This window comes from Saimiri boliviensis, chromosome 16 (assembly GCF_048565385.1).
Source record: "Saimiri boliviensis isolate mSaiBol1 chromosome 16, mSaiBol1.pri, whole genome shotgun sequence".
NCBI lineage: Eukaryota > Metazoa > Chordata > Mammalia > Primates > Cebidae > Saimiri > Saimiri boliviensis.
In genome coordinates this window covers 38731901-38876079 of record NC_133464.1, presented here as the reverse complement: position 1 = coordinate 38876079, position 144179 = coordinate 38731901, and the positions used below count along the sequence as shown (strand labels likewise).

The following is a 144179-nucleotide window of genomic DNA, read 5'->3' as shown; positions in this document are numbered from 1 at the left end:
TACAAAATATTAACCTGGCGTGATGATGCGTGCCTGTAATCCCAACTACCTAGAGGCTAAGGCAGGAGAATTGCTTGAATCTAGGAGGCAGAGGTTGCAGTGACCTGAGATCGTGCCACTGCACTCCAGCCTGGGCAACAAGAGTGAAACTCTGTCTCAAAAAAAAAAAAGTTTTTTTTTTGTTTGTTTTGTTTTGTTTTTAGTTCCCCCTCTCATTTCACAAATGAGAATACAGAGGCCCAGAGGGGCTTAAACAATACACCCAACACAGCAAGACAGGGATCAGAGCCCATGTTTCTGGCTCTGAGTCCTGGATATTATTTGCTATTTTCTCCCCATGTGGTATTGTCTAGCTTAAATTCATAGATGTGACTATATTTGTTTGAACTTATATTTTACTTCATTTATTGTACCACATACAATTAGATACAATTGAACTTTGTTTGTTTGTTTGTTTGTTGAGACAGGGTTTTGCTCTGTTGCCCAGGCTGAAGTGCAATGGCACGATCTTGGCTCACTGCAACCTCCACCTCCTGTGTTCAAATAATTCTTTTCCCTCAGCCTCCTGAGTAGCTAGGACTACAGGCACGCACCACCATGCTTGGCTAATTTTTTTATTTTTTGGTGGAGAGGGGATTTCACCATGTTGCCCAGCCTGGTCTTGAACTCCTAACCTCAAGTGATCTTCCCGCCTCAGCTTCCCAGAGTGCTGGGATTAGAGGTATGAGCCACTACATGCCCGACTCCCTACTAATTTTTGTGTTTTTAGTAGAGACGAGGTTTTGCCATGTTGGCCAGGCTGGTCTCAAACTTCTGGCCTCAAGTGATCCGCCTGCCTTGGCATCCAAAGTGTTAGGATTACACATGGGAGCCACAATGCCTGGCCTGATACAAATGAATTTTGTTGAGATTGCACTGGAGTCATTGTTGTAAGGTTATTAGGCTTCTTCTAGCCCAGAACCCACATGGCCATCCCTAGAAGTTTTACCTTAGTGCATTTAGAAGCTAGCAAAGGATTTCTTAGAATGGTTTGTTAATATATAATACAAACTATTTATTTTTACTCTCACATCAGTAAGGAATGCTTTATGTTGCAACTATGCAAACCTAACTGGTTTAAGCAATAAAGAAGTTTAATTATCTCACTTACAAATAGGTGAGCAGGGTTGGGTGTGGTGGCTCATGTCTGTAATCCCAACACTTTGGGAGGCTGAGGTAGGTGGATCACGTGAGGTTAGGAGTTTGAGAGTAGCCTGGCCAATATGGTGAAACCCAGTCTCTACTAAAAATACAAAAGGTAGATGGGTGTGGTAGTGTACACCTGTAGTTCCAGCTACTCAGGAGGCCGAGGCAGGAGAATCACTTGAACCTGGGAGGCTGAGGATACAGTGAGCCAAGATTGCACCATTGCACTCTAGCTTAGGCAACAAAGCAAGACTCTATCTAAACAAAACAAAACAAACAAACAAAAGAGCAAATAGGTGAGCAGAAGTGCAACAATGTCTTCAAAGTCCAAGATTCTTTCATTTTGGTTTTTGGGTTTAGTTTTTTGAGACACGATATCACTCTGTCACCCAGACTAGAGTGCAGTGACATGATCACACTGTGCCTGGCTAATTAAAAAAACATTTTTTTTTTTTTTTTTTTTTTTTTTTTTTTTTTTTAGGGATAGGGGTCTCTCTTTGCTGATGAGCTGGTTTCTAAATCTTAGGCTCAAGCGATCCTCCCACCTCAGCCCCTCAAAGTGTTGGGATTACAGGCATAAGCCACCATGCTTGGCCAAAGTCCAAGATTCTTTGTGAATTTCTGTTCCACCATCCTCAGTGTATTGGCATACTGACTCATTGTCTCAAGACGGTTGCTTTCCACAATGAACATCCTACCGAATGGGCAAAAGCTGGAAGCATTCCCCTTGAAAACTGTAACAAGAGAAGAATGCCCCATTTCACCACTCCTATTCAACATAGCACTGGAGGTCCTAGCTGGAGCAATCAGCCAAGAGAAAGAAATAAAAGGCATCTAAATAGGAAGAGAGGAAGTCAAACTATCCCTGTTTGCAGATGATATGATTCTATTCTATACCTAGAAAACTCCGTAGTCTCTGTGCAAAAGCTTCTTGATCTGATAAACAACTTCAGCAAAGTTTCAGGATACCAAATCAATGTACAAAAATTGGTAGCATTTCTGTATCCTAGTAACATCTATGCTGAGAGCCAAATCAAGAACACAACCCCATTCACAATAGCCACAAGAAGAATAAAATAGCTAGAAATACAGCTAAATGAGGAGGTAAAAGATCCCTGCAATGAGAATCACAAAATACTGCTCAAGGAAATCAGAAATGACACGAACAAACGGAAAAACATTCTATGTTCATGGACAAGAAGACTCGATATTGTTAAAATGGCCATAGTTCCCAGAGCAATGTACGGATTCAATGCTATTTTTACCAAACTACCAACAAGATTTTTCACAGTACTAGAAAAAACTATTTTAAGACTCATTTGGAACCACAAAAGAGCCCTAAGCGATCAAAAAGAAAACAAAGCTGATGACGTTACCTTACCCAAATTCACACTATACTGTAGGGGGCTTACATGGAACTGAATACAAAAACAGACACATAGACCAGTGGAAAGAATAGAGATCCTGGAAATAAGACTGCATGCCTACAACCATAATCTTTGATAATGCTGACAAAAGCAAGCAATAAGGAATGGACTTCCCATCCCATAGGTGGTACCAGGATAACTGGCTAGTGATATGCAGAAGACCGAAACTGGACCCCTTCCTTATATCATATATAAAAGTCAACTCAAAAAGTATTAAAGACTTAAATGTGAAACTTAAAACTATAAAAACCCTGGAGAATAACCTAGGAAATACCATTCTGGACTTAGGACCTGGCAAAGATTTCATGCTGAGGTTACCAAAAGCAATTGCAACAAAAAGGAAAATTGACAAATGGGCCTTCATTAAACTAAAGAGCTTCTGCACAGCAAAAGAAACTATCAATAGAGTAAAGAGATGACCTGTGGAATGGGAGGAAGTATCTGCAAACTGTGCATCTGACAGTGGTCTAATACTCAGAATCTATAAGGAACGTAAACAAATTTACTAGCAAAACCCAAACAACTCCATTAAACAGTGGGCAAAAAACGTAAACAGACACTTTTCAAAAGAAGAAATACATGTGGCCAATAAGCATATGAAAAAAATCCTCAACATCACTAATCATTAGAGAAACGCAAATCGAAACCACAGTGAGATATGATCTCACACCAGTCAGAATGGCTATTATTAAAATGTCAAAAAATAACACTGCTGGCAAGGTTGTGAAGAAAAAGCAATGCTTATGCACTGCTGGTAGGAATGTAAATTAGTTCAGCCATTGTGGAAAGAAGTTTGGCAATTTCTCAAAGAACTTAAAATAGAATTACCATTCAACCCAGAAATCCCATGATTGGGTATATACCCAAAGGAATATAAATCATTCTACCGCAAAGATACATGCACACATATGTTCATTGCATTATTCATAATAGTGAAGACATGGGATCAAGCTAAATGCCCATTAATGGTAGACTGGATAAAAAAATGTGGTACATATGCAACGTGGAATACTATGCGGCCACAAAAAGGATTAAGATCATATCCTCTGCAGCAACATGGATCGAACTGGAGGCCATTAACCCACACAAACCAACACAGGAACAGAAAACCAAATACTGCATGTTTACACTTGCAAATGGTACCTAGACCTTTAGTACATATGGACATAAAGAAAGGAAGAACAGACACCAGGGCCTACTTGAGGGCAGTGGGAGAGGATCAAAACAACTACTTATCAAGTGCTATGCTAATATTACCAATGTGCCAGTTCATAATGATAGTAATACAGATTATGTTAATGCAGATTATTTTGTGACACGCAAGTTACCTATGTAACACACCTACACTTGTACCCCTGAACCTAAAAGTCAAGGGAAAAAGAAAAACAAAAGATGATTTCTTTGTTCCTGGGTATCACATCTGTATTCAAGGCAACAACAAGGGCAATGGGTCAGAACTAGTGACCTTGTTCCCCCAACTGTGTTTTGTTTTGTTTTGTTTTGAGATAGTCTTGCTCTGTTGCCCAGGCTAGAGTGCAGTGGCACAGTCTTTGTTCATTCCAACTTCCATCTCCCAGACTCAAGTGATTTCTTCTGCCTCAGCCTCCTGAGCAGCTGGGATTACAGGTGTATGCCAGCATGCCCAGCTAATTTTTGTATATTTTTAGAGATGGGGTTTCACCATGTTGGCCAGTGGTCTTGAACTCCTGACCTCAAGTAATCCACCCACCTTGGCTTCCCAAAGTGCTGGGATTACAGGCGTGAGCCACCACCCCGGCCCTAACCTTGTTCTCTTTTTATAAAGATAATAAATATTCTTTTGGAAGCTTGTTCACTCCCTTTAGACTTCCGCCTGCTTCTCATTGGTCAGATGTGGATCATATGGGTACTCTTGTCTTAAAGGGGACTGGAAAGAGTACACAGCTTTTTAACCTCTATATTAGATGCCAGCAAGAGAAGTATGCTGGTCATAAATATTGAGTTAGCTGTGCTCCAATATAAGGTTTCCCAGGAATAAGCATATACAACAACTATCTAATTCTGTTTCACTGCCTGGTCCATCTTCCCTGTTGAAGAAGTAAGAGGGAGGCTTCTATCTCTGGTTAGACTCAAGAAATTTACTGGCCTGTGGCAAATGTGTCCAAACTGAGGGACATGTCAATAGGCAGGCTAGGATCAAGATGTGGGTGAAAATGGGTCATCTAAAAGGGAGAAAGGGCGGTGCAGTGGCTCACACATGTAATCCTAGCACTTTAGGAGGCTGAGGTGGGAGGATTTCTTGAGGTCAAGAGTTCGAGACCAGCCTGGCCAACATGGTGAAGCCCCATCTCTACAAAAAATGCAAAAAAATTAGCTGAGTGTGGTGGCAGGTGCCTGCAATCCCAGCTACTCGGGAGGCTGAGGCAGGAGAATTGCTTGAACCTCGGAGGCAAGAGGTAGTGAGTTGAGACTGTGCCATTACACTCCAGTTTGGGCAACAGAACAAGACTCTCTCAAAATAAATAAATAAATCAATAAAATAAAATAAAAGGAGGGCTGTGGAGCCAGATTGTTCTAAGCGTTTCTGGCTCTGTCAATTCCTAAGTGACATCATCAAGTTATATAACCTCTCTAAGCCCCAGTTTCTTTGTGAGTTAGGTGAGGATAATAATACCTTATTCATTAGATAGCTGCGAGGAGATATACTTATGAGTCTTTGAGCATAGTCTCTGGGTCACAGTAAGTGTTCAATATCACCACCACCACCATCATCACCATTATCATCATCACCATCCTCATTATCATCTGGGTTATCATCAAAGCAGGAGGTGTTTGAAGTATAGGCATTAGGAATTGGTAGGCATTGATGTACAGCATAAATAAACACCAGAGCCTGAGGTAGGAGAGTAGGTTATGTGGAAAAGCAAGACAATAAATCAGGCTACAAATTCCCCACAGTGAGGGTGAGCTGCCTTTACTCAAAGGACTTCCTATTGCCAGAGTGTATGAGTGACTCACACGTGGGGGGTATATCTCTTGGTTTGAGGCTTAAACTTACCTCCTAGAAGGTGGCATACAGTAAAGGATCCCAGGGCATGGAAATGGATGGTGGAGGGGAGAGAGGCTGGCAATAGGGCTCCAAGGAGTGGGTGGGATTCTTCTGGTCATGTGTCTCCTGCTAGAAGTCTCACAGGTGTATGAGAACCATTTCCTACAGAAGCCTAGAGCATTAGCTTCTCCTTTGATCTTCTGTGACCTGCTTTGATTGCGTTTGTGTGTTCTATGAGTCACCAGGGATGCCCATTTGCAGTGCCCACTTACATAGCAGTAGCTTTAGATAGGGTGGCTATTTGGGTTTACTGGTATGCAGTGTGGTTCACAGGCTTGTGTGAGTTCACTTCCATCAGCGGCTGAAATTTAAGACCTGGTAAATATGCAAAATTTAAGTAGTTTTGACCCTCCTATGGGGCTGGACAATATCAGACTACCAAAAAGATGGTGTTCATCTATCAACAGTTGTGAGTAGTCCGTGATATGGCTTCTGCCCCTCCCAGAAAAGACTGGATGTGAATGTCAACATCAAACACACATGCTAGACACTGTTACTCATGTTAACTAACTGAATTCACAAGACAAGCCTTGGGAGATAGGGGCAATGATTCTCCCTATTTTTACAGACAAGGTAATGGAGGTCAAGAAACTTACAAATTCATAAAGGTGTCTGTTGCGTTGGAAAGGAGATGTGTCTAGTTCTAAACTTGTACGTCTTGACTTACGCTAACGCCTATGAGTTCAGAAAGGAAAGAAAAATTGGTCTGTGGTTATTCTTAGCTTGTTTCAGTCTAACTTTTGAATCAAGAAGTGGAGTTTGATACAGCATGGAACCAAACTCTTCCTTCTATGATAGAGACAGGAAAGGAAGGTGAACCCACGTCTGGGCTTTTCCTGACACGTGTCAGCCAATGACTAAGCAAGGCTCCTCTGTGCCCCAAAAGCACACACACAACAAGGGAACTGGCAGATGGGTAGATCTCTCCTTCAGTTTGTGGGGTGTCAATCCCAAAGTGCTGGGATTACAATTTTGAGACAGTCTCGCTCTTGTCGCCGACTCTGGAGTGCAGCGGCGTGATCTCAGCTCACTGCAGCCTCTGTCTCCCAGGTTCAAGTGATTCTTCTGCCTCAGCCTCCTGAGTAGCTGAGACTATCGGTGTGTACCACCACGCCTGACTAATTTGTATATTTAGTAGAGGTGGGATGTCGCCATGTTAGCCGAGGCTGGTTGTGACCTCAAGTGATCCACCCGTCTTGGCCTCCCAAAGTGCTGGGATTACAGGTTTAAGCCCCCATTCCTGGCCTTATTTTTCAATACGGGGTCTCAGCATGTTGCCCAGGATGGAGTGCAGTGGCGTGATTACAGCTCACTGCAGCTTCAAACTCCTGGGCTCCAGTGATTCTCCTTTCTCAGCCTCCCAAGTAGCTGGAACTTTAAGTCCGTGCCACTAAGTCCAACTTCTATTGCATCCCTTATTGCCTCAGTGTTTAACCTTTTGGATTTGATGCCTTTATAGTGCTCCTTATAAAGCCCCTGGTCTGAGCTGTCATTAGCTTTTGCCTTTTTTCACAACCTCTGAACTGGACTCATGGCTTTTATTCTTGAGACTATCCACACAGAGAAGCCAGAACACTGTCATGAGAGCAGAAATCTGATCTCATCCCTCACCTTCATAAAACCCTTCCATGGCTTCCATTCCGCTTAGATTAAAATCCAAATGTCTCTGCCCCCGACGATGTCCCGTGTGTTCCCACCCCTGTCAAGATCTCTGATCTTACCTCCTACCTTGCTCCTCTGTTCACAGTGCTCCATCCTCACTGGCTCCTGGCTATTCCTTGAACACTCAGTGTATTCCAGCCCCTGGACCTTTCCTTTTGCTGTTTCCTCTAATTGGAATGTTCTCTTCCAAGATTCCAACGTGGCTCTGCCTTCCCCCACCCAATGCCATTCAGATCTCAAATGTCTGCTCTTCCAGAGCCGTCCTCCAACAAGCTGTCCTGAAGGCACTCTACTACCTGAAATTAAACTTTTAATGGTTTATTTGTTTTTCGTTTCTTTTTGAGATGAAGTCTTGCTGTGTTGCCCAGGCTGGAGTGCAGTGGTGCAATCACGGCTCACTGTAGTTTCCACCTCCAGGGTCCCAGTGATCCTCCCACCTCAGCCTCCTGAGTAGCTGGAACTGTAGGCACATGCTACCATGCCTAGCTAGTTTTGTTTTGTTTCTTAGTAGAGAACGGGTTTTGCTGTGTTGCCTAGGCTGGCATCTTGTTTAGTGTGTGTATTGCTCATTAAAATGTAAGTTCCGTAAAGGGAATATTTTGCCTACTTGTTCATTGTGCTATCTCCAGCACCCAGAACACACTTGGACAGCAGCACACAGTAGGTATTCCTGAATGAATGGTGATTATTACTGGGACTTCCTTTACAACTTGGAAAGAAAGCTGTTTCATTATTCAAAAAACATCATCTCTACCTATAGATGCTTTCCTCGCTTATCACATTTCCACATTTGCCCCTTATGACTTCAGCAATTCCCATATAAATGACATCCATTGTAGGCATATGAACAGCAGTCTTCAAGTAGTAAAGTTCATTTCTGATTTGACTTCTTTTGGCTGCTGTGAATAGCTTTTCTCTGGTTGTTAGTAATTAAAACAAACAAGCAGAAGGACTCATATTATTCTATCTCATTGCCAAATTGGATATTGCTCAACTCAAAATTAAATGTACACACACCCAGAAAACTAACCAAACTGGCTATTACAATTACATAAAGTTCCTTGTGTTCATTAGCAGTGTTGCCTTTCATGGGTTTATCCTGTTTGGCATATACATCAAAGTAACAGTCATAAAGACTTCTACAAAAATTTGGAGCATGTAGATGTGGAAAAATTTTTAAGATTTTTTTTTTCCAGCTAAATTGCAACAAAAGCATACCTTGCTATTGTGATAAAAAGCTTAAGGCACAACATAGAAAAAAATTCAGTATTTTGTCAAAGCTTGGTACTCTAAGCCCACTGCCAGAGTCACCTGAAAATGGCAGGCATGCTTCAGTTTTGTATTCTGCATCTTGGGAATTAGTGTCAGAATACCAGCCCTGATCTCTTTAGTGAATGATTTATTCACTAACATGATTAACGATTCTGAGAACCAGCAATGTTGGCCACTGATATCAGATTTTTAGAAGCTGCCTAGATTTAATGGCATTGCGGGTATGTTCGTTTGGACTGGGGTGGGGTGGGAGGTCCTATGTCTGCTGTTCTGATTTTTAGTGGTTTTATTTGAACCCAGACAATGAACTTCTTATGATTTCCACAGCAGTACATGTTCTTATGGGTGGTTCCTGTTCATGAGAAAAATAAAATAATAACCAAGAGTTTAGAGGAATTAAGAATAAAAATGAGTGATGAAGCTTCACTCATAGATTCAGTTCATAGAGGTTTGGGGAGTGTGTTGAGTTAAAAAAAAATTAGCTTCGGTTCATTGATCCAAATATATATGGTTCTGTATCTTTCTAAACAAAAGGAATTCAGAAAAATTGGGGCAGAAGGTCAGATTGAGCTTGTTATATTATTATTTGTTTACATGTCGGTGTCTTTTTTTGTGTGCGGCAGGTAGGGGGGTGGTTCTAGTAAATACTGGAAAATTTGCTTGTCAAATTTTAAAAGACCTATAACACATATATGTTTGTTTCTTTAGAAAAAACTTATTCATTTATTTATTTATTTTTTTGTAGACACAGGGTCTCACGATGTTGCCCAGGCTGATCTTGAACTCCTGGCCTCAAGCAATCCTCCTGTCTCAGCCTCTCAAAGTGCTGGGATTAGAGCATGTGTGTTTCTAAGAGTAGACTGTGAGCTTCTTGGAGGCAGAACCTTATTCATCTTTCTTTCCCATTGTCTGGCGTGGCACCGTGTGTAGCTTGTAACAAAGATGGTTGTGATGACGCTGGTAATGGCTATTACTCAGCTTCCCGTATGCCAAGCACCGTGCTAACTGCTTTGCATACATTACCTTATTTAATTCTCATAACAATCCAGGTGGAAAGTAACAAACAATATATTATCTCCATATGTTGTGAGGAAACTGAGGCTTAAAAATATTCATGGACATGCCCATGGTCACACAGCTGGTAAAGTGTTGAACCTGGAATCTAAAACCATTTCTGTTCTTCGTCCCAAGCCCATGTTGTTAGTGACTATGCTCTATGTTTGTTGCCTGAATGAATGAGAGCGTGGTTAACCAAGGTCCCCTGTCCTACCCAGGCCCCATGATTCAATAAAGAGTTAAAATGTGACAGACAGAACAGGACAATGGTGATGTCCTAGAATGAAACAGTTTTATCCACCAGTAGGAGGAGAGAAACTTTCAGTGTGGCTAAAAAGAGCTTGAGGGATGACCCATGTCAATGGATAACTCCAAATGGGAAGAGAGTGGTTCGTTTTTGCCCCCCCCCCCGCCCCCCGCCCCGTATCATACTTTGTAGCCCAAACTCTCAAACCAGAGTGCAGTGGCAGGATCTCAGCTCACTGCAACCTTTGCCTCTGCGGCTCAAGCGATTCTCCTGCCTCAGCCTCCCAAGGAGCTGGGGCTAGAGGTGTGAGCCACCAAACCCAGTTAATTTTTTTGTTGTTGTTGTTGGTATTTTTAGTAGAGGCACGGTTTCACCATGTTGGTTAGGCTGGTCTCGAACTCCTGACCTCAGGTGATCCACCTCCTCGGCCTCTCAAAGTGCTAAGATTACAGGCTGAGCTACCTCGCCACAAGGGCAGTGGGTTTAAGAGAAAGGGGAGAAAAGAAAGTGCCATGAAAGGGAAACCTAAACAGAGAGGAAAGTAGAAAAAAAAATTTTTTTTGAGAGGAGGAGGTCATTTTTCATTCCCAGAAACTTCCGAAGTGATGCTTGTAACCCCACGTCTGGTTCAGATTCCTGCTCGAATGCTCAGAGGTAGAAGAACAAAGCAAGTGGAAAGGTTTGGGCATGCCTCTGAACGTGAAGCTGCCCCCTCCCCCCACGCCCGCACCCCTTCCCCCTGAGGAATATCTGCTTTGGAAGCAAATGATGGAAAGTTTTGTCCACGTTGCCTTCCCTCACTTTTGCGCGTGGGTGGGAGTTTGTGTACCGGATTCTACCGTGAGGAGTTCAGGTCGCCTTACCTGCTGTTGCGTCTCAACAGGGTGAGACATGTGCCCGCGGTTGCAGGCCTGTCCCGGGAGAACTTGTCCTACTGGCTATGGAAATCGTTAAAGCTAAGTGGGAGGCTAGGTTGTCTCATCTTCATGCCGATACTTGGGTCGCTTTGCCGAACTGAAGCCTGAGAGCGAGATGGGACGAGAAGCAAACCATTTGCATGGGTCACGCCTCCTGCAGTGCTGGAGCTGATGCCCAAAGTGCCGTTTTCACAGACAAAAGGCAGGAAAAAGAAACGTTCCCCATCAAAAAACAAAGGAAAAGAAATCACAGGTTTTCCCAGCTTCTTCTGTTTCCTGGCTCTGGGTCTTAGAATTCTAATGGCTCTTCAGCTTTTCAAAGTGTTTCTTTTCAGATTTTCTTCTTTCATTCTTGATTCTGTTAGAAGTGTACTCTGACTCTATTTGACCAATGGTTTTTGATAAGCTGACTTCAGCCTCTATATTGGCTTGCTACAGATTTGCTACCGGAAAAGGTAACTAACTTTCATGAGGCCAATATCAGCATCCACTAATGCAGGGTGTTTTTCCTAATGTGATTATGTAAGAATTAATGATGGGTAAACACCGATGTGAAGAGATTTAATTTGGATAAATATTATAAAGCTTGTCTCTGCTTAATCACAGTTTATCTCATCTTTTCTATTTTTTTCTTTCTTTTCTTCGTGCTGCAAATTTTCCAAGAACAGGTACCTGTGTACTATTCCACCTACTTCCTTGAACAGGGCAGATAGGAACATTGTGAGACCCGGCATTCTTGTGATACTTTAATAACTTTCACTTCAGGGGAAACAAAAGAGGATACAGAGGCATGCAAATGCAAAACCCAGCGAGATCCCAGCTGAGCTGACTTCACACGCTTCCTCCTGCCATGAAGGTGCTGGTGGGGAGAAGCAGTTCATTGGAGGAGTTGTGGTAATTATCCTCTCAATCTTGGCATGCTCTTGTCTAGCAGGGAGCAGTGGACCTGTGACAGCTTTTTGCTTTTGAGAGCTTTATCCAGAGGGTAGCCTTACTTATCATCCCTGACCTTCAACTCATAGGCCTTTCTCTCTTTCCTTTTTTCTCACTTCCCTCCCCTCCCCTCCCCTCCCCTCCGCTTCCCTCCCCTCTCCTACCCCCTTCCCTCCGCTTCCCTCCCCTACCCCCTCCCCTCCCCCTCCCCTCCGCTCCCCTCCCCTCCCCCCTCCCCTCCGCTTCCCTTCCCTCCCCTCCCCTCCCCCCTCCCCTCCGCTTCCCTTCCCTCCCCTCCCCTCCCCCCTCCCCTCCGCTTCCCTTCCCTCCCCTCCCCTCCCCCCTCCCCTCCGCTTCCCTTCCCTCCCCTCCCCTCCCCCCTCCCCTCCGCTTCCCTCCCCTCCCCTCCTCCTCCCCTCTCCTCCCCTTTCCTTTCTCGCTCTCCTTCTTTCCCTTCCTTCTCCTTCCTTCTTTCCTTCCTTCCTTCTTTCTTTCTTTTTCTTTCTTTTTGACAGAGTCTCGCTCTGTGGCCCAGGCTGGCGTGCAGTGGCATGATCTCAGCTCACTGCAACCTTCGCCTCCCTGGTTTAAGTGATTCTCCTGCCTCGGCCTCCCGAGTAGCTGGGACCACAGACACCCACCATCACTCCCAGCTAATTTTAAAATTTTTAGTAGAGATGGGGTTTCACTGTGTTGGCCAGGCTGGTCTCCAACTCCTGACCTCAGGTGATCCACCCACCTTCGCCTCCCAAAGTGCTGGGATTACAGGTGTAAGCCACCGCACTGGGCCTCACAGACCTTTCTGAATCCATTTTTTTATTTCCTGAAATGCATACGGTTCAAAAATAATACATATCAAATGCATATCTAATTTATAGGTGTCTTCTATAAGGAGAATGATTAGCAAAGAAATAATCATTGTTCCTAGCCTCCCAATGTGATGATTTGTTTCTAGGACAGAATCTGATTTCTCAAATCTCTTCTGTTTACTGATTGGCAGTCTACCGTCCTAGACTTGGTTTCTCCATTTTACGCTTCTGTACCTATGAAAAGAGCTTGAAGGCCAAAGATGAGCAGCCAGAGAAAATGGGCTTTTGGGGAGGAGAATCGCTTGTTATTTCTTTGTTTGCTAACTGGAGGGAATGCTTTTTAAACAGTATGTTCTCCATTGGAACAATTGGAAGAACAGTGACATTCATTTTATAGTTTCTGCCTGTTGGTTACTTATTCCTTTCGAAAAGAAAGGAAATTCCATACTCCAGGAGTCCATCTGTTGTTACATTTCATGAGAACTAAATGCACTGGAAAATATAGCTAAACACACTTTGTTCACATTTTCGCCACCTTTGAACTGATACCAGTCATAAAACTCCATCTTGTATAGATAATCTGTTAAAATAAGTTACTAAGAAACCCAAGCAGGTATAAAGGTCACTCTCAGTGTGAAGAGGATTTAAAAAAATTTTTTTTTTTTGCGGTGGTTATGATCACCAAACTCGCTCTGAATTGGTATTTTATAGTCGGTATTTTAAACTGTAAACCATGTTATATGACTGTGGAACCGCACCCAGCAGCGTCAGTTTTCCTGTTTCGGAACTCTCATGCGATACAGCACATCGGTCCTGCTTATTCGTCCTGTTCTCACTTTGTTCAGGGCCTCAGAGTTTACAAACTGGTTACTCCACTGCGTTTTAAACATGTCATCTCTCCCAAGGTGTCTTTTAAGAAATATGCGTGCAATCAAAAGGAAGCCAAATGTGTCTTTAGTATAAGAGACAGAAGATGTTAGCAAACTGGAAGGAATTCTACTTCTGGAAAGTCTGAGGAAAAGTTATCAAATTATAGGAATGGTTCTAGATTTGAAGGCAAAAACAAGTACATTAAAGGGAAGAGGCTGCTCTTCTCTCTCTACTGTTTTCTTTTTCTTTTTTTTTTTTTTTTTTTTTTTTTTTTTTCTGAGATGGAGTTTCGCTCTTGTTACCCAGGCTGGAGTGCAATGGCGCGATCTCAGCTCACCGCAACCTCCGCCTCCTGGGTTCAGGCAATTCTCCTGCCTCAGCCTCCTGAGTAGCTGGGATTACAGGCACACGCCACCATGCCCAGCTAATTTTTTGTATTTTTTAGTAGAGACGGGGTTTCACCATGTTGACCAGGATGGTCTCTATCTCTTGACTTGTGATCTGCCCGCCTCGGCCTCCCAAAGTGCTGGGATTACAGGCGTGAGCCACCGCGCCCGGCTCTCTACTGTTTTCTAAGCATCTATTATTTACCAGGCATTTTATTAAGCATTCCACTTACATGTTCTCGTGTCATACGTGGTCAATCTCTAATAAATATCAAGAAAATGGCTTAACAAAGGTGAATGACTTGCTCAAGTTCACACAGTGAAGAATTCGATGACGTAGAATATTCCAGAGGGTGGTTTAGCCTCACCCAGCCCTCATGCTGGGCCACCTACTGGATGGAGCCCTCTTTGCGGCAGGTTCCTACATCCCTGTTCCCACGACTGCTGTTGCAAGGGTAGAACAGATGCATCTCTTTGGATTTGGCCTGACTTTTCAAAGATAAGGTAAAGAAGGGCTGGTAATAAGGCTGGGAATTGAGATGTGCCTGGTTGGCTCAGCCGAACTGAAGAGTTTCTATTCTCATCTGGATAGACAGGAAGCAATGTGCGACATACAGACAGCTTGTTTCTCTCTAAATCTGAGCAATGGTGAGTCATTACTTTTATTAAAGTTAGAGATGATCCTTTCTTTTTCTGTGCAGAAAAATCTATTGTTTTTCACACAACCCACTCCTACTTTTAAATAAATCAGTTAAATTGCCTATATTTTAAATAAAACTTTTTTAGACTCCTTTACCTACCAGCCTAGAGGCAGGAATGTTTCTTTTCTCCTTCAACCTTGCCTAAGGAAAAATGATTTTTTTTTTTTTTTTTTTTTCCAGACAAAAGTCTCACTCTGTTGCCCAGGTTGGGAGTGGCACGATCTCTGCCTCCTGGGTTCAAGCAATTCTCCTCCTGCTTCAGGCTTCCAAGTAGCTGAGATCACGAGTGTGCACCGCAGGTGTCACCATGTTGGCCAGCCTGGTCTCAAACTCCTGACCCCAAGTGATCCACCCGCCTCAGCCTCCCAAAGTGCTGGGATTACAGGCGTGAGCCGCAGCACCTGGCCTTCTGTGGTGTTCTAGGCCTGGGTAGAGAGAACAAAACAAATGCTGGGAAGACCTCTAGCAGGCCACCAGGAAGACGTGGGAGGAGGATGCACTTCCTTCATTTTTTTCTACTTTCCACATCATTTTTTGTTTAGACACAGTTCACTCGCTCTTTTTGCCCAGACTGGAGTGTGATGGCACGATCTCGCTCACCACAACCTTCGCCTCTGGGTTCAAGCCATTATTCTGCCTCAGCCTCCCGAGTAGCTGGGATTACAGGCGTGCACCACCACGCCCAGCTATTTCTGTATTTTTAGTAGAGATGGGGTTTCTCCATGTTGGTCAGACTGGTCTCAAACCCCCGACCTCAGGTGATCTGCCTGCCTCAGCCTCCCAAAGTGCTGGGCTTACGGGTGTGAGCCACCAAGCCCAGCTTCCTTTCCACATCTTAACGCCAGGCATGAGTCTTTCTTAGCACTGCTGTTGCTAAGAGAATAAGCAGCTGAATAAAGTGGCACGTGTTATAAGGACAAAATAGCTCAAATGAAGACCCCATGGAGTAGCCTCAACACTGTTGACATTTTGGGCTGGATATTTTGTTATAGGGATGGGAACTGTTCTGCACATGGTAGGGTGTTTAGCAGCACCCCTGCATACCCACTCGATGACAGTAGCAATACCACCCCCCAATCCTACCACTACCCCAAATTGGGAAATCCAAAAATGCCTCCAGACATTGCCCGTTTTTTCTGTGGGGGGCAAAATCATCTCCAGTTGAGACCTGCCACTTTATAGTAGATAGCATGACCTGGTAGCAGGCATGGTTTCTTTATGCCTGGAAACTTGCTGGGCCAGGGTGAAGATTTATGACCTGAGAACAGGCAACCACAGCAGGTGTGGAGCTTGAAAAAGGATGGTGTCTCTGCCCTGAAAAGACCTCAGGGTCAGAAATATGTCTGCTCGTCTTTGAATCCGCTCCCTAGGGCCTAGCACAGGTCCTCAAATGTAGGAAACGGTTGACAAATGTTTGTTGGATAAATGGGATGTTTGCTTAGAGCCCCTGAGTTTGTCTCCTGTGCTCGGAGAAAAAAAAAATCAAAGGGACAACAGTTATTTATCTGTAGCTGTAGCCACTTACTGGCTTATTGTGTTCTATTTGAGGGCCTCTTGAATATTACAGAAGTAACCAAGGATACCAGAATGATCACATGCAGCAAACACATGGGGAAAAGAATAGAGCAATGAATGTCACAAGGCCTGTTTTTCAGGTTTATTGCCAGAGAGCGTAGGGTTTGAAAGAGAGAGAGCATAGAGGGAATAGGACGAGAGGCTTCCTTCTACTGAAGATCATTTATAGTCCTCATCTGTGCAAATTATTCGTTTGACAACCTCTCTTGCCCTTGGATTTTGCATCTTGTCTTAACCAGAGGTTGACATATCTTCCTTCCTGGGGAGCAGGTCAGCATTGCTGACGTCTGAATTGTGGAACTTCTGCTTTGTTAGAAAGACTTGGCCAGTGAGGAGTGAGGGGAGGCACAGTGGTGAGGCCGGGATGGGAGGCGAGCTTGGTGTGGCGAAGACGTGGACGTCCAGCCTCTATCTGACCACATGATGACGAAGAAAAGAATGAAGACAGCAGCTCAGTTTTCCTCCTTTCAGGACTCTTTTATTTCCCTTTTCCTGCATATCTTTTTTTTTTTTTTTTTTTTTGAGACAGAGTTTCGCTCTTGTTACCCAGGCTGGAGTGCAATGGCGCGATCTTGGCTCACCGCAACCTCCGCCTCCTGGGTTCAGGCAATTCTCCTGCCTCAGCCTCCTGAGTAGCTGGGATTACAGGCACGTGCCACCATGCCCAGCTAATTTTTTTTTTGTATTTTTAGTAGAGATGGGGTTTCACCATGTTGACCAGGATGGTCTCGATCTCTTGACCTCGTGATCCACCCGCCTCGGCCTCCCAAAGTGCTGGGATTACAGGCTTGAGCCACCGCGCCCGGCCTTTTTTTTTTTTTTTTTTTTTTGAGTAACGCATTATTTTGTATTCGACATATTTTTCTTGACTAACCACTAGTCTCAAAACATTCAGGGTGAGGATTTAAGGGAACTTCTCTTTGGAAGTCCTTTATACCAAAGGCCTCTGACTGAGTATCCTCCAGGGCAGGCAGCTTTTGCTGATCCCTCCAGCGTGGGCCAGGGCAGGCAGCCCGTTTTCATCCCATGATACTCCATCAAATCAGTATCTCCTGTATTCCAGACTCATGTACTCAAGAGCCTAGTTGATATCTCTACTTGGGTACCTTGGAGATATCTCAAACATAGCGTATCCAAGATGAGTGATTTCCTGCTTCTTCTCAAAACCCGTCTGTTTAAAGGCAATTACATCCTTCCAGTGGCTCGGGTCGAAACCCTGGGAGTCTTTCTTGACTTCTCCCTTTGTCTCATGCCCCATTATCCCACCTCAGCAAATCTTGTTGGCTTTACTTCCAAAGCATATCTAGGATCTTAGCATTTCTCACCGTCTGCATTGCTGCCATTCTGGTCTGAGCTACCATAAATTCAACACGGTAGCTGGAATGACATTTTGAAATTGTAGGTCAGATCTTGTTACTCTTTTGCCTCCAATGTCTCCTTATCTCATAGTAAAAAACAAATTCTAACACGGTTTTACAAAAGCCTCCTGACTCCATTAACTTTCACACTTTTCTCTGCCTATTCTCTTTATCACTTCTTTCCCAGCTCACCTCCCTCTTGCTGGATCTTAAGCACATGCCAATTCCTGTGCCTGGACCCTTCTTCCCCCAGATACCCTTGTGGTTCCATTTGACTCTTTCAAATCTTTGCTGAAATATCACCTCACAATGAGATCTTTCCTGATTACGCTACTTAAAACTATTGTCTGTGCTCCATATCTCCCTCTTATCCTTTAGGACTTTTTTTTTTTTTTTTTGAAACGGAGTAGTCTTGCTCTGTTGCCCAGGCTGGAGTGCAGCAGGGCAATCTTGGCTCACTGCAACCTCCGTCTTTCGGGTTCAAGCAATTCCCCTGCCTCAGCCTCCTGAGTAGCTGGAACTACAGGTGTAGTTCATCACACCCAGCTAAACTTTGGTATGTTAGTAAAGACCGGGTTTCACTATAATGGCCAGGATGGTCTCCATCTCCTGATCTCGTGGTCCTCCTGCCTCAGCCTCCCAAAGTGCTGGGATTACAGGCATGAGCCACCGCGCCCAGTTCCTTTAGTACTTCTTAAAAACTGTGCTTGTTAGCCTCTAATACTATACCATTTATTTATTCACTACATTAAAAACAAACAAACAAACAAACAAACAAACAAACAGAAAACCTCTCATGCTAGAATGTAAACCTCACAAGGGCAGGGATCTTTGTTTATTCCAAGCACCTAAGACAATGTCTCGTACATAGTGTGCTTGCATAAATATTTGAGGTTGAACGAATATGTCTTTCCAAGCACGTATTAGCTGTTTGCTCAGTCTGTCTTCCTGCACAGACTGTAAGCCCCTTGGGAAAAATGATAAATAAAATGCATTGCATTGCAGCGGTTAACGTTCTTTTTCTTGAATTTTGTTCCTCAAATTGTATGAGTTTCATGCTCCACAAAACCTGACCTGCCCCTGATTTACTATGAGAATGAAAAAAAATCATATATTCTAGAACTTAGAAAAGCATCTGGCACTTTAAGGATAAAGACTGTTCTGTTTGCCATGCCTTTCCTCTCCCATTGTATTTAGCTCAGTGGCTGGAACAGAGTAGAAGGCAAAAGGAACATCTTTATTAATAAACACATCATCTGAATGAATGAATGAATGAATGAATGAATATATTTCCATGTGCTAATTTGACAATCTGCTTAAATTTTGACTTCTAAGTGCCACCTTTCTCCCTTTTTAAAATTAGATATCTATGGGCCGGGTGTGGTGGCTCACTTGTATGATCCCAGCACTTTGGGAGGCCAAGGTGGGCAGATCACTTGAGGTCAGGAGTTCGAGACCAGCCTGACCAATATGGCGAAACCACAGCTCTACTAAAAATACAAAAATTAGCTGGGCATGGTGGCGGGTACCTGTAGTCCCAGAACCTCTGGAGGCTAAGGCAGGAGAATTGCTTGAACCGGAGAGGCCAAAGAGGCTGCAGTGAGCCAAGATCGCGTCACTGCATTCAAGCCTGGGGGACAGAGCAAGACTCTGTCTCAAAAATAAAATAAAATAAAATAATAAAATAAAATAAAATAAAATAAGGTATCTATGTTCAGGGGTTTGTCAAAAGAGTTATAGAAAAATATCCATGTATGGAATTGCTTACATTTTATTATGTACTGATCAAGATTGTATCAGAAAGAGAGCCAGGTACGTGGTACATGCCTGTAGTCCCAGCCGCTTGGAAGGCTGAAACAGGAGGATTGCCTGAGCCCACGAGTTAGAATCTATAGTATGTAGTGATGTTGGCTGTGAATAGGCACTGCACTCCAGCCTGGACAACAGAGTGAGATTCTGCCTAAAAAAAAAAAAAAAAAAAAAAAATTATATCAGAAATCAGAATGACATGGCATTCATTACAATTTGAATCTGTAAGACTGAAGCTCAGAATCATCTGTTATTGTCTCAGCAGTCCTTAACATTATGTGGGGCTAAAACACATGGTGAACATAAACACATGATAAATGCAATGAGGTTGAAATGAGACTTTGTTCCAATGGCCCGTTTCTTAGTTTGCTATGTGCCTATGTTAACATTATTTGTATTTTTCTAATGTTCTTGCTTTCAGCCTTATCTCTTCCATTGTATTGATGTACCTGTGGTGTTTATATTTAACACACTGGCTACATAAATATATTTTAAATATCTGCCTGTGATGGTTTTTTTTTTTTTTTTTTTTCAAAGGAAAGCAAACTCTCTGAATTAAATCTCATAGAAAGAAGTAGTTGAGCCAGGCACGGTGGCTCATGCCTGTAATCCCATCACTTTGGGAGGCTGAGGTGGGCAGATCACTTGAGGTCAGGAGTTCGACACCAGCCTGGCCAGCCAACATGCTGAAACCTTGTCTCTACTAAAAATGCAAAAATAGCCAGGCTTGGTGGTGGGTGCCTGTAATCCTAGCTACTTGGGAGGCTGAGGTGCGAGAATCGCTTGAGCCTGGGAGGCAGAGGTTGCAGTGAGCTGAGATTGTGCCACTGCACTCTAGCCTGGGTGACAAAATAAATAAATAAATAAAATAAAAGTAGTTGAAACAAGGGCTTAGAATTGAGCATTGAATTTTTACTTTCTTACTTTCCATTTACCTCTCAATACGATATAATTTGTCTTCTGACTTTGCCATGTACTGACCACAAATGTTCTCTTAATGGTCTATAGCTAGCTCTTAACTGTCAGATTCCCTTCCGACGAGTCCTCATTCTACCTGGTGTCTGCAGTATTCCAAACTGCTGACTATCTTCTTAAAACAACCTCTGAATTTGGATCTCTGGCAAGGTTTGTCCTCTTTTTCTTCTTAGTATCCTACATGGGCTTCTTATTGTTCTCCAAAGACGTATCTTTGGCTATCTTCTTGCTTTATGTACTTTTGCCACAGGCTAAGTTCAGATTTAATCTACATTTGAGTGGTTCCAAAGTCTGTATGTTCAAATTTAATGTGAACTTCAGACCCAAATTTCCAACAGCCTCCTAGAAATGTTTGCAAAGGATATCTTTGCAGGTATCTCAAACTCAGCATGTCCCCAAGTATAGCACACTGTTCTCTACCTCTAGCCCAAGATTTCCTGTCTCTGTGTTCTCTATCTCAGTTAACAGCATCACCATTCACCAGGTATCCTAAGCTAGAAACATCGGAGTTGTCTTTGAGTTCACTCTCTCGGCTCCTCTCCTTTCCGATACATCTCTGCACAGTTGCTCTTTAACTCAAAACCACCAAAATCGTCTCCTGTTTAATAACCTTCACGGTCTTTCCATGAAAGGACATTTTAAGCACCTTTGGAGGGTTTGGTAGTGAAAAAGTTCTGGTAGAAGACAACCAAAGGCAGGTAGGCATGGTGACTCATGCCTGCAATCCCAGCACTTTGAGAGGCCAAGGCAGGGCGATCCCTTGAGGCCAAGACCAGCCTGGGCAATGTGGCAGGTTTCACAGAGTGAAACTCTGTCTCTAAAAGTAGCATAAAATAACCAAAGGGAAGACGACAAAACTTTTCCAAAGGTAGAAAAAGAACGGCTTCTGAATAGGGAGTGATGAGATTTAGAAAAATATTTCTAGAATATCATGTTTATTCCCTCAGACTGAGAATGAGCATAAACTCTCTTTAGATTTTGACCTTGTAGCCTAGAGACTTAAACAACAACAACAAAAAACTCCTTTCTTTTATTTCCTTGGTTATGTGCAAGAGGATTTGAAACAAAGAACACCTGTAAAAAATGTTTTGTTTTCTTGTTATTTTTACTTTCCTCCAAGCTACGAACACCTGTTGGTCCTCTGTGGGCTGTATCTGCAGCAGTATTTGCCAGATAGAACTTTCCTGCAGTTTAATAAACACCTCAATTCTTCACTTCAGATCCTTAGAGAGGGGAAGATGAGCGAGGGGTTAGAAAGAAAGGAGCTGGACGGATTGACCACACCGGGGAAGGGGCAAGAGAGAACCAGGGGAAGGGTGGTACAATGTAGCTTTGCTGGTATATACCGTGTGTTACCACATCAGAGTAAAAGGTGAGCGATCCAGTTCACTGCCAGGGAATGCTGAATTTCCATTTATTTGGTAACTTACGACATCATGTGAGGCAAACATAAGACCACAGAATTTTCCCATGTTACATATGTTGTGTAGAAAAGACTTTGTTCACCATGATATTCTAGATCAAGTGATCACTCTGAGTGATTTAGCATAGAGAGAATGCAACCTCTTTCAAAATTCATGCACCATGGAAGAAAGACTCTTTCACCTTAACTGATTATTCAGTGTGCTGTGGATTTTCTGATCCACATCTTGACCGGCACAAAACTAAAAAAAAAAAAAAGAAAAAGTGATGCATCTGTCTTTTCCACCTGTGGGGTTAGCTTGTAGAGCCCTATTCTATATAAAGGCGGTTCTATTATTCAGGGGTACAGAACTTGCTAATGTCATTCCTGATTTGTGTTTTGCTATCAAATGGACTAGGTACCTCACTTATTTTGTTCTTAAATACTGAATGTACTCATTCTAGTCTTCATAAATCTTGACCCTCTAGAAAGTTAAAAGAAAAGATATCTACAAGTTTTAACCTTTCTATAGAGTAGGAGAATGTTTTCACATCATTTAAGGTATATATATAGTAGAACAGGCCAGGTGTGGTGGCTCACGCTGTAATCCCAGCACTTTGGGAGGCCAAGGTGGGTGAATCACCCAAGGTCAGGAGTTGGAGACCAGCCTGGCCAACATGGTGAAACCCCATCTCTACTAAAAATATAAAAAGTTAGCCGGGCATGGTGGTGCTCACCTGTAATCCCAGCTACTAAGGAGGCTGAGGCAGGAGAATCACTTGAACCCAGGATATAGAGGTTGCAGTGAACCTAGATCATGCCACTGCACTCCAGGCTGGGTGACAGAGCAAGACTTTGTCTCAAATAATAATAATAATAATAATAATAATAATAAAGTATATCTATAGTAGAACTGAGCGTGAAATGCAGGTTGGATGGCATGTATTTGTGAAGTTGTCCTAAATCCTTTCTGGAGCAAGGCAGTTATACATAAATGAATGGTATAAAAGAGGACATACTGAAAATCCCTGACATGAAGTCTTGTTTATTCATCGACTGCAGTGGATAACAGTGTGTTAGCTTATAACCTTATATCCAAGAGTTAGTAAAATAAATTTTTATAGTGAAAACTAGGTTCCTCCTGCGATGTGGGAGGTTGAATATTTTATATACTTATGCTGTTAAGACATTATTATCCAGTGTTATCTACTAGTGACTTCAGTAGAGCCCAAATATCCATTAAATTTTTAAAAATCCATTAAGTACCTACTATGTACTAGACAATGTTTTAAGTGCTGGCAATTGAGCTGTGAACAAAACAAAACAAAAAACCTTGCTTACATTAGGGATGACTAACACATAGTACTTACGATTTGTCAGGAACTGATTTAACCTCTTTATGTGTATTAACTTTTTTTCGAGACGGAGTCATCTTCTGTTGCCCAAGCTAGAGTGCAGTAGTACGGTCTCAGCTCACTGCAACCTCCACCTCCCGGGCTCAAGAGATTCTTCTGGCTCAGCTCCCCACGTAGCTGGGATTACAAGTGTGCGCCACCACACCTGGGTAATTTTTGTATTTTTAGTAGAGACGGGATTTCGCCATGTTGGCCAGGCTGGTCTTGAACTCCTGACCTCAAGTGATCTGCCTGCCTTGGCTCCCAAACTGGTGGGATTACAGGCATAAGCCACCCTGCCATACTGATGATCTTACACATCATCTGTTATTTTAGATTAGGAAGATACATTGAAGCTTTAAAAAATGCTCAAGTGGGGGCCAAGTGCGGGGGCTCACGTATGTAATCCTAGCACTTTGGGAGGCTGAGGCAGGCAGCTTGCTTAAGCTCAAGAATTTGAGGTTTGAGACCAACCTGGGCAACACGGTGAAACCCTGTCTCTACAAAGAAAAAAAAATAAAAAAATAATATTCAAGGGGAATGATAATGTTTACATTTATACCATAACAAACATATTATTTTGTCACTGTATCGTGTAGAATGCCCATGACATCTGGCTAGGTTTCTTTTTTATAGAGACCAGGGTCTCACTGCATTGCCTAGGCTGGTCTCGAACTCCTGGGTTCAAGTGATTCTTCCGCCTTGATCTTCCAAAGTGCTGGTATTACAGGCGTGAACACTCCACCCATCCTGCCTAGTATCTTCAGTTATAGTAAAATGAAACTTGTCATGGCTTGATTGAATTTTAGACCAGCATGTGGAAACTCAGTGACCTGACAGACCACTGGGGAATGCTTCAAAAAAACAGCTCTTGTTAATAATGTTCACAGTGAACTCCTTTAAAGGAAATATGTCACTTGTGTTATACATTGAAAGTGCTTTCAAATGAAAGTCAATTTTGCATGTAGCCTTAAGGAGAACACAATTTAATTCATGACCAAATAGCTCAGTCAGTAAGAGGACAGAGCAGGTGAGGTCACATACGGGCCAGTCAACTTTACGCTATGGCCTGACACCACACCCCTGAGCCAGGCCAACCAGGAAAATGAATATGACCAGTGAAAATCCATTGCTCTACTAGAAAAACAAATCAAATACACGTTTTAGTGATGAATAAAGTTCTTCTTTTTTCTTTTTTTTGAGACAAAGTCTCGCTCTATCACCCAGGCTGGAGCACAGTGGCGTGATCATGGCTCACTGCAGCCTTGACCTCTAGGCTCAAGCGATTCTCCCACTTCAGCCTCCTGAGTTGCTGGGACTACAGGCAGGCGACGGCATGTCTAGCTAATTTTTGAAAATTTGTGTGTAGCAATAGAGTCTCAATGTGTTGCTCAGTCTGGTTTGGAACTCCTGGGCTCAAGCAATCCTCCTGGAGCCTCGGCCTCTCAAAGTGCTGGGATTACAAGTGTGAGCCACTGTGCCTGGCCAAAGATTTTTCTAAGTGGAAGAAATTTTATATTGTACCAGAAAGCTTAGAATTCTTTAATATATGTGGGGTTTCTAAAGAAAAAAACTCTTTTTGATGCACCTTCAAGATAGTTCCTTGGCTTAGTTTTATTAAGGTCAGATAAGTAGATTTAATGGATTGTAACTACAAGCATGATAAATTTCAACAAAATGTCATAAGTGTGATTCTTAAACGTCAGATACTATACCATTTCAGGCTACAAGGCTATTAGGATCGACAAACTAAGGTTAGAATTGTTCTAAAATCAGCCCCTCCCTCATTCTAGGCCTAACTGGTCAGTCTTTTAGGTGGAGGCCAAAGTGTGTGTGTGCATGTGTGTGTGTGTGTGTGTGTGTGTGTGTGTGTGTGTGTATGCACATATGTATGTGTGTAGTTGTGAAGCCTCCTATTAATGGTATCAGGAAATAGGGAATACGAGATTTGTATCCAGTAAAGAATTTCATGGTTGTGTTAATGTAGTATTGTGGGTTGGATTTGTGTCCCTCAAAAAGGTATACTTATTGGCAGTTTTCAGACAGGGGGAACAAAGTATGTCTAATATTTAACTTCTGGTACCTGTGGCTGTGACCTTATTTCAAAATAAGACTGTGAAGATGTAATCAAGTTAAGATGAGGTCATTTTGGAGGCGGGGCACAGTGACTCACACCTGTAATCCTGGCACTTAGGGAGGCTGAGGTAGGAGGATTGCTTAAGCTCGGGAGTTCGAGACTAGCCTGGACAATATAGTGAGAACCTGTCTCTAAAAAATAGGAAAGAAAGAAAAAAAAAGAGAGATCATATTGGAGTAGAGTGGGCCTTAAATCCAATTATGACTGGTGTCCTTTTGAGGGAAAGAGGCCTTAGATACACATAGAGAGAATATAATGCGATGAGGTGTGTGCATCCGCCCCTGCCCGCCCCGCCCCACACACACATACACACACAGGAGGCGGCCACTTGATAACTGAGGATGCTACAACTGTAAGTCAAGGAGTACCAGTGTTTGCTGTAACCACCAGAAATTAGGAAGAGGCCAAGCAAGAACCTCCCCTAGAGCCTTCATAGAAAGCTTGGCCCTGCAGACAGCACACGTGTGGCTGTCTAGCCTCCAGAACTGTGAAAGAATACATGCCTGTTGTTTAAAGTGGCCTAGTTTGTGCTGCTTGTAATTATTATTTTTTAAAACAGGGTCTTACTCTGTCACCCAGGCTGGAGTGCACTGGTGCAATCATGGCTCACTGCACTGTTGACGTCCCAGGCTTGATCCTCCTGCTTCAGCCTCCTGAGAAGGTTAAACTCAAGGACTACCAGTGCCTGCCACCACGCCTGGCTAGTTTTTTATTTTTATTTTTTGTAGAGATGGGGTCTCACTATGTTACCTAGACTGGTCTTGAGCTCCTAGGCTCAAGCCATGGGCCCACCCTTGGCCTCCCAATGTGCTGGGATTACAGGCATGAGCCATAGCTCCAGGTTGTGCTCCTTCGTTATGGCAGCCCTAGGAAATGGGTGTAATTATCACGTCTCAGTGAGGCAGCTCAGATCAGAATAGGAAAATGGGAAGCTATCAGCATGAATCCTACAATGCAAACTAATGATAATGTTTTAAGGGCACTGAGCTTGCCGCGAGAGTATGGGTCTACCAGAAGTCCTGCTTGCGCAGCCTCTCTTTTATTTGGAATCAGTTCTGAGTTTGCATGACGGACCTTCTGAAGTGGGAGGAAGATCACTCTGACCCCTGTTCTGGCTCGTCACTCTCCCAGGGGACCATTTCGGCATTTGATGCTATCAGGTAGAGCATGGGCTTACTTGCAGAGGGTGGGGGTGGGGAATTGTTGCAGGAGTCTGGGCCACCTAGGTGTAGTTGGGAGTGATAATGCATTGTGCAGCGGTTTGATAGACTAAAGAAAGAAGGCTTACTGGCTAATGATCTCTGTAATCTCAAGAGATCTTCTCACTTTTGGCAGGGATGAGTGGTGTGTATGTTAGAAAGAGAGCCAAATGGTTTCTTCCACTCAATGCATTTTTTTTTTTCTGGGACTTTAGAACCAGTTACTATGCTTATCATGCCGCCTTTTGATGAAGTGGCGTTGCTGCCCAGGGTTTCTGGAAACAGCCACTGAGATAAAGTTTAGTGCACAAGATGTTTATCAGGAATTCACACTTGAGGAAGAAAAGTGGAAAAAACAGAAACGGGCAGAGGAAGAGGTCAAACTACAGCTGTGGGCTGCATAATGACATCTTGGTTAACACTGGCCACATATGCAATGGTGGTCCTGTAAGATTACAATGAAGCTGAAAAAGTCCTATCACTGTAGCCGTTCCAATGCCACAGCATAGCGCATTACTCATGTGTTTGTGTTTGATGCTGATATAAACAGACCTACGGCTCTGCCAGGCACATGAGAGTGTGGCTCACAAAATTATGTACAGTACATAATACTTGATAATCATAAATAAATGACTATGTTACTGGTTTACATATTTACTATATTATGTTTTTTATTATCATTTTAGAGTGTACTCCTTCTACTTATGAAAAAAAGTTAACTGTAAAACAGCCTTTGACCAGGCTTTCAGGAGGTATTCCAGAAGAAGGCATTGCTGTTATAGGAGATGACAGCTCCATGGGTTTATCTAAAGACCTTCCCGTGGGACAAGATGTGGAGGTGGAAGACAATGATGTTGACGATCCTGGCCCTATATAGACCTGGGCTAATGTGTGTTTTTGTGTCTTATTTTTTTTAGTTTTTGGGACAGAGTCTTACTCTATTGCCCAGGGTGAAGTGCCGTGGTGTGATCTCAGCTCACTGCAACCTCTGCCTCCGGGGTTCAAGAGATCCTCTCATGCCTTAGCCTCCTAAGTAGCTGGGATTACAGGTGCACACCACCATGCCCAGCTAATTTTTTGTATTTTTAGTAGAGAGGGGGCTTCTCTATGTTGACCAGCCCGGTCTTGAACTCCTGGCCTCAAGTGATCTACCCACCTAAGCCTCCCAAAGTGCTGGGATTACAGGTGTGAGCCACCACGCATGACCAGTGTCTGAGTTTTTAACAAAAATGTTTAAAAAGTAAAAAGAAAAAAAAAGTTTTAAATAGAAAAAGGGTTATACAATAAAGCTATAAAGAAAAAAATCAGGCAGGGTCCAGACATGAGAGCTTTATGTACTGTTTCAAGGGGTGTGGACTCCTACAGGCAAAGGACATCTTTGCAGGCCTTAAGCAGGAAAGTAATATGAACAAATCTGTGTTTTAGAAGGGTCATTCTGGTAACAGAATGGAGAATGAATAGGAAGGAGGCATGACTTGAGATGGGAAGAACAACAGTATTTAAGCAGAGCAGAGTGAAGTGGGCAGCACTGAGCTGGAATCAGCAATTGGTGATAGACGGGATTGGGAGGTCAAGGATGGATGTGGTTTCGGGTAGAGGGGCCTGGGTAAAATAAGCTCCTCGAGCATTTGTGAACTTTACATTTGGTTTCATCCTCTTTATCCATGGCCATATGCTTCCTAAAGGGATGATAATAATCACAATTATTAGAAAAGTTTTTTCAATTCTTCCTTTTGGACTGAAGCAAATGTAGAAGTAGAGTTCAAAGTTAGAAGATCTCGATGACATGGGCAATTCAATTGCCTTGGAGCCTCAGTTTCCTCTTTGATAATATGGAGATAATGCTGCTTACATCACTGAACTAGCATCACAGTTAATTGAAATAATGTATTAATGAACCAGACGACATGGCTCACGCCTGTAATCCCAACACTTTGGGAGGCTGAGGCGGACAGATCACGAGGTCAGGAGATCGAGACCATCTTGGCCAACATGGTGAAACCCCGTCTCTATAAAAATAAAATAAAAAAGAAATAACGTATTAATATATAGAAAAGCTTTTATCAGTACCTGATATAGAGTTGGCATTTAGACTTCCATTCGTTCAATGTATTGTGCAAGAGAGAAGTTTATTTAAACAACGTAGTCTTTTAAAATATATGTATTTTGGTGTGGTGGCTCATGCCTGTAATCCCAGAACTTTGGGAGGCAAGGTGGGAGGATCACTTGAGGCCAGGAGTTTGAGACCAGCCTGGCCAACATGGTGAAACACTGTCTCTACCAAAAATACAAAAATTAGCTGGCATGGAGGTGCATGCCTGTAATCTGAGCTACTCGGGAGGCTGAGCCACAAGAATTGCTTAAACCGAGGAAGCACAGGTTGCAGTGAGCTGAGATTGTGCCACTGCACTCCAGCCTGGGCAAGAGTGAGACTCTGTCCTCCCTTCCCACCCCCAAAACACGTGCACACACACTTATATATGCATATATATATATATTTAATATTCACACAAATATATATACACAAACACATACACACACACACACACACATATAACATTGTATTACAAACCAGAATTTATTTTCATTTTTATTATTATTTTTTTGGGGGGATGGAGTTTCGCTCTTGTTACCCAGGCTGGAGTGCAATGGCGCAATCTTGGCTCACCGCAACCTCCGCCTCCTGGGTTCAGGCAATTCTCCTGCCTCAGCCTCCTAAGTAGCTGGGATTACAGGCACGTGCCACTATGCCAGCTAATGTTTTGTATTTTTAGTAGAGACGGGGTTTCACCATGTTGACCAGGATGGTCTCGATCTCTTGACCTCGTGATCCACCCGCCTTGGCCTCCCAAAGTGCTGGGATTACAGGCTTGAGCCACCGTGCCCAGCCTCAGAATTTATTAAAGAATTACAATCTATAAGGCACCATGAAGAATAAATAAATTTAAGACATTGTTTCTGTTCTTCAGGATTTTTGCAGTCTGAGAGAGATAGGATTTGTATGTGGGAAAAGTGTAAAATCAGTAAAATATTTAACCTTTATTTTTATTTTTATTTTGAAAGGAGTCTCATTCTGTCACCCAGGCTGGAGTGCAATGATGCCATCTTAGCTCACTACAACCTTCGCCTCCCAGGTTCAAGTGATTCTTCTGCCTCAGCCTCTCAAGTAGGTGGGATTCCAGGCGACTGCCACCACTCCCAGCTAATTTTTTTGTATTTCTAGTAGGGACAGGGTTTCACCATGTTGGCCAGGCTGGCCTAACCTTGTTTCAGAAGCCAGGGAACAATAGAGAATATGAAACAGGTAATAATGAGAGTTATCAGATGCATTTATCAGAGGTGTCACTTCACCCTAGAGTACTTCCAGAAGGCTGTAGGGAAGAGGTTGAATTTGACCTAGATTTTGAAGATGAGTTAGAATTTATAATGTAGGTGTTGGCAATCTACTGCCCAGTATAATTTCTGTTTTAATATGGCCTGTGAGCTAAGAATGGTCTTTAAATCATGGAGAAAAGTGTTTTAAAATAATAATATTTTGTGACACATAAAAATTATATGAAATTCAAGTTTAGTGCCAATAAACAGAGTTTTATTGAAACCCAGTCACACCCATCCTTTTAGTGTTGTCTGTGCTCAGATGCATTTGAGATATAACAGAGAAGAGCACTGTAGCAATACCCTATGGCCTGCGAAGTCTAAAGTGCTTACCATCTGGTCCTTTTCAGAAAGCTTACTGAGCCCTGGAGTGGAGGATGCAGCGACATTCCAGGTGCATAAAAAGCCAAGATTAAGAATGGCTCCATGGCCGGGCGCGGTGGCTCACGCCTGTAATCTCAGCACTTTGGGAGGCCGAGGCGGGTGGATCACGAGGTCAAGAGATCGAGACCATCCTGGTCAACATGGTGAAACCCCGTCTCTACTAAAAATACAAAAAATCAGCTGAGCATGGTGGCGCGTGCCTGTAATCCCAGCTACTCAGGAGGCTGAGGCAGGAGACTTGCCTGAACCCAGGAGGCGGAGGTTGTGGTGAGCCGAGATCGTGCCATTGCACTCCAGCCTGGGTAACAAGAGTGAAACTCCGTCTCATAAAAAAAAAAAAAAAGAATGGCTCCATTGAAGGAAACAGAAAATGGTCACAAAGAGAGAAGGAGTGTGCAGGCTTTTCCTGGCAGCCACAGAAGGGAGAGAGAGTATCTCAGGCGGTAAGGAGTGTCCGTAGCACAAAGTGGTACCAAGAGAGAACACAGAAATGCAACCGAGGAGAGGATCCAGGCTTTTGCCTTCAGCCATCACTCTTGAGTTTTGAATCCCGTGGCAGGAGAGAGGCAGAAGGAGAGTAGGAGGTGAAGAAGCAGAGGCAGAGCTTAAGAAATTGGGTGCAATCAATCAGAAAGGCTTTAGTAGAGAAACCCTCATGTTGTTTAAGTTTAGTATGAAATAGAATAGACCTATGTGTATTCGTATGCAGAGAGATAGTAAAGCAACTAGAGAGGGAGGTTTTGGAGAGGTTATGCAGAGGGTTGGGTGCCGTGGCTCACACCTGTAATCCCAGCACTTTGAGTGGCCTAGGTGGGAGGATCATTTGAGCCCAGGAGCTCAAGACCAGTTTGGACAACATAGGGGGACTCCTTCTGTACCAAAAAATTAAAAAAAGTAAAAAATTAGCTGGGTGTTGTGTTAGATGCCTGTGGTTCCAGCTGCTTGTGGTTGGATGGGGGAGTGAGATGGGAGGATAGCCTGAACTCAGGAGGTCGAGGATTCAGTGAGGTGTGATCACACCACTGCACTCCAGCCTAGGTGACAGAGTGATACCCTGTCTCAATTTTTTAAAAAAAGGGGAGCTATGTAGATACGCAGAGAAATGCTATTTAAAATAGTGAGGACGGAGAAACATTGAGCCAGCATTCTTTTAGCCAGACTTCTCTCAACTGATGAGTTCTTGGCCTTGGAAAAGTTGCTTACCATCTTGGCATGCTTTGCTTATCTACAAAGAGTAGATAATAATACACTCATCAGAGGACCATTGTGAGAAATAGTGAGATGATTCTGCTTGGGCAATGTCAAGAGCATGGAGTCTGCACTTAATACATTGTCAACAAAAAATAATCTTTTTTTTTTTTGAAAGGGAGTTTTTGCTCTTGTAGCCCACGCTAGAGTGCAATGGTGTGATCTCGGCTCATTGCACCCTCCACCTCCTGGGTTCAAGTGATTCTCCTGCCTCAGCCTCCCAAGTAGCTGGGATACAGGTGCCCACCACCATGCCTGGCTAATTTTTGTATTTTTAGTACAGACAGGGTTTCGTCATGTTGACCAGGCTGGTTTCGAACTCTTGACCTCAGGCGATCTGCCTACCTTGGCCTCCCAAAGTGCTGGGATTACAGGCGTGAGTCACCATGCCTGGCCAAGCAATAACTCTTAATGCTGTGATGTTTAAATTTTTATGTCAACACGGGTAGGCCATGGTACCCAGGTTTGAGTCAAACAGGAGTCTGGATGTTTCTATGGAGATTTGTTTCAGATGAGATGAACATTTAAATGAGTGGAATTTGAGTAAAGCAGATTACCCTCCATGAGGTGGGTAGGCCTCATCCAATCAGTTGAAGACCTTAAGAGAAATGACTGAGATCCCCTGGGGGAGAAGGGATTCTGCCTCTGAACTGCCTTTGGACTTGAGCTACAACATCAGCTTTTCTCGCTGGAGTTTAAATTTTCAGACTTGCCAGCCCTCCTAATTGTGTGAGCTAATTCCTTAACATAATTTTTTTTCCTCGTTCTCTCTATGTATTTCCATTCTATATATTGGTTCTACTTCTTTGGAGAACTGTAACTAATTCAAATAAATCTGAGTTAGACAGTAATCGCTAACAATGAAAGTGTTGTTATATTAAGGGACAATTGGTTTATACCCCAGAGATGGCACATACAATACATTGATGTCACCATGCTCACCATGTCCCATTTCTGTGCCTGTGACAGACATTGTTAATTGATCACAGTATTCTTTATTGCTGAAACTAAATGTGACCTCAGAATTTTTTAAATGCAGGGTTCCAGAAGTGACTAACAAGTGATTGGAGTTGGCACTTAACTTGAAATAGATTGAATTCTGACCTAATTCATATTTAGGTATCTATAGCGCTTTGCATAAAATTCTTCCTGGAACTTTGCAAATGGTATTAATAGATCTGAACTTGTAGTTTAGAAGTTAAAATTTCAATTTCTTAAGTATGAGTCTATAATCCAGTAAAGTCTTTCGTCTTATGTAGTAAGGACCATGTCATATTTGCCTTTTAGGTAAGTTTTTAAAAATATGTATCTTTTAAAGATATCTGTGACTTTGAAACTTCAAAGTAAAGTTAGAATTAAAAAAGAGCCTAAAATTATACTTTTTAATTTCCTCTAAACCTCAGGGAACTTTTTTTTTTTTTTTTTTGAGATGGAGTTTCGCTCTTGTTACCCAGGCTGGAGTGCAATGGCGCCATCTCGGCTCACCGCAACCTCTGCAGCCTGGGTTCAAGCAATTCTCCTGCCTCAGCCTCCTGAGTAGCTGGGATTACAGGCACGTGCCACCATGCCCAGCTAATTTTTTGTATTTTTAGTAGAGACGGGGTTTCACCTTGTTGACCAGGATGGTCTTGATCTCTTGAACTCGTGATCCACCCGCCTCAGCCTCCCAAAGTGTTGGGATTACAGGCGTGAGCCACTGCGCCCGGCCCCTCAGGGAACATTTATATATAATTTATAAAGAAAGACTTCGTTTTCATCCTTAGTTAAAGTGTTTGACCAAATATTCCACTCCCTTGAATATGCATACTGTTTATTGAAATCAAATAAGTGCCCCTAGCAGAGGGTTGAATTTTACATTCTCTAAAGCTCTTGATAAGAGATTTACTTACAAAGCAGGTAGGAATTCTTTGGCTTTTCAAATTTTGGGGGGTCTATTGTGGAAAAATTTTTTTAGTGTGTATGAAGAAACTATACGCTACCTTGGAGTGTGGTGGCAACATCATGTTTCCATGCTATCGTTTTTTCCAAGTATTTAAGCATTTTAAGATGTTATCTCTTTAGTTTTCACAGCAAGCTAGGAAGGAGGAAGGACATGTTGTTCTCACCTCGCATTAAAATTGAGGTAAGCAGCGAGTTACTCACTGTCTTGCATAAGCCGCAGATTGGGCTGGGGATGTGATACCCAGCAGTCTTCGATTCAGTCGTCCATTGTGACTCTGTAGCATTTTCTCCTCAACACGTTCATCCCATGTTCTTTTTCTTAGTTAATAACTACACAGTTGGTTCTTGCTTATCTGCTCCGAGGGAAAGGGGAAGAACAGGGCATAATCTCAAATGGTAGATGATACAAAAATAATTTGTATTTGGCGGGGGATATGTTTTTGTACTTGCATTGGAACCTGGGTGTGTCTGGTGTTCCAGAAATTTACAGCATTCCAAGCAACTGAGGAAACTGTGCAAGGAGACCCAGGCTGGGGATCGTCGCAAGCACACCTCTGTCATCTCCCTAATTTCCCAGCCCATCTCCTGCCTTCCTCAATCTCTTCCCTGCTGAGATCAGGCAGCATGATTTCTCAGGTCCATGTATCGAAACAGCCTGAAGAAAGCTGTTTTTCTTTCTCTCTAAATCCCATTATGAGGCATTCATCTTATCCTTCCCTCGGGAATAGGAGAAACTGGTATCTTGCATTAGAAATTGTTAATCATTTCTAAAAGCTTTTTCTTTATATGCAAAGGTACTGATAAGATAATGTACTAAGAAAGGTTGGAACAAGATTTTTTGAGTATGTATTAATAGGAACAATGTAAGAAAGACATTGAAAGCCTTTGATATTGTGTGGGTATCAGATAATGACAAGTGAATGAGAGACTTTATAGGAAAGTGAAAGTATCTCTTTACTTTAAATTTTGGGATGAATGGGAATAAGTTCTCTAGTTCTTTTGCAGCATTTGTTTGCTTGTTTATCCGAAGAAACAAACATCAGAGTGTTACCAGGGTTCTGATTTTGTGTATCCTCACTTTCATCCTGAATTGTTAAGACTTGGTTGTGTATTAGAAGCGCACTTTAGCTTAAACAGCAAAAGGGAATGTACTGACAAATGGGACCAGATCGAAATGTCTCACGGGCTTTAGTGACAACTGGAACTGAGAACTTGCAGGATGTCCGGGCTCTCTATTTGTCTGTCTCCCCTCTGCTTCTCTTGGAAGCCAGCTCCATTCTCCTCCATGGCAGGCTGGCTCTCTCTCTCCTGGAGGAAGGGAGGAGAGGGTGACATGTCTGGCAGGCAGCCCTTGATTTAGTGACTTGAGAAATCAGAGTCTTCTTCTTTTGGCAGCCCAGCAGAGACATTTTGGGAAGATTCCCAATAGTTCTTTTTGGGTCATGCGTCCATCCCTGAACCAATTGCTGTGTCCAGGAAGAGATGAGACTCCAAGATGGGTCCCATAAAACCCTGTTGTGAAGTTGGTGGTGCCTGTTCACAGAAGGAAAAGCAGAGAAAGACTGGCAGATGGGCAAAAGTAATAGCTACTATGCTTCCATTCATGTTGATTTTCAAATTTAGGGTTTATTTTACAACAAGTTTATTACTTCTTTTCAGAAAAAAAGCAAAAATCTGAAAAACCAAAAAATATCTAGTATTCACAGGATAATCTTAATGTTCTTGTTCAAAATTCTTTGGAGGGCATCTCACTGCTATCCCATGTAGGATTTTGGAATCTAAAGGGCTGATTTACTGGGTTCGCCAGGTCACAAAGTACCCAGGCATCAGTTATATAACTTGTGTGACAGAAAACAGTCTTGACTTGGGTATTTTCAAGTAAGCCAAGTTTTACATAAAAATGAAGTAGATTTAGTGGATTGATGATTGAAGAGGGAAGTACTGTTGAGAAATCATCACCTGGGGGAATCTCATCTTTTCCATGTGTGGGATAAAGATTCCCAGAGCAGGTAGGATTGATAGTGCTGTTGAAAGGATGAGAGAGAGGAAGCCTGTGAATTACAACAAAATTCCAGGGAAGTTTGAGCTACTTAAAAAGGACTTAAAAATAGAAGTTGGCTCCATACAGTGACAGTATCATAGCCAATGAGGTTTATCCAAACAGTGATTATTGCTAATTGAAAACTTTTCCCAATACCCAGCCGTGACAAATTGCAATATAGTTGGCATTGGCAATTTTTTTTTTTTTTTTTTTTTTTTTTTGAGACGGAGTTTCGCTCTTATTACCCAGGCTGGAGTGCAATGGCGCAATCTTGGCTCACCGCAACCTCCGCCTCCTGTGTTCAAGCAATTCTCCTGCCTCAGCCTCCTGAGTAGCTGGGATTACAGGCATGCGCCACCATGCCCAGCTAATTTTTTTGTATTTTTAGTAGAGACGGGGTTTCACCATGTTGACCAGGCTGGTCTCGATCTCTCGACCTCGTGATCCACCCGCCTCGGCCTCCCAAAGTGCTGGGATTACAGGATTGAGCCACCGTGCCCAGCCGGCATTGGCAATTTTTAATAGTCTTTGTGGAGACTGAATATTTCAGTATTAAAAAAAAAATAGAAGAAATGAAAGTGCCCTCTATTGGCAGGTTTAAGTGCTTTATACTCTCTTCCGCTATTCTGTTGGATAAGGACCCATGAAGATTAAAGAAAATAAAGAAGCTAGATTTTATTTACACACATGAGTAGCTTAAATTGCAATGTTGCTGATATCAGATGGACATTAGTTAGAAATATAATTCTGGCTATTGTCTTGAAAATGAATTGGGGAATGATAGAATGAATGGCAGGGAGATTTTTTCCCCCTTTTATTGGTATATAATAATATACATATTTTGGGGGTACATATGAGTGTTAGTTATGTGCATAGAATATGAAATGATCAAAGTCAGGGTATTTGAGGTATCTATCACCTGAGTGTTCATCATTTTTGGGTTGGTGTCATTTCGAGTCCTCTCTTCTGGTTACTTTGACATATACATGATATTGTTGCTAAGTCTAGTTATCCTAGGCTGCTATCAAACATGAGAACTTATTTTTCTATCTAACCCTATGTTTGTACCCATAACCAACTTTTCTTCATCCTTGCCCCCTTCCCAGTCTCTGGTATCTATCATTTTATTCTCCGTGTTCATGGGATCAGTTTTTTAGCTCTTGTATATAAGTAAGAACATGTGGTATTCGTCTTTCTACCCTGACTTGTATCACTTAACATAATGACCTCTAGTTCCATCCACATTGCTGCAAATCACACGGTGTCATTCCATTCTTTTTTTTAATGGCCAAATAGTATTCCATAGTTATGTGTACCACATTTTCTTTATCCATTCATCCATTGATGGACATACAGTTGATTCCATAGCTTTGCTATTGTGAATGGTGCTGTGATAAACATGTGTGTGCACGTATCCCTTTGATATACTGATTTCCTTTCCTTTGGGTAGATACCCAGTAGTGGAATTGTTGGATTGTATGGTAGTTATATTTTTAGTTTTTTGAGAAATCCCTATACTTTTTTCCCATGGTGATTGTATTAACTTACATTCCCATCAATAGTGTGTAAGAGTTCCCTTTTCTCAGCATCCTTACCAGCGTTTGTTATTTTTTTGTCTTTTTTTATAATAGTGAATGGCAGGGAGACGTCTTAGGAGTCCTGTGATTATTCAGACGAGAACTGACAGTAGCCTAGATGAGGGAAATAGAAAAAAGTTGGAAAGAAGTGGATGGACTTGGGAAACAATAGAGAAATATTGTGACTTAGCAATATATTAGAGATGGGGCTGTGGGAAGGGAAGAGTGACGAGGCATCATCCTCCATCTAAGTTTCTGGTTTGGACAACTGGAAGAATAAAGATACCATTTACTAAGATAAAGAACCAGAAGGAAGAACAGGTTTAGATGAAGTGAGATTCCAAGCTCAGTTTTGGATATATTGAGATTGGAGGTTTATAGTTATATTTATGAATATATCTAAGAGCTGTCTCAAATTAGTCAATACACAAATCCAATGGATTCTTTCTTTGTTGTTGTTGTTTTTTAAATATATTTTATTTTTAAAACTTTTTTAGAGACAGAGTCTTGCCCAGGCTGGGTTATAGTGGTGAGATCACAGTTCACTCTAGCCTTGAACTCCTGGACTCAAGTGATCCTCTTACCTCAGATTCCTGAGTAGCTAGGACTACAAGCATATAAAACCATGCTTTGCTAATTTTAAATTTTTTAATTTTTTGTAGAGATGGGATTTCACTATATTGCCCAGGCTGGTCTCAATGTCCTGGCTTCAAGAAATCCTCCTGCCTCATCCTTCCAAAGCATTGGAATTATAGGGAAGAGCCATCATGCTTGGCCTCTTTTCTTGTTTTTTTTGTTTTTTTGTTTTTTTGTTTTTTTGTTTTTTTTGAGACGGAGTTTCGCTCTTCTTGCCCAGGCTGGAGTGCAATGGCGCGATCTCGGCTCACCGCAACCTCCGTCTCCTGGATTCAGGCAATTCTCCTGCCTCAGCCTCCTGAGTAGCTGGGATTACAGGCACGCGCCACCATGCCCAGCTAATTTTTTGTATTTTTAGTAGAGACGGGGTTCACCATGTTGACCAGGATGGTCTCGATCTCTTGACCTCATGATCCACCCGCCTCGGCCTCCCAAAGTGCTGGGATTACAGGCTTGAGCCACCGCGCCCGGCCCTCTTTTCTTGTTTGTTTGTTTTTTTCTATTTGTTCTTTTCTATTTTTTTCTACTACCACCAAACATAATTCTGTTAAAAGATAAATTTAGTCACGTTAAAATTTTAATGAGTTTAAGTATTCAGCAATTCGTGAATTGGAAGTCATCAGAACTCAAGTAGTTCAGCACTCCACAAGGTGTGGGAAGTGTGTGAGAGAGGAAACAGTATGTATTCTTGGAAGCAAGACAGAGAAAATATATTTGATTGGCCCATGTGAAAAGTCCAGAGGTAGAGGTCAGTTGCTGGTTTCTGATTGGTCAAATTTCTAGTTACAAGTTATTTGGTGGTTTCTAATTGGTTAAGCTTAGATTCTGTTTTATTGTTTACATTAAATTGGGATTTGGTTCGCTTATGTAGGAACCCAAGGCACTGGAGCCATCTCAGCCTAATGGCCTCCTAATTAAGCATTTTTAATAATTTAGCTCACCATCACCTCACATCTGAAAGTCAAATACCCTCTATCCTATTCTTCTATAATATTCCTCTGTACTTTATAGAGGAAAGTACAGAGTTGGGTTGCAGTAGGAATGTGCGCAAAAGTTGGTTTTGCTGGGTCATCTCCCATCTCACAACATTTGAATGCTTTTCTATTGCCTGCATACTTCCAAGACTGCCTGAAAATTTGCTCCCAACTACTCCATTCTTATCCTACTCTCCCTAATGGAGTCTATCTCAGTTTGGCCAAACTAGAACTTCGAATACAATCTACCCCTTCCTGTCTCTGCAGCTGTGCTCATGTCAATGCCTGGACTTGTTTCTTCTCTCTACCCATCTAACCCTTTAAACTCGTCCCCCAAAGCTGAGATCTTCTCTGGAGGCCATCATTTTCCTCCACTCTAGCTCAACCTGAGCCCTTCCTTTTCTGAGTCTGCAAGTTGCTGTCTGTGCCCCTCCCGTGCCATGAACATTTATTCTCATATTGCATTGTTTTGCAATGCACCATTGATTTGCTCTCTATATATAAGGTAGAGGACAAAGGTCAGGTATCATGCTACTTTCATATTCTCCAGAGTACCTAGCATACTTCTGTGTACAAGATAGGCACTCAATAACTATTTGTCGACTTGAAATAATAAGGTACGTTTTTCTCTTTCCCACTGGTCTTATCTCTGCTTGAGTAAATGAGGTTGATATGTGAAGGCAGTTGAGATTAAACATGTAAAATGGAAGAATAAACAAGAGACAGAGGAGATTTTAATAAAATTTTATGACATAAAAATCATAATTACCTGCTAAATCTATTTTTTAAAGCTTTTAAAGCATTCAGATTGCTTCTCTCAACCTGGTAGTATTTTGGTGTATATGACTAAAAAGCACACAGGTGCCAAGAAGCAGAATTCTTATTTTTAAAATATTTGGCAACAAAAAGAAACTTGTTTTAATTCAAAACTTCTTGTGATTTTTGTTTCTTCAAATGACTTCATAGCAAAACTCTTTATGAAATTTTAGTGTATATCATCTATTTTGACTCCAAATTGACTTTGGATAGAAAAACTTCATTTCTTTTAAAAAATCAATGATAAATAAATAAAATATGTAGATCAAGTTTATTGGCATAGTGATAGATTTAGTTATAAATCTAAGACTTCAATAGAATAAGCTTGGAGTTAGAAATTACCAAGACATGCTCTAACAAAAAGACAATAAAAAGAACAAAAGCACTCAAACTGTGATTCAATATGAACATTTCCCTGTAACAAGCTCTGCTACTTTTATTACAGAATTAGAGAAGTAAACTTAAAGCGTACTTGAGTCAACAGAAACTGTTCTAGGTAAATGAATTTAATCTTCATGGTCACTGACACACAATATAATCTTGTTTCTTTCAGAATTTTATTCTTTAAGTAATGAAGTGACTCACAAGCTTAGAAAGTGTTTTCTGGTACAAGTAAGTCTGAGTGTAGCATAAAATATTCTGAATATTTCTTCTCTTCAGATGAGTATTTCAAAAATAATAGCTCCTTTCTGGAAGGTATAATTGGCTTTTGATTATGCATGCCTACAACTGATTGCCTTTTTGTAGAATATATTTTAGGATAAGCTAGAATACAGCTTTCCTTTCTGCATCAAAATCCTACCAATAATTTAGGGTTTAGCTCAAATGTCACCTCTTTTATAGAACTTTCCTTTATTTTTTAGGCAGAATTGATTACTCACTACACTGTTTTTTTAGGGGAAGGGACAAAACTTTTTTTCTCTTTTTTTTGAGTTGGAGTCTTGTTCTTGTCGCCCAGGTTTGAGTGCAATGACATGATCTCAACTTGTTGCAACCTCTGCCTCCCGGGTTCAAGTGATTCTCCTGCCTCAACCACACAAGTAGCTGGGATTACAGGCACCCGCCACCACACCTGGCTAATTTTCGTATTTTTAGTAGAGACAGGATTTCGCCATGTTGGCAAGGCTGGTCTCAAATTCCTGACCTCATGATCCGCCTGCCTCAGCTTCCTGAAGTGCTGGGATTACAGGCGTGAGCCCCTGTGCCAGGCCTGGACATACACTTTTTAATGTTTATTTCAGTTTACCACATCCCATAGTTAATGTGTATATCTTGGTTACACCCCAAAGTTTGGGTTATAAGTTCCTCATTTTATTTTATTTTTTCTAATTTTTACTTTTGTTTCTTTATTATTTTTCAAGACAGGGTCTCACTCGGTTGCCCAGGCTGGAGTGCAACGGTGTGATCTTGGCTCACTGGATTCAAGTAATACTTCTGCCTCAACCTTCCTTGTATTTGGGACCATAAGCATGTGCCACCACACTTGGCTAATTTTTTGATTTTTTTTTTTTTTTTTTTTTTGTAGAGATAGAGGGTCTCACCTTGTTGCCCAGTATGGTCTCAGACTCCCGAGCTCAAGTGATCTTCCACATTGGCTTCTCAAAGTGCTGGGACTGCAGGTGTGAGTCACCATGGCTGGCCTGATTTTCTATTATAGGAAATGGCTGGTATGAGACATGAAGATTTAAAAAACTTATATCTTCATCTACCTTTATTCCATAAGTAATTTGCTTTTATTTCTCAAATACCGCATCCAGTTTATGGAATAAAGGAAATATTCTTGGATACTTTCTAGAAACCACCTGTCCCTTGGCTACAATCTGGTCTGTTCTCCCCACCCCACTCCGAGCAGTTTCCCAGCTGGCATTTGGGACTTCTCTCCTCCGTTCTGCTAGGTTGAACTGACTGCTTTCTAAATCTTGTATCTTCTTCTTTTCTTGCTTTGTTTTCATCCACATTTTTTTTGTAGTAAATCCTTAAGAAACCTTCTAATAAACAATGCCTGTAAGGAAAATGTTTTTATTCCCCGTTGATTTATAGTTCCATTGGATAAAGAATTCGATGTCAAAAATCATTTTCCCTCTGAGCAATGAAAACAATGTCCCAGTGTCTTCAGGTGTCCAGTGCCAGTGAGCCATCCTACATGAGGGTGATTCTCATTCTTTTGTAGGTGAGAATCTCTGAAAGATTTTCTTTATTTGAGCCTGATCTTGGCTCCCTACAACCTCTGTCTCCTGAGTTCAAGCAATTCTCCTGCCTCAGCTTCCTGAGTAGCTGAGATTACAGGTGCCTGCCACCCACCTGGCTACTTTTTGTATTTTTAGTAGAGACGGGGTTTTGGCATGATGGCCAGGCTGGTCTCCAACTGCTGACATCAGGTGATCTGCCCACCTCAGCCTCCCAAAGTGCTGGGATTTTAGGCATGAACCACCACACCCAGCTTCTGTAAGATTTTCAAATCTTCCTTTTATTGTTAGGGTTTGGAAATTTTCCAATGAGGTGGCTTAGGGGAGGGCATTTTAATTTATTTACTGGGTACTTGGTGGGCCCTTTTAATCTGGAAGCATTGATCTTCAACTTTGGTTCTCAGTCTTCAGTGAGATATAATTCACATATCATAGAAACCACCCATTTAAAGTTTACAATTCCATGGATTCTTTACATACTATCTTCATGTGATAGCAATACAGTACTTAATAAGAATTTGAATGTGGAGAATTGATCTCATATAGAAACTACTATTACAGCCATATGCATAGCCTTAATACGTACAAGCTTACAACTGCTACTTAGACTTTTCCTTTGCTTCTAAAAGAGTGGGATGAAAATCTTATATTTTTTATTTGCATGGAGTTTTCTGTTAATTCATACTATGACCAAAGACAAGTCACTTCTCTTTTTCTCTTCATCTGCCAAGTCGAATTTACAATCTCTTTGGAGTATAATACTGTGAACTCACTGGCTACTCAGGATTAAAAAAAAACAAGTTTATGATGTTCAGACAAGTCATCTAAAATAACATGTCTAGGCGCTGGGGTTCATGCCTATAATCCCTGCATTTTGAGAGGCTGAGTTGAGAGGATCACTTGAGCCCAGAAATTCAAGGCCAGCCCAGGCAACGTAGTGAGACTCCATCTCTACAAAAGAATAAAAATAAAATTAGGTGTGGTGGTGCCTGCCTGTAGTCCCAGATGCTTGGAGGGGTTGAGGCTGGAGGATCACTTGAGCTCAGGAGTTTGAGGTTGCAGTGAACTCTGATGATGCCACTGTATTCCAGCCCGGGCAAAAGAGCAAGACTCTGACTCAAAAAAGAGAAAAAATAACATCAGGTTGGAACTCATTTTTATATGGAGAAGGATGCTAGTCTGTCCCCTGTTCATAATCAGTACCTTGTGCTCTCCTCGGAGACCGTGTAACTCTAAGAAAATGATTGACTACTTGTTGTGAAAGGAAGTAATTGCATTGCTCTCAGTTTTGCGCACTGATTCTTTTACAAGGCGTTTCACAGTTGGAGCTACCAGTCAGAAACATTGATGCTCTCTGCCTCTTAGCCCCCGGGATGGTTTTCTTTTCTTTTCTTTTTTTTTTTTTGAGACGGAGTTTCGCTCTTGTTACCCAGGCTGGAGTGCAATGGCGCGATCTCGGCTCACTGCAACCTCTGCCTCCTGGGTTCAAGCAATTCTCCTGCCTCAGCCTCCTGAGTAGCTGGGATTACAGGCAAGTGCCACCATGCCCAGCTAATTTTTTTGTATCTTTAGTAGAGACGGGGTTTCACCATGGTGACCAGGATGGTCTCGATCTCTTGACCTCGTGATCCAACCGCCTCGGCCTCCCAAAGTGCTGGGATTACAGGGTTGAGCCACCGCACCCGGCTGGTTTTCTTATGAGTAAGTTGGGTCAAGTTACATAGTGACTGGATGACCAGCACTTGCTTAATACACTACTTGTTGGGATGTGCTTACTAGGAATTTTGTAGTGGATGGATAAGTGGGTCTGACAAATGCTGGATGATTTCTTTTTTCCAAGGGTGAACTCAGTTTCTGCAGGGATGTTACATGTTTCTATGGGTGGTCTTAAAAAAGCCTTCATTATTCATCATGATTTCCTCATTGGCAAATAGGGAGGCCTATAATGGCTTAATCAAATAGCCACTGTGGCCTGATCAGACAAGGAACTTCAGAAAATGAATGCTCTAAGTGGCTTCATTTGTCAACACTACTATATATTCATGGGTGTGACAAACAAACACACATATATGCACGCATACACATGCACACACACAGTTGCTAGTGTGAGGCCTCATTCCTCTGCCAGCCTTAGCATCTATCATTGCATTCCAGACCCTATGTTATTAAACAACTGATAACGAGTCACAGGCTTAAAATTATATGCCATGGGATGAGCCATTATGCATAGGCATATTTCTAGTATCCAAGTGGGCTTCTTTTAATTAGATACCTGAGAAACTTTAAGAATGTGGAGTCTAAACTGTGGGAGAATAATTCTTCCCTCAGTGAGTTCTGAGTTGAGTTGCACATGATGTTGGTTTTGGTTGTTGCCAATGAATTGCATGTTCACTTATTTAGTTTTTAGTCTGTGTTGGTTTGATGTTGATGGTGTTTAAAGCTTAAATAATCGTAGATTTTATGATACATTGATTTTCTGAGAGGACCCATCTGAGGCAGGATTTCCACAGACGCAATTCCATCCAGAAATTTTGGAGAGAAATAAAACTGGGGTGTGATAGCTTAAGCCTCCAGATGGTCTCGATCTCTTGACCTGGTGATCCACCTGTCTCGGCTTCCCAAAGTGCTGGGATTACAGGCGTGAGCCACCGCGCCCGGCCAGGTAATGTCTTATCTGTGAATTGAGAACAGATCATCTCAGCTTTCAAGCCTGTTTTTTTTTTTTTTTTTTTTTTTTTTTTTTTTTTTTTTTTTTTTTCATGGTATAGATATTCTGTGTTGAAAAAAGGGTCCCACCGCAGGATGGGTTCTTAGCCCATTGCAGGATGTCTAATAACTACTGCATTTCAGAAATCTGGGGGTTGTGAAAAATGAAATTATTGATTCTGTGAATGGTTAGGAAAAAAGGTATCAAGAGTCTTAAACTATGTATTTCTTTGTTCATGAAAAGGTTTAAGGATTCTGGAACAAATTTAGCCCTTGATTTGGCATGCGAGTCCTTACTGAAGCTAACAGCTACTGTGGTATCTTGACTGAAGTCTTTGGAAAACATACAGAATGTGTTGATAGCTCATATTATATCACACTGTAACTTGGGTGTTTGGCAGGGAAGCATACCTCTCTCTCTTTTGAAAAAAAATTAATATTTGCTTGATTTCCTGATAAAAGGAATACTACGAAAGAGTATTGCAAAACCCTGGAGGTTTGGCACACTTTCCCATGTGGGTGGAAAAATGTTGCTCTAAAGCCAGACTGGAATTGCTCGTGAAATATAACATTAACAATACGTTTCTTAAAAAAGAAACTTGACTCTGGAAAAAAATAGGTATATAATGTATAAAACAACAAAGCTATGGACATTACCAGCATGTATTATAGAAACACCATGACATAATCATGATGTTATGAAAATGGCAAATCTCTGATATTACAGATAATTGGGATTTCTTTATTATGCTGATTTTAATCTTTATCAGAGTCCTACTGTGTTTGGATCTATGTTGGTTTCATGTGACTTGCCTGTATTTTGCTCCTACCCACATTCTCTACCTGTGCTATATGGCCCATCACACAGCCATGATCGCTTCTTGCTTCTCAAAAAAGAAAGTTACTTAAAACTGGAAGATGTGTTAGGGTTGTCTTTATTCTTATTGGGCTTATAAACATTTACACATTTGGATGTCTCAAATCCAGAGCCAATACGTCTCCTCCTCCTCCAGCTTCTCTCTTTGAACTCTTGCTGTTAGCTGATTTCCATATGTCCCTCCTTTACTCAAGCAGAACCAGTTACTTATGAAAGCTTCAGCATAGTAACGTTTTCCCCTTATGCCACACAATAAATATATGGGACAAGGGAGGGTGGAGAGGGTTGTGAAAGGCAGTTGGTCAGACAAATTATTGTTTTCAATTAATGATTTATTTTTGGTTTTGTTCATTTTTTTAGTTGAGGGAGCTAAAGTGTTATTTCCTAAGCTCAGTTTCATAGATCTGTATTAGCCTTTCCATTTGTAACTATCTGTTCTTTCTACAGAACACAACAAATACAAGGGATGTGGTTTCAGAAATTCGTGATGAAGAAAAGATGGCTACTGCACATCACCATTCTTATCTCATCTCATAGATTCTGGGACTGGGTGTATTAGTAGTGTTTCTTTGTCAATGGTATGTGGTTAGTCAATTTCCCCTAAATTAGAGAAATGGTTTCTTACTAAAGGAGGGAGTGAAAAGAGCGAGTTGGGAATTGCACCAAACAAAAAGTAAACTATAGTTTAGCAGGAGAGGTGGGCCAAATAGATGATTAACTTTCCTGAGTAGTAGTTAATGAGCAATCCATGAAGCGTTTATTGAGTCCTTCCTATATTCCCAAGAGTAAAATGGCAGTGGGAGAATCAGTGATATACCTGACATGGTATTTTGCCTTAAAAGAAATTACTGGCTGGGCGCAGTTGCTCATGCCTGTAATCCCAGCACTTTGGGAGGCTGAGGTGGGAGGATCACCTGAGGTCAGGAGTTCGAGACCAGCCTGACCAATATGGTGAAACCCCATCTTTAAAACTAAATAAATAAATAAAAGAAAGTATTGATCTGGTTGGTAAATACATATAATGTATATCAAATGAAAACACAGCACACTTTTTTTTTCCCTAAAGTTCAGGGATACATGTGCAAGTTTGTTACAAAGGTGAACTTGTGTCATAGGGGTTTGCTGTACAGATTATTTCATCATCCAAATATTAAGCCTAGTACCCATGAGTTACTTTTCCTGATCCTGTCTCTCCTCCCACCCTCCACCCTCTGATAGTCTCCAGTGTGTGTTGTTCCACTCTACATATACATGTTTTCTCATGATTTATCTCTCACTTATAAGTGAGAACATGCTATATTTGCTTTTCTGTTTCTATGTTAGTTTGCTTAGGATAATGGCCTTTAGCTCCATCCATGACCCTGCGAAGGGCACAATCCTGTTCTTTCTAATGGCTGCATAGCACTCTATGGTGTGTATGTACCACATTTTCTTTGTGCAGTCTACCATTGATGGCATTTAGGTTGATTCCATGCCTTTGCTATTGTGAGTAGTGCTGCAATGACCATACGCATATTTTTATGATAGAAAGACTTATATTCCTTTGGGTATATTCCCAGTAATGGGATTTCTGGGTCAAATGGTATTTCTGTTTTTAGGTCTCTGAGGAATTGCCACACTGTCTTCCATAATGGCAGAACTGACTTACACTTCCACCAACAGTGTATAAGCATTCCCTTTTCTCTGCAACCTCGTCAGCATTTTAAAAAATTTTTGTGTATTTTTAGAGACAGGGTTTTGCTCTGTCACCCAGGCTGGAGTACAGTGGCATGGTATCAGCCTTCACCTCCTGGGTTCAGGTGATTCTCGTGCCTCTGCTTCCTGAGTAGCTGGCACTACAGGCATGCACCACCCTGCCTGGCTAATTTTGATATTTATTTTTTATTTTTATTTTTTTAAATTTTGATATTTTTAGTAGAGATGGGGGTTCATGTTGCCCAGGCTGGTCTTGAACTCCTGGCCACAAGTGATCCACCTGCCTTGGCCCCGCAAAGTGCTGGGATTACAGGTGTGAACCATTTTATCTGGCCCTTTTAAATAATCGCCATTCTGACTGATGTGGGATGGTATTTCAATGAGGTTTTGATTTGCGTTTCTCTAATGATCGGTGATGTTGAGCTGTTTTTCATATGATTGTGGGCTGTATGTATGTCTTCTTTTGAATCCAGAAAGAGTTCAGAGAAGAGAGATGAATAGAGAAGCAAGAACAAGCTGAAGGAGGCTTAGGATGGAAATTGGAGAATTTTAGGTGGACATTGAGACTCCTGGCCAGAGAGATAAGGCCAAGTGGGCACTTGTGAAGTTTGTTGAGGAGGTGAGTGTTGATGTGTAGGGGTATTTATGACTCTTGTCAGCAGAAGACAGACTAAAATGAAATAGGAAGCTATTGGAGGTTGGTGGACTTGCTGGAAGTTTATTTAAAAATAGTTTATTGAGGTGAAATCTATGTAACATAAAATGAACCATTTTATTTATTAAATATATTTTTTTTAATGAGATGGGGTTTCACTGTGTTTCTCAGGCTGGTCTCAGACTCCTGAGTTCAAGTGATCTGCCTGCCTCAGCTTCCCAAAGTGCTGGGATTACAGGTGCGAGCCACCATATCCCGCCCAAGTGACCCATTTTAAAGTGAACAGTTCAGTGGTATTTAGTACATTCACAAACTCTTTGCCTATTAAAAGCAGTTGCTCCCCCTCCTCTCTCTCCAGCCTCTGGAAACCACCAATCTGTGTTCTGTCTCTATGGATTCATGGATTCTGGATATTTCATACAAATAGAATCATACAGCTTGCGACCTTTTGTGTCTGACTTCTTTCATTTGGCATAATGTTCTCAAGATTCATTCACTGTGTAGCGTGTATCAGTTCTTAATTCCTTTTAATGGATGAATAATATTCTGGAAGTCTATTTTTGACTAATGGGGAGACACGTACTGAAGTGACTAATCTAAAATATATATTGATGCATTAAACTCAATGGTCAATATATACTGACCATTAAACTCAATAGTTCCATTTTGTCTACACACACAAAAAAAGAATCTAAAATGTTTATTCTGGGAGAACGGAGATCTTACCTCACTTATGGAATAGTTAAAGGGAGATTAATTTTAGGGAATACAATCTGAAGTTTAGGGTAATAGTAAAAATAGTCAGTAGAGATATTCCACAGAGATCTGAAAATTCAAGGAAGAATTGAGAGTTGAGGTCTAAGATTAAAAAAAAAAAATGAAGTCATTCCTTACATTTAAACTGATATTGGTAGATTACAGAATAGCCTGGGCACAGGAATTGAATATGCCACAGAATGTCATGGATAAATTTTATTTTGGCAAAGTGTTTTGCACTGCCTGTAATAAGACGAAGTTGAAAGCTGGAGACAGAGGATTTATGGAGACAAGGAGACGGGCTGCAGAAATGTCACCCAGGCTGATTCCAGCAAGTGTGGCACTGGAAATAAACAAGGATGAGAGACTCACAGTGTAATGTTTCAATCCTGGTAGATGTCAGACCCTCTGGGATCAAAAAGTTGGGTGGAGTGGTGGAAAGACCATAAAATTTTGAGTTGGATAGACCAGGATTCAAATTTGGGTTCCTCCACTTAACTCTGAATGTACTTAAATATGCTAAATTTTCTGAGCCTGGGAGGATTAAATAAGATGACGTTTGTGAGGGTGAATGATTCATGGTACTTAGGCAGGGAATTATATATGTATTTTTCAAAAGTGGGGTGAATATGCATTTTTTTGCAGGGAGGGTGGGGGTAGGCAGAGAAGGATGTTGAAAACTCTATGTGGAGCTCATGCCTTGGGAAGGGCAAATTGCTGAACCTTGGAGGGAAAAAGTGAACACAGTGTCAATTATTTATCTATTTATTTGTTCTTGTTCACTTATATATATGACTTTGTCTTGTTCCTGGAAGGATTTGTGAAGACAGTTTGCAAAGATTGTTTTATGATAGTTTGCCTATCATAAAAAAGTGGTTTACAAGGATAGTTTATGAAGGTACATAGATTTTAAGATAAAAAATAAGTAAAAATTAGGGTTGAAATAAATGAGAGCAAGGGGAAAATGAGAGTAAGAAAATAAGAAATCTCAGAAAGCAAGTGACATGAATTTTATACCCTTGTAGACACAGACTATAAATTCAGCTTGAAATTGAAGATATGTTGTTTCATTTGATGCAGTCATCTAAGAGGAGCTATCCAGCTGGTCAAAGGCTGAGGAGGGAAGCAGGTGTGGAGACTGATGTGGCAGTTAGTTAAACATGTGAAATCTTTTTCTTCTGATGGGCATTCTGTTTTATTGCTGCAAACACATCTTGCTGTCACGTCTGTTAACAGCTCATATAAGACTTGGCTTAATTTGTTTTTCAGGGGTGTGCTTAAGTAGGTAAAGATTTTGTGAACTTTTTATGCTGCTTCTTTATTACTTTGCATCTTATTAAGTAGTTTTCTGAAACACACAGACTGAAGTTGTCTGAAGGAGTCTTGGAGAAAGGGTGGGCATGTTTGGCTTGGGGAATGAAGGTGGGCATTGGCTTGTTCTTTCCCAGGGTGGAATTGTTCGTAGAAAGGAGCTTAGTGGGGTCAGAAGGAAGAGAATGGGCATCTTGGCACCTTCTGGGTGTGTCTTCAGTTTAGCGTGCATATTTTGTTCGAACTAAATTGCCAGAATTTATATATATATTTGGGAGGCAGAGGCAGGAAATTGTTTAAGGTCAGGAGTTTGAGACCAGCCTAGGAAACATAGGAAAGCCCTGTCTCTACAAAAAAATTTAAAAATTAGCTGGGCATGGTGGTATTGTCTTAGCTATTCTAAAAAAAAAAGGATATATAAGGCTGAGTGTGACTCACACCTGTAATCCCAGTGCTTTGGGAAGCCGAGACGGGTGGATTGCCTGAGGTCGGGAGTTCGAGACCAGCCTGGCCAGCATGGTGAAACCCCATCTCTACTAAAAATTACAAAAGTTAGCCGGGTTAGGTGCCTGATGCCTGTAGTCCTAGCTACTCAGGAGGCTGAGGCAGGAGAATCACTTCAACCCGGGATGCGGATATTGCAATGAGCCAAGATGGTGCCACTGCACTCCAGCCTGGATGACAGAGCAAGATTCAGTCTCAAATATATATATATATATATATATATATATATATATATATATATATATATATATATATACAAATATTTTGTTTGAACTAAATTGCCAAAATTTGTATATAAATATAGATACTATATACACTCATATTTATTTTATTTATTTTCTTTCTTCCCCTACTCCTGGCTTTACTGAGGTATACTTAACAAATAAAACTTGTATTTGTTTGTTTATTTATTTAGTGACAGGGTGTTACTGTGTTACCCAGGTTGGAGTGTAGTGGCATGATCATTGCTCACTGTTGGCTCGAACTCCTGGGCTCAAGAGATCCTCCTGCCTCAGCCTCCTGAGTAGCTGGGACAATAGGCGTGAGGCACCATGCACAGTCAATTGGATATATTTAAAGCATTACACGTGACATTTTGATAGATGTATACATTGTTAAATAATTAGCACAATCAAGCTAGTTAACTTGTCCATCACCTCACATAGTTTATTTTACACTTAAGATCAACTCTTGCCGAGCGCAGTGGCTCATGCCTGTAATCCCAGCACTTTGGGAGGCTGAGGTGGGTGGATCACGAGGTCAAGAGATCAAGACCATCCTGGTCAACATGGTGAAACCCCGTCTATGCTAAAAATACAAAAAATTAGCTGGGCATGGTGGCGCGTGCCTGTAATCCCAGCTACTCAGGAGGCTGAGACAGGAGAATTGCCTGAACCCAGGAGGCGGAGGTCGTGGTAAGCCAAGATCTCGCCATTGCACTCGAGCCTGGGTAACAAGCGAAATTCCGTCTCAAAAAAAAAAAAAAAAAAAAAAGATCAACTCTCTTAGCAAATTTCAAGTACATAATACAGTATTATTGACTGTAGTAACATGCTATACATTACATCTCCAGAACTTATTCATCCTGCGTAACTGAACCTATATTTAAATATAAATCTTCTTAAAAAGTACATTTCCGAGCCAAACACACGTAATGTTTTAGCTAGTTGTGTTATTTAACCACATCCTAGTTCTACTTCTATTAGCAGTAAAGGATGAAGAGTCATAATTAACAAAAATTCAGCCCTATGTTTGTACAGCTTTAAATATTTCAAAGTATTTCATTTGTGATTCTTACCAATTATCTGATTAAGGTAGAAGTCATATTAATATTATTCTCATTTTATGAATGAAGATGTTTCAGAGCTTTTTCTTTAATTTTAAATTTATATTTCTGGGATGTGGCAAAGGTAGACTGAGAATTTTTCACTCTGCTTTTCCCATGAAAAGTAGAGAAGTCTATGGTGTCCTGGGCTGGATTCTGGAACAGGAAAAATCCAATTTTTGTGAAAAAATAGGTGAAAACTGAGTTTAGTTAATAGTAGTGCACCAATGATGGTTTTGTGTTTTAATAATTGTATCATGGTCATGAAGCTAGAAACAAAGGCAGCAATCTGAATACTCACTATTTCATGATGATACAGGACCTACAGGAGGTGTAATTAGGAATTTTAGAAAAGGATGTTGAATAAGTGGTCAGAGAATTACGGGAAAAAGAGGAAGATCACTTAAAAGCGTAAGATTAGAGAGGACTGAGGAGAAGTAGCAGTGTCAGAGGCAATATCCCATTGCCTGTAAGTCCACAACTAAATTCATTCCTTTCTTCTCAAATGTGATGCTCCTTTGGGGCTGCCTGGCTCCTTGAATGGCACCACCACCCACAAGTTGCTAAGACAGAAGCCAGAAAATCTTCTCTCCTCCTGAGCAATCTATCTAGCGTTTCCACCACCTGTGGATTCCATCTGCAAGGATCTCTTCTTACATCTCGATAACCAAGTTCATGCCACCAGCATTCCCCCCCTGAACTCTTTCCTGCAATAGTCTCCAATTTGGCCTTTCTGCTTCCCATCTTGTCCTCTTCCTTCCTATTCTGGGAATATTTTTCCCCCTCTCCCTTTTTATTTTTCTTTTGGATTTTTTTTTTCCTAATAGTAATAAGAGAATGTTTATTGGGAAGAGAGATCTGTAGAACATTACATACTAACTAGATCAGGAAAAAGATACAATTGTCTATACATTTTATTCTGACATTTCTCCAAAAAATGTAGTTACCAATTGATATCACCAGATTGTATTAGTGAACCAAGTTTTGACTTCAGTAGTTTCTAAGCCTCTGGCTCATTCTCTGTTCCTCCACACTGCAAGACTAAGCCATCTTGGCAAAGGACCTCTACTCATGAAAATGTGCCATTTCACAGGTGGTTTCTATAATTAATGATGAAAAAATTCTTTTATTTTTTAATATTCATTAAAAAACCATGTCGGAAAAAAGTACTTGTGTTTCCTCTCCTAAGAAATATGTTTAAGACATGATTGTCTACTAAAATTAATATTTAGAAAAAATTGAGATATTGTTATGATTCAAACATTACCTTTGCTGAGTAAAAATAGAGGTTTTTCATTCATGAGAATAATACTTAAAATGTAGAACATAAAAAATTGCTATGAGATCATGAGTAAGCTGACCATTATAATGGTAACGATTGGATAAATGTGGCCACTGTAAAAAGCAATTACAAATCCTCAATTAGACAGTAGGGTTGGAATGGATGTTGCTTTCCCACCTTTTAACACAGTGTGATATCCCATGATGCCTGGTGCCTAAAGACACTGGCAGAGCTTCAGGTCAGTCTTCCTTTTAAAACTTTTTGTATTTCTGGAGGTCTGATGCCCCTATAATGCTTAGGAAGTTTCCTTGTATAAAGTAGTAGATATTCACAAACTGTTTATTGAAAGCATTAATTAATTAGTGAGTTTATATTCACTTAGATGTATCCTGGGTGTCAAATGCTAAAACTGTGCATCTTTAGGCATTTAGTGAATATTGCACATTAGATAAAGGGATATATAGGTACCCATACCCTTAATTCATTCATTCATTCATTCATTCATTCATTCATTCATTCATTCATGTGAGATGGAGTCTTGCTCTGTTGTCCAGAATGGAGTGCAGTGGTGTAATCTCAGCTTACTACAACCTCTGCCTCCCAGGTTCAATTGATTCTCCTGCCTCAGCCTTCTGAGTAGCTGGGATTACAGGTGCGCACCACCATGCCCAGCTAATTTTTGTATTTTTAGTAGAGATGGGGTTTCACTGTGCTGGCCAGGCTGGTCTGGAATTCCCGACCTCTAGTGATCTGCCCATCTCAGCCTCCCAGAGTGCTGAGATTACAGATGTGAGCCACCACACCCAGCCTGACACCCTTAATTATTTTAATGAACATAAGCTATGTCATTGAAGCTTTGTCTTAACTATGATCATGCCATTTTTGGCATGATAGCCTTGAGTTTTTTTTTTCCCCTGGATTGTTTCCATTAACACTTTGTTAGCTATACTAAGCAGTGCCGTAGTATAGACACAGGAGCCAGTGATTCTGGAGTTATGCCAAAATTAAATATATTATTCTACAAGTTTAAACATTTGAAAAAGAGAACACATATTTCTTGTGTGTGAAAGCTCAAAATTTTAAATGTTTAGAAATATGGGTGTCCAAGCAGATGGTTGGTCCTGTTCATTCCTATTCTTTAGAATTCTTGTTTCCCTCTCATTTTTCTTTTTTACTTTTGGAATTTTTTAAAATGGAGAAAAATCCAAGAAAAGAGAATAACAATCATCCATTTTTAATCACCTAGAATTAACCACTGTTGACATATTATTTATTTGCTGCCAGTTTTTATTTTTAAAGAAAAAATTGATCTTTTGGTTTCAAAAGAGAAAATGGCCTATATTCCATATAAAGAATTTAAACAAGACAAAAGAATTGGAAAGATAAGTGTGTAGAAACCTCCTCTGGTCTCATATTGCAGAAATGATCTCCATGTAATTATTATTATTATTATTATTATTATTATTTTGAGAAGGAGTCTTGCTCTGTTGCCAGGCTAGAGTGCAGTGGCACAATCTCAGTTCACTGCAACCTCTACCTCCTGGGTTCAAGCAATTATCTTGCCTCAGCCCCTGAATAGCTGGGATTACTGGCACCTGCCACTTTTTGTGGCTACTTTTTGTAGTTTTAGTAGAGATGGGATTTCACCCTGTTGACCAGGCTGGTCTCAAACTCCTGTCCTCAGGTGATCCATCCCTCTTGGCCTCCCAAAGTGCTGGGATTACAGTTGTGAGCCACTGCGCCTGGCCTCAGAGTGGTCTTTCTTAATAAAAACATCATCAGTGTCATTTCCATACTTGAACGCCTTAAATGCTTCAATCCAATCTTGAGAGAAACATCAGGCAAACCCAAATGGAAAGACAGTCTGCAAAAACATCTGATCAGTACTCAACACTGTCCAGGTCATGGAGAAGGAAAGACTGAAAAATTATCTCAGCCAAGAGGTAACTAAGGAGACATTCTAACTAAAATATGATGAACTATGCTGGTTGGGATCCTGGAACAGAAAAGGACCAGGTTGAAAAACCTTTGAAACCTGGAATTTAGTTAGTAATAAGGTATCAGTGCTGGTTGCTTAGTTTTGACAAATGTACCGTGGTTGTATCAGATCTTAACATTAAGGTCAGGTGCAGGGGCTCACACTTGTAATCCCAGAACTTTGGCAGGCTGAGGTAAGATGATCAGTTAAGCTCAGGAGTTTGGCACCAGCTTGGGCAACATAGTGAGACTCTCTCTACAAACAGTAAGGAGATTAGCCAGGCGTGGTGGCACCTGCCTGTAGTTCCAGCTGCTCGGGAGGCTGCACTGGAAGGATGGCTTGAGCCTGGCAGGTCAAAGCTGCAGTAGCTGTGATCATGCCACTGCCCTTCAGCTTGGGCAATAGAGAGAGAGAGAGAGAGAGAGAGACCCTGTCTCAAAACAAAACAAAACAAAAAGATGTTAACATTAGGAAAAACTGAGTAAATGGTACACAGGAACTCTCTGGACTGTCTTCAGAGCTTATCTGTAAATCTAAAATTATTCAGAAAATGTATATACATGCAATTTACACAGAAAAAGAAAACTTGTAGTCACAGACCTTAGCTTTCAGGAGGAAATGTATATTCCTTAGATTAACACACAGGCTTTTCATGGTGTGGGGCCTGACTTTCTCTAGTCTCACCTCCCCAGACTCATCCACACCGGTACTCTCCATATGATCACATACATGGTCGTATGGAACCATGTGATCATGTCGTGCTCTTCCTTGCAATCTTATTTCTCCTGTTTCCTTTTTCTTGCACCTCCTAATTTCTTTTTTGTCTTCTATGTTTTTTTTTTTCAAATCTGTCTAATATCTTCCTGTGCCACCACACTGATGGAAGCCACCATCGCATCTTAACTGAATTCAACTAAAATAGCTTTCTAACTGGTTTTCCTGCCGCCAATCTTGTCTCTATCCAATGTATTCTCCATTCAACACCTACAGCGATCTCTTAAAAGTACAAATTCAATCCTGTTCTTCTTAAAGCTCTTCACTGGGTGCCCTTTGTTCTTAGAATAAAATCTCCAAAGCTCTGCAGCCTCGTTGCTAGAAGAGCTAGGGGCAGCATGTCTGTGATAGCCTTAGTGCTGGGGTACAGTGGTCAGAAAAGAAGTCCTCCCTCCAGGGCTGTCCTGCCCTTAGCATATTCTTCTTCTATCTCCTTCTCTGGTTAAATCGTACTAATTATTCCATCACCATTTAATCAAAACTTTCCTTGATCCATCTACATCCCATTCCTCCTCCAACTACTGATTTCTGTGTTTCATGGTTAAGAGTCAATCTGTCTGGGTTTGAATTTGGCTCTATTCTTTAGCAGCTGTGTAACTACAGGCAAGCGACTTGGCCTCTCTGTGCCTGTTTCCTTACTACTTGTGAGGAATTACAAATCTAATGCTTAGAACATCACTTGGCAACAGAGAAGAGTTCAGAAAATCTGGTAGCCAGGCTATAATCTGTTCTGTGCCTTTGTAACCCCAAATGTACATGTAATTAATGGATTATATTGGCACCACTGGGTCTGCAGTGTCTAATACAAATATTTGTTGAAGGACTGTTGCTTCCCCTGTTTGGAATGCACTTGTACCCTTTCTGCTTACCTTTTTCTCTATAGTCAATCAATACATGCATCTTGTTCCAACCTCAGCTCAGGCCCTGCTCCACCAGAAGCCTCCCCTGATCCTGACATCCCCTCTGAAGCAGAGATTCCTTGTCTGGCTCCTAAAGCTCCTATTGCTCCCACTTTATTCGAACTGCCTGTCTCTCTCATTAGACTGTGGTCTCTGTGAGCACTGTAAGTTCAAAAAAAAAGTTCCCAGCGGTGTTGATTCATTAGATTGGCGTCTCCAGGTCACTGTGCTATTGTGAAGATCAAATGGTAAGTTCTCAGTAATTTTCCTACCTCAAGAGACAACCTGAAGTTTCACAGGAAAAGTAAGAGTCAAGATTCTGTGATATAACTGGCAGTAAATAAAGACTTAGAACTCAGTGATATAAGGGGCTCTTGGGCACAGGAAAATGCAAATGTGTTTGAAAACTTTTAGGTGAAAGGTTGACAGCTGATAAGGCTGGGGAAGTTAAAGAGGCACGTACTTGCATTGTGTGTGTAGGAATAAAATCGGAATGAAAACAGGTAGTGTGTGCCTCTGAAGGGCTTTATTCTTTCAAATATCTCAAGATATCTTGTATGTTGCTGGTACACAATAAATGCCTGGTAAGTAGTTATTGGATGAGCACAAAGGAACAGCAGAGACTAGGGCAAGAAAGAACTTTACGTGTGTCTGGTCCAATACCTTCCTAATGAATGAAAATGATTTTTCTGGCCTGGCACGTTAGCTCATGCCTGTAATCCCAGCACTTTGGGAAGCCGAGGCAGGTGGATCACAAGGTTGGGAGTTCGGGACCAGCCTGGCCAATACGGTGAAACCCCGTCTCTACTAAAAATACAAAAATTAGCCAGGCGTGGTGGTGGGCAACTGTAGTCCAAGCTACTTGGGAGGCTGAGACAGGAGAATCACTTGAACCTGGGAAGCGGAGGTTGCAGTGAGCCAAGATTGCACTCTAGCCTGGGTGACAGAGTAAGACTCTGTCTCAAAAAAAAAAAAAAAAAAAAAAGAAAGAAAGAAAAGAAAAAGAAAATGATTTTCTTAAGTTTCAAAATGAAAGGTAAAAATTTTTGCGTTTTAGGGATATTGTTAAAAAATTAACTAGGACTCTATAGACCAAGGGTGAAGATCATTTTCTAAGCACAGTCAGAACTTGAATGGCAGAGGAAAAGGACTTTCTTTACAAACGGAGGATGGGATTTTTATGTCAAAGGATGTGTTCCTTTGAATTTCTGAACTAATCCGGAATGGCCAGGAAGTTCTGAATTGCAGTGGGAAATTCAGCTCACATCTTTCCCACCTGTGGCAAATTCCCCACATCCCATGGGGAAGTCTTGAAACACTGGATGGCCCTGGGTCTCTGTGATTGCTCAAGTATTAGCCCTACTAGCCGTGGCAGCTTCGAAGTCATTTACTTCCATTTTTGTTTTCACACCGCAGTAGAGACTAAGGTTCAAGTCATATGACTAGGAAAGGCCACAGCAGTTTAGAACCATTTAGTATAGAACATATACATTTAGCAAAAACAACAAAGAAATCAACCAGCCAACCATGTTTTTGGCCTTGACATACCAAAGGAAGATTGAAAAAAATAACTAAATTACTTATTAGTAATATGAATGTGTGTTTTGTTAACTGTCACTCAGAAAAATTATGTGTTTGTGAGTAAAACTGTTTTTTTCAGGAAAATTTTAAAAATTCAGTACCAAAAATATATCTCATATAGGAACCAAATATTCAGCACTGAAACCTTGGTTTTTTTTTTTTTTTTTTTTTTCTGTTTCAAAGAGGAGCAAACGACTAGTTGATTGGAACTTTGGCTAACGCCAAATTCTCAGCATGAGCAGTAATGTTTATATCACAAATACCAGTGGAATATTGTGCTGTTTATCCATTTGTGTGATGAACATGTGATCAAAAGGTGGTCTGTGGCTCACGCTTGTAAACCCAGAACTTTGGAAGGCCCAGGTGAGAGGATCACTTGAGCCCAAAGTTCGAGACCAGCCTGGGCAACATAGTGAGATCTTACCACTATAAAAAATTTAAAATTAGCCAGACCTGGTGTGCATGCCTGTAGTCCCAGCTACTTGGGAGGCTGAAGTGGGAGGATTGTTTGAGCTCGGGAAATCGAGGCTGCAGTGAGCTGTGATGGAACCACTGCACTCTAGCCTGGGCAACAGAGCAATACTCTGTCTCAAAAACAAAATGGTGGCTTGCATTAAGGGAAAAGAGAGTTAAGGTGTTGCAATGTTGTTTTGGCACTAGCAACAAGCTCGGCAAAGATGTAGAGAACTTTCTTCAAAAGTGAGATCAGTCAAAGATTATATTCCTCTGAGATTTAAAAACAGGTTTCATGAAAAGAAACTGAGTAATTGAAATCGGAGAGTGCCAGCTTTCCCAGCAGGGCAAGCGTGAGGCCATATTGATGCTTAATTTTCTTTTGAATACTTTAAATGAGAATTTGGATTTACCTGAGATTTAAACTTGATTGACAAAGCTCTTGAGGAGTTCTCGTAGGCTTCAGAAACAGGAGTTAATTGGGCAAGATAATGCAGTCAATTTTGTTAATTCTTCAAGTATTACAGTTTCTTTTCTTTTTCTGTCATTTTGGGGGGTAATTATAAAAGCAATAAAAATCAGATTTACAGACTAGAGTCTTTCTAAATGATTTAAATACTATTAAGAGATGACTGGGCAGCATAATAAAACCGGCAAGAATTAGAGCCTCAATAGGCTATCGAAAATGTAGAAATTTTTCATGAAAAATTCCACAAGTTTTACGAAGTTTTTAGTATGTATGTATTATTCCTGAGCATGACACAGAATTGTGTGACAAATATCAGTTGTCACTGAAATTTTCATCATATGATAAAACGGAAAGCTGCTGTATCATTTTTGTTGATAAAGAGAGCCTTATTTGCGTGTATTTATAGGCGATACTAGAAGAGGAAGGAAGGAATTCAAGATTAAAAGAAAAGCTATATTACTTATTTGGTAGTAGCTGTCAAAACTCAAAAACTGTGTCCCTATTGACCCGACAGAGAGACTTGCACAAATGCACACCGCTGTAAGAACAAAACTGTTTCTGTGTGGTTTCTCGTAGCGAAAATTACAAACACACCAATGGTCCATAGGCTGGGAATTGAGGAGATACATGATTTGTGTCCATACAGTTCAATAGGTACATCTATGGCATAGATATACAAATGCCTACCATACGTTTTACATGAATTCATTAAAAAGATGATATTGGATGTCAATTACATACTAGGTCAAGATGCTAGGAATAAAAGATACTAGGGAATAGGACGTGTGTGGAGAGGGAAAAGAGAAAATAAACAAGCGAGGTAATTTCTGAAAGCTGTCCTATCAAGAAATAATACCAGGCAATACGGTGATGGAGAGTAATTTAGTCAAGGAAAGCCTGGACGTGACATGTGAACTGGCCTGGATGGTGAGGAGCCCTAGGATCCAGGAACTCATGTTTTAGGCAAACAGAAAGTCTTGTGCAACGGCTCTCAAGTGGAATGAGTTTACTGTGTTCAAGAACCGAGAGGACCCATGCAGCTGGCAGCACCTGAAATGGGAGGGGTGCTCCAGAGACAGATTGTGGAGACCTTTAGGCCACGGTGAGGAGCTTAGATGAATTCCACATGCAATGAGAAAGGACCCTCTTTGTTGCAGGGTTCCAAGCAAGGCAGTAATATGATCTGATAAATGATATAAAAAGATCGACTGGCAGTGCATGCCTTAGGGGGAAGAATGGAGACAGGGAGGGGCATTGCGTCAGAACTGTAAGAGTCGAAGATGACAAGGTAGGAGTCGGTGTAAGAGATGATGTAAGAGTCAGAACTGTAAAGAGTCGAAATGATGATGGTTTGGGCCATCATTTGAGCTATGGGGATTGCAAAAAGTGAATTCATTTTGATTTTCTTTCAGTGCTTGACATTATTTAGACCCAAAGCTTCAAATCTTTTGTTCTGGAACCACATCTGGGTTCTTAGACTGTCTGAAGTCTCATTTTCCCCTCTGAATATGGGAATGAATGGTGTCTGCTATATTTTTCAGGAGGCTATTGTTAAGCTTAAATAAGACAAACCCACTGAAGGCATTTGGTAAGTATGAAAATGCTATGTAAATGTGAGATATTACCATTATGAATTCAGAGAAATTCCACATGGAAAGCATGACCTGAATTGGGATTAGGGCTACTTCTATCTCCAGTGTCACAGTGGTAGCACTGACTACGTCAGTGAAATCTCTTGGCTTTCAGTTTCCCTAATGTAAAGTAGATAGAAGGCATCTTCTAATCTTAGTCAACGCAGAACAGTGAAGTGAAACTGGGAGAGGACAAGCTAATTAGTAATTACAACAGAATTGACAAATGAGCTGCTAAATAAGTGATAAAGTGAATAAAATATTTTCCAGTGTACCTCTGGCATACTGGAGTGATTTCATTAAGCCAGCATTCTCCTAAGGTCTCAATTCTTCCTGCCTCTTTTATTAGCCTCTTTGGGTGCTACTTTCTCTGTCAGGCACTAGGGGAAAGATCAGGATGTTCCAGGTTTTTAGTAATCTCTGTTTCTTTCTTTCCTTTTTCTTTTCTCTTCCTTCCTTCCTTCCTTCATCCCTCCCTCCCTCTCTCTCTCTCTTTCTTTCTTTCCTTCTTTCCTTCCTTTTGGAGATAGGGTCTTGCTCTTTTGCCTAGGCTGGAGTGCAGTGGCGCAATCATAGCTCACTGCATCCTCGAACTCCTGGGCTCAAGCAGTTCTCCTGCTGCAGCCTCCTGAGTAGCTAGGGCTACAGGTGTGTGCCACTATGCCTGGTTAATGTTTTATTTTTGTAGAGATGAGGTCTTACTATGCTGCCCAGGCTAGTCTTGAACTGCCCAGGCTAGTATTGACTCAAAGCAATCTTCCTGCCTTGGCCTGCTAAAGTGCTAGGATTGCAGACATGAGCCACTGTGGCCAGCCCGGCAACCTGCGAGTTTCTTAATTGAGAAATGGGAAATGGCTAGAACCTACAAGGAATGTAATTCATTCCCTTCCTACTTGAAGAACCACAGCTTCAGGGAAGGAATGAGAGCATTGGTCTTAGGCATAATTGCTGTGATCATGAACATATGACATGAAATGTGAGCACTGGCAAAGACATCCTGTCAATTCACTTAATATATTTTTTGAGTGCCTTCAAGAAGGAGATACTGAAGGACATTCAGATCATGTTTTACAATCAGTATAGGAAAAGATTGGAAGTATTTTTAAACACTCCCCTCTCCTTTTTTTTTTGGACTTGGGGCGTAAGGAAGAAGGCATTTTTTATTTGAATGGCCAGGTGGTGAGTAGGGGAGGGAAGAGCTGTTTGATCAATAATGATTTATTAGTCCAGAGGCCAATACTACAGTCATTTCTTCGGGAAAAGTCTAACTGACGTCAATGACTTTGAACACGCATTCTGATTGCCTTTGCGTTCAGTCTTATCTCAGTTTCATCATACCACTAACCACCTCCTTTTACCTTCAAACAATGGCCTCACCAAGCCACTTCTGAGCAAGCCCCAGGCTTCCTTTCCTGGGGGAAAATTAAGGATTACCTCACTTTCCTGAAAACGTGTCCAACAGAAACAGAGCACTTCTTTCTATGAAAAGCAGACAGCAATATTAACATTTGCCAATTTAGTTGGTGATTTGTTCAATTCAAGGACCACAGAATGTTTGTAGTAGGGCTAAACGTGTAGCCGGGTAGTTTTGGGGGAGGCTGTTTTGCTCTTGTATATATTTTTAGCAAGTGAGAAATAGTGATCTTTCATATAAAACAGATGCGTGGTTTGCACAAAATTAACATGATTTGTCCTTTGCTAGGCAAAATGGAAGCGGTGAGTGGTGCAGTATTTCAACTAAAAGATATATTATAGAACATTAACATATCAAGTTAGAAGAATGTTCTTCGCAAGCAAAAATATTGATTCATTAAAAAACTTTTCAAAATAGAATTGTTCATAAGTTATTATTGCTGTTCCCATGAAAATATTTTCTGTTTAAATTCATAACAAACATTCTTAGGAGGCAAAATGTCTTTTCTATGTCCCATTTAACAATGTAATCACTTTGTTTTCAAAATCTCATTTTATTCCAGCTGGAAGATATATGATCTTGTTATACAAAACAATCACTTCATCTCTCCAGAACCTTATTATTGGAATATATGATTGTAAGTTTCTACAGAGGGTGGGAAGCATAACCTTTGTCTAGTTTAGATTACTTGCCATGCAGCTGAAACCTTGTCTTCAGAAAGAATATATAGAAATTATTTCAATAACGTTATAAACACAGCTTGTATGTTAGGACATTACAGCTATTTTTTTTTTTAAATACAAATTCCAAAGTCCCATCTGTAGAAATTCTGATTTGAAGTAAGTCGGAAATAGCACCAAAGAATCAGCATTTTTGTTTTTTTTCTTTTGAGAAAGGATCTCCCTCTGTCACCCAGGCTGGAGTGCAGTGGCATAATCTCAGCTCACTGCACCCTCTGTCTTCTGGGTTCAAGTGATTCTCCTGCTTCAGCCTCCTGAGTAGCTGGGACTACAGGTGCCCACCACCATGCCCAGCTAATTTTTTCATTTTTAGTAGAGATGGGGTTTCGCCATGTTGGCCAGGCTAGTCTCGAACTCCTGACCTCAGGTGACCTGCCCATTCAGCCTCCCAAAGTGCTGGGATTACAGCCATGAGCCACTGTGACTGGCCATTTACTTTTTTTTTGAGACGGAGTTTCGCTCTTGTTACCCAGGCTGGAGTGCAATGGCGCTATCTCGGCTCACCGCAACCTCTGCCTCCTGGGTTCAGGCAATTCTCCTGCCTCAGCCTCCTGAGTAGCTGGGATTACAGGGACACGCCACCACGCCCAGCTAATTTTTTGTATTTTTAGTAGAGACAGGGTTTCACCATGTTGACCAGGATGGTCTCGATCTCTTGACCTCGTGATCCACCCGCCTCGGCCTCCCAAAGTGCTGGGATTACAGGCTTGAGCCACCGCGCCCAGCCATTTACTTTTTATAATAGAAATGTGTTCGTTTGTATTATTCTGTGATGAGACTACTAAATACTATTATTCATAAGTGACCCATCCTAATTACACATGCTTAATAAAGAAATGGGAAAAGATAGAATGTGAGAGAAAATTGTGGGTGTGTGATTTGATAAGGGGAAGTGTCACGGACGTGTAGACACTGCAGCTTGAATATGTGACCTTTACAAGGTCACTTGACAGGTGGTTCTGTAATGTTCCCCAAGACTCTGGGGATCATCACACATGAACACCACTGACCCAAGCTCCTCCTGCCTCTGTGTCTTTGAGATGCTCTTCTCTCGGACTAAAACCCTTCTCTTTTTTCTCCCTTTCCTCTGCCTTCCTCTGACAAAATCCTAGTAATAGTTCAGATCTTGCATCACGCCTTCCCCTGAGGGCTCCCCTGAGCATCCCCTCCATCTAATCCCTGCTGTCGAGGCTGGGCTCCCTACTTCAGCTACCAGTACATGCAGAGCTGCTTCGTTTCTATCATCTACATGAAATTTACTACTGTTTATATTCTCCAAACAAGGACAAAGATTGGTTTGTCACACCAGATTCTATACCCAGCTCCTAACAGAACTGAGGAACAGTAGACAGTTGAATGCATTGAATGCACAGATCTTTGTTTTGTATAGAATTCCTCATGATCCCTTTGTTACCAGGCTATCAGATATTAATCAGCACTTATTGTTTAACTAGAAGATGGATAGTTTAGCCAGGCACGGTGGCTCCCGCCTGTAATCCCAGCACTTTGGGAGGCCGAGGCGGGTGGATCACGAGGTCAAGAGATCGAGACCATCCTGGTCAACATGGTGAAACCCCGTCTCTACTAAAAATACAAAAAATTAGCTGGGCATGGTGGCACGTGCCTGTAATCCCAGCTACTCAGGAGGCTGAGGCAGGAGAATTGCTTGAACCCAGGAGGCGGAGGTTGCAGTGAGCCGAGATAGCGCCATTGCACTCCAGCCTGGGTAACAAGAGCAAAACTCCGTCTCAAAAAAAAAAAAAAAAGAAGATGGATAGTTTAAAGAAGAAGAAAAAAACACACACTTTTTTTTCCTGATTATATCCTCTTAAACTTTTGGTTGATATATTTAATAAAGATTCTAGTTGTAAGTGGCAACTTTATTTATTTAATAAAGACTCTTAGGTTCCCACCTAACTGAGAAGTTAAAATCGTGAACTTGGGTGCAGCGGCTCATGGCTGTAATCTCAGCACGTTGGGAGGCTGAGGCAGGTGGATCACTTGAGGTCAGGAGTTTGAGACCAGCCTGGCTGACATGGTGAAACCTCATCTCTACCAACAGCAGAGATGGGGCATGGTGGCGTATACTTATAGTCCTGGTTACTTGGAAGGCTGAGGCAGAGAATCACTTGAATCCAGAAGGCAGAGGCTGTGAGCTAAGATTGCATCACTACACTCCAACCTGGGCAACAGAGCAAGACTCTGTCTCAAAAAAAAAAAAAAACCAGGAACTTGGCTTTGGGAATGAATGGATTCATATCATGCAATTATAAATTCATCTCTCTAATTCTTCTTTTGTCACAGTTATCTTCTACGTTGACTTTATTCTCAGGCAGAGAATGAAGAGCAGGCAACTTGAATTGTCTGTATAGAGGAATCCCAGAGAAAAAAAGAGAGCCTTTCCCCTAGGAATCCTGTGCAGCTTCTCGAGTTCCTGACTAGCCCTGTGTGGGTCACAAAGCCATACCAGGATCCATTTTTGCAGCCACAGTAGTGTAAAACTGGCCAATCTAGGAATCATGTTCACCTGGTGCAGGTAAGGAAGGATTCCTACAACAAAGACTAATTTGTTAGCTGAAAAATGAAGAAAGGCAATACGTGTAGGCAGACAAAAACCTTCGTGATTCTGTGCCAAGGAAATACGGGGCATCCTGGAGAATTGATCATCAGCATTGGTTCTGATCAGCCACCTTGACTTCACCTGCATGGTTTTTTTAGTAATGCATGGAAAGTAGTGAGGGAACACTTTAAACACTGCTTCTTTCATATACTGACTTATTCTACTACAAAATATTTACATTAAGATCTAAGGATACAAGAATGAACAGGATACACAACAGGCCCTCCCCTGATGGAACTTACATTCCATTGTGTGTGAGGTGGTGTGAGGGAGGTAGACAAAATTCAAAAAAAGAAACCAACAGATCATTAGAAATTGTAATAAATGCTGAGGGAGGCCAACTTGGGGTTAACTATCATTTCTATCAAGTGCTCTGTGTTCTCTCTTTTCTTTTTTCTTTTTTTTTTTTTTTGAGACAGAGTCTCTCTCTGTCATCCAGGCTGGAGTGCAATGGCATGGTCTCGGCTCACTGCAACCTCTGCTTCCCGGGTTCAAGCGATTCTCCTGTCTCAGCCTCTAGAGTAGCTGGGATTACAGGCACGCACCAGCATGCCTAGCTAAGTTTTGTATTCTTAGTAGAGATGGGGTTTCACCATGTTGGCCAGGATGGTCTTGATCTCCTGACCCATGATCTGCCTTCCTCGGCCTCCCAAAGTGCTGGGATTACAGGCGTGAGCCACCGCACCTGGCCTCAGTGTCCTCTTTTTAAAGAAGCTTACCCTATTTCTCCTATTTCAAATTACAGCTCACTCCATCCTGCCTCTCACATTTCCTCTTCTCCTCCCTTTTGTTCACAGCTCCTCTCACCTTCTTCTTCTTCTTCTTCTTTTTTTTTTTTTTAGGCAGAGTTTTGCTCTCATCTCCCAGGCTGGAGTGCAATGGCACAATCTTGGCTCACTGCAACCTCCGCCTCCTGGGTTTAAGTGATTCTCCGGCCTCAGCCTCCTGAGTAGCTGGGATTACAGGTGCCCACCACCACACCCAACTAATTTTTTGTATTTTTAGTAGAGATGGCGTTTCATCATGCTGGTCAGACTGGTCTCGAATTCCTGACCTCAGGTGATGCACCTGCCTCTGCCTCCCAAAGTGCTGGGATTACAGGCATGAGCCACTGTGCCCAGCCTGCTCCTTCGACTTTCTAATGTACCCTATAGTTTATTTATAATTTACACATCAAGTTTGCATTTTTTTTTTTTTTGAGACAGGTTCTTGCTCTGTCACCTAGGCTGGAGTGCAGTGGCATGATCACAGCTCACTGCAACCTTGAACTCCTGGGCTCAAGCAATCCTCCTGCCTCAGCATCCTGAATAACGGGGTATGTACCACCATGCCTGGCTAATTATTATTATTATTATTATTTTGTAGAGATGGGGTCTTGCTATATTGCCCAGGCTGGTCTTGAACTCCTGGACTCAAACAATCTTCCCACCTCAGCTTCTCAAAGTGTTAGGATTATAGGTGTGAGCTACTGCACCTGGCATTAAGTTTGCACTTTTTTAAAGTCATCCACCATCCCCCTCCATTAGACTGTAAACCCTATAAGGGCAGAATTTTTTTTCACCTGGTACAGACAAGAAAGGATTCCTGGAATAAAGAGACTGTCATTTTCACCTCTGTATCTTCCAGTGCTGCAGACATAGTAGGTGCTTAATAATGAATGAATGAATAAATGAAACAGAGAACAGAGGGGATAGGGATGAACTTTGGACATGGAAAACAGAGATGGCCTCCCTGAGGATGTGAGATTGTGGGACATCAATAGTGAGGAAGCATCCTTGAGATAATATGGAAGACAAATGCATGGAGTGCCTCCTGCTTCCAGTCCCTTGGGGACACCTTCCTTGTCCTCTCCCCAGGTCATGGCTGCGGTTACACACACTCAGTATCCTGTAGTTTTCCTCCTTAGTGCAGTGTAGGTACTTGGATAATTATTTTTAAATGTCTGCTTTGGCTAGGCACGGTGGCTCACACCTGTAATCCCAGCACTTTGGGGGACCGAGGTGGGCGGATTACATAAGGTCAGGAGTTGGAGACCAGTCTGACCAACATGGAGAAACCCCGTCTCTACTAAAAATACAGTATTAGCGGGTGTGGTGGCGCATGCCTGTAATCCCAGCTACTGGGGAGGCCGAGGCAGAAGAATTGCTTGAACCTGGGAGGCAAAGGTTGCGGTGAGCTGTGATCACACCATTTCACCCCAGCCTGGGGCAATAAGAGCAAAACTCCATAACAACAAAAAGTTTGTTTCTCCTAATACTATAATCCTCACAAGGATAAAAGACAAGGTACTTGGAGAATTCAAGAAATGAAACCATGACCGACGGGCTGCTGCTCCACTGTGTGGTGAGCAAGGGGTGAGGGGCATGGTAAAGCTGGAGAGAGATTCAGGGGCCAGATCAGCACAGAGTCTGTGGCTTGTGATAAGGAGTTGCAATGTTGATTCCAGTGTGATGAAAAGCCACACTGAATTGCATGGTTCTGAAAGCGAGGAAGCACAGGATCTGAGTTACGTTTTCACCTAGTGGTTCTTGAATCAGTCCAGAGCCATTTTCCCTACCCAAGCCACCTTCACTTCTCACTGGAATTAGGTGTAATGAGTTCTCCCTCATCCACCGGTGTCCCTCTGCAATCCTCTTCCCACACACCAGCACTAGAGGGTCAAGTCTGGAGACTGCTGGAATCTGGAAGGGCAGGGTAAAGCCCAGGCATTGTGAGCCCTGCAAGGGAGCCCAGGGATATCCGTCTCTCCCGCTGCTCTCGTCTGCAGGGCTCCGTCTCTCCGGCTCACCGCTCCGCAGCTGCGCTGGCCTTGCTGCAGCTGCTGGAACCTACCAGCCTGCTTCCTTCCTAGAACCTCCCACACGCTCCGCGCCTGCGTCCTCCACACACCTGCGAACTGCCTCCTTCTTCTTCCGGTTTGTAGAAACGTCACTTCCTGAGGGACACCTTCCTCACCCCCTCCCCAGGCCGTGACTGCGGCTGCACACACGCACAGCACCGTGCGCTCTTCCTGCTTAACGTTGAGTAAGTACTTGGATCATTATTTTTAAATGTCTCCTTCTCCCAACACCATAATCCCCACGGGGCCGGGACTGTGTCTTCTGATTCGCCGTCTAGCACTAAACTGATTCTCAGTGCTTCATAAATATTGATTGAGGGAGTAAATTAAATAGGACCGTTTAAGCAACACCCAATAGATTTGCCTTTTAGGCTAGGTGCGGTGGCTCAGTTCCAGCACTTTGGGATGCTGAGGCAGGAAGATCACTGGAGCTCAGGGGTTCGAGACCAGCTTGGGCATCATAGGGTGTTCCAGGTTTACTGCTTAAAACAAAAACAAACAAACAAACAAACAAACAAACAAACAAAAAAAAAACACAAAAAACTAGCCAGTGCTTGAGCCAGGGAGGTTGAGGCCGCAGTGAACCATGATTTCACCACTGGTCCAGCCTGGGTGACAGAGTGAGACCCTGTTTCAAAAAAATAAACAATTACAAAAAAGATTTGCCTTTTAGTTAGTTAACTCTAGACCTTTTATAGTCACACTCATTCAATCTTGTTCTTTCTGCCATTTTCCTTTAGCATTTTTTTCTTTCTTTTTCTTTTCTTTTCTTTTTTTTTTTTTTCAGTTGAGACAGAGTCTCACTCTGCCTCCCAAGCTACTGGAGTGCAGTGGCATGATCTCTGCTCACTGCAACCACCGCCTCTCAGGTTCAGGCAATTTTCCTGTCTCAGCCTCCCGACTAGCTGGGATTACAGGTGTGTGCCACTATACTCGGCTAGTTTTTGTATTTTTAGCAGACAGGGTTTCACCATGTTGGCCAAGCAGGTCTCAAACCCCTGACCTCAGGTGATCTGCCTGCCTCGTCCTCCCAACCTGCTGGGATTACAGGCCACCGCGCCCAGCCTAGCATTGTTATTTTCTGATTTATCTTGCTTTTTTTCTTTAATCTGGTCTAGTAGTCTTTCTTCATCCACTTCCCCCTCACCCCCCCACTACACAGAATGATAACGCAATGTCTTATGTGAGGACTTCTCAGGGCCACCTAAGTCTCCAAGAGGTGGCAGTGCTACCCTCACCTCTTCTTTTCTGCCTTGGGAACAGTGGTCCTCCTGTCACCAGCAGTCAGGTCAAGCCCTTCACCAGGTCTACCACTGCAGATCTTCTATTCCAGAATAGATAGATGGCTTTTTATTATTATTATTTGAGATGGAGTCTTGCTCTGTTGCCAGGCTGGAGTGCAGCGGTGCGATCTGGGATCACGGCAACCTTCACCTCCCAGGTTCAAGCAATTCTCCTGACTCAGCCTCTCAAGTAGCTGGGATTACAGGCACGTGCCACCATACTCAGCTAATTTTATATTTTTAGTAGAGACGAGGTTTCACCATGTTAGCCGGGATGGTCTCAATCTGCCTGCCTAGGCTTCCCAAAGTGCTGGCATTACAGGCAGGAGCCACCATGCCCAGCTGATGGATGGCTTTTTAATGCTAAGGGAAGTGACTCCCTCTGGAATTCTAGGTGTTTTATCGAGATCTCCTCATCCTCAAAGTCCAGGGAGAAACTTGACCGTAGGAAGGCAGTAAGCTACAACAGTGTCACTCATTGGGATGGCTCAGGCAGAAGTGGTGTCTGCTAGTGTGAGACCTTTTGTCATGAAAAAGCCAAGCCAGGGCAAGGTGAGTGCACTGTGGCATGATAAGGCTAGGGTCGTTATTTCTCAAGGAGTAAAGTCAAAGTCATCATCATAGGAAAAATAAGTATTCCTCATGGAAACTAGATTGGAGGGCCGTAGCTTTAGCAGTCGGGTGAACAGGTGTTCAAACACCCACAAGCCTCCTCCTTTGGCAGGACATGGAGCTGCAAGCTCCCCTGGATAGAGTCAGTAGGAAGCCCAGTGGCATCCAGGTGATGTGAGAGAATCAGCTACTCAAAACGGGACCAGGACCATAGAGAGTTGGCATGTCCTTGAGAAGGGGCTGGGAAGGTTGACAGGGAGAGTTGCAGAGGGACAGAGAGAGATGGAGAAAACAAGAAGTTAGCCTTGTGTGGCTTAGGGGTCAAGTTCATCACATGAGGCCCAGCCACCGGCTGTGAGACTTGGCTTCACAACGCCTCCACCCAGCATGGGCGCCCATAATGCAGTTTCACGTGATTCTCCCATAACCACAGAGCGTGGTTGAAGATGAAACCTGTGTGGTTTTCAAAAAGCGCCAGCTCTGGTTTTCAACAGAGACTTTTAATAAAGCCATAAATTGGGTGAATCATAGTCCTCCTTGGCTTCTCTTTTCTTCTCTGGTGTAATTTTAATCCTCTTGTTTGTTTCTGAGCTAATTTCATCATTTTAATCTACTTGTCTAACCCAAACTCCTTAAAAATTGCAAGTTAGTTTTTGTTAATATTTGATATTTTATTTCAGGTTTCCACCTTGGATTCAGATAGGTTGCAAAAAAAATTCACCACTATTACCACCACATCTGGCTATTTGGGCCATTGGAAGCCTCATTTTCTTAGGAAGGAAGGCCCGTGATTCACGTTCCGTGGCGGTCAGGGAGTGATTTCTCCTGTCTCAGTGACTTCTGCATTGTTAGATTAGAAGTTTCATCTGTGGGAGGTTGATTATAGAAAGGAAGTTGTTAAATGATTAAATGTTTCAACTATAGTGTTTTGATTATAAGCTCTGAAAAACTGAAGTAAGAGTAACTGGAATTCATTGCCTAAGAGAGACAAAATAGAATTGAACTGTTACCAATAAAAGATTCGATCTGCTTGGGGTTTTTCTTGTTTGTTTTGTGAGTGGGTTTCTTTTTTTGTTTGTTTTTGAGACCAAGTCTTGCTCTGTCACCCAGGCTGGAGTGCAGTGGCACGATCTCAGGTCACTGGAGCCTCTGCCTCCTGGGTCCAAGCGATTCTCCTGCCTCAGCCTCATGTAGCTGGGATTACAGGTGTCCACCCCCACGGCTGGCTAATTTTTGTATTTTTAGTAGAGAAGGGGTTTTACCATGTTGGCCAGGCTGTTCTCAAACTCCTGACCTCAAGTGATCCATCTACCTTGGCCTCTCAAAGTGTTGGAATTACAGGCATGAGCCCTGTAAAACCGTGACCAGCTTGGGTCTGCTTGTTTATTTAAGTTAGGAATGAATTTTTTTTTTTTTTTTTTTTTTTTTACTGATTTACCTATAGCCATGTGGAGATACATGATATTTCAAAATATCTTCAATATAAGTGATTTTTTATTTAGCCAAAAATGTCACATGCCTCAATTCTATATTTGAGCATATACTTTACACTAGGTTTGTGGTAAAATGGAGCATTCCCCCTAGTGTTATGTAATAATGCAGTGGACGAAAGAGTGAAATTTTGTATCTTATTACAATAGAGTACTAAGGAAGACGAAAGTCTCTCCTTATTTGGAGAACAGGAAGTGGTCTAGGATTGAAATCCAAAAAAATCAAATGTGTTTGATGTTACCAGTAGTGACCTGCCTTGATGTGGCTTCTTCAGATGCAACTAGAACCAAAAATTGTGACATCTGAAAGTGGTGGGAGAATTGAAGGAACATGAGTCAGAATCTGTTACCTAAAACTTCAGCCTCTGAAGTCATTATTTCCAGGATGAATGACTGGCTTTACAGAGTCTCTGCAATTATTGTCTCTTGGAGTAGATGGAGAAAAAGGTCGTTTGAGAAGACTAAAGCTTAATTGAAAGAGCATTTTGAAGATCCTTTCTGAGCCATTCAGATTTTCTTACTTGATCTCTGTAACTGCTTCAGCTTATCTAGAGAGCAGTTCTGTTCTTTGTACTCCTTGAGTGGATAAGAGAAAAGCAATTTGTGGTTTACCAACATCTGCATTAGGATTATACGATATTTGTTAAAGATGTTTAAATCCTGGACGCCACGCTGACCCATAGAATTAAAATTTTGGGAACCGCATTTTTGAAAAGCTCTCTAAGTGATTTTTTGGCATCCTAAAATTTGGGAACTACTGGTCTCTAGTATGGGAGCCAGTAGCCACATAAATAATGAATGCTTTTGTTGATACAGATGTTATTACCAGAATTAATTTTAATGAAAACCGAAGCTGATTAAGACACTCTTACTGCCTATTTCTGCTTAAAGAATTCTTTTTTCTTGAGACAGGGTCTCTGTCATCCAGGCTGGAGTGCAGCGGAGCAATCACAGCTCACTGTAGCCTTGACCTCCCAGACTCAAGTGATCGTCCTGCCTCAGCTTCTTGCATAGTTGGGATTATAGGTGCTCACCACCATGCCCAGCTAATTTTTATTGATTGATTGATTGATTGATTGAGACAGAGTTTTGCTCTTGTTACCCAGGCTGGAGTGCAATGGCGCGATCTCGGCTTGCTGCAACCTCCGCCTCCTGGGTTCAGGCAATTCTCCTGTCTCAGCCTCCTGAGTAGCTGGGATTACAGACACGCACCACCATGCCCAGCTAATTTTTTGTATTTTTTAGTAGAGACAGGATTTCACCATGTTGACCAGGATGGTCTCGATCTCTTGACCTCGTGATCCACCTGTCTCGGCCTCCCAAAGTGCTGGGATTACAGGCATGAGCCACTGCGCCCATCCCTAATTTTTATTTATTTTTGTAGAGACGGGGTTTTACCATGTTGCATAGGCTGGTCTCAAGCTTCTGGGCTCAATTGACCTTCTTTCCTTGGCCTTCCAGAGTTCTGGGATTACAGGCATGAGCCACAAAGAATTCTTTAAAAAGTGTATGACAACTCTGGGTAAAAGAAAAAATATTATTTACTTTAACTCTGTCTATTCTTGAGCCATAATATTCTTGACCAGTGGTTCTTGAATTGAGCAGTGCATTAGAATCACTCTCAGGGTTTGTTAGAATACGGATTGCTGGGCCTCATCCCCAGAGTTTCTGATTCAGTAGGTCTGGATGAGCCCTGAGCCCTAAGAGTTTCCAAGTTTCTTACAAGTTCCCATATATTTTAGTCTGCTAGGACTGCCAGAACAAAATCTGGTACACCGGGTGGCTTAAACAACTTATTATCTCATAGTTCTAGAGGCTCAGAGCCCTAGATCAGGGTGTTAGTAGCACGGTTGGTTTCTGCAAGGCCACTCTGCCTGGCTTGCAGATGGCTGTCTCTTCATACAGTCATGTGTCTGGGCATCCCCGGTATCTCTTCCGGGTACTCAAATATGCTTTTCTTATGAAGACACCAGTCGTATTGGATTAGGGCCCACTCTACTGACCTCATATTAGCATAATCATCTCTTTAAAGGCCCTGTCTCCAAATGCGGTCATATTCTGAAGTATTGGAGGTTAGGACTTCAACATATAAATCTTGAGGGGGAGCAAAATTCAGCCTGTAGCATCATGTAATTCTGAGGCTTAGATCTAGGGACCACACTTTGAGAACCACTCTTCCAGACTTGACTGGCCAAACAGGAAATACCTTCTGAAAATACATTTCTCCATCTTGTTAAGCAGTTCTTGGCCTTCTGCTCTTTCTAACAACTTTCTCATGATGATCCTTTTGATGTCTGTGTTGTAATTATTATCCTTGGCGGATAGTCCGGTCTGCAGTCTACTTCTCTCTGTCCTCAATGACTCTACGTGTAAGAAACCAACCTGTTGTCTTGCCAGCAGCTCTCACTTAGTATAATCACCCCTGAGTTTATTTTGGTTGTTACAGTCTTGTTCTTCACCCTGTTTCCCTGTTTCTGAGACATGACCACTCACTGGACATTTAAATGGGACCATGGGGTCATATTTTGTATTTTCTTTTCCTCTGTACCAAATCGAGCGGCATCAACCTTTGCAAGTTTTTGTCCCCATCGCCCTCTCATTTTGCATCCAGCTTTGTTTAGGTCTCATTAATTCTTCTTTGAGTGTTGTGACAGCATTCTAGTCAGAATCCATCCTTTTAGCCTCTCCCTCCTTTAATGTAGGTGGTCTGCTGTTGCTGGAGTCATCTTCCTAAAGCATTATTCTAATCAAAATTATCAAGTGTGGCTGGTCCAAAGACAGTGAGTTATCTCAATTGATTATTCCCAGTCAGTGACACATCGAACTCCTTGTTCTATTCTTTCCCTACTTCTCACTACTGCACTTAACTAGCCTTAAAAAAAAAAAAAAAAGAAAAAAAATATCAAGTGTTTTTCCACTGCTTGTTCAAAAGGTAACATGCCCAGCTAAAAAAATCTCAGGGTTCTGCTACAAAAAAGAAGGAGTGAATAGGAAACTATCAGTCTCCTCCAGCCTGCTTCACTGATTTCCCAAATTTTCATTTACATCTTTCCTCTGACACAGAACCCTTCACCCCTCTCAATGCAGACACCCTGAAGTGCAATACAGTTAGAATCTCCAGCTCAACACTGTTTACAATAGCAAAGACCTGGAACCAACCCAAATGCCCATTGATGATAGACTGGACAGGGAAAATGTGGCACATATACACCATGGAATATTATGCAGCCATCAAAAACGATGAGTCCGTGTCCTTTGTAGGGACATGGATGAACCTGGAAACTATCATTCTCAGCAAACTGACACAAGAGCAGAAAATCAAACACCGCATGTTCTCACTCATAGGTGGGTGTTGAACAATGAGAACACATGGACACAGGGAGGGGAGCCTCACACACTGGGGTCAGTTGGGGGGAAATGGGGAAGGGACAGCCGGGGGTGGGGAGTTGTGGAGAGATAACATGGGGAGAAATGCCAGATACAGGTGAAGGGGAGGAAGGCAGCTAATCACACTGCCATGTGTGTACCTATGCAACAATCTTGCATATTCTTCACATGTACCCCCAAACCTGAAATGCAATTAAAAAAAAAAAAAAGAATCTCCAGCTCAAGGTTAAGGATTTCTGCATGTTATGCAGTTGGCTCCATCAGATCTCAGTGTGGATTGTCATGGTCTGACAAAAAATTATCCGCCCATCACACCAATATTTGATGGTACAGTAGAAGCATAGTGACTGCAATATAGCATCTGTATTAGTTTGTTTTCAGGCTGCTGATAAAGACATACCCAAGAAAACAGAGCTTTAATGGACTCAGAGTTCCACATGGCTAGGGAGGCCTCACAATCGTGGTAGAAGGCGGAAGGCAAAAGGCACTTCTTACATGGTGGCAGGCAAGAGAGAGAATGAGAGCCAAGCAAAAGGGGTTTTGCCTTATAAAACCGTCCGATCTCATGAGACTTATTCACAACAGTATGGGGGAACCACCCCCCTGATTCAGTTATCTCCCACTGGGTCACTCCCTCAACATGTGGGAATTGTGAGAACTACAATTCAAGATGAGATTTGAGTGGGGACACAGCCAAATTTTATCAGTATCCATGCTGAAAAGGAGAAAAAAATCAAAGATTTGAAGGTCATAGCAAAGAAGAATGCTTCTAAATAATGCTGATCCAGAATAGTGAAGACTCCAGTCTAGGCAGTGGAGTGATTATCATGGCTGTTGGCCTCGGCAGCCATTGGCTTTGCCTTCTCAGACGCTCTTCCTGGTCCCCTCTCCTCTATGGTCTTTCCAAGGTGGGCATTATAAAGTACACTTTTCTTGGGGTCTGCATTCACACCCACCTCTTTTTGGTGTAAGTTTGGAGACTTGGATTGTTTTAGGGACTGCACCATCATGATGCCAGGCTTGGGGTTTCATTGGCAACACAGTTCCCTAAGAACCTGAGGGGCTTCCAGTCTACTTGCTGCTGTTCCATCCTATATGTGAGGAACCAGAACCAGAACCAGAGGTCCTGTTTTCATATAGTTTTTGAGCCTAGAGTCTCTAGTTTATGACATGTGGACCTCTGTGCTTTGCCAACTCTCCTCCCTCAAATTAACTTGAGATGATTTGAAAAATAGGCATGGGAATCTTTGCAAATTAACTGCTTCCATGCTTTATAGAAAATTCCTAAAGGGAGGACTTGAACAAGGCATGAGGTCGTCGTCTCATGTCTTATGAAGGTGGCTTGTGCTCTTGTCTCTGGCTGTGGCTCACTGTAGTTTCACTTTGAAGTAAGGATGTAGTCAGCTTTTTTCAGCCTGAAAACATTCCACATTAGACTTGTTAACCTAGCTGCTGGCTGTGGCATCTTAGCAAAATTGTATTTCCTTCTACTGCTGGCAGACTCGCTAGCTCTAGCCTAGGTTTACCTCTTTTGTGTAGGATTTTGTTGAAAGTATCAGAATCAGCCAAAACACACCACCCTTCTAAAACTTTCCTACTGTTTTCATTAATGCCACAGCCTTGGTTGGCACCTTAGAATGTTCTGCCAGTCATTGTTTTCGCTAGGATCGCCTCTTCCCTAGTCTGCAATAGTTTTTGTTTCCCCTCCAAGAGATGATGTCTTGCTAGGTTGCTCAGGCTAGAATGCAGTGATTATTGACAGATGAAATCAAAGTTTTACCTTTTCTATGTCACTCAGCCACCTCCTTTAAGTGAATCCTACAGTTTAGCTAATGCAGTAGCTCCCTTTTGATATTGAATTTTATATTAATTAGAAATAAGTTTGAGTGCACCTGTCAGAAAGCAAAAAGTAACAATGGTTTAAATGATGCTGGTTTATTTCTTTTCCTTGTAAAAGAAGTTTGGAGGGAGGCAGTCTAGAACTTGTGAAGACTCCCAGCATCATTAGTGTTTCAGTTTCTTCCAGCTTTGCTCTCCACCTGCGTAGGGTGAGGACATTGACCTTGTGATTTAAGAAGGCTGCTGAAAGTCCAGCCATCACATCTACTTTCCATCCACAAAGAAATAGATGTGTGCCATACGTTATGACTGTGTGGCCAAGATTTACTCAATGATGTGGCCACTCCTAGCTTCAAGAGAGGCTTAAAATACAATCTTTCAGCTGAGTGGATATATCCATCTATTTATCAAGACTTCATTACCAAAGTGAAAAGAAAGGTGTACAGCTGAGCAGGAAACTAACAGCGTGTTACAGGTAAATGTATAAGTAATAAGAAACATACATGGTAAAGAGGCCACGCATGGTGGCTTACACCTGTAATACCAACACTTTGGGAAGCCGAGGTGAGCAGATTACTTAAGGCCAGGAGATTGAGACCAGCCCTGGTCAACATGGTGAAACCCCATCTTTGCTAAAAATATAAAAATTAGCCAGGCATGGTGGCTCATACTTGTAATCCCAGCTACTTGGGAGGCTGAGGCAGGAGAATTGATTGAACTCAGGAGGTGGAGGTTGCAGTGAGCCACCTCTGCCATTGTTTTCCAACCTGGGCAACAGAGCAAGACTCTGTCTCAAAAAATAATAAAATAAAAAATAAATAATTTTTTTAAAAAAGGAAACAAGGCAGAGAGCTTAATGTGCCTCAAGGGAGCTCCAGGTAGATGTCAGTGGGAATTCTGCAGAGGGTGAGGTGGTAGTCAGCTACAACAGCCATGGAGGCCTTTCAAAAGAAGGTAGCATTTGAATTCAGTTTTAAAGAATGAGTAGGAGAGAAGTAGGGCATTTACGTTGGAGAACCAGGACAATTAAAGGCAAAGATTTGAAAAAAATGCAAGATCTATTCCCATTTGACCAAACAGGGCTGGGTGTAGGGCGAGGTGAAGGAGATGCAAAGGGTACCTGAGACCCTCAGTTCCAGGATCTTGCAAGCCTGGGAAGATCATCTCCGCAAAATGTCTGCTCCAGGTGCCTCAGTTACTTGTCCCTCGTCTTGGCCCTGCACTTGAATACATGATCCCTTAAGGGGAATGGTGGCAAGCCAGGCTGGGATGTAAGCCCTTTCTAATTTCAAGTAAAGAAACTGAAGTCTGCTTCCACACGTGTCCAGAAGAAAGCCTAACATCTTCTGCCGGTTCCAAATGACAATCTGGCAATTCTCCCACCAAAGGAAGGATTTTGCTGTTAACTAGCATGGTAATTTCTTATAGACCACACATCAAAGACAAATTGCAGTGTTTTTTCTTGCCATGGTTATTCTGAGATTCTGAGTCGTATTTTCGTCTTTCATGATTAGACCCACATCAGATCTTGATGTGAAGATTCAGGACATTTGCTATGATGTTAATATAGCTGACACCTGCTGTAAAGCCACACAAAATGAGGATGGTGGGAAGTCCCTTGCATTCTCCTAGTATGGGCCTGCAATGCACATGCTCTCACAAGTCAGCGGAAGACAAGTGGTTACAAAAGCCCTCACTCAAAGAAGTAACTTAGGAAATGCAGGAAGCTCATTATACTGTGTGGTTATAATATCTTGAAAGCAGTAAATATCATGTCACCTCTTTCCTAACCTCCCTAACTATGGAATTGGAGTTCTAGACTTATCATTCCCATAATCATGTGTCCTAGATTCCGATTCTCCTTCCAAAAATAGCGAAAGGTTACTGGAAACTCCAGACATCAGTTGGTTTACTTGCAGCTCTGTGATAGTGGGGTAGGGAGTAGGTTATAGAAAACAGATTAAAAATAATAGATGCAATTTATTGAGGTAACTTCTAGTTGCTAAGGTCTTACCATGCATCATTATCTCATGAAGCTCTTTGTTCTTACCATTAACTATAGGTAGAAGAAATAAAAGTTTATATAGAGATTTAAAGCATGTTTTTTGAGACAGGGTCTCGCTCTGTTGTCCACGTTGGAGTTCAGTGGTGCAGTCAGGGGTCACTGAAGTTTTGAGTTCTAGGCTCATGTGATCCAACCACCTCGGCCTCCCAAAGTGCTGGGATTACAGGCAAGGACTGCTGTGCCTGGCCCTTTTTAATTTTATTTTTGAAAATTATTTTAGAGCTGGGATCTTGCTATATTGACCAGCCTGGTCTCAAATTTCTCCCACTTCAGCCTCCTGAGCCACAGGGCTACAGGCACACACCACTGTACCTGCTTATAGAGATATTAAATTTCTTGTTCAGTGGCCATCTGGCTTATGTTAAAGAAGCTTCTCCAGTGGTAACCCACTTCTGAGGGGGACATTTTTGGGCAACTTTAATCAAAACAAAGTTATTTTTTATGTATGATTCAAAAGTTGATTTTCCATACCTTCTGCTTACTGATTCTTTTTCTGAGACAGGGTCTTGCTCTGTCGTCCAGGCTGGAATGCAATGCCACAGTCTCGGCTCACTGCAGACTTGACCTGCTAGGCTCAACCAGTCCTCCCGCCTCAGCCTCCTGAGTATCTGGGACTACAGGCCTCTGCCTCCTGGGTTCAAGCGATTCTCCTGCCTCAGCCTCTCGAGTAGCTAAAGATTACAGGTGCCTGCCACCACCTGGCTAATTTTTTGTATTTTTAGAAGAGGCAGGGTTTTGCAACATTGCCCAGGCTGGTTTCGACTGAGTTTTAATTTTTTTGTAATGACAGGGTCTCTTTATGTTGCCCAGGCTAGTCTTAAAATCCTGGGCTCAAGTGATCCTTGAGCCTTGGCCTCTGAAAATGCTGGGATGACAGGTGTGAGCCACCACACCTAGCCTGGTTACTGGTTCTTCATTCTATCCCTGCCACTGAAGAACTTAAAATATGCAAAATAGTTACCAGGTTTGCAGGTTTTCCTTATCTCTTGATTAAAAATTCACATTCCTCACATGGCCTGATTCCAAACTTCTTCCTCACTGGGGGGGCGGGGGGCATTCTTTTGTTATGTCCCAGTTTGTCTGTAAGCTCTAAAAAGAACTGAACACAGTAACCCACCTGTGGGTACTACATGTAGTATTTAGAAGAACTGTCACCTCCCTCATTCTAGATATTATATGTCTTTCTTTCTTCCTTTTCCTTCCTTCCTTCCTTCCCTCCCTCTCTTTCTCTCTCTCTCTTTCTTTTTCTTTCTTTGACAGAATTGACAGAGTCTCATTCTGTCATCTATGCACAAGTGCAGTGGTGCGATCATAGCTTACTGTAGAGTTAAACTCCTGTGTTCGACCATCCTCCTGCCGTAGCCTTCCCACCTGTAGGCTACAGATGCACACCACCACATCTGGCAAATTACATTTTTTTTTTGTAGAGATGGGTTCTTGCTGTGTTGTCCAGCTTGGTCTCAAACTCTTCAGCCTCCCAAAGTGCTGGGATTACAGGTGTGAGCCTCTGTGCCAGCCTAGATATGATATTTCTATTAATGGAATGTAGAATTCTGTGGCATATTTTAGAGTGTCAGGGACTATATATAAACTCTATATTTTATAGTTGTATACTTCCATTAAACATACCATTGATGAAATCCCCCAATTTTTTTTTCTCATTTGCTTTTGCTATGCCTTGTTTCCTCCCTACTCCATTTCTTCATGTGGGTTTTTTAGATGCAAACACAGACCTTAACATTTGTTTCAGTGAAATAACATTTTATTAAATTCAATACATTGCTCCAGGTGCTTAAGATTTTTTTTTTTTTTTGGGATTGATTTTTGCTGCTCACCATTACTATTATTTCCAGTTTCATTACATCAGGTAATATGAAAACCTGCCCTCTCTCTCTCTCTATATATATATATATATTTTTCCTTTTTTTTTGAGACGGAGTCTCATTCTGTCACTGAGGCTAGAGTGCAGTGGCGTGATCTTGGCTCACTGCAACCTCTGCCTCCTGGTTCAAGCAATTCTCATGCCTCAGCCTCCCAAGTGGCTGAGATTACAGTTGCTTGCCACCATGTCTGGTTAATGTTTTGTATTTTTAGTAGGGGCAGGGTTTTACCACATTGCCCAGGCTGGTTTGAACTCCTGAGCTCAGGCAATCCGCTCAGCCTCCAAAAGTGCTAGGATTACAGGCGTGAGCCACTGTGCCTGGCTACATATTTTCTATTTTATTTTATTTATTTGTTTATTTTTGAGGCAGAGTTTCACTCCTGTCGCCCCGGCTGGAGTGCAGTGGTGCAATCTCAGCTCACTGCAACGTTCGCTTCCCAGGTTCAAGTGATTCTTCTACCTCAGCTTCCCAAGTACCTGGGATTAAGGCGCCCACCACCACACCCAGCTAATTTTTGTAGTTTTAGTAGAGATGAAGTTTTGCCATTTTGGCCAGGCTGGTCTCAAACTCCTAACCTCAGGTGATCCTCATGCCTCAGCCTCCTAAAGTGCCTGAGATTACAGGCATGAGCCACGTGCCTGGCCAATACCTGTCCTCTATATCTTCTAAACAGTGTGACTAACAAACTGTTGACGTTGATCCATCAGAAGAAGGCCACTCTCCAGCATCTGCCTAGACCATCTGTTCTTCTTTTGCCATTCAGATCCTTGTTCATCTTGTTTGCCCTTCAGAAATCTTCCCATCTTTGAATGTCTTCAAGGTCTACCTGTTTTTCAAGGTCTAATTCAAAGCCTATCTTCTCTATGAAGTCTGCTTTGATCCATTGTGTGATTTTCCCATCTCGGAAATTCCTTGGCGCATTTTGACTCTTCATTCCTAACCTCCCAATTCCTCTCTGTGAATGTAAACTCCACCTTCATCCAGTCTCATGAAGGCAAGAACTGTGTTACGCATTAGCCTTTAGCCTCAGGCTATCACAATGCCAGGCGGAGAGTAGTGTTTCATTGTCACTTGTTTGGATTGATTAGGCCAGTAGTTCTCAACAGGAGATGGTTTTGCCCGCCTCCTTGTCCCTCCCCAAGGAACGTGTGGCAATGGCTGGAGACATTTTGTATCATCCTACTGAAAGAGTGCTACTGGCATCTATCTCGTGGGTAGAAGCCAAGGATTCTGCTAAAGATCCTAAAGTGTACCAGATGACCCCAACCCAAAGAATCATCTAGAATGTCAATAGTGGTGATGTTGGGTAACTCTGTCTTAGACAATTCAGTCATGTTTTGATTGGCTTTTTAAAAGACTACTCCATCTTTTTGTTAGGAACTACATTTCATGAGTTTACTTTCTAGGCTGCTTGCAGTGGCTCACGCTTATAATCCCAGCACTTTGGGGAGGCTGAGGCAGGCAAATCACCAGGTCAGGAGTTTGAGACCAGCCTGGCCAATATGTTGAAATCCCCATCTCTACTAAAAATACAAAAATTAGCCGGACGTGGTGCTGCGTTCCTGTAGTCCCAGCTACTCGGGAGGCTGAGGCAGGAGAATTGCTTGAACCTGGGAGGCAGAGGTTGCAGTGAGCCGAGATTGCGCCACCCCACTCCAGCCTGGTGAGAGAGTGAGACTCCATCTGAAAAAAAAAGGCACTACATTTCAATGACAGAGGTGACAGATACATGTCTCCCTTCCTGGAATGAATGCTGCCTCCATGTAGTCACCTCTGTGGTTCAAGCCAGGACAGTCAGTTTGGCTTGGTCAGGTTACTGAAAGCAGTCAATTGTAGGCAAGTTAGCAGGTATAGACATAATAATAACACTGATTCCACAAGCTACAACTAAAAATTAGTTTTATTAGTTTCTGGCTATGCTCTCTATAAATGTCTAGGTTTTGGCTTCATTTTATTTGTACGTGAGAATGAGATAGTAATAACTTTCCCCTAGCTGTTTCATAAGGATATTTTGAAGAAAAAGGACATAATTTAGATGAAGAGTTTTGAATTCTCTGGATGGAAAAATGACTATGAAAGTGGATATCTGGGGTACACGGGAACAAAGTACTTTATATGAGGTGCTTTAGACTGCAAAGAAAAGAAGCAATTAAAGCAAACATGTTGTTCTGTTTCTCACTTACATTTCTGTGGCCAGGCTTAATCTCTATAACTGTATATACACCTTGCCATCATGACCTCAGGAGACCCTGCCGGGAGCTCTCTCCCTGACCCATGGACTGTGGCCAGGCTCAAGAGAGTGATGAGAAACAAGAAGAAAATGTTTGCTGATCTTAGGATCTTAGGATGTATGAGTGTTTTTATTATTATTTAAAATGGAAACTTTATGGGATTCAGAAAGCCATCCCTTGATAAACTTGGCTTCTTTCCATGGTTTTTTTGTTTGTTTGTTTGTTTTTGCTTAGCTCTGAAGGAGTTTGCAGCACACACAAGGAGTTAAAAGACTTCTAAGCAGCGACAGTACGGCTGGTCACAAGCATGCGTCACTTTGGCATGCAATCGCTCGTCTCCAGGACGCCGGCCCACCTCACCTACTATTTGTCTGTGTCTCTGTGGCTGTTGTGTGGCTGGCATCTACCCCCATGCTGGCGTGCCAAAGGAGTGAATGAACAATGGGTTACCCTGGCACTGGCGGGTGTTTTAATAACTGTGGAAAATGAGGAATTTACAGATGCATGATTCAAGCTCCCACTTCAAAGGTCCTCCACCAAAATCCTCCTGAAATTAGAAGCAATACTACCGAACATAATGCACCCTTTTGCATGGCTGCCCAACATGACTATAAATCTGTGTGTGCAGCGTTTGGGAAAGTTACATGGCTGGGAAACCGATGCCCTGCTTTCATCTGGAATTTATGTGCAGTGTTCAGTAGGTAGGTCCTGTCTGGGAAATATGAGGGATGTATAGGAAGCAATTTGCTTTTCACTGGCAGTCAAGACTCAAGGCAGTCCTGGGCTCATTGACCAGGGGTTTAACCAGCAATGCCACATGGCCAGATCCTCTTAGGCCTGAAGTGTCTTCACTCTGAATGGAGAACATTTTCTCCTCGCTGGTCTGAGACTATACTGTGAAGGAGGAGACATAGCTCTCTGTGTCCCACTGCTTTCTTCGTCTTCTCTGCTTTCTCATCTGCTGCTCAGTAGATATCCTAAGCCCTTTCGATGCTTTCAGTGGATGCTGTGTCTCCTGCTCCTCCTTCAGGCCTGTTCTGCTCCAGATCTATTATTTTTCTTTTCATTAATAATGACTACCATTCATCTAATGCATAGTGGGTCCCACACTGTGCAAGTACTCATTAAACCTCAGTTTACCTTGAGAGATAGATTTTGTTTTTAGAGATAGGGACTTGCTATGTTGCCCAGGCTGAAATCAAACTCTTAGGCTTGAAACTCCTGCTGCCTCTGTCTCCTATAGTTGTTGGGACTAATGGTGTGTGGGCTACTCCCCCTGGCTGAGAGGTAAATCTGCTTTATTCCTAATTTTTATTTTTTGATTTAATTTTTTTTTTTGAGAAAGGCTCTTGGGAATATAGTGGTGTGATCATGGCTCATTGCATCCTCTGCCTCCTGGGTTCAAACAATCCTCCCGCCTCAACCTCCTGAGTAGCTGGACATACAGGTGCATGTCACCACTCCTGGCTAATTTTTGTATGTTTTGTAGAGACAGGGTTTCACCATGTTGGTCAGGCTGGTCTCAAACTCCTGACCTCAAGTGATCTGTCCACCTCTGCCTCCCAAAGTGCTGGGATTACAGATGTGAGACACCATGGCCGGCCTATTCCTAATTTTTACATAAGAGAATGGCCTCAAAATGCATAAGTAACTTGCCCACGGTCAGACAACTAGAATGAGAAGTAGAAATTTAAACCCAGGTCCCATGTCCAAACTCATTCACTATATGATATTCTTCCCACTTCTCACCTTAAAACTCAATGATGGCATTGCCCATTCTTTCAGATTAGCAGCAACAACACTATTTACCTTGAACATATTTCACAAATAGCATTTATGTTTTAGCTGGGTCTCTTGGACATGGTGCCTCAATAGAGAGTCCTGATTGTTATTAGATTTTCCACATTGTGGCAAATGTTGACAAGAGGGTGGCAGCTTCCACTTGCCTATGAAAAATACCACCCAGATGGGGAGGCCTGTGGTTTGCTGGCCTGCTTCGTCTGGTCCATGACAGAGTGGTGTAGCTATTACTACAAGACAGGATTGATCCTGTGCAGTGTTCTCTGGGCACTTGATATTTGCCTTGATGATTCTTATTTCTTCCCATTAAGATGAACCAGTGTTTTATTCTATGTCTCCTTCTGATACGCTAAAAACCTTCAATCCAGGCTGGTGTCAAGTCCTTTCTAAAAATTCTTTTATAAAGTTCCTCTTAGGCAGATACTAGCTATGAAATAGTAACGACCAGCAGTAGCCAAAAGACCCTGTGCTGTATTATTTTTATCATCTCTTCCTCACTATAAAATATTTGAGAAATATAATTTTACTTTTGAGGTATTTAAATGAGGAAACTGAGATAATTTAAGTGATTTTTCTAAAGCCACACTGCTTAGCAAATCTGAACCTTAAAACTGATGAAGCCATCGAGGCAATGTTGGGAGTCTAGTTATGGCTGATGTGGTATATGATTCATTACATTTTTACCAGCTCCATAATTAGAAACTGGGTGGTTATGCGTGGTTTGCTGTGCTAGAGATTGATGATGGTTCAGTTAAAGATCAAAGAAGAATCATTTCCCAGTTCTCTATCCATTCATATTGTTGCTGTTTTTTTAAAATTCTTCTTAACTTTCCTTTTTTTTCCCTTCTTTCCCAGAGTGAGTGCAAGCCAAGAAATCTTTGGAGTGTGACTTTGGGGCCAGGCAGTGTTTCGGTGCCACATAATGATAGAGTAGTGCATCATCCGTTGCTAGATCTGGGTCTCCTTGGGTGATGGAGTACTCTTCCTGGAAGTCTAGGGCAGGCGAAGGACCCCTGGGACATGAACAAAGCTCTTGGTGTTCTATCAAATTAATACAAAACTTTTAAAAGTTCTTTTATTTTTTCCTTTCTTCCTATATATTGAAAATATTTTAAGGGTATGTATTTCTTTTTAAGTTTTTGCTTTTGATTACAACATTTTTATTCTTCTTTGGTTCTAACTATTTTAGAAATTTCCATATGAGTTTTCTGCATCTCATGAGTTATTTGGGGGTATGTTTCTGAATTTCCAATTGCATAGACTGTTTTTTTTTTTTTTTTTTTTTTTCTGAGACGGAGTCTTACTCTGTAGCCCAAGCTGGAGTGCAGTGGCGCAATCTTGGCTTACTGCAATATCTGCCTCTAGGACTCAAGTGATTCTCCTGCCTCAGCCACCCAAGTAGCTGGGACTACAGGCACATGCCACCATGCCGGGCTAATATTTTGTGTTTTAGTAGAGACAGGGTTTCACCAGGTTGGCCAGGCTGGTTGATGACTGCTGATCTCAGGTGGTCTGCCCGCCTTGGCCTTCCAAAATGCTGGGATTAACAGGTGTGAGCCACCACACTTGGCCTAGATTTCTAACGTATTTATTTTTATGTTTAATATCTAATTTGATTACAGTGTGATCTGAGAGCGTGGCCCCTCTGTTCTGAGTCCCCGAAATATGTTAAAACTGGTTTTAGGACATTGTTTTTGGTTCATTTTTATAAAATTTTCATGTGTGTTTCAGAAAAATACTTACTTTCTAATGGTTTGGTCCAAGGGTCTATGTTTGTCTGTAATTTAAGCTCTTTGATTTTATCATTGAAATTATTTCTTTTTCTTTTTTCTTTTCTTTCTTTGTCTGTCTTTCTTTTTTTTTTTTTTTGAGACAGAGCCTTCTTTTGTTGCCAAGGCTGGAGTGCAGTGGCACAATCATGGGTCACCGCAGGCCCAACCTCCTGGGCTCAGGAGATCTTCCCACCTCAGCTCCTGAGTAGCTGGAACTACAGGCACACACCTCTATGCCCAGCTAATTTTTCTATTTTTTTGTAGAGACAGGGTTTCACCATGTTGCTCTGGCTGGTCTCAAACTCTTCCTCAGCTTCCCAAACTGCTAGGATTACAGGAATGAGCCATCCCACCTGGCTGAAATCCATTTCTTTCTAAATTTTTATCTGTTTAATTTGTCAAAAAAAGAGACAGGTATATTGAAAGCTCTTACTATATGATGATGAATATATCAATTTTTGCAGTTTATTGATTTTTGCTTTATAAATTTCTAAATTATATTAGATGTGTACAAATATAGAATTATTATGTAAAACTGATAAATTTAATGTTTACAAAATTATAATGTAGTAGAGACTCTTTATCTTTAATAATGCTTTCTGCTTTAAAGTGTATCTTGTCAAGTTAATTTTATGGCCCTAGGTTTTTTTTTTCTTTTTTTTCTTTTTGGTATTTGTCTACATAGTTTTTATTTTTGACCATTCTTATGGATATTTTATAAATCTGTCTCTTATGAGGAATGTAGATCTTTAATAGAAACAAGTAAACAGACAATCTTTGTCTTTCAATTGAATATTTCAGATTATTTATATTTAGTGTGATTTGGGAGTGTATTTAGACTTGTTTCTTACTTTAACTTACAATTTGTCTTGTTTTTCACATTCCATTTCTGTTCTTTGAGGAATAATATTGGAAATTTTCCTTTCATTTCGGAAGAAATTATCTATATATTTTAATAGGGCATAATATGCTACTGTGTTCATGAAGCCAAGGCACAGTCGTGAATTTAACAACAACAATAAATATGTAGAGGCCTACGGTCCTGATTTCCAACACTGCCGAAATATATATTATTTGTTTGATGGCTGAAAGAAATCCTAAACTTTTTCCTTTATATGGTTTTTGTCTTGCAGTATGCTTAAGTTATGAAAACACTGTAACCATTTCTCACAAACGGATTTAATAACAGGTTTCCTCTTTTTTATTTGTTTCTCATTTGTACCTTTTCCACGGTGCCTGGATTTATTTCTGGCTTCCAGGTATCTACAGATTCTAGATAGAGCACCCTCTCCTTGTTCCCTAACTTCACCCTTACAGGTCCTCTCATAGGCAGCAACACAGATGTCTATAGCCACTCACAACCCCAGGCTCTAGCAACTAAAACAAAGAAACAATTATGCTTTTACATTAGAGATGTTTAATAAACAAAGAAAAATAAAGCTCAGAGACTTGGATGGAAGTGTAGGGTGAGAGGGTGAGATTTTTAAAGTTCACAGAACCTTTCCTAAGCAATCAGAGAGAGCAGTATCACTACCGGCTTTTTGTTTTCTGTTTTTATATTGCCCCATCTCCCTATGCCCTTGGATTCCCCGTGTATTTACCTGGTTTTCACATCCCATCAGGTATCCCTGGTCTAAAGAATTCTACGCTGTGACTTATTCAAGAGCTGTTTGGTGATGTTACAACATAACTCAAATTTTCCATTGCTCAACGAGAAACATTTTTTATAAATCACTGTGAGGATTGAAATGGAAGTTGTGGGTACACAGGAGCCCTGGGAAGAGACTTCTTTTTAGACGCTCCTCGTATACCTGATAGTATTCAGAGGTTGAAAAAAAATCGGTATGAACTTAAAAATACTATCAAATACCTCTTTTAACATTTAACCCCACAATAAGGCATTGCCCTCTATTGATAAACTCTAGTTTATCAGTATTAGTCCAATTGGAATATTAGTCCAGTTCTTCACATGATCTGTTTAGACCTTTTAATTGTGGTTGGCTCTTCTCAGCTCTTGGCCAGTGTGTGCTCAAGAAATGCAAATTAACATTTTATATACATCTAACTTGATTCTAGTCAGGTGCAGTGGCTCGTGCCTGTAATTCCAGGACTTTGGGAGGCCAAGGTGGACGGATCACCTGAGGTCAGGAGTTCAAGACCAGCCTGGCCAGCATGGTGAAACCCTGTCTCTACTAAAATTACAAAAATTAGCCAGGTGTGGTGGTGCACGCCTATAATCCCAGCTACTTGGGAGGCTGAGGTAGGAGAATCACTTGAACCTAGGAAGTAGGGTTGCAGTGAGCCGAGATAGCACCACTGCACTCCAGCCTGGGCAACAGAGTGAGATTCTGTCTCAGAAAACAAAAACAAACAAAACAGATTCTTGTAAGTCAAGCAAATTTGCTAGGGCAAAATCCAGTGGGGATAATTACTGGTCTTCCTTATGATGAATGGTCTATGCACGTTGGTCTGTCTTTAATTATCCTATCAGCTTTTGCTAGTTTTAATTATCCTATCAGCTTTTTCTGTCTTTAATTATCCTATCAGCTTTTGCTAGGCCATAGGAAATCTCTTTCTCTTTAAAAATAGTTTTAGGAGATAAGGATCAAAATTAAATAGCCAGAACAGGTGTTTTTCTACAAATGTGTACATGCATTGGCATATAGCTGCTTGAATGTGCAGTGTGCGCCAGCTTGGTAACTGTGGGTGGAATTTGGGCATTAGCTCTAGAAAACTCAACCTGCAGAATATTTTCTTTTTCTCTCATCTGAACAAAAGCATCAGAGGACTGCGTCTTTTCTACATGAGCAGTAATGATTCAGAAATGAGGACTGAGGGATGAGTTATTCCACGTGAGATTAATGCACTTACTCCCTAAAACGCCTCTTTCAAATGCAAATCTTTATAAAATATAGCATACACTTTGCTGCCTTTCTTCATGGAATATTCTAGATAGAATTTAACCTTGTCTAGATGGGTAATTATTAGACAACTCGTATTTTTCAATTCAAGAATAGAGGATGCCCATGGGGTTTTGAGCTGTGTGAAGATGTAAGCCCTGAATTAAATGCCCTGCAGGCTATAGTTATTGAGTTTTTCTTATCTGCTGTCCATAATTTTTCTATTTCTGTCTTATGGTAAAACCGACATTCCTATTTTTAATTTCTGCCCTATTAGCCATTCTTGACATTTATTATTTAAATTGACAGATTGTTGATCATTACTGAAGATAGGCAGTGTTTACACAATGCTTATTATCCTATTCTTTTTACTTGGAATGTGTTTGAATATTCCCAAGGTGGATTGGATAGGAGAGAGAAGCAATTTAACTTCAAGGGAGGTGGCTGGGCACGGTGGCTCATTTCTGTAATCCCAGCACTTTGGGAGGCCAAGGTGGATGGATCACTTGAGGTCAGGAGTTTGAGATCAGCCTGGCCATCATGGTGAAACCCTGTCTCTACTAAAAATAAATAAACACACACACACACACACACACACACACACACACTAGCTAGGTGTGGTGGTGCATGCCTGTAATCCCAGCTACTTAGGTGGCTGAGGGAGGAGAATCCCTTGAACCCGGGAGGCAGAGGTTGCAGTGAGTAGAGGTGGCGCCATTGCACTCCAGCCTAGGTGACAGAGCAAGACTCTGTCTAAAAAACAACAACATCAACAACACAACAAAAAACTTTAGGGGAGAGAGGGCTTGTGGCATGAAACTCACAAAGTTGGCTGTAACAGTCCTCTAGGCCACATCACCCTCTAAACTGGCCTTGGCCCCCAGTGGGAGGTGGGGTCTACATTTGATTCTCTTATTTTCTGCATAGGTTTGTGACAATTACAGCAGAAGGGATGCTATGTGTCTTCCAATTCTAGGTCTTAAGAGGCAAGGCAGGTTCTGTTATATCACTCTTTCTTTTTTGGAGTTCTAAGCCATCAGGCAAAAGATCTGACTCTACCAAGACTTCCATGCTATGAGGAAGCTACATGGAGAGGCTACATGGAGAGTAGCATACAGTTAATAGCTCCAGGATATAGTAATAGTACATACAGTTAATAGCTCCAGCTGAGGGCCAGGCTGACAGTCATCAGCCTCCAGGCACATGCATGAAGACACCACCAGATAATACCAGCCTTCATCTCCTGAATTCCCTCCCCTAGCTGTTGAGTCTTTGCAGCTGAGACCACAGACATCATGGAACGGAGACAGATGTCCTTGCTGCATCCTTTCCAAATTCCTGAACCACAGAATTCAGAGTGGTTTGTTAGACAGTAACTGGAACAAGGCCCTAGGGATTCTTCTGGATGTGGAAACCAAGAGTTTCAGTTTATAGTCTTTGGAAAATGTAATAGGGGGTAGTGGTTAATATATGGAGCTCTGGAGTTAGACAGATCTGGATTCAAATCCTGGATCCATCAGATGTTATACCTTTCTCAGCTTCAATTTCCTCATCTGTGAAACGGGGACAATACTCATAGTCTGTCATAGGGTTTTGTGATGATAGTGTATTGGGTATAAAGTATTTATCAGGCAAATGACACAGAATAAATACTCATACCTTTTTGCCATGTGTGTATGTAATAAGACTGAATTCTCAAAGATTCTTATTACTGCCTTCCTGATTCTCAGATGTGTTCCAGATAATTGAGCTTTCTAGATAGATGAAGCTCTACTATATTACCATTGAGATTTGATAATGCTATTTTCACAACTTGAAACTTGGAAAGAAATAGCAGGGCATACACTCTGAAGCAGAGGTTGTTAGATTGTAGGTCTGAGGAGGGCAGAGACCACATTCCTTATTATTCTGTCTTCAGAGTCAAGCACAACTGAACACTGTTGAAAGTGCTCAATAAATACTTTTCATATGAATCACCTTTAGATTCGATTCAAGTAAGCTTTAGATTACACAGAGGATGGGGGATGACCTCATTATTCCTTATTTTCAGAGGCCTGAAATTTCCACATTGAATTACAGTATTTTTCAGACGACTTTATTTGCTTAGGGCCATGGATGCACACAGCTATTAAGATAATCACTTTTATTTGTAGTTCAAAAATATTTTCCCCATATTCTTGGAATATTATGATGGATATTAAATAATTTGTTAAGTAATTAGCCCAATGCATGTTTTTGCATAAAATGCTTATGGTTTTGGTTTTTATGATTTGGAGGCCAAACTGGTAATTTTAGGACAGCGATGTGATTTAAATTAATTATCACTTTAAACTTCCTTCATAATTGCAGTCACACTAGGCAGCAGCTCAATTTTCTTGTCACAACATATAGAACTTTAATTAGAGTGAAAATTATGAAGTATGGCAAGGGATTTTGCTATATTCCAGTAACTCAATTTTTAATGGCAATACTATGTTCTGATTTTTATTCAGTGAAACAGGATATAAACTTCTCTCAGGGAGTTACATAACCTTGAAACCTTTGGAATTTTATTGATGGCTAATATAGAGGCTACAAAAGCAAATTCCATTTTCTGAGGTCCAGAGTTACTGTATTATCCTCATAGGTTAGGTTATGCTGTGGTAACAACACAAAGTTTCTGTGTCACACCATGTCCATTCTTTGTGTGTGTGTGTGAATTTTTTTACCAGTCTAAAATGTCATTCCAAGTCCATTTAAGATTGAGGTGACCCACCATGTGGTGGCTCCACCTTCCAGGCCCTGTGATCTTGGGGCGCCCGTGTCTCAGCATCTGTATTTACCATCATTGTGGCAAGGGACACCAGCTCAGAGAACCTCACCTGGACTCTGGATGCCTCTGCTCAGAAATGATACCTGTCACTTTCACTTCACACTTCATAGGCCAAAACAGGTCAAAAGGCTATGTTTAATTTCACTAGGTGGGTAAGAGTCGTTCTCTTGTATGTCAAAGAATGGGAAACATTGGCAAGCCCACGTAATGCTATAGCAAGTAACACAGAGGTTGCAAGAACTGGTTCACCATCTTTTTTCAGGCAAACTTTTTTTTTCCCTCCAACTGGATGAAAATTGCCATCGAATACAAATGGAATCTTACTTCTCTAATGTGATTAGTACAACTTAAAGTACCATAAAGTGCAGTACAGCTTACTGCAGAATGGGATCTTGTAGGAGGAGGTGGTTCTGTCTTGGATTCTTTCCAGGGGGTGGGAATGCTGAGTGCTGGAACTGCCATAGGGACTTGGTGACAGCATTGCTTTGCTGAGAATGCAGTTCTGAGGCAGGGACCTAGAGGATGATACCATACGGAGGCTCTCCTTTAATTGTCTCCCTTCGTGTGAGACAGGGAGATAAGATAGATACACAGTTTGAAAAGTAATCAGGGCAACTACAGCCGAATATTGTTACATGTTGATCAGAATTTCCCAATGAAAAATTACAAGTTTCCGAAGAGGAGGCCGGGGCGCAGTAGATTTTCTTAAACCACCAGCTTCTGAGATCCCTAAGCACATGGCCATTTCCTCATATCACGTTTTTATGAAATGCCAGTCAAGAGGTGGAGTAGAATGGAAATCTAGAAATCACTGCCATGCAAATGTGCAGAAGCAAAGCTGTGTGTTTGCATGTGAAGCTCATGGTATCTGCAGTCCTGGGAAGAATTAAATTCCTTACCTGTGGGCAGGTGTGTATTTGGCCACATGCCTTACTTATTGGGCAAGACAATGTCCCTCAGTGCAGTGAGTCACTGCTTTTGGATGCAATCCTTCTGACTCAAGAGTAACAACTTTGTTTTTCAGGCACAGTTTGTTTCCCCCATCTTCCCCCTCCCCCTGACTCCTGTCTCTCCTCCTTTTCCTACTGATTATCAGTTCCTAATGGAGGAAAGAAGAAAGGAGGAATTGATGGGTTTTAAAGACAGAACCCCAGTTTACAGCGTTGCAAGGGAAATAGGAAAGGAACATTTGGAGCCTGGTGCTCAGTTTGCTTTAAGCTTTAATCAGGCAAGAAGGATAAGCTGGGACAGCTCCAAGGAGGTAGGTTGCAAGAAAAGCAGCGTCTCCATGGCCTTCTCAGCAAGCTCAGGTGCAAAAGATAAGCATACATTGTCTTTGAAAGGAGAACAGTCTTTGAAAGTAGAATAGTCAGGGAAAGAGGGCTGCTTCGGCAGCCAGCCTTCCAGATGGGGTCAGTATGGACAGCCTCACGAGCAGCTGCAGTTTAACCCAAACAATCAAACATGTTTCTAAGTGCCTTTCGTCCAACTTGCTGATAGTGTAATGACAATAAACAGAGCAAATGAAGTAGCCGCTTCAGCAAGGAATGAGTTTTCGAAAGAAGAAACCCATGTTTTTGAGAAGAGCATTTCTAAACTTCATTTAATTTGCTGCATTTGGGCCCTTGAAAAAAACTGATGATAGCTCACATTTTAATTTGCTGTGGTTATTTAATCTTACTCTAGTTAAATCATCTTCACCAAATTTTTTTTTTATAAACTTAAAAAGATTGCCTATTTGTTTACATAAGGGTACTTGGGTAGGAAAGAATTCCATTTCTATTTATTTAGCTATCGTGGGTATAACACAACTGTCTCCATATTTTACTTTCTCATTTATTTTCTACCATGACCTCTTCCATTAGCTCAATAATGCATATTAAGTAATCAGATTAGCTAGGTGATAAACTGCCATATGCAAATTTTTTGAAAAAGTGGTGGCTTATAAATACATTCCAAGATAAATAAACATAGTGAAAGTATGAAGGCCATCTTTGAGAGGGTGAAAACAATTTTCTTTCACTAGAGTTTCACAGAGGGAAAGCCTGAGACACAGAGGGAAAACATAATAATTTTCTGAAAGGTAGAAATAGGTGATGGACTGAGAGGTGAGTGTCTGGGACTGGGGGTTCAGGCAGGGCTTGGGGCAAAAACTTCTTAGAGAATGTATCAGAAGTTATATTCTGCAGCTGCTAACAGGAACTGTGAAATAGTGTCCTCCACAGGATGAGGGTTTATGTGGATCTCATTTAAGTCCAGATGTAGGCAAGCTGTTCTGTTATATGGCAGTTCCCTAATGTCATCAGGAATCAGGCTCTCTGCTCTCATCCTCAGGCTTACAAAATGGTTGTTGGAGCTCCAGCAATCACAACCATGACTCAAATAGGAAAAAAGAGGAAGAAAAGCATGAGCAAAGAGGACCTGCTGATTAAGGGAGTCTCCTTTACAGAGTTTCCCCTGATGTGCCCCTGCATCACATGTCCGTCTGCGAAAGGGTTAAGAAAGGTAGTTTTCTGGACTGGGTATCTGCCTCCTTCTCCCAGTGGTTCTGCCAGTAAGGAAGTAGGGGTAATGCTAATCGGATAAGATTTAGAATCCTTTGTCATAATGCAGTAGGAAGGATAGCCATAGATTAACAGTATTGAAGACAAACCTTGCTTATTTTATTATTTTAGCAAGGATCAAAATTTTCAGGAGGCAAAATGTTTATGTTGCCTTTTTGTTAAGATGATTTAACTCTGGACCCTAAGTAATCAAGACTACAACATGTGACTGCTTCCAGGGATGGCTGAATTATCAAGGCAACAATTAGAGAAAATTCAGATCACTGAAGAATTAAATGATATTGATCTCATAATTCTACAGAGCTATACTGGCAAGAAGGGTACTACGATTATTACTGTTGTGAATGGTGTTTGAGAGTCAGGAGATGAATATAGAGTTGCCTCATTTTCTTTAAAGCAATTTTTCAGAGGTCGCTTAAATAGCTGGATCTGCCTCCCTGGATCCCACTACGATAGGGACACAAGGCCCCAGGGGCCCCAGCATTGGAGAACTTGTAGTCACTAGAACTTTTCTAGTCGATGTCCATGGGTAATAAACGACTTTGTGCAGTTGGTTGTGGTATTTATGCTCCAAGGAAACGTAAAACTCTGATATTTATCTTGCAACCCTTTGTCTACTGGCAACCATTGAGCTCTTCTCAAAAACTTCCAGTGACACACACATGTCCCTCATCTCTACCTATCACACACAAATGGGATTTAAGAAACAAGGTCACTCCAAAAAAAACATGTTGGAAAAAGCAAAAAAACAAAAACAAAACAGCAGCAACAAAAAACCCCTTTATTAACTCTAAATAACAACTCTATTGTTACATCAAATGAAAGTAAGTAGAAGTTGCCAGAAATGTAGTTCTACCATATTTGAAATATTTATTTTACCTTATAACTGGGGCAACCTCATGGGAACAAGGAGTGGGTTTGATAATGGCAGTTACTTTACATGGTGTCAGTGATCTAGAACATAGCCCAGAAGATTTGGTTGGATTGTAATCACCAACTAACTCCAGAAGCCTCTGTGCTTGGATTAGCTTCACTGGGCATGAAATAAGGCACAAAATTAGCTGTTCTTTTCTTTTTCTGGAGAATTTTATACATAGCTACACCCCACTTGAAAAATAGAAATAATTTTTGTTTTTAATACTGAACCAACTAAAAAAATGTGAAAGAAATAAATTCAAGTGTGTGAAAGCGTAAGGAAGCAAAGGAAATAATTCTATTATATTTATTTTTCAACAAGGGCTTACATCTGTTTCTAATTTACACAGATTATTGACACATCTGGATGTTTGGCCTTAGGAATTGTAAGTTGCTGCAGTGGCATTTATTTTTTGAATCAACTCCTCAGACCACCCTGGAACTCGTGCACTAGTTTGGAGAGGAGGTTGTGATATTTTAAATAAAGTTACCTTCTGGCATTTTGAAACCAGTGCAAATGGGATTCTGTCATCTTGTGTTTTATAAATTGTGGTTTTGCATTTTTGACACCTGCAGGAAAAATAAGACCGAAGCCAAAGGCCTCAATGGCTTGACAATGACAAATTATAATAGCCAGATAAAGCTATCAGGGAGACGCTGGAGAATGGTGTAGTTAGCCACTCACTTTAACTGTAGGGGACCCCAGATTTCAGCAGAAACAAAATAGTTAAAGAGCCAGTGACTGATGAAAATGCTGTTTTAACGTGGCCTGATGGGAGTGTGCATTCTAATGAGGAGAATGAGATTGTTCAAAAGTAGGTTTGATTAATACTTTACCTCTTGGACTGATTCCTTTGTAATCGGGAGCTAACTTTTCTCCCTATGTGGTCTGATTGTAGTAATTTATTCCAAGGGTATGAACAATGGGAATCATGAAGTAGACTTTTCAGATTTGAAAAAACAAAAACAGAAACATGATGAAACATTTATTTCATGGCAAATATTTCTTAAATGGAGTAGCATGATTTTATTAAAATCAACAGAAGACCATACATCAAAATCCTCATGCAAATTGGGGAAAACAAAACCAAACCCTCCTATAGTTCTTTAGTCTAAAGGTACAATGGAAATAATTAAGCACACCAAGTGGTGTGATTGTTTTGTTGAGGATGGCTCTTTGGAGTTCTCACAGTAGTTTTGATTTTTTGTTTAACTGTCACAGCAAACCTTAAAAATTCTCTCCCTTTGGAGATAAAGAGTTACTAGACTGGGTGATATTGCACAGCAGACTGACAGAAGAAAAAATGACATCTGGCTTTATCATTCCTTAGAGGCAATTACTGCGCTTTCCTTTGAAAGGAAATGATCACATTTAGAGAGCATCTGATATATCCTAGAAACAAACCTATCTATTGTGCTGACATTCTTGTCTTTAGAAATTATTTTGTTACATCTTCACAAAGCAGAAGCACCAAATGTATGTCAATGCCTGAAATAAATGATAAAATGTCCCCATGTATCAACCTAAAATCAATTTGTAATGTAGAATGGAGATTCACTTCTTATAACCTTGTAGTAGAGATGGCAGGGAAGGAATCAGAATCAGAGGCCAAGTCCAAAGACTCTACCTTGCATAAAAGAGTTATGTAATTAGCATGTTCCTATCTCCATTTAAGTACCGTCTTCAATTGTAAGAGCCTATTATATGTCCACTGGGATCAATTAATTGCCTCTGAGAGAGGCTTCATTGCAACTAAATAGGGTGTCACCATCGTATTGTAGAGTATTGACCCAAATGACTTGAGACCTGTCTTCTAGTATCATATATAATCCTGTAATTTTCAAGCCTCAGATCTTCTGAATGTGGGGGTCCCAAAGCTAATCTGAAAATTTTCTAGGTAAATCTTAGTGTTAGTCTTGATAAAAAAACAAATGGGCCTTTAAGTGATGCTTTGATGACGGAAGATAGGAGTACCTGTGAAAAACTGAATTCCACAGATAACACAAGAATTGCATTTAAGTGTCGTTTTGCCTTTCTTCTAACTAGAGTTTAAGTAAGTCACAGTCAGCTACTGTGACTTACTTAAATAGTAACTGTAAGCGTGGCAGGGACCAGGGATTTTTGATCCAGTGTCTTTAACGACAGACCTTTGGAAATGCACATGGACACTGACCACTAAATAATGAGCTGGTAGAACTGTTTCTTTAAGACATTTTGGGGCTGGGCATGGTGGCTTACACCTGTAATCCCAGGGAGGCCTTGAGAGACCGAGGCAGGTGGATCACCTGAGTTCACCAGGAGTTCAAGACCAGCCTGACCAACATGGTGAAACCCCATCTCTACTAAAACTACAAAATTAACCAGGTGTAGTGGCATATGACTGTAATCCCAGATACTTGAGAGGTTGAGGCAGGAGAATAATTTGAACCTGGGAGGTGAAGGTTGCAGTGAGCTGAGATCACACCATTGCATTCCAGCCTGGGCAACAAGAGCAAAACTCTGTCTCAAAAAACAAAACAAAGCCAAACATTTTGGAAGGGTGTCTGGTCAAGTGTGGAAGTGTTTCTTTTCCAGGTGGGTCATTTAGTTGGGTTGGAATGTCCCAAACGTAGTCACTCCTCACAGGACATCTAAGGGAATTTGTTTCTCTTTTAATAAGCCTTTCCTTGGTTTATTTCAGGCCTCTATTGGAGCTACTAACCAAAAAATAAAAAGAAACTGGAACCAGAGAGGATCAGATGTATAAATGCTAATTCAGAAAGGCGAGCCAAGCAGGAGAAAACAAAGAAGGAGGGGAGACCAAGATCAGAACTTGGCTGACTCCTGATTCTTCAAGGTACAAATTCTCTGCTGTGTTACCTCCCCAGGCCCCTCTTCCGCTCCTCTCTTCTGATTGGACATAGGGAGTTGGAGGAACATGTCTTGGGAAAGATGCCATCACGTGCTTAGACTGAGGCAGTCCCAGAAGTCTGGAGCTGGAGGATAATATTAGAGGTCCCTAGTCAAGTTTCCTTATTAAGTTTCTTTATTATACAGACGAGGACTCAAGGCCCAGAAAGGTAGAGGGATGAGTGAACACATGACCCAGAGAAAACAAATGACTTTGTCTAGTTCTCTGATCTCAAGTAGGAGGAAATAATTAGGAAAAATATTCCAAACATTTAAAAAGCTGTTTCTTAGTATTTATTGACTATGCATGGTATGTTTCATCCTGAATTTAATGCAGTGGTATAGAAAAATCATGGGCTTGAACATATTTCCTCAACAGACAAACTCGACACACATCAAACACTCAGCCAGTGGTGTTAGAAGCAAGGGTGAACATGGACAACCACACTCTGAGGGTGATAGTTTGTCACTCAAAGGAATGGCTTTCCTCTCCAGCCTTCAGGGTCTTACAGTCTAGATGGAGTTATGCAGGAATCATGTGAAGCCTATGATCAGAGATGCGCCACATTGATGGAAAGGGAGATCCTCTGGAGTTTTTGGTTTGTGGAGGTAGGAGAATCCTCTCCCTTCAGCCATTCCAAAGGGCCTGTTGCTCACGAGGATTTGGAGTCTTGAGATGGTTACAGATCATTACCTGAGTCATCAGGAAGAAGTCCCTGACTTATTCTCTCTTCCTTCTTCCTTTTCTGTTTTCTCCTTATCACATCGTGGCTCAAGGCTTTCTAGAAGACCTGTTCTGATTTCAGAATCTATTGTCCATGATCTTTCTCAATGTTTTCTTTTCTTTTTTTGCTGGTTGGATCACAGTCAGCTTTGATCTCTCATTAACCAGAAATTTCTATTCCTTTGACTCATTCATTTCCTTTACCAGGAAATTAAAAATGAGCCACTGTTTTATCAGGTATAACCTGTATATGATTTTCTTTTCTTTTCATACGGTGTTTAAGTTGTTCTCATTTATATTTTAAATTTGTTTTAGACCTATTTCCAAAAGGAGCTATTTTATTTCTTAATTAGAAAGACCTTTCTTCCTTAGCATAACTTGAACCTTTTGCTTTTCTGGGTTGAGGACTTAGTACTTTAGAAGTATGTAGAAATATATAATTCTTTACTTTCTTTATAAGTATATTTTGTTATATAAACTCATATATACATTTTTTATAACTCATTTTTTTCATTTAATATGAGTTTTGAGCCATTATATTTTATTTGGCAACATCAGTTTTGCTATTGTTATAGAATACCTCTAAAGTTCAAGTTTTGGATCTTCAAGTATGACCTCCAGTTGTCTTGATGAGAGAATATACATTCTGTATCCAAAATGTCACGCAGGGCCAAACTGATCCTTTGAGATTTGACTCAAATACCTTGTCCCGTGTGCAGTGAGAGACTCAGTCTTTCTGAATGTCTCAGGTCATTGAGCAGACAGGGTGCCGCCATTTCTCCTGCCTCCTTCTGAAGCTGGGGTCCTGCTTCTGTGGATGAGTGCAGTTCATGGTTTACTCACATCTGTGTGCTGTTCTTTTTATGAACTGTGCACCCCCCATAGAACATTGTCCAAGTCCTTTCCTGTCTGTCCACATTCCCAGGCTGTGTGTATAGTACACGTTCACTGAAGTTTTGGGACAATGGAATTAATTAAAAGAGATTTAAGTTACAGCATCATTAAAATAAATAATGGCTGGGTGCGGTGGCTCACACCTGTAATCCTAGCACTTTGGGAGGCTGAGGTGGGCGGATCACCTGAGGTTGGGAGCTTGAAACCAGCATGGTCAACATGGCAAAATCCTGTCTTTACTAAAGATACAAAAATTAGCCGGATGTGGTAGCCTGTGTCTGTAGTCCCAGTGGCTCGGGAGGCTGAGGCAAGAAAATCACTTGAACCCAGGAGGCAGAAGTTGCAGTGAGCTGAAGTAGTGCCAGTGCACTCCAGCCTGGTTGACAGAGCAAGACTCAAAAAAAAAAGTAGATAATATTGCAACTCTTGCAAAGTTTTGGTCTTTAGGTGCTTCTCACTATCTACTTTTTACAGCAGGCTGCCTGGTTTGTAATACTCCTTTATTCTCCATCCCTCAGTCCCCACCCTGATTCCTGCCATTTTCTCTCTGGTTTCAATTCTATCTCTTGTTATTTCTTTTCTTTCTTTTCTCTTCTTTTTCTTTCTTTTATGTTCCTTCTCTTTTCTTCCTTCTTTTCTTCTTTTTTTTTTTGAGACGGGGTCTTGCTCTGTCACTCAGGCTGGAGTACAGTGGTACCATCTCAGCTCACTGCAACCTCCACCTCCTGGGTTCAAGTGATTCTCCTGCCTCAGCCTCCTGAGTAGCTAGGATTACATGCATACACCACTATGTCAGGGTAATGTTTTAGTAGAGATGGGGTTTCACCAGGTTGGCCAGGCTAGTTTCCAACTCCTGATCTCAAATAATCCGCATGTTTTGGCCTCCCAAAGTGCTGGATTACAGGTGTGAGCCACTGCGCCCAGCCAAATCTTGTTATTTCTTACACTGAGAATTTAGTTCTCTGGGTAAGTCCTGCCTTCCATCAAGGCATCACTTTAAGACCTCAGTGTACACCCAGTGTTTCATCTAGGCACATTCCCAGTCAAGACACATAGTCCCCCTTTGAAGAACTCTAGCACCTCTTATCAATCCTCCGTGTCAACACACCTCTCATCTCTGCTTCTAAATCACGTGAATTTAAACATAAGGAAGCCAGACTCTCTTTGAAGAAATCTTTTCATATTCTTACTATTTTAAATGCCTTCTCATTTCATTTGAAAATATTTCAATATTATGTATTATCTTACATAAAAAATCCCACAAAAATGATGAAAGCTGTATATGTTGTCAAATTTAATACAACTGAATCTAAGTGAAAATATCAGATCAGCTTTTACAAAAATTGTTTGTCATGTATTATTTCATAAAGTTTTACCACATCATTGCATCAGACTTTGTTCATTTTTTCCCCTCTAGTGATTTGAAGTTACATATTCCATTTTTATCTTTTATGGTTAGGGTCAACTTAAAATACATATGTAAACCAGTTTTTAGTCAATTAAGAATGAAAAAGTTTGAATTTTCCCTGAGCTAAGTGAGAAATTTCACATACCTCATCAATTTCCAGATATTGTTGAAACAATTTGAAGTTTTAGTTCCAGATTAGTATTATTTTATATAACACACTTTCGTTTTTTCTTTCTTTCTTTTTTTTTTTTTTTAAATTGAGACAGCCTCTTTGTCTCCGAGGCTGGAGTGCAATGGCGTGATCTTGGCTCACTGTAACCTCCCATTCCTGGGTTCAAGTGATTCTCGTGCCTCCCAAGTAGCTGGGATTACAGGCATGTGCCACCATGCCCAGCTAATTTTTGTATTTTTAGAGACAAGGTTTCACCATGTTGGCCAGGCTGGTCTCCAAATCCCAACCTCAGCTGATCGCCCGCCTTTGCCTCCCAAAATGCTGGGATGACAGGCATGAGCAACCGCACCTGGCCATAACACATTTTCACTTTAACTTTCAAGAAGCTCCCCCCAGGCTTTTTTTTTTTTTTTTTTTTTTTAGACGGAGTTTCGCTCTTGTTCCCCAGGCTGGAGTGCAATGGCGCGATCCCGGCTCACCGCAACCTCCGCCTCCTGGGTTCAGGCAATTCTCCTGCCTCAGCCTCCTGAGTAGCTGGGATTACAGGCACGCGCCGCCATGCCCAGCTAATTTTTTGTATTTTTAGTAGAGACGGGGTTTCACCATGTTGACCAGGATGGTCTCGATCTCTTGACCTCGTGATCCACCCGTCTCAGCCTCCCAAAGTGCTGGGATTATAGGTGTGAGCCACTGCGCCCAGCCCCAAGAAGCCCCTTTATCTTTTCAGACAGTGTATCAAGTTTTATAAATTCATTGACAACAATTGGGTACCGCCTCCATTAGTCATTACTTTTATTTCTGGGAATATTGTTTTCTTTTCTTGAATTTTTTTATTTAAGAAGCAAAATAAAAAACCCAAAACAAAACAAAAAAAACCTTCTCTCTCTCTCTCTCTCTCTCTCTCTCTCTCTATATATATATATATATATATATATATATATATATATATATATATATTGGAGACAGAGTCTTGTTCTGTTGCTCAGGCTGGAAGTGTAGTGGCATGATCTTGGCTCACTGCAACCTCCACCTCCCAGGTTCAAGCAATTTTCCGGCATCAGCCTCCCAAGTAGCTGGGACCATAGGCACATGCCACCACACCTGGCTAATTTTTGCTTTTATTTTGGTAGAGACAGAGTTTCACTTTGTTGCCCAGGCTGGTCTCAAGCTTCTGAGCTCAGGCAATTTGCCACCTCGGCCTTCCAAACTGCTAGGATTACAGGCGTGAGCCACCGTGCCCAGCCAAACCTCCTCAGTTTTATGTCTGCCTTGGGCATCAAATGCATTCCAGGGCTGCTAGTTTCCTCTACCTTGGTTAACCCTGACTTTGATTCAGAAATGACAAACTGGTTGATGACAGGTCTTCCTTACTCTTCATGAATGTTGACAGTGGGTCTGAAGTTTGCACAGGCCGTGGATATGTTCTATTGATTTCTGTGGTCCATCCTTGCCTGTAGGCCTCATCTCATCAAGAGGGTCTTGATCAGGTGTGAGTGGAAGGCCGACTCAGTGGGCCTCTCCTCTGCTGGGTAGCTGGTATGCTGACACTCGCCATCACCTGTGCTGTTTGTTGGTAAAGCATTAAAACTCTCTAGTTTTCTTTTGGATTATTTCAGGAGAATAGGAAGTGACATTCATGTGCTTAGGAAACCTGGTAGTTTTGTTTGTATCTTGAGCTGCCACTTGTATTTACCTTTCTATGCTTTTCTCCCCACCACTTTCCATATCTGTTGATTTTGTTCTCTGCAAAAGACATGGTAGGGTAGCTAAAATAACATGAGGAATCATCTGCAGGAACCTATGTCACAACAGTCAGGAGCTCACAGGATAGTTGGGGAGAGCTGATGAGCACACAAGAAACATCACACAGTGGAAGGAAGCCAAGAAGTGGAAGAGCTGAGGTCAAATTCCCACTCCATCGTAAGTTGTGTGAACTTGGATAAGTCCCTTACATTTTGAGAGTCTTATTTATGATTTCCTCTGCCAAAACAGATTTTTCACTTAGAGCCACATAGTTGGCAGCAAGGAAGACAGAAAAACATAAGAAACAACTACCCACTGACTAGGGAGGCAAGTCGAGCACACCAGGTAGCGTAAGAAGGCTGGTGTCCTGCACGACCATGACCACCCTGTTGCACTCCCTGAGGTCAGGGAATGACGTAAGATAGAGGGAGAGGAGAGATGTTACTTAACTTTCAGATAGTGAGCCCCTGAATACACTGTCTAATACTTGTTTCGATCTTTGATCTCAGTTTTAACATAGCAGATGGGACACACATTTGGCAAGAGTGCAAAAGGAAAGTTCTGGAACAGGTGGGGCAGCTGGCCAGTAGTAGCCACATTCATCCCCAAACAGTATATGTATAGACATTGAGTCCCTGATGCTGTGAACATTCTGCTATCAGACAGGATGTGTTCCCATCTCATACGGTGTCTTCCATATGTCTCAAAATGTTGACAGCCTTAAGAAACCACAGAAAGAGCAAATAAAAGGTGAGGGAGAGAGAGATTGCCCAGGACAAACAAAGGGATGGAGACCAGCTGTTCTCCAGCCTCCGTGAGGACAAAGGGTTCCTCCTGTGAACTGTTCGAGCTCATGATCCATAAGCTTATTCCGCTTAGCACTCCCTATCATCGAGTGTGGTTGTTTGTATACGGGGCTAACGTTCCCTAGTGAACTAAAATCATCTGGAGCCCACAGCCTGCCTCTTTTATCTTTGGGTCCCCTTAAGATGGGCCTTGTACTTAATAGGAACTCAGTGACTGTGTGTTGAAAGCATAGGCGGTCTGGAAACCGCAGTGGCAGGAATATAAATCACATAGAATTAAGGTCCATTTTCTTGAGGGTTGTTGAATCAGGGAATAGTTTTACTGAGGGAATGTTATCTCCTCTAGAGGTCTTTAAAAAAAAACTCCTCCTCAATTTGAAATGATTTAAATATGGTCTTGCGTGTGGCCAGAGGAAGTGAGCAGCTGAGCTCTCAGTAGTCTGTCCAGAGCCCAGAGCTCTGATCTGTGATGAGAAACATCAGCTTCAACTTCTCTCTCTTTCATTCTTTCTCTTCCTCCACTTCCTGGTCAGCCATGTTTGAATCCAATTGACAGTGATAAATGAACGGTAGGATTCTGGCATTTTGTACTTTCATGAAAGTCTCTAAGTAGCTGAAAGAGAGATCTGGGCTTGGGGTTATTCACCAGAACAAGGTCCAGCCATTATCTGAGGCTGTGGCAGGGCTCTATTTCTGCCGCTATGATGACTGGGCACTTAGGAGCAAATCAGATGGCAGAGCTGCCTCCTCCTTCTGGCCTGAATGAAACTGAGGCTGTGCATATGCGGTTTTCTGGAAATCTTCCAAATAGGGACTCTAACCTTAGCATGAAGGTTTTTTGCTTTTTGTTTATTTTTTTAAAGGCATCTGAGATTTTGCCAGTAGTCTTTGGACATAGCCCTTCATGCCATCCATCATATGCAGAGGCCAGGGGGAAGCTTTCCCCATTTTCTGCTCTGAATCTGTGACACTCACTGAAAATACAGGGATTTTTTGACAAGGGAATTACTTTTCATTTGACAGTGAAATTGTGTTTCTCTATTTAAAAGGAACTTTGAATTCTAATTTTTAAATAGTTTTGGAATGAGATGTTCAGGACCATTAAAAGTGCATTTTAATTTTTGATTTCTTATTTTGTTTAGGCTCCAGAGCTTCCTGGTTTTCTTTTTTTTTTTTTGGAGACAGAGTCTCACACTGTCACCTAGGCTGGAGTGCAGTGGTATGATCTTGGCTCATTGCAACCTCCATCTCTCGGATTCAAGCAATTCTCTTGCCTCAGCCTCCTGAGTCGCTGGGACTACAGGTGCCCACCACAACACCCAGCTAATTTTTGTATTTTGTAGTAGATTTGGGGTTTTACCTTACTGGCCAGGCTGGTCTCGAACTCCTGATCTTGTGATCCACCTGCCTTGACCTCCCAAAGTGCTGGGATCACAGGTGTGAGCTACAGTGCCCGGCTCTTAGTTTGCTTATTATGATTATTTTTTTGTGAGTGTTAATACTTTATTTTGGTGTAAAGATGGAAAGCTGGAAAATACACTGAATTTAAAATTTTCTTGTTTCCCCTTCACGTTGTAGAAACTCCCTTTCCTTCAGAGCTAATTTGTTCAAACTCAAATACTTAAAAATTACAGCAGCCAAACAAAAGACAGGGATAAAAAAAGAAGGTAGCCTGGGCCAATAGTATCACTTGGTGTAGACTTTGGAGGCATTGAACAGGAGCCTCTGTTTCTGTTTTCTTCTTTTCTTTCCTCCTTTCTCTTCAGAGAGGGGATCTCAAGTAGTTGGTGTGACCAGTTTCTTGAAGCCTGCTTCAATTGCTTGCCTGAAGTAGTTTGCTTCTATTTCTTAGAATTTCCTTTTGAAAAATGGTGGTAAAGGGGTGAAGAACTGTTGGTGTTTTGATTAGACCAGGTTCTTTGTGAAAGAAAAGACAATGGGGGTTCAACATTGACCTAAAATATATTGAGCCCACCCTCTGGATCAGGCACTGGTGTTGAAAGCTGGGAGTAGCATCTGCATCTTGCTGCTTATCCTGTAACTCCAGGTCTCCCAGGGAGAAGAGGTGGTGAGCATGCTGGAGGTGTGTGTCTGAATCGCAATAAGACACTCAGGGGCAGGCATGTTGGGCTACTGAAGGACAGGTTATTCAACTTCATATTCTGGGAGTTTTAATTGTATAGACCTGTTCTCCAGAATGGCATCACTAGCCCCATGTGTCTGTTGAGCACTTCAGTTGTGGCTAGTCTGAACTGAAACGTGCTGTGAGTGTAAAATACGTATCCTAATATCTAAGATACCGTATAAGTAAAGGAAGTAAAATATCTTGATACTTTTCGGTAACTACATGTCGAATGATAATATTTTGGATTTAATATAATAAACTACTAAACGTAATTTCATGTGTTTCCCGTACTTCTTAAAATGGGGCTGCTAGAGAATCTAAAACTACACATGCAGGATTGTCTTTAGTTCAAGAGGTTAATTCCTCACCCAGGACTTCACATCTGCAAAGTTACACATATGGCTTACATAATATTTCTACAGATGGTGCTGGTCTAGACATGGCATTGGAAAGAAATGGAGACAATTCTCATTAGATCTTGTCCTTCTTTCTATTACTTATAAGTGCTAGAACTGTGAATTTTGGCAATGATATGTTGCTTTGAGCGATGCACATGGCCTTCTCCATGTGCCTCTTGTTTTGCTAACAAGATTATAAATATCTTGAGTGCCTTTAAGTCATAGCGTCAGCAAACTTATAACGAGTGATAATTGTTGTGTCAGGTATGGTGCTGGGTTCTGGGATTGCAAAATTAAATAAGACCTGGCCATTGCCCTAGGAACTGCTATCTAGAGATAAGGCAGGTGTAAGTATACAGCTGCCAGAATTAAATGCAAGCCTGGGGGCTGTGGCATTCCCATGATGGGAAGAGGAATCCAGAAAGATGGGGTCTGAGTCAGCTATTTCTATGATATCCCCAGCGCTACTAAATGATTTTTATATGTAAGTTGTTTTTAATACACAAGTACAGTCATGCATCGCTGAACAATGGGTATATGTTCTGAGAAATGCATTGTCAGGCAATTTCATCATCCTGTATGCATCATAGAGTGTGTCCACACAAACCTAGATAGTATGGCCTACTTCTCACTCAGGCTCAATGGCACAGCCTATTGCTCCTAGGCTATAAACCTGTATAGCATGTTATTGTACTGAATTTGGTAGGTAGTTGTAACACCAGGGCAAGTAGTTTTGTGTCTAACATATCTAAACACAGAAAAAGTATAGTTGAAAACAGTATAAAAGTTAACAAATGATACCTGTATTCATCTGTTCTTGCATTGCTAGAAAGAACTACCTGAGACGGGGTAATTTATAAAGAAAAGAGGTTTAGTTGGCTCATGGTTCCACAGGCTGTTTAGGAAGCATGGCTGGGGAGGCCTCAGGAAACTTACAATCATGGTGGAAGGCGAAGGGAAAGCAGGCATGACCTACATACTGGAGCAGGAGGAAGAGAGCAAGGCAGGAGATGCCACACACTTTCAAACAACCAGATCTCATGAGAACTCACTCACTATCATGAGAACAGCAAGGGGGAATTCTGCCCCCATGATCCATTCACCTCCCACCATGCCCCACCTCCCCAACATTGGGGATTACAGTTTGACATGAGATTTGGGTGGGGACACAACTCCAAACCATATTAGTATACCTGTATAGGGCATTTCTGGGTGAATCAATGAATGAGCCGCGAGTGATTGTAAAGACCTAGGACATTACTGTAAACTACTGTGAACTTTATTTTTATTTATTAATTTATTTTTGAGACTTGATAGCCTAGGTTGGAGTGCAGTGGCACGATCATAGCTGACTGCAGCCTCAAACTCTGGGATCAAGTGATCCCACCCCTCAGCCTCTAAGTAGTTAGGAATACATGTGCCACCATGCCTGGCTAATTTTTAAATTTTTTGTAGAGATGAATCTTGCTGTGTTGCCCAGGCTGGTCTCAAACTCCTGGCCTCAAGTGGTCCTCCTACCTTGTCTCCCCAAAGTGCTGAGATTACAGATGTGAGCCACTGTGACTGGCCCTACTGTAGCCTTTATAAACACTGAACTTAGGCTATGTTAAATTTGTAACAAACATTTTTTGTTCAATAATATGTTAAACATAGCTCATTGTAATTTTTTAATTTTATAAACTATTTTTTAACTTTTTGACCTTTTAGCAATGCAGCTTAAAACACAAACATATTGTAAAACTATGAAAATAGTTAGTTTCTTTATATCCTTATTCTATAAGTATTTTCCCATTTTTAAAGCTTTTAATCTATTTCCTACCTAATTTTATTGTCGCAGTTGTTAAAAGCTAAAACAAACACACACGTCAGCCTAGGCCTACACAGGGTGAGTATCTTCATCACTATTTTCCACCTCACATCTTGTCCCACTGGAAAGTCTTAGGGGCAATAACACGCATAAGGCTGTCACCTCTTGTGATAACAATGTCTTCTTCTGGAATACCTCCTGAAGGGCCTGCCCAAGGCTGTTTTTTTTTTTTTTTTTTTGAGACGGAGTTTCGCTCTTGTTACCCAGGCTGGAGTGCAATGGCGCGATCTCGGCTCACCGCAACCTCCGCCTCCTGGGTTCAGGCAATTCTCCTGCCTCAGCCTCCTGAGTAGCTGGGATTACAGGCACACGCCACCATGCCCAGCTATTTTTTTGTATTTTTAGTAGAGACGGGGTTTCATCATGTTGACCAGGATGGTCTCGATCTCTTGACCTCGTGATCCGCCCGCCTCGACCTCCCAAAGTACTGGGATTACAGGCTTGAGCCACCACGCCCGGCCCCAAGGCTGTTTTATAGGTAACTCTTTGTTTTTAAAGTAAGAGGAACACACTCTAAAATACTGATAAGAAGTATGGTATAGTGAATACATAAACCAATAACATAGTCCTTTATTATCACTGCCAAGTATTATGTGCTACACATAATTGTATGTGCTTTTATTTTATCTGACTGGCAGCACAGTAGGTTTGTTCATATCAGCATCATCACAGACATGTGAGTAACATGTTGTGCTACAATGTTAAGATGGCTACAGCATCACTAGATGGTAGGGCTTTTTCAGCTCGATTTTAATCTTATGGAACCACTATCGTATATGTGTTTCTTGGTTGACTGCATTGTCATTATGCAGCACATGACTGTGAAAGATAATCATTGTAAAAAAACAAAGAAAATACAGATAAAGCAGAAAACACAGACTTCACGGTTGGCATGGTTAGCATTTGAATACAACCCTTTCCAGTAATAACTTTGTCAAGTGTCAGAACTCAAACTCACATTAGGCATAGCAGAAAAGAGTATTTGTGACTTTTCAATGACTGGATCTACAAAATGAAACAATCATCATCATCTCTCTCTCTCTCTCCATCTTTTATCTGTGCTTTCATCTGTTCTGGCTTCATTCCCAGACTGATTTTCTGCTCATTCTGGAAAGATGGACCCTGATCGTTGAGGCTTATGTGATCCTTTGTGCCTGTAGTCTCAGTAGGAGAGAGAGGGAGACAGGGAGAGACAGAAAGAGAGTGAGAACCACCAGCTCCATTATTGTGTTCAAAAAGGGTTAATCTACTTGGTCCGTCCAACAAAATCCATGGATTAAGAAAGGGAAAGACTGGTTTCCCACAGGCAGAGGAGCAGAAAAGAAGATACATCTGTGTACTACCTGCCCACCTACTTATTAACCTGCTTATTCATCTGGCACAATAAGCTATTTGGGAGAGATGAGAGAGATACGAAGGTGCCTACTACTTCTCTGCTTAATAATGAAGGCTCATTTACTGAAAGATGTATGACCAAAGCCAGGCTTATAGGAGAGTTATCCTTACCTCAGTGTGACCCTCGTCCAAGCTTTTTCCAAGAACAAGATTATGGCTCCTATTGCTGAGGTGTCCTTATCTCTTCTTTGCTGACATTTCTAGTAAGGAAATCAGTTGCAGCTATCTTTGATGTGGACGCTGAACCACACTTGGGGTCTCCACATTCATTCTTGCTCACGATCTGAGGGCCCAACTTCCCTACTTTAGCGAAAGAGAGCTGTCTGACTTTCTAGTCAAGGCTGAAGGTGCTGCTAGATTTTGCTAGAAGCAGGAAGAACTTCAGTGTGGAAGCTCCTGCTCCTGTTGGAGAGGGAGAGTGTTGCATTTCCCAAGGGAAGGAATAGAATGGGGGGCATAGGACAGAGACTTAAGGAATGGGACACAATTGGGTGTAGGGTGGGGAATCTGGAAAGAGACTGTCCAGGTGGAAGAAAGCAGTTTTAGAGGGCACTCTTGTTGCAAAGCCCTAAGTCGCATAGGGCCTTCTGTGTGGTGTAAGGAATAATGGTGTTAGATGGAATTTTTGTTTTTGTTCCTCATGCGCTGCATCCCAAAGTTTCAAGCTGGACTTGACCCTGCAGTAGCTATAACGTTACCTGGAGAAGCAAGATGTGGAAAAGGGAGGGTTTTATTCTTTTTGGGGATCTGATGGCGAAAGGGTATCAGGTCTAAGCAGAAAAGTGAGAGACCCATGTGGCAGCAATGGCTATAAATACTCTCTGGGTATGAGAGACGATAAGAGTGAATTCATTAATCTCTCTTTTCTGCTGAAAGGGTTCATGAGCTCCACCTCTGGACCCCAAAAATGAGGCCCTGACCTTTCCGTACATATAATAAACGTCACCTGGAAATGTCAGGATCTCCCCCATAGATCCTTGCACATCCACAGTCACTTGGATTTATTTCATGCTTTCATAAAACTGGCCAGTTTTAGCAGAGAGGCACTAGGGTTGCAAATACGGAAACTGAGTGCCTTGAATGGCAGTAGATTTCAGAGCCTATTCAGGGTGCTCTGAAAGCTGACTGCATGGCATCCTGAAAAGACATCTCTCTTGGTCTACTCCAGGATTCTTCCGGCTCCTAATAAAATAAAGACAACATTTTTAGACTGCATAAAGGTCAAATAATGAGTGTGCGTATTGAAAAAAGATCAACCTTTGCCTCTCTGCTTGATATACCACCTCTTAATCTGATCATGTAGAACATGGTTCTTAGACTAACATAGGACATGATAAAACTTGATTTACAGAACAATGTACTTTGTAAAATAGATGATTGCAAAACACGTTAAATGTAGAAAGTATTATATGGATGCGTAATGATCATGGCAATTATTTTACAACTTAATTGTGGGAAAATGAAAGGAATAGAGTAGTTTAACGAATTCAAAAATTTATCAGACTGTGTACTATGAGGAAGATAAAAAGGAGAGTCTGTAGCTTAACATTACCTTTTGTGAATGTTAAACCTGCAATCAGACTTTTCAGCATTTTTTAAACTGGAGCCATAGTGTCCTTAGAGTTACAACATGATTTTGATTATGCAGATAATTAGCTTTAAGTAAAGTACATTTTACATTTAATGAGAATTATATTTAAAAGAAACAACAAGCCGGGCACGGTGGCTCAGACATGTAATTTCAGAACTCTGGGAGGCCCAGGGGGACAAATCACCTGAGGTCAGGAATTGGAGACTAGCCTGGCTAACATGGTGAAACCTCTTCTCTACTAAAAATATAAAAATTAGCTAGACATGGTGGCACAAAACTGTAATCCCAGGAAGGCTGAGGCAGGAGAATTGCTCGAACCTGGGAAGTGGAGGTTGCAGTGAGCCAAGATTGCACCACTGCACTCCAGCCTGGGCAACAGAGTGAGACCACATCTCAAAATAAATAAGTAAATAAAAATAAAATAAACAACAAATGTTAATGGCGTGGCACTATCACAGCAGAGCTGATGAAATACATGTGCTTTAGAGAAGCAGAGAAGACTTACGTGCCTTTGGGATGTGACTCTTTCCACAAGTAGAAGCTTGTGGAGAGGCAGCCTGTATCCAAACTCAGCCTTCAGCACGGCTGAAATTGGGTGAGTTCCTTTTGTTAAAGTTTGTATATTGCAGTAATAAAGTGATATAATCCTGGGCTTTGGAGTGAATTTACTAAAGGCAATAATGCATGCTGTACATTTTACATTGAGGATTTCAAAACCCTGGTTATTTGTTCTATTCATTGACTGTCCTTTCTGGCCCTGAGAACTGTATGTATAAAGTAAGCTGAGTGGAAATGGATGCTTGAATTTTATTATATTTGGCTACCCAGTCAGTTAAAGAAATCGCTTACCCTGCCCACTCACTAGAAGTGCTATTGGCCTTGGGATTTTTATACCTTTGGTCCTTGGCTACAATAGTTTCTACATAATAAATTGAGATTAAAGTTGTTTCCCGTCATGAGATGAATAATATTTAACATAGCTATTCAACGTATCTAATTGGTAACCTTTGACCAAATCACTGGAATAATTTAATTTTTTAAAATTAGATTTCATCCTGCTTTGAAGCAAATTGATTCACCACCTCAAACTAAAGTTTGAGATAAGCATTTGGGCATAAGCAGCTTTCCTAACCTACAAGGGAGGTCAATTCCCAAAGAATCTTCCATTTTTGTGTTTTGGATTTACTTTCTCACAATCACTTTGCAACCTATCTGTACAGAATTTACACCTTTGAGGTATAATCCCAAGTAATTTATCACATTTTCTAAACACTAAAATGAAATAGCTTAATTCTCAGGGGATTAGTTGAGAAAACATTTGCTGTTTCGGCCCACCCTCTGTAATCTATATTTCTTTAAGTTGTTAAAATGTCAAATTGAAAGAGGGTCCAAGAAAGCAACAATAAAGTTCAAAGAGAGTAAACCATATTCTACCCAGTTATTGCAATTTTTTAATTGATCTCATTGATCCTGGATAATAAATGCACATTGCTGTAACTTTCAGAATCTCAAGAAAATTTTAAGACGATCAATTTAGGAATAAATGTATTACTAAAAAGACAGTTTTATTGGTCAGGTCAAGAGCTGGCTCTTTCTAGAAAAAAAAAAAAAAAGCTGTGCTGTTTTCAGTATTCACACAGATCCTTGTTTGATGATTTCCAAACATTCAAAGTAATGTATCTTTAAAAATATGTCTGAAAGGTTAATATCTTTAGTTGATTAGCACAATTGAGGAATTAATGCATTCACTTTTTATTTATTCTGAATTATAATTGTTAATTTTTGTTGGTTAATCTAAGTAAGGCCTCGAGGCTTTATTGGAAGGGTCTGCCTTTGAAAGTTGGCTGCCTTGAATTTTCTCGGCTACACTCAAGACTTGTGAAATTCAAACAAACTTGTAAAATCTAGACATCTATTAATGCCCATCAATAACCTGTAATCAAGGCTTGAATCTATTAGCAAAACAGATAAACAGCCTTTGAAATGAAAAGATAAATATAAGAAACCACGAATATACCAATTGCTCTTACTCTTTGATGTTACAGCTGTTGGACCAAATTTGGCTCCTAGCAATAAAGAGAGACGTGTGTGTGTGTGTGTGTGTGTGTGTGTGTAGCTGTGCATGCACACATGAACATGTATAGATATGTCCTCTCTGTGGAATTCAGCCTTTCAAGTAGTTCTGAAAAAGAATTATAACAGTTTTACTTTTATGTGGGATATTTGCATACACACAGTGCTTTCCCACCCATATTTGAACAGTTTTTTCCTTATTCCTTCTTAGTCATTTCCTCCTCTTCTCCCTGATACTACCTTAAATACTCAGACATTTCTCTACATTGCCTGTCTGCCCCCACAGGAGCCATTCCCCTCCCTCCTAGCATGGCTCTGCAGGTCCCACAATGGCAGAATCTGGATGACAGCCAATGGCCCAACAGCTGTTGCTGATGAGCAGCAGTGGAGTCATCATTAGCTGGGAGGACAGAATTGCATTAGGGATGTCTTGTTGGGGCCTGAGAAACAATGGCCTGGATGGCCAGCCTAGCCAGCCATCAGGAGGTTCTGTGCTTCCTTTCTCTTTGAGCAGATACCAGCCTTGAGTCAGCTGTATCCATAATGGGCTCAATTGTAAAATGTGGCAGACTCTTCAGTTGCAGCTATGAAATCACAGGACACTGTACAGCAAGATTGGATTGCTTAAAAGTATATATGCATTTATGATTTTATATGTATACAAAAATGCATGAAGTAGCTACACCAAATTATTGACAGTGCTCTGGGACAGGTACCAAGGCAGGTGCTGAAGACAAAGGCCAATCCTGTGCCGTTTCAGGACGATATGGTATAGAAGGGAAGACAATTACAAGGCCATGCAGTGATAAAGCCAGTATGGAGAGATATGCAGGCTGCCAAGGGAGCATTCCCGTCTGATAGTCCATGGCTCTTTCTCTTTGTTCATGGGTGTGTGATGTGTACACAGTAGCACCTTACAAAGGTTCAGTGGGCCAGAATTGCAAGAGAGACTAGACTTGAGGGAGCAGCATCTGGGGTCAGGAAGGCCAATCTGGAGGTGACCATAAGAGTCCAAGGGTTGACCGGGCGCGGTGGCTCAAGCCTGTAATCCCAGCACTTTGGGAGGCTGAGGCGGGTGGATCACGAGGTCAAGAGATCGAGACCATCCTGGTCAACATGGTGAAACCCCGTCTCTACTAAAAATACAAAAAATTAGCTGGGCATGATGGCACATGCCTGTAATTCCAGCAACTCAGGAGGCTGAGGAAGGAGAATTGCTTGAATCTAGGAGGCAGAGGTTGCGGTGAGCTGAGATTGCGCCATTGCACTCCAGCCTGGCTAAAAAGAGCGAAAACTCCGTCTCAAAAAAAAAAAAAAAAAAAAAAAAGTCCAAGGGTTGAGGAGGACATAGTCTTGATGAGCTTGGTGTCAAAGCAAAGAAAAGGTTAGATTCATATATTTTATAAACACATACAGACACACACACACACACACACACACACACACACACACATGATTTTTCTATAAACAGATTCCTTTGAAACACAAACTGTGAAGCCCAGAGTGATTTTATGGGGGTATAAAGCTTATGGAATTTTAGACCCCTTTAAGAAAAAATGAATTAAAAATATAAAATTTGTTCTAAAAAGGAATATTGTGAATGAGTAAAAAATACTTAATCTGGCAAATATCACAAACACCGTAACAATTTAAAATATGACATTATTTTTATTAACTAACTGCATGAAATACTTTTATAATGCATTTTTTGGCTTCATATTTTATTTTATTTTATTTATTTACGTATTTTTGAGACGGAGTCTTGCTCTGTCGCCCAGGCTGGAATGCAATGGTGCAATCTCAGCTCACTGCAGCTTCCACCTGCCAGTTTCAAATGATTCCTCTGCCTCAGCCTCCTGAGTAGCTGGGACTACAGGCACCCACCACCATGCTACCATGCCCAGCTAATTTTTGTACTTTTAGTAGAGACAGCGTTTCACCATATTGGCCAGGCTGGTCTCAAAGTCCTGACCTTGTGACCCACCCGCCTTGGCCTCCCTGGGATTACAGGCATGAGCCACCACACCCGACTGGCTTCATATTTTAAAATCACTTTTTATAGCAAGATTTTTATAGTAGTATTTTCTATATGGAGACTGGAAATATAATGTAGTCTTTGCTCTATCATAGTTAATCAAAATGTGTTTGTTGTTATTTATAGGATGCGTAAAAACCATAGCCTTACTGCTACAGAGTTGTACCTTACTGTTAACACTGAATATTTACATTCCCTACCCAAATTCACATGTCAAATCCTCATGCCCAGTGTGATGGTATTTGGAGGTGGGGCTTTTGGAAAGCAATTAAGTCATGAGAGTGGACCCTTCATGAATGGAATTAGTGACCTTATAAAAGAGGTTCCAGAGATCTGTCTTGTCAGCTCTGCATGTGAAGACAGAGAGAAGTCAGCCATTCATGCACCAGAAATGGGCCCTTATTAGACACTGTATTAGTTCATCCTCACACTGCTGTGAAGTACCTGAGACTGGGAAAAGGAAAGAGGTTGAATTGACTCATGGTTCTGCATGGCTGGGGAGGCTTCAGGAAACTTACAATCATGGAGGAAGAGGAAGCAAACGTGTCCTTCTTCACGTGGCGGCAGGAAGGAGATGTGCAGAGCAAAGGGGGAAAAAGCTCCTTATAAAATGATGAGATTGCATGAGAATGCACTATCATGAGAGCAGCATGAGGGAACCTCCCCCATGATCTAATCACCTCCCACAAGGTCCCTCCCCCAACATGTGGGGATTACAATTTGGATTACAATTCAAGATGAGATTTGGGTGGGGACACAGTGCCAGACCATATCTGGCTCTGCCAGCATCTTGATCTTGGACTTTCCAGCCATCAGAACCATGAGAAATAAATTTCTGTTGTTTGTAAGCCACTTAGTCTATGGTGTTCTGTTACAGCAAACTGACTGTGAACCTAAAAATAGAAGAATTTTGATAAGTTCTTTTGTGTAATTCCTATCAATAAGGAAAAAAAAAGTTATGGCGAGGGGTTATTATACTTCTTATTAAAGCATATTTCTGAAAAGACATCTCTCTTGATGTTTAGAATTAAATCCTCTACTTAAAATTTTATGTATCTGAAGACTAGAAAAATTTCAAAGACTAGTGCTGTAGCTTTTTAAAATCTTTCTCATGTCCCACTAGTCATGAACTTAGAACAGATTAGGACACATTCCCTGTTTTATAGAGCAAAACAACTTTTGGTCTTGCTCCTTTGTGGCATGGCACAGGATGATGAGTAGCACAGTGGATGTTAGGGACATTCTTTCTATGCAAGGAGAGTAATGTCTACAAACCAAGTAAATGTACCCACCAAATCCAAACTAAATCTATCCTCCTCTGTTTAACCTCCTCTGAGCCCTGGGTCTCAACCGTGACACTACTGATATTTTTTGAACTGGATAATGCTTTGTAGTGGGAGCCTGTTCTCTGCACTGTAAGGTGTTTAACAATACCTCTGGTCTCTAATCTGTAGAGGTCAATAACATGAATTTGGTGGTGACAAAGAAAAAGGTCTTCAGACATTGCCATATATCTCCTGGGGGGAAAATATCCCACCATTGAGAACCATTACTTCAAACATATCCCTCAAAATGCCTGTGGCCTCTCCAATGTCATCTAACAAGAGGGCACTATGACATTGCAGAGTTGCAGTGGAAAGATGACAGCAGTCTTTCCCCATTGCAGTAAAACTATTTTATATTCAGAAATTTCACAAAAACATGTCAACACATTGCTGGGTGCCTCCCAGGTCCTTGGCAGAGGCCTGCAAAAGTGAAGCGTAAATATGCTTCTGGGGGAAAAAACCTGTCAATGACAATGGTGTGACATTTGTAGTAAATGCCATGGTCCAGGACTGGGTAAACTCTTGCCTCAAAAGAAACAAGTCGTCATGCAAATCCATTATTTTTTTGAATGGGTCATAGATAGGACCTAATTGCACATGGATCAATTGATTGCAGAGAATACTGGAACGCCTCAGAAACTGACAAAACTGTCTTGACCCAACAGGAAAGCATAAGATCCCCATGCTTCTTGGGATTGGTTGGCAATGCAAAATGATTCTTAGGATTAAGAGTAGTAAGCCAGTATATACCCTTGCCTTTAGCCATCAGTGTGAATTCTTATTTTAATGGTACCTCATGTATTAAATTCTGCCTATCAAGCAATAAAAATGCCACCACTTTGTAGTCTACCAAGTTTATTTTTTAATTTATTCTCTGTAAAACCTTCGCCTAAGGCATCACTTTTCTACCATAGTAAAAATGTCTCATGCTTTCATGCAATGAAGTTTCCGATAGAACTGGATATTCAGATGAGTTGTAAGTCAACATCCAGTAGCGTCTGCATATTGAAAATCTTGACTCCATCCTCTCCCATGGTTTCCAGGGGGCCTAGTGTGCATGCTCATGTTTTCTCTTCTGATGTTCAAATAGCACATCCTTTTCTTTTTAGTTAAGCTGTGATAAGTTTGATAGTTTCCAAATGAGTGTTTAATAACAAACTAGAAGAAGATAAACCCAACACACATAAAGCATAAAGAAGTTTAATCAAATATCATTATAGAGGTTTATAATCAGAACAATTAAGATGGAGCCATGAATTGACTGAGCTAGCTGAACTTAGGGCCTCCGCTGACCCCCAGTTATTTTCTGTTGTCTCAACCCTATTTAGTGAAAGCCATCCCCAAATATCTCCTTTAGTCTTTAGATAGTCACAACTTTCCTATTACCTTGGTCCCTTTCTTTTCTTTTCCTTTTAAAAAAATATGAGACAGGACCTCACTCTGTCATTCAAGCTGGAGTACAGTGGTGTAATCATAGCTCACTCACTATAACTTGGAACTCCTGGGCTCAAGTGATCCCCTGCCTCAACCTCCTGAGTAGCTAGGACTACAGGCACTATATTGACCAGACTGGTCTCAAACTCCTGGCCTCAAGCAATCCTCCTGCCTCAGCCTCGCAGAGCTCTGGGATTACAGGTTTGAGCCACTGTGCCAGGCCCCTTTTGGTCCCTTTCTTATGAGCAAGGGTCACACGTTTTTTAAAAAAATGTATTTCTTCTTTTTAAAGTTATCTCTTACAAGAAAAAAAGGGTCAAATTTTACTGAATTCTAAGCCTACTTAACAAAATTATACATTGGTTTATGGGCCTAGATTTCCTTCTTGCTTTCCTTGTGAGAACAAAAATGCTTATTCTGTCAAACTACTCATAGCACTAACATAGGATAGTGCAAACCAAACTGAAAATTCCTTCCTTTTATGTTGGGGGATGTTATCCCTTTTCATTTTATGTTATTCCTTATTCCTGAAAAATGCCTCCTCCGCATCTCCATTACCCTCATCCTCATCACCAAGATTCAAAAAGCAGACACTCTGGAATGTCTCTCATGATTGACCTTAGCAGGTCCTGAGTTCACATACAAATGGTTCATTCAGCAAGCGTTTACTGAGTGTATACTATATGCTAGGCCTTAGAAATATATCTGTGAACAAACTGCCAAGTTTCCCTACCTTCATGAGTTTTATATTATAGTTGATTTATGCTATATTTATTAAAGTGAATTTATAAGAATATCTTATAGTAATTTTAAATGCCTTTGTTTTTTATGCCATATAATACATTTTTTGTTTGGGAGCATAAACTGTTCCCTACATAATTTCTGAATACAGGAGGCACTGAATCAGTCCTGGTAAATCTCTGTAAGTTCTTTCTTCTCTATTTTAGCCAGTCTACATCTGAGACAATTGTCCTTTTCTTCTTGTGATGGAGCCCGTCTTTGCTTGAGAGGTCTTCATCCTCAACGATCATACCATCTCTAAGGAATTTTAAGTGTTCGCTGGGATACTAATAAAGAGATGCATGTTCATTTCCACAATGCACCTGTTCCTATGGTGGCCTTACTTTCCACTGAGCTCAGTCAAGAGCACCGCCTAAGCACTATCCTTCTCTACTCCTTCAGAACAGCAAAAATAGCTTGTATATACTAAGGGCTTATCAAGAGCCCCCAAATGTCCTGAACATTTTTATGTGCATCACCTCATTTCATCCATACAGCAGTCCTGTAAAGTAGGCAGAAGGGAAAATTGAGGCTTAGAGAGATTGAGGCACTTGCCCAAGGCCACCCACTTAGGAAATAATAGAGCCAAGGTTCAATCTAACTCCAGCAGTCAAACTCCAGAATCTAAAGGCTTGACTTTCATTGTGAACACCGTTACGTGTAGAACTTCTGTGTGAGTTGAGTCCATGTGAATGCAAAGCAGGTTCTGGCCATTAGACTAGAAAGCCCTTTGTAAATTCTCTTTTACCACGTCAGGCAGCAGCACCTCAGTGGGATGTCTTCAATATGAATTGCCCAGTGGCAGTGTCATGATGAAATTTGATAGAGAACAATGTACCATAAAAATGTTAAACTGGAGAGAATCTGTTAGGCCAACTATATTACATATATACATACACGCATGTATACATATATAGGTATGTGTGACATGTAGATATACATGTATGTGTGTATGTAAATTTGTATTCAAGAGTATCAGAGATTCTTAAGAATATACTTGAATAGATATAAATAGCATTCTTTGAAGGTGACGTCTTCCTGATAAGACATTTAAAGGATGGTGTCAATTTTGTATTTTAGAAATCCTCTAGAGATTTGTGCATGTATGTGTAAATGTGTGCACACTTCCATAAGACTAATTCTTTTTCTTGCTACTCATGGTACTGTCCTTATAAACCTATGATTCACAAAAGGAATGTAGCTTGGAACTCCTGCTATGTAAGCAGCTGCAGATACTTCAAATACCAGTGTACATGTGATCTAGGACTTGCTATAAATTTGCCCCTAAAAATAAAGTAACAAGTGACTGAGCAGCAATAGGAATTAATCACTGCAGTGCGTGAATGGAATGTGCTAGGCTCTACCTCAAAATCCTTTTATAAAAAGATTGATATAATTAAAACCCAAAAGAAACATCCAAGGATGCTATATTTGAGCAAATGTGCTGTGAAATTTTGGAAAAAGAGATTTTTTTTTTTTTTTAAAAGAAAGACATGGTAGAAAAGTGTTTCCATAACTTCTATATCATTGGAAATAGGATTATATTATTACATCACTGAAGAATTTATCATACAAAGGAATTTAAATTGGATTCAATCTTGGTACATTGAAATTTTTTGAAGGCCGAGGGGATAATCGAGCCTCTCAATTAAGCTGTTTGCCATGAAGGGAAATAACTTCACAGTTAAAATATCCACCACAATTTGTAGCAAAGATTACTTTGGTGATTCAGACATGTGAATAACCATGTGAAAACATCAGACATCTCAAGCTTTCAAAATTAAATGTGAACGATGGAATTTGTTAAAATGCAAAAAACCGATCAAAGAAAAAAAGAATATGACTTCTTGGAACCTGTTTTTCTATGACTATAAACACATTCAGCATCTAAATCCAATGGCCCCCTGTTCCTGTAACCCCTAACATGTCCTCAAAAAGGAGAAGAAAAAGAGAGAAAGAGCGGAAGGAAAGAAAGAAGGGAGAAAGGGAGGGAGGGAGGGAAAGAAATTACTAACCAGAAGGAAAAGAAGAAAAAGCCCCACTAACCAGCTCTTCTTAAAAGGTCATTAAACAGATGGCCCAGAAAGGCCTCTCTGACTCTTAAGTACGTCATAGGTAACAAAGTGTTTTAGTTGTTTGAAAGAGAATTTGATGGAAGATCAATTTTTGGACATAGGGAAAGTGGAAGAGATTTCTTAAACCCACTTCAATTACCGAAGATCAAAGGTTAAAAGCTTTAAAAACCAAAAACTACATTAGCAACTGAACAGTAAATACCATCAACAGAGACACAAAAGAATTTAGCAAAACAAATATTAAATGAAGACAAGAAAAAGGAATTCATTTCAGAAGCCAAAAAATTCCTTTTCTTCGTATTTCAAAACTGATTTTGCAGTTTTAGACGGAAGTACTAATGCGTAATTTCTATTTAATGCTTTCTAAACACATGCACAAAAATCACTCTTAGCTCCAAAAGGTCAGGGATCAAAACAGGTAGACTTTCTTGGATAGTTTTGCTACCACTCTACACTGTATTAGGAGCTGTGAGTGTTTCTACAGTGAAAGATGATGTGTTGTGATCTGCAGCTTTCTTAATCTTACATGAATTAGGCTTAAAACCACACACTAAAAGCTGGTTTCTGTGGCAGTTTTTGGTTTCTAAAATAGCTGTGTTGCAGGGGAGAACCACTAGGGTGTTGAGAAGCTCAGGTGGCTATATCTTATTAATCTAACAATAAGAGGATCTTTTCAGGTAGGTGACAGATATTTATTTTACATTGAATCTTAAAAAAATTAATCATTATTGTTAGATGCAATAATGCATTTTCCTTCCTGCTGCAAGAGGAGAATAGACATGGTTAAACTTTTTTGAGGAGTCAGGGTTCTCATTATAAACTTAATTTGTTACTGTTAGAACATGATATTGCCATGGCTGAAGGGTGTCTTCCCTTACATTAAAAATTGTTCAGCTGATCCAGACAAAGACCCTACAAGAAAAGAAAACTATAAACCAATGTATTTGATGAATATTGATGCAAAAATCCTCAGCAAAATGCGAGGAAACGGAATTCAACAGCACATTAAAAGGATTATACACCATAACTAGTTGGGATTTATCCTGGGATGCAAAAATGGCTCAATATACCAAAATCTGTCAGTGGAACACACCACATTAACAGAACAATGCAGAAAAACCACATGATTTTCTAAGTTGATGAAGAAAAGCATTTGACAAAACTCAATGTCCTATCATGATAACAACATTCCACAAATTAGAAATAGAATGAAATTACCTCAACATAATAAAGGTCACATAGGAAAAGCCCACAGGTAACATCATAATCAATAGTGAAAAACCAAAAGCTTTTTCTTTAAGCTCAGGAACAAGACAGGAATGCCCACTCTTACCACTTGTACTACGCATACTACTAGAGTCCTAGCTAGAGCAATTAGATGAGAAATGGAAATAAAAGGCATCTAAATGGAAAAGGATGGAGTAATAGTGTCTCTGTTCACAGATGACATGATCTTATATATAGACAACCTTAAAGATTCCGCAAAAAATTAGAACTGATAAACAAATTTAACAGTGTTGCAGTATACAATATTGACACTCAAAGTCAGATGTATCTTTATACACTAATAATAATGCAAAAGGAAACTAAAAAAAAATCCAATTTACAGTAGCATCAAAAAGAATAAAGTGCTTAGTAATAAACTTAACCAAGGAGGCTGATCTGGTTTGGATGTTAGGCCACTTCAAATTTCATGTTGAAATGTGACTCCCAAGGTTAGAGTGGGGCCTAGTAGGAGGTGTTGGATCATGGGGGTGGATCCCTCATGAATGGCTTGTTGCCCTCCTCATGGTAACAAATTCATGCCAGATCTGGTTATTTAAGTGAGTATGGTACCTCTCCCACCTCTTGTGCCCTCTCTCACCATGTAACATGCCTGTTCCCCTGTCAGCTTCCACCATGAGTAAAATCTTCCTGAGGTCTCACCTGAAGCCAGGCAGATGCAGGTGCCATGTTTATATAGCCTGCAGAACCATGTGCCAAATAAGCCTCTTTTATTCATAAATTAGTTTAGGGAATTCCATTATGGCAATGCAAAATGGACTAACATAGAGGCAAAAGATTTGTACACTGAAAACTACAAAACATTGCTGAAAGACATTAAAGATACTAATAAATGGAAAGACTCCTGTGTTCATGGATTGGAAGACATAATATTATTAAAATATCCATACTACTTAAGTAATATATAGATTTAATGCAACACCTATCATAATCCCAATGACTTTTTTTTTGCAGAAATAGAAAACAAATTCTACAATTCATATGGAATCTCAAAGGATCTCAAACAGCAAAAACCATCTTCAGAAAGAACAAAGCTAAAGGCCTCACACTTCCTAACTTTGAAATGTATCACAAAGCTACAGTAATCAAAATAGTATGGTACTGACATAAAGGCATATAGACCAATGGAACAAAATAGAAACCCTGGAAATAAATCCTTGCATATATGGCCAAATGGTCTTCAACAAGGGCGTCAAGACATACACAATGGAGAAATGATAGTCTCTTCAACAAATGGTGTTGGAGAACCTGGAAACCTGCACAGAAAAGAAGAAAGATGGATGCTTATTTTACATCAGATGGAAAAAATAAAATAGATTAAATAACTAAACATAAGACCGAAATTATAAAACTCTTAAGATAAAAACACAGGGAAAAGATTTGAGACATTAAAATGATCAATAATGCCTCGAAGAAAACAACAAATGCATAGGGAACAAAAGCAGATATAGACAAATGAAACTACATCAACTGTGCAACAAAGGAAACAATCAACAGAGTGGAAGAGTGAAAAGGCCGTCTGTGAAACAGAAGAATATATTTGCAAGCCACATATTGGATAAGGGGTTATCCAATATCTAGAATATATAAAGAACAACTACCATTCAAAGACAGATTAAAAAAATGCTTGATTAAAAACGGGCAAAGGACTTGAACAGACCTTTCTGCAAAGAAGGTATATGAATGGCCAATAAGCATGTGAAAAGATGCTCAACATAACTAATCATCAGGGAAATGCAAATAAAAATCACAGTGAGATATCACCTTATACCCATCAGGCTAGCCACTATCAAAGAAACAGAAAATAACAAGTGTTGGGGAAGATGTGGAGAAACTGGAATTCTTATGCATTGCTGAAAGGATTGTAAAATAGTGTAGCCCTTATTGAAAACAGTATGACAATGCCTCAAAAAGTTAAAAATAGAACTATCATATGGTCCTGCAATATATACTTGTAGGTATATATGTGAAATAATTGAAAATGATATCTTGAAGAGATATTTGCATGCCCATGTTGATTGCAGCATGATTCACAATAGGAAAAATGTGGAAGCAATCTATATATTCATCAATAGATGAATGGATAAAGCAAATAGGTATATACATACAATGGAATATCACTTACCCTTTAAAAGGAAAGAAATCCTGATATATGCTACAGCATAGTTGAATCTTGAGGACATTATGGTAAGTGAAATAAACCAATTGCAAAAAGACAAATACTGCATGATTCTGCTTATATGAATTATCTAAAGTAATCAAACGTATAGAAAAAGAAAGTAGAATGATGATTATCAGGGATTGGGGAAAACAAAATGGGAAGTTATTCAATGAATATAGTTTCAGTTATACAAAATGAAAAAGTTATAGAGCTGTGTTGTAAAACAATGTGCATATAGTTATAACAATACTGTGCTGTACACTTAGAATTTTTATGAGGGTAAATTTATGATTTTTTTTGTCACAATTAAAAGTTCAGCTACTGTATTTTTACCACTCTTCTAGCTTTTATGTATAATTTATGTTTCTCTTTGGTGCTGTCAGTTATTACTTCTTGTGTCTGAATGTTGCAGGTTTTTTTTTTTTTTAATCTGGTAAACCATTCCTTCACCTTGTAGGTGTGTCCAGTTTCCCATCCTGTCTTAATTAATAAATAATGTTTGGGGTGAACATCTGAATATTCATGAGCTGTGTGTAGAGCTGCTTGCATCTCAGAGGCCTATTTTTCTGCTTATTTTTCAGAAATATGATTCTGAGGATTGGGATTGCCAGATATTTGACTTTGACATACTAAGCTGGATATTATTGAGCCTGTGCACTTTTCTTTTTTTTTTTTTTATTGCATTTTCGCTTTGGGGGTTCATGTGAAGAACATGCCAGATTGTTGTATAGGTACACACGTGGCAGTGTGATTTGCTGCCTTCCTCCCCTTCACCTGTATCTGGCACTTCTCCCCAAGCTATCTCTCCCCAACTCCCCACCCCCTACTGTCCCTTCCCTATTTCCCCACAACAGACCCCAGTGTGTAGTGCTCCCCTCCCTGTGTCCATGTGTTCTCATTGTTCAACACCCACCTATGAGTGAGAACGTGCGGTGTTTGATTTTCTGCTCTTGTGTCAGTTTGCTGAGAATGATGGTTTCCAGGTTCATCCATGTCCCTACAAAGGAGACGGACTCATCGTTTTTGATGGCTGCATAATATTCCATGGTGTATATGTGCCACATTTTCCCTGTCCAGTCTATCATCAATGGGCATTTGGGTTGGTTCTAGGTCTTTGCTATTGTAAACTGTGCTGCAGTGAACATTCGTGTGCATGTGTCCTTATAGTAGAACGATTTATAATTCTTTGGATATATACCCAGTAATGGGATTGCTGGGTCAAATGGAATTTCTGTTTCTAGGTCCTTGAGGAATTGCCACACTGTCTTCCACAAAGGTTGAACTAATATACACTCCCGTCAACAGTGTAAAAGTGTTCCTATTTCTTCACATCCTCTCCAGCATCTGTTGTCGCCAGATTTTTTAGTGATCACCATTCTAACTGGCATGAGATGGTATCTCAGTGTAGTTTTGATTTGCATTTCTCTAATGACCAGTGATGATGAGCATTTTTTCATGTTTGTTGGCCTCAAGTATGTCTTCTTTTGTAAAGTGTCTGTTCATATCCTTCGCCCACTTTTGAATGAGCTTGTTTGTTTTTTTCTTGTAAATCTGTTTTAGTTCTTTGTAAATTATGGATATCAGCCCTTTGTCAGATGGGTAAACTGCAAAAATTTTTTCCCATTCTGTTGGTTGCCGTTTCACTCTAATGACTTTCTTTTGTTGCGCAGAAGCTGTGGAATTTGATTAGGTCCCATTTGTCTATTTTGAGCCTGTGCACTTTTCTAGGAAAGGGGAGGACAGCCAGGTAGTCAAACAACTGGGGACTAGCTTACAGTCATGGAAATTCACATCATCCTGTTTAAGAAGACCTTGACATGTGGCCTAAACAAACATAATACCCCTAGATCAAAATGATCATGTCACTGCAGACACCTCAGTCTTTCATTTCTGGGCTGGAGTTACTTGAGATACATACTTTAAGTGGATGTTGTTAAGCCCACCATGTTTGGACTACATTGATGTCGCTTCCTCCATGGTAGAAGCTACATCTTGCAAGGCTACTTCAATTTCTAAGGTGATTGAACTTGAGTTTTAGCTTTATTGTTACTTTTTGTTTTAGTTTTGTTTTATAGAGAAGAGGTCTTTACATGTTACTTTTGTTTTTCTTTTCATTTTTCTAAACAGATGTCTTTAAATGTTCTTTTGGAGGCAGAACACACTTTAACTGTATATGGTTTATAAAAAGATCACAGATCTATAGGGGAAAAAACTATATAAAGTCTATACAGTAAAGAGTAAGTCTCCCTTTCTTCTCTGTTTCTCAGCCCTCATGCCTTCCTCATCAGAACCAATTTTTTGACAATATTTTATATGCTTCTAGAGACATATAGCTTTTTTAAAAAAACACAAATGGGAAAATTCTCTAAAATTGTTCTATGGTTCACTAAGTAATAGATGTTGGAGATAATATTTATCTCATATTTGGATATATCTCATTATTTTTTTTATTTTTTATTTTTTTTAATATCTCATTATTTTTTATGTCACCTAAATAATACACTTAGTGAATAAGTGAAATTAATTCAATTAGTTATTTTTTTTAATGAATGTTAAGATTGTTTTTATATTTTTACTATTAAGAACTCTGGAAATGCAATAAAAAAAATTTCACTTACAACTCCAACGCATAAAGCAAGTAGTGTAAGCGTATCCAATGCATAAAGCAAGTAGTATGTAAGCATATTATAAATCTAAGTCAGATAACGTTAAAACCATTCAATCGTAGATGCTAAAATTTTCTATATTAAGATGTTTATGCACAGCTATGACACAGAGATGAGCATAGAGGCTGATGGGTGACAACTGTGACATCTGTCTAGCATGATTGATTCAGGAACACAACACAAATGTAAATCTGAAAGTCTGAAGTGTAAAAAAAGAAGAGTGGAATCCATTATACATGTGAAAGTTCAAATACATGTAGAAAAATGTCAGCAAAAACTTTTTTGCAGGTTTATATGCAGGATATATTATCATGTTGGAGATATGTAATGTGTCAAATTTAGCATTTTAAAATTGTGAGTTTTACATTATTACAGTTTGAAAAAATTTAAAAGAAATTCAATTTTAGAATGAAGTCTCATTTCTCACTTCTCAGACTGACAAATATAGAAAAAGTTAATAATGAAAAAATAATCCAAGGTTTGGCAAGGATGTGGGGAAATAAGCATTAACATGTATTGTTTATGGGAACATACATTTGTAGAAATTTGGTAGAAAAGTTTGGCAGTTTTAATGAAAAATTAAAATATATGTATCCTTTTATTCACCAGTTACATGTCATAGGACTTTCCTCATATGTACAAAAGTATATTTGTAAAATAATTTTTTATTGTAGCACTGTATAACAAGAATTGGAAGCCATCTAAGTGTCCAAAACTATGGGATTAATTAAATAATTTTCAGTCTGCATATACTTCAATATGTAGCTGATTAAAAGAATGAATATATTTGTATATACTAATTGGAAAGGTTTTCAACATATTCTACAAAGTGAACACAGTAAGGTAGAAAACTGTGTGTATAAAATTCTCATTTCTTGTGTGAGAGATAAAAAAATATGTGCTTATCTGTATGAAAAACTTCACAACAAACTATTGATAAAATTTCCTTGTGGGAAGTGCGTTAGGGGATCTGAGGCAGAAGCGAGACTAAAATTTTGCTTCACTTTTTTATGAATTTTCTTTATATTCATAAATATATATTTCAAAAGGTGAATTAAAATAAAATATTTATGGAAGCACTGCAGTGCTTTATGAAAGAAGATTTGAAAAACAGTTTTCAAGGAATCCACTTCTGGACAGCAAACAGTGGGGAGAATTCAGAGGATGCCATCATCACTTCCTGCTTAGTAAATTATGGGAAATACAAAGACTTCCAGTTCCCTGCTTTTCAACACAAAGTTTGAAATAGATGCATTTTCTGAGATTTCTTCTGATATTATCAAGAAAGATGAGGGTAGGAAGATTTAACTCCAGAAGAACCCGAGGTGGCTAGGAATGAGATGGAAGAAACATCAAAAGAGCTGTCTCCGGCCTGGTGCGGTGGCTCAAGCCTGTAATCCCAGCACTTTGGGAGGCCGAGGCGGGTGGATCACGAGGTCAAAAGATCGAGACCATCCTGATCAACATGGTGAAACCCCGTCTCTACTAAAAATACAAAAAATTAGCTGGGCATGGTGGCGCGTGCCTGTAATCCCAGCTACTCAGGAGTCTGAGGCAGGAGAATTGCCTGAACCCAGGAGGCGGAGGTTGCGGTGAGCCGAGATCGCGCCATTGCACTCCAGACTGGGTAACAAGAGCGAAACTCCGTCTCAAAAAAAAAAAAAAAAAAAAAAGAGCTGTCTCCAAAGACGTACCTTTGGTGGGTAGAAGTGTGAATTTCATAGGAGCTTTTGTAATCCCTCCCACAGAATCACTAGGAGCCCCATTTTGTTAGGTGGCAATTGATGACACAGGGTGTAATAGTCTTTCCCAGACTTCTGGCACCAGTGTACAAATTGTACTCATTTTGTAGTTAAGATGTGAAGAAATTGCCTAGAATCTTAATGATTTATTATTACCATTTAAAAGATTATTTTATTTTGTTTTTTTAAAAATCTGTTGTCAAAAGGCATGAATAATAGCACTTTGGGAGGCTGAGGTGGGTGGATCACCTGAGGTCAGGAGTTCAAAACCAGCCTGGCCAACATGGTGAAACCCCATCTTTAAAAAAAAAAAAAAGAAAGAAAGAAAAAAAGAAATATAGAAAACTTTCAATTTCTCAAAGATAAGTATCCTTAATGTTTTGGTACATTACTCTTCCATGTTTTTTTGCTTTTTTACTTGTTTAATTTTGGCTTTTATATGGATGTGATCACACAGCCTCTACAAATTCATTTCCTGTTCAGACAGGCCAAAGAAGTACTCATCACGACCCTGAATCAGAACCCTATAATAAAGATGTAAGGGGATGTGAATTATTATTATCATTAAACAGCTACAACCAACCAACCAAAACAGTCATAAAAGTTTTTAGGAAAATATGATGACAGGATATTGAAGGTTGGTTTTGAGAGATAGACTGATGAGGTCTGTGGATGTAACAGTTACATTAAGGGCCAAGAAATGTTCTTGGTTTACAATATGTGATAACTTTTCAACTTGCAAGGAGGAAGACAAAATTTATTTCCTTATTGTATGTCTTCTTAGCCACAGCAATTCCAGATCTGGCTGAGCAATTCCAGTGGGGAAAGAACATCCGCTAAACTTGGCTTGGTAGAATCAAGTTAAGAATGCTTTAACTTCTGGTAACAGAGAAGCCAGCTAATAGTGGACCAAACAGATAGCAGTTTAGTTTTCTCACAAGACAGATAAGACTTCTGTAGGTAAGCTGCCACTGGCTATGATTCAATGGATAGATGCCATCAGGGCTAGCACTCCTGTGATGCTTCCCATTCCCTCAAGCCAGCACTGTGTGATCACAAGATGATGGCTGCAATTCAGATACCAGGATGGCTTCTGAGATAGAAAACCAGAAGAGGATAGCACCAGCCCGGAGTGCTTTTTTTTTTTTTTTTAATCAGGAAATCAAAGGTGATCTCCATACCACCTTCTGCTTTCTTCTCACTGGCCAAAATCATGTCCAGTAGCCACCCTGAGCTGCAGGAGAAGCGAGAGAGAAAAGTATGTAGCTGGCCACATTGCCACATCACAGAAAAATTGGGGTTCTGTTAGCACTGAAGAAGTGAGGAGTAGGTATAACATAGACAGATCACCTTGTCTGCCAGAGGGAGCAATCTTTATCCACTTCAAGTTCTTTACTTCCAAGATGTATGTAGAATGGACCTTTCCTTTGCTTGCTGCCTCAGAGCTGGGGTGCTATCGAAGGTTGATGGGAGTGGGACTTCAGGTCTGCTGAGGACAATGACAGCACTAGGCAAGCAGACATGCCAGCAAGGGAATGTGGGTGTTCCTACCAGACAAGGGTGACCCAGAAGATGTAGCTGAATCTCAAAAGAGACATCTCTTCCCAGGAGAATGGCCATTTCATGTATACTTTGAGTCTGTGTCTGCTACTGTAGAAAAGCTTATTCAGAGGTGTCACCATTTATGGACACGTTTTCTACAGGAGCAGACATAGACTCAAAGTCATTCTTCATTTGATTGTGTGCAGTCATATGAAGAAGTGATGTGCATTTTCTTCTTCCTCCATTTTAACCCAACACCAGAAGGATAAGCTCCAGAGAAGAGGAGAGGGTGTGAGACAAAGCGGAGCGTGCTCCTCACCCACAGACTGTGGAGGCTCCAGAATAGACTCTGACTGGGTGAGAGATGCAAGTTTTGGGTTACATATGATTACATCAGCTAGACCTGAATCATAAAAACCTCAGTGGAATTATACGGATGAATCTGAGGGCCTGAAAAACTGTAGAACTAGACTGAGGTATCATGAAGGCAACTGCTACTCAGTATATTGAAGTCTCAATCTCCAATACCTGTGAATGTTACTTGATTTGGAAATAAGATCCGCGCAGATGCAATCAAGTTAAATTGAAGTCATAGTGAATTAAGGCAATCTTGAATCCATTATAACTGAGGTCCTTAGAAGAAGAGAAAAAAATGCACCTAGAGACACACAGGGAGAATGCTGTGTGAAGACAGAGGCAGAACTAGGAGTAATTCAACTGAAAACCAAGGAATGCCAAGGATTGACAGCCACCACCACAAGCTAGGAAAAGGCAAGGAAGGTTTCTATCCCAAGTCTTGAAAGGAACCCTGTGGATACTTTGATTTTGAACTTTTAGCCTGCTTCAGTGTAAGAGAAGAAATTTCTGTTGTTTTAAGCCACCCTACTTTATTAAATGCTGTATCAGTTTCCTAGGGCTGCTGTAACAAAGCCCTAGGAAACTAATCAGCATTCAGTTTCCTAAGGCGGCTATAACAAAGCCCTAGGAAATGAATCCAGCACTCAATAAAGTAGGGGGAAAACGGTTTTACATAGATACACCTAGCAATTGACGCTATTCATGAAACCAATAAGACACAACCTATATGAAGCTGTTCTATAAAGAAATACTCGAGACTGGGCAATTTATAAAGAAAAGAGGTTTAATTGGCACATGGCTCTGCAGACTTTACTAGAAGGATGGCGCCAAAATCTGCTTGGCTTCTGGGGAGGTCTTTTACTCATGGTGCAAGGTGAAGCAGGAGCTGGCACATTGCATGGGGGGCAGGAGCAAGAGAGAGTGGGAGGGGAGATGCCACACTTGACAACAACCAGATCCCGCAAGAAATCACTCCTTATCCTGAGGACAGCACCAAGCCATGAGGGATCCACCCACACGACCCAAATACCTCCCCTCAGGCTCTGCCTCCAAGACTGGGGATTACATTTCAACATGAGATTCGGGTGGGGACAAGTATACCAAGTTTGGTATGGATTGATAGCTTTGTCACTGTACTGTACCTTTTTCAACGACAACTTAATGCCATCTTCTTTACCTGGGCTAGGTAGACAGTTTTCTTCAATTGCCTTGAACCTTTTCCCAAAGCAGAAATTTGTCATGCTGTTCTTGCTCAGAGAATGCAATGTGCTTTTGCTTTGATTGTTAAGCATTTTTAATTAGCACCACAGAGCATATTAAAGAGAAGGCATAATTGCTTCCTTAGCTCTCCTGATATTACTTGAGTGAGGATATCTTTAACTCTGTCTCTTCTGTATCTCTTTGCAAGGAGAGAAAAATTTTATTTTCATGGGGTTGAAACCCTTTTTGTCCTTTTATTCTTATTGCTGTACTTGAGGGAAAATCGAGGAGAAATTTCAATCATTCTAATTGTCATTGGTGGTCTTATCCTGAGATTCTTGGTTACCTTGGCAACAAGGCTTGGGTACCAGCCTCTCTCCTATCTCACCTACGTAGTAAACATATTTGAGCATCTGGACATGGTGTGTGTTATGGGTATAGGTGAGAAATCTACACTTAGGAAGGGTTCATAGTATTCACAGAGTATTTGTGCTATGTGCTTTATTTTATTTGGAGCTTCCTGGCTAACCTCTTTCAGCATTTTGCAACTTGGCTTCCACTTCTTACACAACATTAAAATTTTTCCTAAACATTTTAAATCATATTTTAACACAACAGAACTCGGCACTTTTAACAGCGTACTATGATTTCCTATCTTTTTTACCTTAGAGAATATGAAATCAAATTTTACACATTATGAGTTCCCCCACACATGCTATTTCTTAAAAAAAAAAATGGAAACATGATGAATCATTATGTTAAGATGCCCCGAATTTTTAGTTTTAAAATTAAAAATTTTATGGACATTTGATTTGTTTAAAAGACTATTCCTATAATTATGGCAGGCTAACTATATTGGGACATTTCTTCATATTCTGAAGTCAATGCTCACGGAAATATTTCTGTCATTTTGAAGATACTTGAGATATTTGTTACAGTAGGCAAGTTTTTAATTGGAAAGTATAAATACTACTTATAGTTAAAATTTCTAATTTTTAGAAAATTCGAGTTAATATTTAACACATGAAAGTAAGTAAAAAATAAAAAGTGCTTTAACGCTTTTTGAACTTAATTTGAACCTTTATTTTCATTTAGACACCATTAACAAAGTATCTGAAAGGGGAGTGACAGAAGCTTTGTTTGAAATTTGACTCTTAAAACAACTTTATCCTTTGAATGCATATTCTAGCACAGTGTTAGCAGGCAATTATTTCTGGAGCCCTGGTTCCTCTGCCTGGCATTTGTTCTCTTCCTACCACATACCTGTAGTTGGAGGTGCACAGGTTCCTTGGGGATAGGATGAGTGGCAAGGCCAGTCAACAAAATAAGAAGAAAAACATGATTTTTCTACCTCACTGGCTTTTTTCCCTTCTTCCCTTTGCCTCTCTTGGTGACTGGCTCTGCACTTACTTGCCACCCAAATCATGAACCTGAAAACGACTTTCATGATGCTTCTATTGCCTGTCGACCCCATTCCCATTCTCATCAGTATCATCAGTATCCAAATGTGATATGTGATGTTACCTCCTTCACATGTGTCGTCTTGTCCCTTCCTCTCTATCCTTTGGAGTTGTTCACAAGGACAGTTATGACAGGCTCTTCAACTGGCCTTCCAGCCCAACCTTCTCTTCAATCTAAATTTCATGATGATGCCAAGAAATCTCTCCAGACCATGAATTCGATCATGTTACTTACTGGCTTAAAAAAAAAAAAAAAAAAAAAAAAAAAAAAAAGACCTCAAGAAGGTTCTCAATGCCTTTAGGATAAATCTTAATTTCTAGAACCGGTCCTTAAAGTCTGACCAAACCTAACCTTCCACCGCAGGCCACTGAACCTTTCCTTATTTCCAGGGTTACTGTGTCTGATATGGTTGCTGGCACAACTCTAGGGGGTGCCATGCACACTGGCAGTCTATGTGACAGATGTTCCCTCTGCCTGAAATTCCCTTCCTTGCCTGTCCTTTAAGACACAATTTTTCTTGAATTTCTCCAGCTACTTTACTTCCTTGAAATCGAAGCACTTCTTCCTCTCAGTGGACTCTCTACCTTTACCTATTTCATCATCTGCTTACTTTCCAACTCTCCAATCGTAAATGCTTGTTCCTATGTTTTTCTGTCTCCTTTTCCTGCCTGCCCTTCACTGAAAAGTAAGACCCTGGAACACAGAGGCTGTTTTATTTGTTTTTATAGCCCTTACATTTAGCACTTTACCTGGCTCAGAGAGGCATTAATACTCAGTCTAAGAATACATGAGTAAATGAATGAATGCAATACAATGAACTCGGGATTGGTTCAGGTAACCCTGGGTTTCTTTTTTCTTTTCTTTACTTTTGTTTTCTTTTTCTTTCTTTTTTTTTTTTTTTTTGTAGACAGTCTTGTTCTGTCACCCAGGCTAGAGTGCAGTGTTGTGATCTCAGCTCACTGCAACCTCTGTCTCCTGGGTTCAAGCAATTCTCCTGCCTCAGCCTCCTGAGTAGCTGGGACTACAACAACATCCAGATAATTTTTGCATTTTTAGTAGAAACGGTTTCACCATGTTGGCCAGGCTGGTCTCGAACTCCTGACCTCAGGTTATCTGCCCACTTCGACCTCCAAAAGTGCTGGGACTACAGGAGTGAACCACTGCCCCTGGCCAACCCTGGGTTTCTGTTTACATTTTTTCTGTGTGGATCTGGACCATGTTTCCTTCTATGCTAGCCCAGGCTAGCCTAATAACACCTGCCCCTCCTGATTGTTTTCTAGTTACTTTACTTACAGCTTCTGTCCCTAGCAGGATCTGACTTTCTCCTGAAGCAAGTATATCTCCCACTGTATCTGCTCCCTCATATCCTATTTCCCTTCCTCTTTGGGGACGATCAAGGGTTTATCATGGCTGCAGTGCAATTGGCAGCTGTCAGAATCAAAACTCATTAATAAAAAAATGATAATGTTTCAAAGTACATTACATTACTCCTTCAAAGTCCTTTGTGAACATTATCTTATTAATCATCACAATAGCTCAGGGGAAGATAAACATTGTTGGTTATCTTACCTAGATCTTATTTTGAAGGAACTATTTTTTTCTTGTTATTGTTTGATTATGCTATGAAATCTGGATAGCAATTTTCATATTGGCTATTTGGATATAATTTGATATGCTGATGTAAAAATTTCCCTGGATCAGTGAGGTGGTTTTTATTTTTATTTTAGATGTCTCATTCGTATTCTTGTAGAATTCTTTCCAGAGCTGAGCAAAGAATAACAAGCAAAAGACTCAGATATTTCTGCTCAAGGGTTGAAATTTTCTGGGTATCTTAAGGCTCATTGGTTAATGATGTAGAAAATCAAAAGATAAATTACTTGTATACATGGTAGGTAATAAAATAACAGTTGAATGACTGAATAAAGTATTAATTTGAAACCTGGAAGTTTAAATAAGAGACCTGTGTAAAAAACTGGTATCCTAGTCAGAAATTCCATTAGTAACCAATATCAAATAGCTAAAATAAAATTCTTTTAGGAGAGGAATTTTACATAGGGAACTGGTTTAAAAAATTTCATCTGCCCTTCTGTCCCCACCTCACCTCTAGCATCCTATGTTTACTTTTCTGATAGCGCTTAATCACACATTTTATCATGTAGTTGTTTACAGCTTTAGTTTCCCTGCCATGAGGAACCACTTCTGCTTGACACACAATGGGAACTCAATAAATGACTGTGGAATAGAAAAAAAAAATAACTAGAGAAATGTCTTCGATAAAAAGTAAAAAGTAGAATAAGTTTCGTTTCAAAGTTACAGGAAGTTACAGGAAGAGATGGCATAAGCATTGGGCACTACATTCAAGTTGGTGTCAGGTAACCTCAATGTGCCTTGTGTGAAGAATTTGAAATCTTCTAACAGATTAACAACAAACTGTACCACCTCCGGAAGATTTTGTTCTTTCAAGAGATGAGCAAGGTCACAGATGACATGGGCACTTTCTATGTTCTAAGGTGGAGTCTTATTTCATGGGAATGTCCATGTGGAGTGGCCCTCAGAACAATTATACTTGTTCATCTCTGGGGCTGGGAGAGTATCCTAGAGGGAGGTTTCATGAGGTTGACTTCAAATTTCTTTTCAGGCCAAAGACACATTTTTGACTTCATAGATTACTGTCAACTCTATGTCCACCCCATATGCGTAGACTAAAAGGCCAGGCTGAAGTCAGGCTGTGGTGTGATCAGGCATCTGTCTCTTCTCATCACAGTAGTTTTGTGGCATGGGGTGTGGAGCTGAGTGGAAGGGCGGGACATTTCTCTGGCCTGTACTTCCTCTTCCTGATCAAGTGCACACATTTCCTGCTGGCACCTTGTCTTCCCACTCTTCTTACTGTTACTCCAGGAAGTGCTGGTGTTGAGCAGAAGCTTCTGAAAACTCCCTCAGTTTATAAACACTCCCAAACCCTTCCTCCAGCCTCCAGGAAATTGTGACCCATTATTAAGAAATGCCCCAGTAGAACACGCAGGCTTCTAAAATGCCACCTTTTAAGATTTGGAGATAAAACACTGTCATCTCTTTTAAAAACTTGTGCACTCTTGCCTTTTCTCTTTTAATAAGATAGTTGGTGTTGACATCTCTTACAGAGGAAGCATACCGAAGAGGATTAAAAGTGGTTCGAAAGTCCAATGATGAATGTATACTTTCAACAACTCTGTGCTGTAGAGGGAATAATCTTAGCCAATGGCTTCCCAGAAAAGTGATTATGCTTTAAAAACAAAATTCAAATCCTTAATAAGTCTAGGTTCCTCAGCTTCAGCTCTTAAGCGTTGCATTCGTGCTCACACTAGCATCTGTTTCATTCTTTTAACAAAATAACATTGTTTTGATGAAAATCTGTGCCTCAGTTGGCCATGTTTTGCACAGCAGTTTTAGATTGGGTATTCACAGCAATGATGACTGTGATTGCTTTCCTAAGTAGTCTGCTCAGCATGAATATCTCCAATGTGGAAACTTCTCTCAGGGAGATTTCTGTAGCTTTCAGGACTACAGAACTCTTTGTGTAACTTGATACTCAAAGGACTTTTTTCTCAAGTGCTGGAACCCTATTTTTTCTTAGGAAGACCCTGGACTAGCTCATGGTTTGAGTGGAGAAGTCCAAGAAGTTGATGATAAGCAGGTAGGGAAGGCAGCCCCCTTCCCTTCAATTATGGTAGCTCCCCTGGAAATTGGCTTCTGTCTGTCTTGAGGTGGGGAAATCTGGTAATCAGCAAATCAAATGGTTTCTAGAATTTGTGAAGCTCTTCCCCAGAAACTGAAGCAACCACATTTTGAAAACCACTACAGCAAAACAATTAGGAGACTAAACAGAATTTCCCAAACGGATCACTTTCTTTCTAAAATTTATAAATACTCCCTATTCTGGAGGAATAATTGGACCCATGAAGCTTGGAAGGCTGATTTTAGAGCTGGAAAGTTTTGTGTTTAAATATCTGTTACCTTCTTCTGAGAAGGAAAACTTGTACTTGGCTTGTGATTCTGTTCCACCATCTTTGAGATAAACTTCATTTGACTTATCAGGTCAATCCTTAGCTTTTTGAGTTGTCAAATTATTTGGAATTAGTTCTTTTATTTTTAAAGCATCAACTATTAGACTTAACTTGGAAGTCCAACAAACTTGTCTCTTGTGTGCTTTGGTTTCCCCCATTTCTAATCTCTCCTCAACCTGAGGTGTTAATTACAATTCTAGCTCTGCAATTAATGGGGCAGTTACTTAACATCTTAGGATTCAATTTTCTCTTCTATAAAATAAGCAGTCATTGGACTGAGATGATCAATAAGGCCTTTTTAGTTGCTAACAATTGACAATTACATGAGGTTTGTTCCTCCACAGCCATACAGCCATGTCACAGTGCCCTACCATCACACGGGCCACCCTTCTCTTGGACTCCAATATACCTGACCCTGGAGCTGTACAACACAGTGGCCCTACATGCAGTGGTTTGAGAGGTGTGTCCAGGTTTCACCTCAGCCTTAAAAAATCTTTCCTTCTCAGATGCTTTGAAATGTTGCCACTGGAGACCCAAGTTTAAATATTATTCTCTCCAGTACAATTCTTGGACAGATAACACATTAAATCATTAACAAGTCCTGTGAATTGTTTTTATTTCTCCCATGACAGGAAGACCCTGGAAAGTGGGAGGGCTCTGGGTAGATGGGGAGGTGGTGGTCGTGAGGGAGGGAGCCTCAGCCAAGGCTTTTGAGGCAGAAGTAATGAAATTCAACTCTTGGGTCAATTTATAAGTTGTGTGACTGTGGGTTAATTAATTGAGCATTGGGTCTCAGTTTCTATATCTATCAGGTTGTAGTATTTACCTGTGGAGGGCTGTCATGAAGACTGAATTCAATATTGTGTAAGCATCTAGTGTACAATAGGCACTCACTAAATGGAGCTATTACCTATGACTTCATAATTTTACCCACAGCTAGATCTGCAATTAAGTGTTCTGATCACCTAGTTGATAACAAAACTCAAATAGAAGCTCTGGTATTCAAGGGATAAGCAGACATACCTTCCCGCTTGAAGAACAACTTTTTATTTCATAACCCCTCTGTGCCTGTGGCACAGTGAGGCTCAGATGCCAAGAAGCGCTTGTTCTCTGATCGTCCTTACGCTCTCTCCAATACCTATGAGTTGTTTGGCACATATTTTGAAACGTGAAAATGGGATGGCACTTCTAAACAGTAAAATCATTATGTTAAAAGCTCAAATTACTTTCTTCCATTTGAATGTGAACTCCAGTGCTGGAGATAATCTTTGTTTTTGTTAGGGAGTGGGTTTTCTCTGTCTCCCCCCCTTTTTTTAATCTGTCTTCCATTAGAAAAGTATTTTTTGATTGCTTGCACGGTTTATTTTGTGGAAATAAGAGTCTATTGTTCTATCAGGGGAAAAAAACATCCACCACATAACCATTTAGGACAAGGAGAAGGAAGGAAGGAAGGTATTTTGGAGAAAAATAATTCCTTTCCCATATTTCTCTTGAGTTGTGTATCTTGGAACTAGTTTTCCATTATAAGAAACTTCTCTTTTGTTTGTGAAAAAAAAATCTCTAAGAAGTCAAAACCCATAGGATTTGTTCTTTTTTCCAGCTAATTTTCAAGCAAGATGCAAAACTGCCATTAAGAATCTCTGTTCCCTGTCCAGTCCAATTTAAAAATATTTCTTTAGAAGTTACAAAAGATTTCAAAAACACGTTAAAGGACTCTTCTTGAAAAGTTGACTCCCTTTCGGAACTTGAAAATCGGATTTTTAAAAAGTGTTTCTGAGCTGTCTCTGAAATTTCTTCTTGAATAATAGCATTATACTGTCTTCCTAGCAAGGAGTGGTTTGATCTTGTTCTCCAGCAGTTTGATGATGGATTTATGATCTAGTCAGACAGTGCACCCGAATTGGGGGTTTTATTCACAGCTTTCATTTTAGTTCATCATATAGATTATGGAGTTAGATTCTTTTTTAATGGAGATTATTTAATTTTCTCCATCTAGAAATATTTTCACTGAGGCATATTTAACAATTTTCCTGTATATATCTCAGGTGTGTTCGTGTTTTTCTTCTGCAAATAGATGATAAGTTCCACTTAACTCGAGGACCCTAAATAATATTCTTTGGAATTTCCTATGGTGCTTGCTCCCTTCGTAGCTGTTTCGTAAATACTATATAGTAGCCCATTTATTGATTGATTATCTGTAAGTGCAATCTGTAATCCATTAGAAAATTAGAAAGAAGGGCGAGGCTCTCTATACTCAACTCAGCTAACAAGGAAGAATTTCTGAAGCAAAATATCCATGTATTTCTCTACCCCTGTTACACACTGCTTCCCTCCTAATTATGTAAGAACTACAAAATTAAAAGGAAATGAAGATGACAGAGTTCAGTTCAGACTAATATTTTGAATGATTGAGAAAGATCTCAGATCTTCTTGTGTTGGATCTGCTGATTGTAGCTTCATTTCATTCGCATTAAGCCAGCAAAGAGACATAGCATTTGGGTAATTTACAGTAATACTTTCCTCTATTGAAAGAGGTAACCAAGAATTGGCTGCGTTTATATTTCACTGTATTTCGTTGAATTCTCTTTTAATAGAAGAATGCAATCAGGCATATTTATTAAGGTTAATTTGTGAGAGGGCATCAGCATTCATCTAATTGATCTAATCGATCTCCAAGGCTCAGAGAGTTCATGTGACCTTTTTTTTTGAGACAGCATCTTGCTCTGTCGCCCAGGCTGGAATGCAGTGATGCCATCTCAGCTCACTGCAATCTCTGCCTCTCAGGTTCAAGCAATTCTCCTGCCTCAGCCTTCGAACAGCTGAGACTATAGGCATGAGCCACCACAACTGGCTGTTGTTTGTATTTTTAGTAGAAACAGGGTTTCACCATGTTGGCCAGGCTAGATAAACAGGACTAGATTCTTTGTTTTCAGTCATCCCTTGGTATCCACAGGGGACTGGCTCCAGGATTCTCTGCAGATATCAAAATCCACAGATGCTCAAGTCCCTGATATAAAATGATGTAGTATTTGTATATAACCTAATACACTTTCTGAATACTTTATTTTTGAGATAAGGTTTAGCTCTGTTGTCCAGGCTGGAGTACAGCGGTGCAATCATAGCTCATAGCAGTCTTGAATTCCTGGGCTCAGGCACTCCTCCTGCCTTAGCCTCTCTAGTGTCTAGGACCATAGGTTCCTGCCCCCACACCTGGCTTATACATATATTGCCGAGACAAGGTTTCGCTTTGTTGCCCAAGCTGGTTTTGAACTCCTGGCTTTAAGAGGTGTTATGACTTCAGCCTTTGAAAGTACTGAAGACACACACTGGGACAACAGGTGTGGGCCACTGGGCTCAGCCTGTCTCTCATATACTTTAAATAATCTCTAGGTTACTTAACATACCTGATACAAATGCCTACATATCAGTTTGTTCATGTGGATTCAGTATAGTACTTGGTGCATGGTGAATTCAAGTTTTGCTTTCTGGAACTTTGTGGAACAACCTCCCTTCCATCAAATACTTTCAATCCGTGGTTGGCTGAATCCATGGATGAGGAACCCACCTATAGAAGGGCTGACCATAGTTCCCCTCCCACCTTACTTCAACACTTTTCTTTAATAAATAATAAAAACCAGCTTAAATTTTTTTTGCTGTGATTTTTTCCTTTTTATTCTGATCCATGTTGCTTACTTATAAAACTATGTGATGATAATGAAAAGATTTCCCATTTTCACCTGTAACTCTTACAGAATTTAATGTTGAAAGTTAGATAAAAATGTGAGGTACTTTAGGCTACTTAGCAGAAATGTGCATATTCTTGAGATTAAAAAAAAAAGAAAAAGGACAATCATGGAGAAAAGTCAGAGAGTGAATATCTACCTCCTTTTTTTTTCCAGTCACATCATGTTTATAAATTTAAATGTGTCTTAACAATGAACACACGATTTTAAGGAGATATATTAAAAAAAATAGCTCTGATGAAGCCAAATAACACAGGCTTGTTATTGTTCCCGTCACCGCAGTTTGAAAGGTGTGGCAGGAGAAAGCGAACAGAGAATCTCAGATGAAACACAATATTGATATTTGGCATGCTCAGATGGTTTTGCACCCAAAGATATGAAATCATTTTACCCACAGTCATTACGCCTCCCCACTAGGGCCAGCCCTTGGTACCGCCAGGCAGTCCTTGGAGGTTGACTTTGGCATCTCCAGACTTCCCATGCTGTACCCCTTTTCCTTTTCGATGCCGCTCTCATGATTCCTTAGAGTTGGTTTAATGATTACCTGCCATAAAGCACTTGCCATTGACTTAAAAAAGCAGATTCCCAGGTACCACGCTGATCTACTGAATCAGACTATCTGTGTGTGGAGTCTAGCAATCTGCATTTTAAACAGATTTATGACCTGTACATTGAGCTTTGGAAACTATTGACCTGGCCGGGCATGGTGGCTCACGCCTGTAATCCTAACACTTTGGGAGACTGAGGTGGAGGGATTGCTTGAGCCCAGGAGATCAAGGCTGCAGTGAGCCATGCTTGCACCACTGTGCTACAGCCTGGGCAACAGAGCAAGATCCTGTCTCAAAAACAGAACAAAACAAAAAAGTCCTGAGCTAGTAATAACCAATCCAGCCTCCCAGAGATTTGTGTTTTTCTATCTGATGAATCCACTCTTTTGAAGTATACAGAGCAGATGTGATGTAATATAAGTGCTCACCAATGATATAAGAAAAACTTCTCTTTGTTTTTTCTTTTAATCAAAAAAAAAATTTTTTTTCTATGTAGGGTCTCATGCCATTGCCCAGGCTGGAGTATAGTGGTGCTATCATGGCTCACTGAAGCCTCCACTTCTGGGGGTCGAGATAGTCCCACCTCAGCCTCCTGAGTAGCTAGGACTGCAGGCATGTACCACCATGCCTGGTTAATTTCTTAAAATTTTTATAGAGATGAGGTCTCACTATATTTCCTGGGCTATTTTTGAACTTCTAAGCTCATGTGATTCTCCTGCCTCAGCCTCCCAAAATGCTATGATTACAGTCATGAGCCACTGTGCCTAGCCAATATATATATATTTTTTATAATTAATTTTTTTTTTATAGAGACAGGGTTTTGCTATGTTGCCCAGGCTGGTCTCAAACTCCTGGTCTCAAGTGATTCTCCTATCTTGGCCTCCCAAAGTGCTGGGATTACAGGTGTAAGCCACCATGCCCTGCCCAGAATATACTCTCTTTACTGGTGCTGTAATACCTGCTAAGCTCAAAGCAAATTCTGTTAATTGAGTACATCCCAAGTCTCATTTTTAAATATTTGAGCTTAAATATTTGAGCTCAATTTTGTTTACAGTTATTGTCTTTTTCCCTCCATTCAAATTAGCTTTCTTTTCAAATAATTTTATGGCAAAACTCTAATATACCCCTCTCAATTTATAATTCTCTTGATTGTTGTACAAATTTTATGCCGTAAAACCATAGGTCTTCTCAATTTCTTTTTACCTCTGTATAAAGTATTAATTCATTCAATAAGAAAGAAGCTCTATCAAAATATGTTCACCAGAAAGGTAAGACAGTCTAGAACACAGTTACAAAATTTCACAGTCAGGTCTTATATAAGAAATGGGGTCATCACTTAATATATTCATTTTCTCCTTGCATTTGTAGGTATCAGATTCAATGCCTTCGTATTTATAAGCTTTATTTCAATCTTTGAAATTTGTGAAAAGCCTAAAAATTTGAAGATTTTTTGGTTCTTCACTGATTGACTGTTTTGTTTAAAGACTTTCTGCTGATTCCAAAGAAAATAAAACCACAATTTAAAGGGTTCATTTACAAAAAGCACAATACCATTGTAGGACACTTTTACTTACAAAGTAATCTTTCAAAAAATACTTCTAAACTCCAGTTATGTCAGGCAGTAAAGAAATAATTTACTGCTACGCTGAAATATTTTAAATATTTAATTATTTAGTAGTCCAGTTACTTTCAGTAAATAAAAAAAGTCTCCATTATGATCAGTATACTATTACACACTTTTTAATGTAATTTTGGTACTCAAAGGAGTGACCGTAGTCTCCCTCTCTCTCTTTCTCTCTTTTTTGAGACAGAGTCTGGCTCTCTCGGGCTCTTGTTGCCCAGGCTGGAATGCAAAGGTTGCAGTGGCTTGATCTCAGCTCACTGCAACCTTTGCCTTCTGGGTTCAAGCAATTCTCCTGCCTCACTCTCTTGAATAGCTGCGATTACAGGCATGCACCACCATGCCCAGCTAATTTTTGTATTTTTAGTAGAGACAGGGTTTCATCATGTTGGCCCTCTGGTCTTGAACTCCTGACCTCATATGATCAGCTCACCT

General features: G+C 40.8%; 1 long non-coding RNA gene and 1 pseudogene across 1 annotated transcript; both read left to right on the top strand.

Annotated features, from left to right (window-relative positions):
• The first annotated feature begins 35466 nt into the window (after positions 1–35466).
• LOC120365886 (U4 spliceosomal RNA) lies at positions 35467–35616 on the top strand (annotated as a pseudogene).
• Positions 35617–62324: 26708 nt separating this feature from the next.
• LOC141581537 (uncharacterized) lies at positions 62325–125043 on the top strand. Its single transcript, XR_012514234.1, has 5 exons — positions 62325–62526; positions 64934–65165; positions 68017–68273; positions 98323–98478; positions 123615–125043. It is a non-coding gene; the product is annotated as an uncharacterized LOC141581537 (long non-coding RNA).
• Positions 125044–144179: the final 19136 nt, after the last annotated feature.